Below are 134352 nucleotides of genomic sequence, written 5' to 3'. Positions count from 1 at the left end.
ATCTAAAATAATAATGAAAGAAAAATAGATAGATATTGAGACTTCACGAGTGGAAGATTGTGTAGACATTTTCCATTCACTTTGCGTTTCGGTTTTCCCACCTCTCTTGATTGCTTTTCCAGACTGTGTCGGTTCATTGAACTAACCCCTCGCCCCGATCACAGCCACAGCCACAGGCACAGGCACAACCACAAGGCACATACCACACTCTGTACAGTTAGCTAATTGTTTAAATATTTATGTGAACAGTTGAGTGAACCTTTGCCGGCAAGCGCAAACGCAGGCAGAATACAAATAGCGACAGAAATAACACAAAGCAAATTAATTCCTGCAAAAGATCAAAAAACAAAAACCAATAGGGGGATACGTCCAGCATAAGATCTTATTTATATTTCACAATTCCTTGCTATATTTCTCGCTATATGACATTTGTTCTCTCTCTCTCTCTCTCCGCCAGATATCGACAACGATCCCAATCGCGCTCCTCCCTGCGATCCCGCTGTCTGTGTCCTGCCCGATTGCTTCTGCTCGGAGGACGGCACCTCGATACCCGGCGATCTGCCCGCCAAGGATGTGCCCATGATGATCACCATCACCTTCGACGATGCCATCAACAACAACAACATTGAGCTGTACAAGGAGATGTTCAAGGGGCGCAAGAACCCCAACGGCTGCGACATCAAGGCCACCTACTTCGTCTCGCACAAGTACACCAACTACTCGGCCGTCCAGGAGACAGCCCGCAAGGGTCACGAGATTGCCGTGCACTCGATCACGCACAACGACGAGGAGCGCTTCTGGTCGAACGCCACCGTTGACGACTGGGCCAAGGAGATGGCCGGCATGAGGATCATCACCGAGAAGTACGCCAACATCACCGATAACTCGGTGGTGGGCGTGCGCGCACCGTACCTGAGGGTGGGCGGCAACAACCAGTTCACGATGATGGAGGAGCAGGCCTTCCTGTACGACTCCACCATCACGGCGCCCCTGTCCAACCCCCCACTGTGGCCGTACACCATGTACTTCCGCATGCCCCACCGCTGTCACGGCAACCTGCAGAGCTGCCCCACCAGGTCGCACGCCGTCTGGGAGATGGTCATGAACGAGCTGGATCGTCGCGAGGATCCGGCCAACGATGAGTACCTGCCCGGCTGTGCCATGGTTGACTCCTGCTCGAACATCCTGACCGGCGATCAGTTCTACAACTTCCTGAACCACAACTTTGATCGCCATTACGATCAGAACCGCGCCCCTCTGGGTCTGTACTTCCATGCCGCCTGGCTGAAGAACAATCCCGAGTTCCTGGACGCCTTCCTCTACTGGATCGATGAGATCCTGGCCAACCACAACGATGTATACTTCGTGACGATGACCCAGGTGATCCAGTGGATGCAGAATCCACGCACCATCAGCGAGGTCAAGAACTTCGAGCCCTGGAGGGAGAAGTGCGTGGTCGAGGGCAAGCCCGCCTGTTGGGTGCCCAACACCTGCAAGCTCACGTCCAAGGAGGTTCCCGGGGAGACCATCAATCTGCAGACCTGTGTGCGGTGCCCCAATAACTACCCATGGGTCAACGATCCCACTGGCGATGGTTTCTTCTAAGTCAGCGAGCGAGATGATCTTCCCCAGCCCCAGTCCCACGTCCCTGTTCCCCCTTTCTTTGGCGAGCCTCCCTCCTTTCACGCCTAATTTCTACTGCAATCCAACCACTCGATCAATCGATTTTTTGAATTTCCTGCAAGACTTTTTTTAATATTTTTATTGACTGACTTCGATGCGTGAGGAGAAAAGCGCTGAGGCGCTTTCCGAGCGCCTCCCCCTGGCAAGTCTTTGCTGTGTTACGGTTACGTTGAAACAAGATGGAGAAAAGACGGAAAGAAAAGAAAAACTCTAAAACAAAAAAAACCAACAACAACAAGAGAAAATCAACAACATCCACACTTGTGTCTAAACTCTTTTTTGTAGTTTTACGTTAATTTGTATGTGTATATTTAAATGATAAAAAAATAAAAAACGAAAAAACCACAAAAAATTATATAAAAAAAACATCAAGAAAACAATTTATGGATTTCTCAATTTTATTTCTCTCATTTGCTTATCAAACACCCCAAGAAAAATGCATAAATGCAGATGGGATTATCATCCGAATATTATGGAGTTTTTTTTGGGCTGGCAACTAGCAACAGAAATATGAGATGGAATGGAATGGAGCCCCCTGGCGATGCCCAGCAACAGAAATCGAAACCGAAACCGAAACCGATAACCCGAAACAACAATAATTCAACCCAATTTGTATGCTATCTACCCACTGACTTACTAACCAGTTTTTCGGAATTATCCGACAGGAAAAAATAAGCCGCAAATTTGAATAACAATAACGCGTTTTTTCCTCTTTTATTTTAATATTTTTTTTTTTTTGGTGTTCAGTTTCGATTTCAGTTGGAGTTTCCGCGTGCCCCCCATCCCCCCGTCCGCCCATCCACCGTCAACCTCCTTCATATGTATGTTAATTTTCAGGTTTTCATTTTAGGCACCTAACACCGAACGCTCCAAAGTGTCGATCCGGTCTAGAATTAGATATATTAGTCTATAATATACACACATAAAGTATAAAATGCCTCTCAAGATTTGCTAATTTGTATGCGCACAAATGAATGCAGAAGCAGTAGGAGATGGCGATGGCGATGGAGGCAAGGAGATTTGGCTATGGAGATGGCAAAACTGGTTCTTGGGCCTGGTTCGACGGCGATTCGGTTCGGGGTGCGACATGGGCTTGGGCTTGCTTTTTGGGGGCTCTTTGCGCAATCCCCAAACAAATCGAAAATGTTGCTAATTAATTTTAAGCATTGCAAATTTTTTGCTGGAAATACCACAAATATTCACAGACACATATGAACTGAATATGATATACGTATATTTATATGCTTTACACACTTATTTTGCTGCACAAATGAATATTATTTTTTTGTTTTTTTTTTTTGCTACGAATTCGACGCATAAATAAGTTTTATCACCAATCAAGGTAAGCGGCTCTCTGAGGCTCCAAAAAGTGGCCCAAAAAACAAGTTCCCTACGATCACCAGTCTGTCTGTGTGTGTGTGTGTGTGTGAGTGTCTTTTGGTGTTGGTGTGTTGTATCTGTGTGAGTGTAACTTGAGCAAACTTTTACTTTTTCCAAGCTGAGGTAAGTGAACTAGTTGTAAAGTGGGCGATTTGCATAAATTGCACACGGGACGACGACGACGACGACAAACGCGCAGCAGCAGGTAGGACAGCCTCCTCTGCTGCTGCTGCTGCTGCTGCACAGTGGATCACAGCCGATTAGGGATTAAGGATAAAGTACACCGCAAACTATGCACAGATTGGAGATGTTAACTATAGGAATGAGAAGAACTCTACTTGAAGTAGAATTAAATCTAAATTTTAAATCCTAATCTATCCACTGCTCTTCCAATTCTCTGCGCTGAAGGGGACTCTCCCTTCCCTTTCCAACTTCTATTAATTTCAGCAATTATCTCTCTCTGCTGCGATACTCCAATACTCCAATTGAATCCTCCACTTTCACTGCCTTTTCGCGCCTTCCCTACCACTGTGCAATGCGTTGCGGCGGGCTCCCCAACTACATAATTCTCGAATAAGCTTCCTGGTTCTCAGACTCTCACTCCATTTTGTGTGAATATGTAAGTTATTGCCAATTCGGGTGACGTCAATGCGACAAGGTGATCCAGACGAGACACAACCAGGTGTTGGAGCTGTGACGTTGCCCTGGGGGGACGGGGCAGAGCTGGTGGGACGATCGGCAGAAGAGAGGCCCCAGGCCAACACAGTCAAAACAGTTGGCGGATTTTGACGAGCTGCCCGCAAGAAATAATTGCATAATAATGAAGTCGGCAAACAGTTAAAAATGTTTAAAAAACACACACAAAAAAAAAAAGAAAAGAAACAAATCGCAGCTGATTGCAGATGAGTTTTCAAATGGAAATGAAAATTGAAAGTCAAAGACAAACACACACACACAAATCCATATTTATGGAGAGACACACAGACAGGGGAGACACGCACATTGTCTTAAATACTGAAGTTATACTAAAAAGAAAGTCCGTTATTTGCTGCAGGCCTTCGATGCTCTTGGCTTGCCATAAATTAAACGCCTCCTCCCCCCTATACGTCCCCCGGCGCGGATCGAAGCTGATGATGACGATGATAGGGAGAGCAAGAAGGAGAAGAGACAACAAAGAAGAAGAAGAAGAAGGGTGGTGAGGGGTCCGTTATGCAATTTCAGCTCGCGTTTTTTTTTTTGATTTTTTTTATGGTTATGCATTTCTTTTACAGTTTACAGGCTCATCTTCAACTTCGACTTCGACTTGGCTTGGTTTATTGTCTTGGCCATCACACCACACCAGCACCAGCACCAACAGCACACACCATACACCATTTCCTTCATTAACAATTCCGTTTTTGTACGGTTTTCTGAAGCAGCAATTTCTCTTTTTCTTAGCTTCCAGTTGAGACTGCAGCTTAATTGCTCTGCTGCTTAAGGACAGCTTTAGCTAGTGCTAGAAAAGTTTCAAGCATTGACACAGCCACATTTAAATCAGCCAAAATTGATTATCGTTTTGCATCTGCAGTTGGTATGCAAAATAGTTAATTTGCGTTAATTGATCGAAGGACCATGGCAAAAGCACACGGCTGGGCGTTGTTGGTTTGTCTTATTATTGTTGGATTTTTATTTGTACAGATCAAAAGTGTGTCACTCACTTTGTAAACTCGTATTGACGACCTTTCCAAAGCAAAGCCACACAGCAGCTGGCGAAAAAAAAAATGGTTAAAACGCTTACAAATTTAAATCAAATCGGAAACAATAATAACAACAACACACAGCCACAAAATCGAGGGCAGCTAAATTATGTAAATCCGTAAAACCCATGGAAAAAATAAAAAAGATGATAAAATAAAACGATTTTCACTCTTCATCTGGTCAACGCTTTGGGGTGCCCATTGCCCATTGCCCATTGCCCATCATATCATCAACATTTTCACTCTAATTGAAAAACCAGTTTTAACAGTTGATTAAACAGCGGAAAGAAGCAGCAAAGTAATAATAATAATCAGCTTTTTTTTTGTGTTTTTGTTGGCTTTCGGGCTTTCCGATGAGATTGAGGGATTATATCACACCAGAGCGCAGAAATTAATTGTAACTAAGTAAAAAAAAGAAAAAAAAAAAAAAAACCTGCAATCGGCAACCAATTTTGCAACCAGCATCAAGAAGAAGGTGAACCGCTTTTTGCAGCATCTTCGTGCCAAGTGGCACGACGACAACCTTCAACCGTGTTGTGCCGCCACTCCACTCCAATTGTTGACTCCAGCTGGCAATTGGTAAATCGCAATTAAAACGTAATTGTGATCTGTGGCAATTCCAAGAATTTTCCAGCACACCCGCTGCAAAATGCTCATACGCCACGTTGGCTTGGCCTTTCTGTACATATTCTGATTTGCCTCGGGCACTCTGCGCGACACCACAGAACGACAGACAGAACTCGTTTTCAAGTTCAGGAAATGGCTATGCAATATGTACAATGTACATAAACTCGAAATACTCGAATAAATTGCATTAACACGCCACCAGCCAACAGACAACAGACAACAGCCAACAGACACCAGCCGATTCCTTCTAGATCGGACACGAATCAAATTTAATTGACATGGCCCTGTCCATTGGTCCATTCGGTTGGTCAAGCATTTATCAGTGGCTAAGCGATGCAGTCAAGAAAAAACAAAACAAAAAGCAAAAGGGGGAAACCATTGGAGAAACACTTGACACGAATCGTGTTGATGATCAATTGCTCTATTCAAAGGTAAAATGGGAATATAAATCAAGTCTTAGAGGGTGTGCTGATAAAATGAATGGAAAACAGATAGCAAACAGTAGCTAAAGCACACGCTTTTCAGCTTTACTGCTTTGCAGTTCCTTTTTTACAGAAGAAACAGATTTTTCGTGGCATTCGTGGAGGGTCTTCAAGAGATATTCGACAATCATTAACACATCCCAAGGCACTCTTATTTCTCAAAACCCTTGAGACATGTACCGCCCCCCAAACTCCGACTGAAGAATGCTTAACTCCAAATCTTCTGATGGCTCATTCCCTAAGCAAATATTGACCGTTTCCTGTTGAACCTCTTGCATCCCGTTACAAAGTGGATGGGGATGGGAGTGTGCTCTGAGCACACAAGGTTGCTGCTGATTTCATATCCGCAAACATGCTCCGTTTGGTTGCTGTCGCTGCGGCGGTTGTTTCTGCATGTGAACACACACTCCACTCCACTCCGATCCGCTCTGGAATCGCTTATTGAATAACAGGGCCTGGCCCTTAAATTGTGTGCCTGCTGCTGCGCCCCTGCATCTCACTTCCATCTGCTTTACATAACAGCGAACGGAGAGTGCAAAAAGCAGGTAAACAGCAGGCGAAAACAGTTAACAACGGCATCATTAATTTGACATTAATTAAAAAGAAGAGTTTCGGAGGGAGTAAAGCCAAAGACAGAGCCAACGACAGATGCAGAGATGGAGTTAAATTTAACAGCCGGTGACTCAGTGACAATCGAAAACAAGACTCTCTTTTTGCTGGAATACCTGCGGCAGGCAGGCAGCAGAGGTTTAATAACCTTTTAGTGTCTTAGCCACGCTAACAAGAATTTTATGCGACCGATGTGTTTGGCATAACCAATCTCCGGCAGACACTGGGCAGGCTCATCGTAAGTTCCAGGCCCCAACCAACCTCAGAGGGTCTTTTCATATGCAACGCGTGTCCGAGTGGCAATTGGGATTCTCGTATCGTTTGGGTGAAAATAAAAAGTACTCGTAACTAGACACACACACACACACTAGAAACGTGTGAAAGAAATCAGAAGAGAAGTGTCACAAACAAAAAAAGAGTAGAAAAACAGTTACGAAATCGAGATTCTGCATAATAATAGTTGAAGGCAAGTAGAATCGAGAGATAATCAAGCCGAAGCCAAAGCCGTGTCGCAGATGTTCAAACAAAAGACTTGGCAATTCAGGGTCAGTGGCAGAATGAGATTGATGGGACTTTGGATTTGATTTATGTCTAAGATGACAGACGCAGACGATCAGAGACGATGACTAACTAATAGTATAGAGCCCAGCCCAGCCCAGCCCAGCCCTAAGCCGAACCCGAACTCCCAAAAAAAAACACCAGCAAGCCCCAGAGGTGCAGTCAGACAAGTCACCCACACAATTGAGCATAAAATACATACATATTCCCATATCTGTATAATCCCGCGCTCCCACCTGCGCCTATAAATGCTAATTAACCTTTCTTCACACTCGCACACACACACACACAGAAACACACACACAGAGACAGGAGAGCCGAGTCGAGCTGCTCGGCTCGCCCTCATGCCTTGGCATTTTCAAATACGTTCCACAAGAGTGGCCCCCAGCCCGAGCGTTACCCCGTCGAAAGCTCTGCGCCGGCGCGACGGTTTGCTGTCCGTGTGGCCGTGTGTTGAGTTTTCGAGCCCCAAAAGTCACCACACGGCAGTGGCCAAGACACACCACGGCTTAATAAATAGAACTCGTTGGCCCCGGCCAACACCTAGTGTAATCGTGGCTGTGTATTGGAAGAGTGCTCCGTTCACTCCACTTCCATCCGACCATCCGATCATTCGATCATCATCCCCCCACACAGAGTCCAAAGACAGGGTTTTGTTCATTCCGTTGCTGTGTGCGCAAATGTTAGTCAAGTTTCATAAAAAGTTTCTCTCTGTACTACATGCATACCTAACTCTACATGTATAATAATAATCTTTCGATTCAAAGTGATTTTGTGTGTTGGCTAATCCAATCTCTGTTTTTGCTGTCTATTTTTGCTGATTTAGAAGGCGCTAAAAAAAACAAAAGATGGCGCGTACCCATTGGGCACTTTTTGTGTCCATTATGTGCCTGTGTATGGCAGCTGGTGAGTACTCGAAATTAGTTGTACTTAGAGCTTAAGTGGCAGCCACAGACACATAGCCACGTCGGCTTCGCCCAATTGACCTTTATCGGTGGAAACTCCACGGCAACTTTTTGCAAGGTTGCAGAAAAAAAAATAAAACATAAAAAAACGCACAGAGGAAAAGACAAAGACAAAACAAACCACTCCGCTTCGGTCGTTGGCCAAGGTAAATAAACTTGAAAAAAGATGATCGAAAATATCGGAGTTGTTGCAAGTCATTAGCGGCATGCGATCGATCAAATTTATCCTTCGATCGGTGATGCAATAACCCAAAACCAGAAACCAGAAACCGCTGAACGAACATCAGATTGAGATTGAGATTGCGCTGGAGATGAAAAGACAATCGAAAAGGAAACCAAGAAAACTGTGGCATGAGGACGAAACCGGAGCTGGCCACAAGCCAATCAAAAAAAATTAGCATAGGCAAAACGAGCAAAACCTGCGGCTGGCTGGCTGACGGGCTGGCTGGCTGGCTGGCTGGCTGGATCGGTTCCGTTTGAATATATTTTTGGACTCGGCAACGTTGTTTATGCAATATCATTTTAATGTTGAACTGAAAACGGGTTTCCAATACGCCAACAACAGCAACAACAACAACAACAACAGCAGTTAGCCAATCTACGAACCCGTTTGAGCAGACACCTTACATGTGAAACTGCCAGTCAACATCATCGGGCAGGCACATTCCCCATTTCCATTTCGAGATGAATATGGGGATATGGCCATGTCTGCGCCTATAAATGGGAGGGAGCTGCTGCTGCAGGCTGGAGCGCCCCCGAGGCTTTCCGTTGCCCTTTCGCTTTCATTTGAACGCGGCAAGATGATGATAAAACGTTGGCTATGAACAAAAATGAGAGTTGTTTTGGGTCGTTCGGCTAGAAGTGGTACTCGTACTGGTACTGGTACTGGCACTCGTATTTCCCCACAAGCACAGACCAAACCGGTTGAAAGTCGTTCGGTTCGTTCGCGTTGGCAGTACGAAAACAGTTAAGCCATTAAAGCCATTATGAGGTGTGGCTAATTAGGAGTGCCTTTAAGCCCATAGAACAGGCTAAGATTTAACACACACAATAATTCGGAAGCCAGACAGAAAATGTATCAGAATTCAATAGAATAATTAAATGATATAAAATTGATACACTCTTGACACATAATAATATTAATAGCCATAAATAAATAAATAAATAAATGGAATATAATATCCAATGAATTCGATAATTATTCCCATGACTTACACACTTTCTTATAAGCAACCAGACTCATTTATTCCATTTCAAACAGGAAAATCCCAGCAGGAGAAGCTGGAGGGCGTCGATGTCGAGGAGGTATGTGCGGATCGTCCCGCCGACGAGTACTTCCGCCTGGAGGCCGATGGCGACTGCCGCGAGGTGTACAGGTAAGGGAGCAACACTCCAAGCAACTATCAGATTGTCCGTTTATTTCTGCAGTCTATATGGCTATGCTATTTGTTCTTACAACCAACCAACCAACTCTTTGCACCTCTTTGTATCGGTATCGAAAGGTGCGACAGCGCCGGTGAAGATGGCAGCAATCGCCTGGCACCGATTAAATGTGCCGGCGGCTTGGCGTTCGATGTTTTGCGACAGCTTTGCGATTGGAAATCGAACGTGAAGAATTGCGATGTCCAAGAAAGTAAGTGGGGCCCACTAGAGGCCACAACCACCCACTCCGGATAGTAACTTCTAAAGGCTTCCCAGCCCCAAAAAACAGCCTCCCATCTTCCACCCACCTAACTCTGTCTCTGCCTCTCTGTCCCTCTGTCTTTGTCTATCTGTCTCCTCTCACTGTGTCTATTCGTATGTCGTATGTGTGTGCGCATCGCATCTCATTGTGCGTTTTGTTGTGTCTGTGTTACTAAAACCAAATTCAAACTCAAACCAAAACCAAACAAAACAAAACCAAATTAAAAAAAACTTCCCCCCTTGAAATATCGTTCGTGTCATTGCATAATTACCACCCAGACTCCACCCCCACCACACCCTTAATTGAAGACTCCCACCCACTTAGTGCCAAAGTTCTTTTAGCTAGCCAAAGAGTGTAGAGATGCAACAGCAACAGCTGATAGCTGATAGCTGACAGCTGATAGCAACATGAAACATCCAACAACAACAACAAAATGAACTTTATTTTTTAGATGTACTAAATCGGGTTTGAAAGAAATTCAGTGTCCCTCCGGTTTGGCCTTTGATGTGATCAAACAGACCTGCGACTGGAAGGCCAAGGTGACCAATTGCAATGAGAAAGAGAGTAAGTGTGACGAAACAACAACAACAACTACAACAACCAACCAAGCTAGACAACCACCAAACAAAAACAAATCAAAACAAAAATAAATCAAAAATCAAATATAAAATCTCCTGGAACCAAAACAACACTTGTACATACAGTAGTCAGCAATGTTAGATTCGGAACTTTGGTAGAATCAAATCCGTTAACACACTCCAAAATCCAATTACCAAACAACACAATCCTAACCAATCCGCACCACAAAATGGTGTGTGATCCCCACTACCCACTGCCCACTAACCCCCCTACCAATCTCACCAATCAGCCGCACTAACCGCACTGCACCCATGCACTCATATGTATGTATACTTCCCATTTCAAAATTTAGACATTGGTTGTCACTAACCGAAACAACTTTTAGGCATAAGATCCACAGAAGATCCTTGATCTAACCCACCAAACCATCCACCTCTCTCATCCTCTCATTCGCACGTTTCCATAGAGCCCCGCAAGGCGCAGCCCATCCTGAAGACGGATGAGCCCATCTGTCCCGAGGGTAAGCTGTCCTGCGGTGACGGCGAGTGCCTGGACAAGGAGCTCTTCTGCAACGGCAAGCCCGACTGCAAGGACGAGTCCGATGAGAACGCCTGCTGTAAGTGTCACTGGCCACCATTGATCTCTGATCCCCTTCTAAGCCACAGACTAAACTCCCAACTCAACAGCTGTCGATGAGGATCCGAACCGTGCGCCCGAGTGCGATCCCACTCAGTGCGCCCTGCCCGATTGCTTCTGCTCGGCGGACGGAACCCGCATTCCCGGCGGAATTGAGCCCCAGCAGGTGCCCCAGATGATCACCATCACCTTCAATGGTGCCGTCAACGTGGACAACATCGATCTGTACGATGATCTGTTCAATGGGCAGCGCCAGAACCCCAACGGCTGCTCCATCAAGGGCACATTCTTCGTCTCGCACAAGTACACCAACTACTCGGCCGTGCAGGATCTGCACCGTCGCGGCCACGAGATCTCCGTGTTCTCGCTGACGCACAAGGACGAGCCCAACTACTGGTCCGGCGGCAGCTACGACGACTGGCTGGCCGAGATGGCCGGTTCCCGATTGATTGTTGAGCGTTTTGCCAACATCACCGACGGCTCGATCATCGGCATGCGTGCCCCCTACCTCCGTGTGGGCGGCAACAAGCAGTTCGAGATGATGGCGGATCAGTTCTTCGTGTACGACGCCTCAATCACCGCCTCCCTGGGCCGTGTGCCCATCTGGCCCTACACCCTCTACTTCCGCATGCCCCACAAGTGCAACGGCAATGCCCACAACTGCCCATCCCGTAGCCACCCCGTCTGGGAGATGGTCATGAACGAGCTGGATCGTCGCGATGACCCAACCTTCGATGAGTCTCTGCCCGGTTGCCACATGGTCGACTCCTGCTCGAACGTTGCCTCTGGCGAGCAGTTTGCGCGCCTTCTGCGCCACAATTTCAACCGCCACTACAACAGCAACCGCGCCCCTCTGGGTCTGCACTTCCATGCCTCGTGGCTGAAGTCCAAGAAGGAGTACCGCGACGAGCTGGTCAAGTTCATCGAGGAGATGCTCGGCCGCAACGATGTGTTCTTTGTGACCAATCTGCAGGTGATCCAGTGGATGCAGAACCCCACCGAGCTGAATTCGCTGCGCGACTTCCAGGAGTGGAAGGAGAAGTGCGATGTCAAGGGACAGCCCTACTGCTCCCTGCCCAATGCCTGCCCACTGACCACTCGGGAGCTGCCCGGCGAGACGCTGCGCCTGTTCACGTGCATGGAGTGCCCCAATAACTATCCCTGGATCCTCGATCCCACTGGCGACGGCTTCTCCGTCTAAGGAACGCTCTCCTGCTCTTTTATTCTTATTCTTTTCCAAAACCAACAAGAGAACAACTTATAGTAGTTCCACCGAGAGTCTGATAAACTAAAAAACACCTATAAATCCCTTACAAACAAGCAAACAAACAAAAACAAAAACAAAATCAATATGTTGAACCATCTACAAAAAAAAATACTCAATTTGTTGCATCTTGTGTGATCCTAAAGTTTCGTTTCTCTTCTCCCCCACTCCCTCTATCTATCTATTATTTATGCAAATCTTCTCTTTTCCGTCTCGTCTCTCACTTTCCACTTTCTATACTCGAAAATATCTGCTGTTTGTCTTTCGTCTGTCAACTCCTTCTAATGTCTATATCTTTTTCTTGATCTGCTCGAACTATTTCTGCTTCGTTTCTCATTTATGTTGATGATAAAAGTGATTTGTTTTTTAATTTACTTCGCTGCTTTCTTTGATCTGTTCAAAGATTATTTTTCACAAACAAAACAAAACAAAAACAAAAAACCAAGCGCCAAAAATCGCAGCAGCAAACAAATATCTTCGTAATTGTATAAGTATTTTTTATAAGAAAAATATAAAAAATATATAAAAAAAAATAATAATAATAATATTACTTACTGGTTTTAATGTGGGAATAACATCAGAGGAAAAGCAATCCACGAATGAATATTTCCTGGTGCAGCTACAAAGATTATAATTTAAAAAAATCAAAAACGAATAAATAATAAGCAAGAAATAAGAATAAGTTTTGGTTGTTGTTGTTAGTAGTGCTAGTCTATAGATTTTATTCTCGCACATGCATTGCTCTCTGGTCTGGTTAATTATTCTCGACAGCTACGTTTTATGTTAGTTAATGTTATTAGACGGCATTGAACCAAGATTGTATTTGGGTTAGGAGTTAGAAGTAGAGACAGAGAGAGAGAGAGAATTATAGCCACAGACGCACTTGTTGGTCCCAACTGGTCGAGGCTAGACACATGCCATTGGGGCACAGGCTGATGCAAGTAATCCGATTCTCGTGTCCAGACAGTGTGCCTATGGCAGAAACAGAGACAAGAAGAAACAAAAGAAGAAATCGATATTAGCATTTGCAGAGTTTCCCCCACCATACCATCCCCATTCCCATCCACCAATACCCACCCGTATGCCTCTGTTTCATCGTATCCCACGAGTGCACCATGCCCTCAATGCCGCCGCACATTAGGTAGCGCCCGCTGGTCGATAGAGCTAATGAGCACAACACAAAATCAGATTAAAAATTGTCAAAAGTCAAGGCGAAAGCCGCCCGAAAGACGCACCGCACGAAGTGAAGCCCGTGTTCTTCTGGGGTGGCTCGTACTTTCCGATTTGTTGATCCGACCGCAAGTCGTACAAGCGCGCCGTCTGATCCTCCGAGCAGGAGGCAAAGCCAAAGCCATTTGGATGGTACTGTCCCAAAAAAAAAAACATAATCAAATGGTGAACCTTGTCAGAGACGAAAACGGAAAGATGTACTCACGCAAACAGAGGAGACATCCATGTCGTGGCCAAAGAACATCTGCTTGTGGCCCTGTTCGCGTACATCCCACAATTTGGCAGTTTTGTCCACAGAGCCGGTTATATAGGTCTGCATATCGGGGGACAGCGAGAGACCAGCAATATCGCCAGCATGCCCATTGAAATCCATTGTCTTGACACCCTTCTCCAGATCCCAATGGCAGCTACAACGATATTTGAGTTAGTTAGTACAGACAAGTCCACAAATCTATTTGGGATGCCTTACATCTTCATGTCACCCGAACCGGTGATCAAATGGCCGTCATCGAGGAAACCGACAGGAGCTGAGGAAGCCCTCGTAGCCCACCAGTTCGCGCACCATTTTGGCCACGCCCGAGGCATCGCGATTGTTCACATCATAGACAGTGCAGGCGTTATCCATGCCGCCGCAGGCTACGAAATTGCCCGATGGCGAGAAGGCCACCGTCATCACCCAGGCCGATCGCAAGGGTATGATCTGCACTTTGTTCATTGTCCATGTGTCCCAGATGATCAGTTTGCCATCCAGCGAGCCAGTGACGCAGTGGCGCGAATCGCCAGCGAAATGCACCGAGTTGACCTTGTTGATGTGACCCTTGAGAATCTTCTTCGATGAGAAGCGGATCTTGGTCACATCGCTCATGTCGCCGCATTTGTCGGCCAATGTGCAATCCGCCTTGGCCTTTTGGTCATCCTGCAACGAGATGAAAATTGATTTTAGATCCCATTGGATTGGAGGAACTCTGCCGCTAAATGTGCAACCTGAAACTTCTTTATCATGCCATTGATCTCGTCATATAGGGCCTGTGTTTCTGGATCAATTTTCGGCATGATTGAGCATTAATCGAGGGACGAAATTTTAGCTGAATGTTGATTTATATCGCACCGCGTCGCAAAACAAACTAAATGTTGAAGAAAATGTTTCGCTTACATGTTATGATGTTTTCTTTTGCCCTCGCGGGTAATGCAATTAACTAATTGGATTAGTTTAATACACATGAAAACACTTTTTACGCGCTACGAATCGAAATAAACATGGAAATGGCGGCGCTGCCAACATGGCCACAAAACGTGCGATTCACAGCACTAAAGAGAGAGCTTATACAACACTGACAACGGTGCGGCTCTGGTCACTCTAATTACACAACTGATTGGGCCAGCTGTTCTCGGTCACCTCATTTTTGTTTTCCTTGCTTTTATTTATAATAATTAACCAAATACACAGACCGCCAGCTGGATGTATCAATAAAAGAATGTGTAATGGAGACGCTGCCATGTGCCAGCCAACAGCAACAGCAGCAACAGCTCGGAAATCTCAGCATGGACTCGAGTCTGGGCGATAATGTGGTCAGCATACCCAAAGAACTGATTCTACTATCGCTCGTCTCCCAACAGCAATGCCTGTACAATCCCAAGCACCCGCACTACCGCAGTACAAAGAGCAAGGATGAGAAATGGGCCGAGATTGGCGGTCAAGTGGGTTGGTCAGGTGAGTAATATGCAGCCTGAAGCCCCATTTCCCCCGCCATTTGCCAGTCAAACTCACCCGTCTTTTTCAGACACACAATGCAAGGGCAAATGGAAGGCCCTGAGGGATCAATACTGCCGAGAGCTGAAGCGCGCCAAATCCTGTGCCAAAGCCGTCAAGTGGAAATACTTCAAGGAACTTGACTTTCTGCGTCCATATGCGCTGGCGCGAAAGTAAGTAGGAACCCTGGTGATCAAGAACCAACCCACTGAGACTGCACTTCTGTTTCCACAGCTATCGGGGAAGATGTGGACAGAATGCCAATGGTATTGTGTCCACAGTGGCGCCCTTGACGCTGCCCATCAACAACTCGTTTAGCAGCAACAGCAGCAGCAGTCAGAACCTGCAGCTAACCGGCAGCATTAAGATCGAAGATGCCACGGCAGCCACTCTCCTGGACAACTGCAGTATTGTTCAGTTTCTGCAACAGCATGTGCCATCTACAACGTCGTCTGGGGCTGGGGTCGTCACGACGTCCACCGACAAGAAGTCCGGATCAGCTTTCATTGCCAATCACATAAACAATGTCCTGCAGCAGCAGCCAGGAAATAACTGGAGCTACCTGACCGATGCAGGAGGCGGATCGACTGCGCCCAGCATGGTGCAGTGCGGCGCGCAGAATTCCACCACGGTTGTGGAGATTGTCGACTGTGTAAATGCCACAACAAATCAGTCAAACTCTGCGGCTACAACAAAGGCAGCCACAGCAGCGGCGACAACGTCGACGACGAACGCCGAGGAGGAAGATGATGATCCCATACACACGTTCCTCAATATGGAAAGCTATTTCGAGAAAGAACTGATTACGCTGATACAGCAGGAGGATATGATCTACAACTATGGCAATGAGAACTATCGCAATGCCAAGCTAAAAATGGAAGTGTGGGAGGAGATAGCTCGCAAACTAAAGAAGTCGGGTGAGCTTTGCGGACACTGCTTGGCCTTGGCCCTTTTCTAACTATCTCAATCAATACATTTACAGTGAAACAGTGTCGGCTCAAGTGGAAAGCCTTGCGGGACCAATACGCACGCGAGCACAAACGTCTGAGGACCCTGATGCAAATAGAGGCCACATCGCGATGGAAGCACTACGATACACTCAGCTTCCTGCAGAAGTACATACAACAAAAGTCGCTGTAAGCTGCACAGATTTATTCTCATGGCTGTATGGCTAATATTTTAAATTGCTTTGGCATTTATTTCAGTGAGGGAGATCCTCCACTCAGTATGCTGCTGCCCAAGCATGATCTAGAGGAGCATCTGGGTGGTCATGACTCCCATTCTCCGCCGACACAGCAAAGCACCATGGAAACGTCTTCGGCTAGCTCACAGCTTAACATGCCCCTGCCAACCCTGACGGGTCCACACAAGTCCGAGCTGACCAATGCGTTGCGAGAGCAGCAGCAGCAGCAGCAGCAGGAGGAGCAGAACCAGCAGGCCAGGGAGCTTTGTGTGGCCAGCTACGATGACATGGACATTGAGAACTACATAAATGGCGATGCGCACCACAATGACGAGGACGACGACGATGAGGATGAGGAGATGGAGAGCACAACGGTGCCAGAGGCGACTACCCAGCAACAAGAACAACACGTGGTGGGCTATGACCATGAGGAAGGGTCCGTCTACATGGCCGTTCAGAGTGTTGGCAATGGCCTGACCAAACAGGAGCAGCTCAACGATGCCCCGAATAATCTGGAGCAGCTGCAATCCGCTGGTGGCTATCAGCAGAAGCTGGACGTTGAAACGCCCACAACTCCACGCTATCAGAACGCTGCAACCACACCGTGCTCCACGCCAACATCGCGCTATTACGCCAATCAAATCTCACCCCCCAAGAGCGGACATCTGGAGTTTGCAGCCAGCAGCAGCAACGGCGAGGAGGATGAAATCGGTGCCTTCTTCAAGGCAGTCGCAATGAAGATTCGCAGTGCTCACATGGATCCGCTGGCCTTTACAGATCTACAAATCGATATACTCCGTGTCATCAATGAGGCACTGCGAAACCACTAGGAAGAGACAGAGAGAGAGAGCGAGGCGGAGACCATTGCGGACCATTTACGGTTTCAGGACGTTTCAGTTTAATTGTAGCTCCTAAGTGTTATTTGAAAAGTGTTTTTTTCTAATTTATAGTAGAGTTGATAATTTCGTAAACTTCTTTAATATTATTTTGTGAACCGAAAACCTTTCAAGCAAAACGCCAAACGGCAGACGATCCAAGAGCTACGAATGTGTTTAATGTATTGTAAATAGTCAGAACAAAACCATAAATACGAGTACCAGTAATGTTTAATAGCTTGGGAGGATGCTTCCCTTCCGGTAGTTAGCCACGCAAAACCGGAACTAAAAAATATTCTGATTTACGAGTATATTTGTAACCAAATACATTGATTGTACGCCTAGCAATGGCCTACAATAGCAAACAAAAACATAAAATATATATTTTTCAAGCAAATAATTAGAGTTTAAATCTGTTTCTAAAGATTGATCAGTTCCTGTGGGATATAGCAGTTTGATTTGCATCATATTTGGCTGAGTTCGAGTCTGGGGTAGCCTCCCACCCACCACAGGGTATACGAAAAAAATCAATGTATCTGCCAGTTAAAACTGGTAGTTGATGTAGCTTCCCTTGAGTGCAGCCGTAGCCCCTTTACCATCTGCCTTCACCCTTCAGCTCGCCCTCACCCTACATACATCCAACCATCTACTCATTCGCGCACCCACGCGATTCCCGCAGCTCCAACACAAACATTTAGACAAACGACAAAGCGTAGGAGCAGCTGCCTTCAAGTGGAGCACACTTGGAGCACATCCCCAACCCAGCCGAGCCCAGCCCAACCCAACCCCTTGGCGCTGCTATACATAGGAGTACGTACTTCGCTTGTATACAGACAGATACATACATATCTAAGGTACGTACGTACGTAGGTGGATATGTTCGACACTGCTCTTGCCACTGGCAATGGCCTCCCTTTGGCATTGGGCAGAAACCGGTTCGGGTGACGCATCCAATGGGTAGACAGGGTCGCTGTCTGAGCGAGACAACCATAGTGTGTGCTGTGTGCTCCCGTACATAAGGCCATCCACGGGGGCGGTTCCCATTTCTGGGTGTGGCCATTCCATTTCCATCCATCCATATCCAGGCAGATGGCACCAGCTGGTAGTACCTGCTGCCGTTGCTGGTCTTTTTCCGGCTGCTGCTGCTGCTGCGGCCGCGGCCGCTGCTGTTGTGGAAATTTATGTAAAAGTGAAAATTTTTTAATAAACATTTTCAGACGGAAGTTCCGAGAGCCGACTGCACCGTTTGGGTGCTAATCAGACGGAGAGCGGAGTTCGGCAACTGTTTGCCATGGTCTCCGCCGATCCACGCTTGATTGATTCCCCTCCCAGTCCAGCGTGGCTGCAATTGCAATTGGTTCGATGGTTTTTGGTTCGATTCTGTTTGCTTTTGCAAATTAATTTCCATTCTCTTCGAAATGGTTGAGTGCGCGAATTTTAATTAAAATTATATGGGGCTGGGTGGCGTATGGGAGTTGAGGCGAGAGTATCTGTCATCGGATCAATTAATATAGTCGGAAGTGGTCTTTAATTTCATGAAGCGTAGCCCGATCTTAAATTCTTTGCTGCATACCCACCCAATCAGACCATTACGAGATAAACCTGTCAGAGTATTATCTGAAATATGTCTACGCTATTTCTATAGCTTATAGAATGCACTTTGATTTATAACTCTATGCATTAAAATGTATAATACATTTAATACGACCCAAATTTAATGTATGTATTAAGTTTGTAGGAAATATATCTAATCTACATATGAAAATATTTATTTATTTTAATAATGAAATATATTTAAATTATATATTTTCTTATTCATTTCAAAATTTTAGTGAAACTATTCTCCATCTCCATTATATTGGAAAAGCTTTTAAAATCTTAGTGTAAATATTAAAATTTCAAGGCGTTTTTCTCCGAGTGCCTCGATGCGAAAAAATAAAGTTTTTTTGTAAAATTATATACGTAGAGGAGTTAAACTTTTCAGTGCAGTTAATTACTCATCGAACTTGAATAATATTCCCCCACCTGAGCTTTCATTTCTAGTGTTACTGAATCTATTGCGTATTCATTTCCCTAACTATGGCACATCCAATCCCTTAGCCATATAGAAAACCGAGCTTCTTCCCTCTTGTTGGTTACACATAAAATGTATAAATTTGGTTTCACTACCTTAAATGTTCCTTTGATCCATTTTAAATCGATTTCCCTTAAAGAGTATACATATTTCCAAAGAAAAAAACAAAAAAATAAGAAACCAAATCCTTGGCAATATTTATCTACACTTCTCCTTACACCTTATCACATTATGGCACATTTTCGTTGCAATTTCCAGGACACGGAAACTATTTTCGCGGCTCATTTAACGGGTTCATGCTATCCCAGAGAAGAAATCATAAAAAATACATAAAAAATACACATTTTTTATTGCTTGAGGGCAAGTTCTACAGGGAGAGGCAGGCAGAAGGACAGACGGGGCAGACAGGACAGACATAGACACAGTTAAACCAATTTGCAACTCATTCCAGCCCCTGCGCCTTAAGTATATCAAATTTGCCAGGATTACAGGCACGCCTCAACGCCTTCACGCCCACGGGGCTGGACCGTAGAAAGAGTGGGGGAAACATGTACTGATATTTGAAACTCATTTCCTGCACCAAAAGGAGAAAATATTAGGTACAACATTTATAAAACTGGAGCCGCCTGCAGCTTTGGGTCAACGAGATACAAAGACAAAATGCTGACAAACTGTTGAGTGAATGTTTTTTTTTTGTTTTTGTTTTGTTTTGGGGTCCGGTCTCAGTCCCAGTTGCCGATCCCGAATCCGATTCCTTTCAGCGCATTTTGGAGGAACTGTTATCATAAATAAAGTCAAGCCAAATGTCAGGGACAGGCCTCATATCATAAAGCAAATGCAAGTGGCGCAGTGAATCGGAATCGGAATCGAGGCGAGCGAGCAGGCGAGCGAGCATTCAGCCAAACCATTCACGATTTATTGTTCGATATGCGATGCACTTTTTCTCTCTTTCTCTCTCTCCTCCGACCTACACCCCCCTCAATATCTCTTTCTCTCTGTTAAACTGAATTGTTTCCGGGAACTGCTGTGGCAACAATAACAGAAACAACAGCAACAACAATGGCAAACAACAAAGCGCTGAAAAGCTTGTAAAACATTTGTAGCAACTGCAACTCAAGTCAGAGTCAGAGTCAGAGTACGAGTCCGAGTCCGAAGTCGTTTCCAGTCTGGAGTTGGCCAGCAGAAGCTGGCAAAGCTGGGGACGGCTACTGCTACTGTTGACCACGTTCACCGCCCCAAAAAAATGTTTTATTCATAAAGTTTAGCGACAAGATCGTCGCCCGTATGCTGCTGCTTGCTGCTGCTGCTGGTTGCTGTTGCTGCGGCTGGAGTGTGGTGCAGCAGAGTGGGGCATGGTGGGGCCATCAGAGTGGAGTGTGGAGTGGAGAGTGTCCGCTGCTGGCCAAAGACCAAAGCCTATGCTAATTTCACATGCAACTTATCAGCCGACGCGCATCTTGTCAAGCTTTTGTGCGGCTGTTAGAAATGGGGTTCTGATCCGACTTCCAGCTCCCAGCTCCAGCTCTCATCTCTGACTGCTGGATCTGTCCTGTGCCATTCTGTCCCGTTCTGGGACCACATGCCGACCATTTCAGCCAACTCACAAAGGGGTGCTAATCGCCAAATTTACAACTTGATGCAAAACTTTGCTCCGCAAATGGGCCAGAAAACAAAACGACCGCAACTCGTCCAGAAAATGGCAAATGTGGGTGGGGCTGGCGGCTGGGGCATGCCTTGGAAAACTATAAAAATCAACACACCGCAGGGAGCAGGCGAGAGACGAGAAGATACAGAAAGATACAGAAAGAGACAGAGAGAGAGGTTAGCAACTTTCACTCGCCCCGCAAAGAGGGCTACAAAAAATGTAACATTTGAAAAATTTACTTTTTCCACACTCTCCGAAAAGCGCGCGACAACGTGAGAAGGAGAACAGAGGTACACTGGGGCAAGACTGATTTTCCACAAAAATTCTCATATTTTATTTATCGAATTTAATCAGACATTGCCCTCTTCCTCTTTTTGATTACAACGCAATCCACAAATACTCTCTCCAAGCCTTGCAAAGTCTTCTTTTCTTTCTATGACAATGACAAGAATAACGGCCAGCAAAGTAACGGATGCAAGGAACATCAGACGGGAGAACACACAGCCAGTAGAAGAATGCATAACACTGAGAAAAATCTCACACTCAGCTCAAGCACAACCAAATGACCCAAATACACTGAAAATATTCTTACGATCCCTAATATCTGACACAGCCACTTCGTATATAAGCGAGTGTTATTTCGGTTGGGCGTTGAAAGGATACTAATACTTTTTTTTGCTGTTTGCAACCACAGTGCCACAGTGCCGGCCGCATTCGTAGTGTTAGTTACAAGACACATAACACATAACACTTTGTTATGTGCGCTTGACAAAGTTGGGCAGCGAGACAACACAGCGGTAAAAGTGCTTAGTGCCTTAGTTTAAAGCAATTCGTATCCCTTTTTTTTTTTTTGCTCGTTCCTGGGTTAGGGATAACAGATAAAATGCACACGAGGCGCGCGGGGTAAGGGGCCAGGGACTGTGAGGAATGGGAGAGCAAGCGAATTGGGTGCTAATATGGTCAAAGCATTACGACGGCACATGGGTGGGAGGAACCGGGGAACACCAGCCCACACCACTTTCAACTCTGGTGGTTTGAGGGATTTTGTGATTTTTTTTTGTTGTTCCATGTGTGTGCGTTGTATTTTATTTTTAAATTTTAAGATTTGCACATCCTGATACGGCGGAAAGAATGGAGAAACAAATAAATCTCGTACAAAGGAAACGGATAACGGATATTTGCGGAATTTGTAGACACGTGTGTGTGTGTGGAGAGCGGAAGGCATTTTGGGTAAACGTTTAGTGGGGTGACTTTTCCCGCATACGGCAAACTACGTGTACGTCGACATACAGCGGAGCCCAAAAACCAGATCAGACTCGGGTAGGTAGGTAAGGGTAGGGGGAAAACAGGGGAGACCTGGGAATGGGAATGGGAATGGGTACGGAAGGGGCTGCGAAAGTGCCAAAATGCCAGGCGCGACAACCTCCAACACCTTGTGGCAGTAGTGTCAGTGCCAGCAGAGAGGTCCCCGTCCGGTCCGGTCCGGTCAGGCATCCATCCGACAATCATCGACACATCCTTGGGCCCATGATCATCATCCATGATCCACTCGTTGCAGACGCACAAAAAAAGCCACCAAAACATCAGCTTGGCGGCTGCCTGGCCTGCATCGCTGGCAAAATGTCAACTTTATTAAAAGAAATTATAAATTGGTATGCCAGTGCGGATCCCCAGCTTGAGTCCCGGACTCCCGAGTCCCAGTCCACCACTTCACAGACACCGCGCGCAAAATTCCAGGCTCACACATCATTAAACGAGCAAAAAACTGAAAGATCAGTCCACTCCACAGTCGGGTAGGGAATCGGGAATCGGGCGTTGGAGTGGAAGTTGAAGTCGGCTAGCAGTAGTCCCCAGTCTCAGTTCGCCAGTGAAACAGTCGGGAGTTGAAGTGCTGCGACTGCTCCCCTCTACAAGTATGTGCCGTGCCGCCTCTTGGCCACTGCCCTTGTCCAGGCCATTACAATTACTGACAAAAAGCATCAAGGTAACAATAAAAACAAACTTTGTGGCCAAGGGTAGCCAGAGAAGTCACTAAAAGAAGTTCAACCATATTTGTGTCAGGTTTAATACGAGTGGGGGTATTATTTTATATGTTTATAAGTTTTGTTTAATTTTTGAATTTTTTTTATCAGCTGTTTCATCATTTAAAATGCCATAATCGTAACTATTATTATCCTTCACCAAGAACCAAACTGCCTAAAACGATTCTTTCCATCTCAGAACTCTTTATGCCACCCTCGGTTCCAAAAACTGTCCAAGCATCTTTATCGAGAGGGCACATACGAAAAGCTCATGTCAAACCATTTAGAATTATGATAGAGTTTTGATGTTGTCATAAAAAAATTTAATTGAAATACCAAAAATGGCAATGAAAGACGTCCAAAGACGAGTGAAACAACAGCCGAAAGGTAGCCGGCAGCAGCCCAGGCATTCTCTCCAGGCAGATGAAGATGTCAATGCATTGGAAGTCCGACTTTTAATGTGTGTATTTTTGGTAGGCATTAAGTATTTATTGCAGACAAGGCCCGCATGTATCACTCGCTGTGGCTGTTCTGGGGCTGGCTGGGGCTGCGGCTGGATGGATCGATGGATCCTCTGAGCCCAGAGAGAGATGTCAAAATGAGGCCACTTAGGCGAGACATTTCTTTCTCTTGTTGCGGCACAGCGCAAAATCAACTCGCGAGGCGGCAAAAAAGGAGACACATACAGAAAACTGCTGAAAAGTGAAACGTCTGCGATGATGACGACGATGATGAAAATAAAAAACAAGTAGCGGACCGCTTGCTGCGTCGTTTCGAGTGGAGGCTCAACTCTTTAAGGTGTTGCCAAGACAAACAAGTCAAGGAGTAGGATAAGGAGAAGGCGAAAGCGTTGAAACTGAGCGCTTCCTGGCCTGTCTGTGAGCAGCCCCTGGCCACATTTCAATTACCTTTGTGGGCAGCCATTTAAATGAAAATGCCACACATTGCAGCCAGGCACAAGCCACAAGGAGCCGCAGGAGCATCAGCAGCAGCAACACAGCGGGGCACCCCAGCAGACCCAGTGCCAGTGGCAGTGCCAAAAGCCTGGGGCCCACACATCTCTTCACACACATGTGAGGGGCCCGCCGTGCCACAGGCCAGCCAGCAGCAAGTAATCATAATCTTAAGGCAATAACAGGCACATTACATGTCACATTAATAAACGCCACCGCATTGAAATTAATATCATAATTCATATTGTTATAATTTAGCATGCGCCGCCCAAAAACAGTTCCCCCACCACTTCCAGCCTCCTAGTATTCGCCCACATCCTGACATACTCCTTACGCCTTACACATCCTTGCTTATTAATTTTATGTGACTTTTTTTGGGTGCAGGGTGAGTTTTGGGTGTGCGAAAAAATGGCCAGTAATCAGAGCTCGCTTTGTGGGGGGGCCCACAAAACATTAACACTCTAGTCTTTTAAGCCTGATAAATGAGTGGGGGCCGAGGATGCAGCCTTAAACGTAAGTTAGTTGGCAAAGTAAAAGAAAACTATGTGTCTGCGTGGGTCAGGTGGCACTTTCTGAGTTTCTCAAAAAGAGTTACAAAATATTTAAAATATTTAATTTCACTATTTTTTGTATATAAAAACCGAATATTTAATTTAAATATGGCTATAATACTTATACTATACCATACTATATTTTTCTCTGAGTGGAAGAGTCACCAGCAGGGAGAGAGCAAGAGAGAGCGCGTGATACTTATTTTCTGAACCGCATTTCCTCTCATCTTTTTTGCTTCCCTTCAAACTAACCGGTTCGTACTAGACTTTCTATATTTCTATATTTCTTTATTAATTATTTACTAAGGTTGATTGCAATTCGAATCATCTAATGGGCAGCTGCAGCAACTGCTGCCTTGAACATTTGATTTCCAAATGAAATCAATGCTACGAGTATTCATAAGTGGTTTCCCGACCATAAATTTGTCTCGAAAACAGCATCATTATCATTAATCAACTGCAACTGAAACTGCAACAGTAGCTAGCAGCTAGTAGCAGCAGCAGCAGCCTCAACTCAGAAATGAGCAATTGGGGCTTTCAAGCTGTTTTGGTTTATGATCACAGCCGAGCCGATGTAAACGACATCTGGCGATGCCCGGGCACTCTCACAGCAATTGGATATGCCACCTCCAAAATGGCCAGAGACCAGATAATGGATATTGAAAGTGCCGCTAAAGTTGCCTCATGCTGTACTACCAGCAACTATAAACACAGAGAGAGAAGGACAGAGAGAGAGAGGTAGAGAGAGGGAGACAAGTCAGAAGTCGGTAGGCAAAGTATTGGCAAAGTATTGACTGGAGTATCAGACGTGGCATCGCATCGCAGATTCGGCTGTGTGTGCATTTCATTTCATTGACAGCCTCTGTACAAATGTCAGGAACAATTTAAAATGCCATTTTTACATGACGATTTATTTGTTGACATGTTCGCAGTCAAGTGGCAGTCGAGACTGGAGACTGGTTACTGGCTACTGGCTACTGGAGACCGGAGCTCCATTGGAAAGATTTTTACATGAGGCTACTACTCAACTGTCCGAGCGTCCGATCGGTCTCGCGCAGCTGCTGCTGCCCGACAGACAGCACAACAATCGAATCGCTTGGGGCGGCTCCAGATCCCCGACCTCAGATTCAGTCGAAGATGGGATGCGGACAGATTGTGTGTGTTTTGCATGGACAAAACCAAAACCTCCTGACACTTGTCGCCAAACTATAAATCCTCAGAGGATGCTCTCTCTCTAGCCTCAGCATCGATGGTCAGTACGGTTTCAGCCTGTGTTTACTCGTCCCATGGTTTGCTGGTCCGTGGTCCCTGCTTCCAGCTTCTTTTAAAACTCAATTTGCGCTAATAAATCGCCGAAAAAGCATTTTGACAGCTTATGATGCGCAATGGCGCGGGCATAAATCTTGAAGCGTTTTTGTCCAGCGCTTTACCCCGCTCCCTCATTGATTTCCAGCGAAAATCGCGCGCGGCTTTTGCACAAACGTTCAGCGAGGACCAGGACGAGGATGAGGACGCGAACGGGGGACTCAGGGACGGTGACTCCTGTCCAGACTTGGATGGGGACACAAAGCGTTCGACGGCATTCGTCATTATTTGTTCATTTTTAGCATTTAACATTCCGCCAAAGTGCTCGCTCAGTACGAGACCGAGTCCGAGTCCGATGCTCAGATACGGCAAAGTCGAAAGGCCAGGCCAAAAGCCAAGCCAGGCAGTCTCTGATGATAGTTGGACAGCCAGCCAGGTGCATCGCGGGGCAGGAGATGCTGGGCGAAAGGGTAAGGGAAAGCTGAATTGCACAATGGGCACAAAACGTAAAGAGAGATTTTCTTTTGTACTTTTCCGGGAATATTTCTTTGGATTTCCAATTCTTTGGAATTGGTTTATTTTGGGACTATATTTAAGGCAGTATTAGAAAATTAAAACTTGGATGTTTAAAAAAATTAAATCAAAATTAATTTCTAAAATAAATTTAATAAATATTAATCTTTAATTAAAAAATATGAAAAATAAATATTAAATTCAAATGTTTTCTAAACGGAGAGGTTTTATAAAAAAGTAATATAAATTTGCGAACTATACCTTAATACTTTTTGTTTGGTTCAAATTTTCCTTCGTTTTCCTTCGTAACATTGCGGTACAAAAACCCTGCCAATTCTGTACATTTAAGCCACTGTGCAAAGAAGAGTTTGCAACTTGTGTTGCTTGCTTGACTCGTCTGTTGTGCCGTTCGTCTCCCTCCTCCTACGAGTATTGTATTCAATTTTTGTCAACAACTTCGTTTGCCTCCATATTCTCCTCCATCATCATCATCATCATCATCTTTATCGTCATCATCGTATCTTCTGTCGTCAGAGTGTCTACCGCGAACAAACAGAGGGGAATGAATGGGCAGTCATAGGGGGGAGTAAGCTGGGGAACGGGACCCACCTTTTCTAAATGCGTTTTTTCGGGTGCAGCGAATGGCCTAGAAGTAATTAATTCCCCATGGGCAACACTTTTTCTTGCTGGACTCCCAACTTACGAGTGTGCATAGGCAGGAAGAAATCGATTTACATATGGTACTATGGTATGCCCCTAACTCTATTGTATGGAAAAACTCCGCCAGAGACAAATATTATTTCTGGCTTTTCTTGGGGAAAAAAAAACGAAAGGAATCTCTTACAACTACAATAAATGCAACAAACAGTGAAAACTTTATGGAGTGGATAGAGAGAGAGAGATAAGATACGACTCTGGAAAGAAATCAAGTAAAATCATTGTTAGAATTTACTGTGAGAAGGTTAAGGAGATCATCAAGGCACTAAATCCATAAAAATGTATAGCAAAATTATAAGAATCTGCGCGGAAAGGCAATTGATATTAGATATTAATTTTCAAAGAATTAATGAAAACTTTTAGAATATTGTATACATAAACCATGAATATATCCCCTGAATAAAGCTCATTCATCGTGCAGACCATTCACTGTACCGCACACAGATGCATCGACCAGACACACACAGGTGTTCGATAATAATTTTTCAAGTTGACAACAACTATGCCAACCCCAAGCCACACCCCCCCCCCCCTCCCCCGTTATCATCCACTCCTTTCAGCCGAACAGTAGCTTTGTGTGTCTGCTCCAGTTTTGGCTGCTGCGACTGCCCGGCTGCTGTGTCCAGTGTCCAGTTGCGAATCGGCGATCCGAGGAATTCCAACTGTGCGCTCAATTGTTGAGACTGCCCCCAGACCCTTACCCCGGACGGACCACAGCCCCAGCCCCCCAGTGCCAGTGCCAGTGCCAGCTCCGATCCGAATCCCGACCAAGCTCAAAGATTCTTTATAAGCGCAGGCACAAAGTCAAAGACAATCAAAATATTTGCATATTACCAATTTTATATGCAAATATCTCCATGTCAGTCGTGAGCCGACAACGACAACGACGTCGCTATGGCTAGGACTTGGCCAGCTCTCTGGGCCTGGGGTTTCCCCTTTGCTCCCCCTATTTTCCATCGCGTTTGGTTAGTCTTGTTTTGGGGCCGCTTTGGCGGCTTGCAAGTTTACATTTTTATATACCCGGTATTACTATGAGTACAGGGGTATATTGTAATGGGCAAAAAGAATATCGTTTTCACATCTAAAAACATTTAATATATGTATGATTTAGCCAAAAGTAGGAATTGGAGTATAGATCACGAATGTGATATATACATATTTTTAATATGCATTTTTAATATACGAATTAAAAAGAAGTCATTTGTTTACTGAATTTAATAATAGAACTCATAAATTATATTTATTTATTTTTCAATATTTTCTTTATAAGAATTATAAATTATCTGAGTTAATGGGCATCCCTTGGTCGCTATATTGGCTATAGACACTCTTACTTGTTACTTTACACAACACGGCAATAAGAACAGCAGCAACACGAGTGGCCGATGCCGCAACAAAGACGCTTCACACAAAGGCCCTGTGGCTGTGCCTCTGCCTGCCAGGGGGATGTACTTGCTCTGCCAGCAAGTGGTGTGACAATCGCACGTAAAAGTGCAACGGTCTTGGGCTAAGAGGCTCAGGAAAAGGCAGCCCAAAATCAGCCAAAGACAACGCACGACAATTGGGGGAGGGGTGAATGGAACGCGGCATGGAGTTCAAAAGTTCGCTGTCACTTTGGGGCGAACCAAGAAAGGGCTGGGGGAGGCAGACAGACAGCGAGAGGAGCACGCGGCACAAGCCACAAGAGGGGGAGATCCATATAGAAATAGCACAGACCATATGGGCAATTAAACAATCGTTACAGATGCTGGACGGATGGAAGGAAGGGATAGACAGAAGGATTGATGGCAGAACGAATGGATGGCATTCCACAGTGCGGTAACACATTCCAGAGGTATCAATATCACTTGGATCGCCAGTCAAGGCAGAATAGTGATCTTCCAAAAATAGCAGAGAAGAGACGACACCGCGAAAGATTTAAATAAATCAAAATTTTAACTATTTAAAGCTGCAAAATACGAAGTTAATGGCACCTTTTGGATAGTTTAACCAAGGAATAGTCGCATATATAAAATCGCATATATGTATATATGGCATTAATTAATCACTTAAATAGTCAAGCTCTCAATATTTGTTCAGTCTTCAGAAGAATTTTGCCGTATACAACTCCATTTTGGTTCGTAATAAAATGCAAACATAATAAATCAGATGATTTCTGCGACAGCTCCTGTTGCTTTTGCTGCTGCTACTGCTGCTGCTGTTGTTGTTCAGCCATTTATTAATTTATACATTCATTCGTTTAATAAACACCATTTTCGGTTGGGCAACCATTTTTTAAGCCATTTTTAAAATGCGTTCAAGCAAAAGTGCCAACACACACGCGAGAAGGAAAGGCGTGGCGAGTGAGGAGGGGCAATTAAGAATCCGAAACCGAATCGAAACAAATCGAACAGCTGTCCATGGTTGGGCGCGTTCCATACAGACAGACCGAACCCCCCCACAGCTTAATGCGATTTATACGAACTGAAAAGGCCTGTCCTCTTAATTGGTCGGCTGGCCGCAGTCAAGAAAATAAAGTACAAAAGTTGTACAACAAGAGGGCCACGGACTACGGGCTACGGACTACGGACTACGGGCTATGGGCTCCGGTCTCGCTGTATTGTCCCGTGTTGATTTTAATGCCAATTTCATAGACAAGTCAAATATAAGTATATATACGATACGTATATGTATATATGAGTGGCATTAAGCGGAGGGCTTGGACAAAAAATGGCAAATGATTAATTAAAAATCTTTCTTCGCGCTGCTGCTGCTGTTTGCGTAAATTTTTAACATAAATTGCACGTTTTTTACATTTCAAACGCATTATTTCGAGTTCGTTAGCTTCTCGCATACCAAATGGTATGATCTATGCCAGTTGCTCCCCCTGCTTCCCCGTCTGCTGCCTGCCTGTCTGTCTGTCTGTCTGTCCTGGCCGCAATGCAAATAGAATGGAGATTGGAGAAATAAAATAACTCCTGCCATATCGGTGGCACTTTCGACTCGACTCGTCTCGTCTCTCGTCCCTTTTGGCTAGAGATTTTTTTTTTTGTTTTGTTTTCTTTTCGGACATTTTATGCAGATAAGTCAGCGAGATGATGGCAAATCCGCAAAGTGTTCTGTTGACTTACTTAATTTGCAAGTGGCTGAAAAATGGGGGAGAGATATGCGAGCAGTAGGAGTTGGGGGCATACCCCTGGCAGCGCAATTTTTAATTTCCTTTCGAAAAATGAGAACGAAACAACACTTCAGTGGCTGTCGAATCTTCAAAGATGCTTCGGCCTTTCCGCTTTCCTTTTTCCACTTAATCAGCATAAAGAAGCCACCGAAGCGACCGTCTTGCCAGCAAATTTAATTAAATAATGTTGGGTGGCAAAAAATGTGAGAATTCTTGGACAATTAGCTGGGGCCACAGCTAAATGAGCAGCTAAGCGGCAAAGTGGCAACACCTGTGGCATTTTTTTTTTGCTTTCGTTGTATCCTAAACGCGCAGAGGCGTGCACTGCAAAAGGGATTGACTGTATAGGAAGACAAAAGTTTTACTGTCTACAGGGAGAACAGAATAAGAACTAGCCACGAATCGGATGAAAATGGCAACAAAAGAAACACCATTCCGTATCAAATAATAGCATACTTAGAAGGGCCTTAAAACGGTTGTCAAAATACCTTCTTAGTACAGGAAACAAATTGAATATTTCGGCCTTACTTTCTAATTTGTAGTTTCTAAAATATGTGCGAATATTTAGTGTGGTAAAATCTTAAATCAGTCCTTAATAAAAACATACCTTACTTTACAGCCCCACCTTTACCACTACCTACAGTCAGTGCATCCCCCTTGGGCTACGCTCCACACCGCTTCCACTCATTTAGAAAGTGTGAGACTCGCATCAAACTTCAAAAAGAAATCAAATTAAATGTGTAAAGCAGTAAAGATAAAAATGTTTGGTAAATCACCAACTGAAAAAAAAGCCGAGCAGCGAAAAGAAACTTGTAAATACCATGGAGAGAAAAAAAGGTCAAAGCGCGTTAAATTTAAGGGATTTTTCCACATTTTTTTTCAGTTTTTTTTTTTATCAGTATCAAGGGCGTGAATTGTAGTCAGTTATCGAGGGAGAAGTTGGGAGGAGGGTTGGTGTTGAAAATTGACACTTGAAAATGAGCCTGAGGTGTGTGGGGGGACCAGAGACCCCAGGAGTTGGGGGGCTATCAGAGCTGTTACACTTGCAATCAGACAAAGCTGTCGCTAAATGCAACTCTCAAAGGATCTGGGCGATGGGGGTGAGAGATGCTATAACACAACAGATCCCAGTCAAAGCTAATGACAATATAACAATAACCGTACCGAGAGAGGCCTCATTGCAACAGACTGACGACGACACGTCGGTCATTGCTGCGCCCCAGGTTCCTGCCACTCCGCTGTCGAGGTTGAGGTTGCCATGGTTGGATGCCTGTTGGCTCGTTTGGAGTACTGAGTCTGATTGCAGCTGCTGCGACTCTGAACTGCGCTTTTGAATGCCTTCATGCCTCATAAACAGACAACATTGGCGAGAATTCGACTGCCATCAGACGTTATTAACTAGGCAGGAGCACAAATAATATACATAAAGTGTTCCCATAATCGATATCAGCGAAAAAAGGGTGAAGTGAAGCTGTTAATTAACTTTGGGTTCAGTAGGTGGATAGATTGGATAGATTGGCAGATGGAAGGAATGTAAAAGTAATGAAGAACTTCTCAACAGTGGGCAATTTCATCATTTCGTTTCCTCTATTTCATATATTCTCCACCATCACTCATCATTCCCTCTCATCTCCCTTCACAATCTCGGAAATACTTAACATACACATAAACGATGACCTTATAACAAACAATTTGGAAGAGTAAACAGACAACCAGATGCGGCAATATTATCTAAACAAACCAAGAGTCATAATACTCGTAAAGTTGCACTTTCAATCTTGGAAATTGTGCCACCCACAAACACAAAAAAAAACAGCGCTAAAGCGTAAAAAGAATTCAGTCATCAGGCAAAACAAAATAGCAAATCATATTTTACTAATTTCAAAGTGGCTAAACAAAGAGCTATGGAAGAGGGGAGACCCCGTATCCATGGAAAGAACAACAAACAAAGGCGCGGACGTGTGGCCAACCACATTTTGCCGCTGATCGAATCAACAACAATGGCAAACCGACAATCAACAATAGGAACAAGAGCAACCACAGCAACAGCAACACTCCAAATCGGAAATCAATTTCGGAATGCAACCAGACAGTCAACAGTCCCAACTGTGGGATACCCCTTGATGGAGAACTGTAGGGGAAACTGTGTAGCGAAAATGGAAACAAAAGAGAAGACTGTCAAAATGACTGCCCAAAGACAGAGTCAGAGTTCTTTGGATCATATGCTCTGCTGGCAGATGATCTTAGCCCTGTCACGCATGAAATATACCCGCGAGCACTCCCTCTGTACTGGGTATACAAATATAACTCACAAATCAACAACCACACGAAGAAAAGAATCGGTGGAGTGCTGCCATATGGTGCCACCTTTCTGAGGCCATTCCCCGTTGCCAAGGGGCAACTCCCGGCTGCTGCAGAACGCGTGGGCGGCTGCTGCTCGCCGAAAAAAAAGGGGAGAAAGGGGCAAGACCGCCCCACAAAGCAGAGGGAGGGTGTGGGGATTAGTGAAGTTATATATGGGAATGTCTTAACCCCATCTAAACAAAACCAAATTGGCCAGACGACGAAAATATTTGAGATATTTAACAAGGCAAAACAATAAAACGACAATTTAATTTGTTCGTCTGGCGTCAGGCAGTGGCATGGGCCTATCCAGTGCTGTCCTATCCTCCAGTTTGCTTGCCCGATTAGCGTAAATTTAATTTTACAGTGACACACATTAAGCTGTTACAACTGTGCCCCTTCTGCCCCCCTCCAGATGCCGCCTAATTGCACTCATTATTATTGGCGTAATATTAATTTCAAGGGGGAGAAGGCGACGGTTGCAACCCTTTGGTGGAGTCGCAAGTCATCAGCCACATCACAGAACCAACAACAACGACGACGACGACTCCTTCGACGGCTGTTTGCATTTGGTTTTTATGTCTGAATGTCTGAATGTTGAATGTTGTTTGAATGCCTTAAATTTGCCGCACCACATAAAATCCATGGCAGGGATGGACTGTTTGTTGGGATTCTCCGATGCCCAACTGTTGTGTGTTCAACTTTAATGTTTGACGCCACATAAACTGGCAATTTGGCGTGAAAATATCTAGACAGGGGTTAACTATGCCATTCAAATGGGCAAAAAGGAGTTGTACCTAGAGGGTTTATCAGAGAGGTAGAAAAATAAAGGAATTTTCAAAGCAGTTATTAGAAGAAAAGACTCAAGAAAAATCATATAGGAATATTTGTTTTAGCTGCAGAAATATGATATAGTAGTTGTCCGCATATAATGAAATCTGGCTGCAATTTGAATATATATGTACATATATACATTAAATTACATTTCCTTGAGTTTTTGTTGCAAAGATTTCTCTAACGATTTATTATAACATGGAAATTTATGTAGAAAGTATGCAAAATGCACTTCTCTTCCATTTTTCGTTAATTCTCTAAGAGCTTATAATATTTTTTGGGAGAAAATTTCTAGCCCTCTAAGAGCTTCAAAAATCTTGCTCTCCTATCCCCATTTAACCCCTTACCCCATCTCCTCAAACACCCCTTAAACAGTCTGCTGTCTGCTGTTACTGCCACTGCCACTGCCGTTGCCGTTGAACTTTTGACCACCAATTAATCAAAGAAAATTTTAACAAATTCATTCGGGCAACATATGGAACGAAACACAGACTGCTTTTTGCTTTGCATTTGTGCGAGTGTGTAGCTGTGTGTGTGTGTGTGTTTGTACCATACATCACCCCACCCCACGCACCCAACGCCGCCCCCTCAGCCTAATTTCAACATGAATAATTCGCTTTTAATTAGGTTTTTACACAATTTCCAAATCTGTTTGTTTCGGTGCCAAACGCAAATACTGGGAAAGCATTTAGCGGGGGCGCAGGGCGGGAAGAGGAGGCCTAGCATTGTGGCCCAGCTATTATAAATAATTTTGTATAATTAGACACACTTGCCGTCCGGCCGGATTTGACATATGAGAGCCAGGGAAAAGCCAACGTCAACAGCTTTTTACCCACCGCCATATCGAATTGGAAAGAAGGCTTTAAGGACCCCCATCGATGGGGCTTATCTTGTTGGGTTTTCCCTCTTACTTTCCACCGGGAAATCCTTTTGGCTGAGTTTGCTGGGCTTAGGCCAAGGACAAACAAAGGCCTTTATCTGGTAAATTAGCCACAGAGTGTCATAAATATCCCAATGACAGCGAGGGCATTGTCAGCAGGCTCCCCATCTCTCTATCTCTCTCGCTGTCTCTTGGCCACAAAACTATTGCCAAGTTATTTTAATGCACTAAGCCAATTAGTGGCCAGGGCCTTGCCTTGCTTGGCTTGCTTGGCTCTTGGTTCATTTGCGGTCGCCTGGACAAAGAGTCCTTTAAAGGCGCGATTATTCTCCCCCGATTATTGTTCCTGCACACAGTTCAGGCGCGGTGGAGGGGTGACATGTCATCAAGGACACGTGCGCATAAATAAAAACTTTCCTGGGCACACACACAGCCAAAAAAAAAAAGTTCATCAAGCCTAACATCGGACTAACACTAAACGTGGCAGAAACTTTTATAATATAGTCGCTCATGCAATGCCTCAAATAGCATTTTTGGGTATCCATCCATAAATCCTTCATGGATTCTTTTGCGCCAAAAGACAAAGACAACGGCAACGGCCAAAGGGCTGTTGTCATAGGCAAAGTTTAAATTACTTCACAGGCTGTGACAACGGGGAGTCTCAGTGGCAGGAACATGTGTGGCAGATGAGTAATACTACTAGTTGCAAAGTAAAATTAAGATGATGCATGTGTGGGCAGGCACACTGGAGATGGACTCACGAGGTGGCACACTAAACCAAAGGATGCAGACGCATGGGGGAAGCTACTTTGTCAGAGATAAAATGTCACAAGGCAATCGAAGGAGAGAAACTTCCATGATCCGACTAGACTGAATTCTCTAATATGGAAAATATTTAGCGGACAGTTGAGTTGGCCTCAAAGCAGCCTTTACCTATACCTATACATATATTGTATATTCGCTTTCCCGCTCAATTTAATTGCTATTATATCCTTGTTCAATCACGCTGCCATCTCAAACAATCTCTAATACAACATTAATGGTCTTTTCCCATCCCATCAGCAGAAGCATCCCCCCTCCCATTCCATTCCACACACACACACTGAGCCACAGAGTAAAAGTCTGAGGTCCGGCTGGCTGGCTGGCCATTGTCGCTGGAGTGACCACAACAAATTGAGCTTATCATTGACGGATTAACACTAAACACACCCACATGCACAGGATACGAGAGATACGAGAGACACCATGCCTTGCTGTTGGCTTGTTGTCCACTTGTTTTTTGTGGCTCTGCTGCAGAGTGGCCATAGATGAGACATAAATCTGCCACACGTACTCGTGCTGCGCCCATGCACGGGAGGTTGACTAAAGCGCAAAAATTAGCAATGTTGGGAAAAGCATATTGATGAAGCGTTAAGACCACATCACAACCGATGACCCAAGCCCGACAAGGGTCCCGGTTACAGCTGCCGGAATGGGTTGGGTTCGGTTCGGTTCGGCTGGGGTCGCAGGTCGTTCTGGTTTGTCGTGGAAAGTGGAAAATCAATGCCAACGACAAAAACATGACAAGTTGATCCCTTTAAGCCGCAAGTTATGCCAGCCACGCACATCACACAGGGACAGGGAATGAGAATTGGACTGGGGTTCAGATGGGAGGGAGTTGACTTTGGCTGTTGCGTTTTTCTGTCACTTTGTGCAAATGTATCCTTGCAAATCCTGTTAAAATTGCATTTGGAACATGTCAACATTGCGACTGCAAAACCACACACAGAGAAAAAAAAATGATACCCCCCAGCTCACCATACCCGAATCCCGAACTCGTATACGAATCCGAACCCCCCCCCCAAAAGCCATATTTGCTAGCTCTTTTGCTCGTTTTTTACGATTTGGCTTTGTTTCATCCAATTTTTTTCGTACATTTATTTCGCTTGTAATTCATTTCCATTCATATTTACATGGGAAAATGTACCAAGTACGATTGGGGGGGGTGAGGGTGGAGTATTGCTGAATTTTTTTATTTTCTTTCGCTTGCACATTTGTCTGGGATTTGTGGGGGATTGCTGGTTCGACCTCCTAAAACCCTCCATCCCTCCTCCCTTTTCGCAATTCCTTTTTTTTATGGTAGTCGCATCTGTGGTGGTTTTTTTTTTGTTTTTGCTTTTTTGGGAGTTGGTTTTATTCTGCATTCGAGGGATTGGTTGTGGCAGATTTGACAGCCAAACGGTATGGGTTTTTTTTTTCTTGGGCTTGGCACTTGTAATGCGGTTTCAATTAATTCGGAGGCGTTGCCCGATCTGTCCAGGGGATATGTCTGTCTGTGGAGCAGGTGTGCGGATAGGGGGCGGAAGTGCTGCTGAAGATATTTCTGCCAGGGGCTTTGCAGAGGATTAGTGCAGGCAGTCGATAAATTATTTTCTCTATTGCTAACAGAAATGTGTACAAATTAGACAACGTTTAGAACAGTTTTTGGATAGAAATACCAAAAATGTAACACAAAATAAAATAAATTGCCACAACTTTATTCAAATATATTAAACCACAACTCTTTAAATATTTCCAACTTAAATATGATACGTAACCATATTAAGAAAGTGAAAATGATTCATCTATTGTTCGAATTTTCATCATTTACTAAGTCTATATCCCATTTAGTATTTTATTTCTATGGAAACCCAACTAAAATCATCTCTTAACTCGTTATTACTGCAAAATTCCTCTCCCCATATGAATATATGTATATGACAAGTAAACATATCAAAATCAACAACTAAGCCATAAAATGTCCACCAATTAATATCTAATTTGGTGTTCATCAACAAATTTATATGGTAGCACCCACAGCAAACACTTAGAAGACTGTACCACACGTCACTTGGCCATACTAAATTATAAGAAATTGTTTGCGAAAATGAAAATGAAAAAAAAAGCGAAAGATTATTAAAGAACTGTGAGAGGCTAAAGTTGTAGCAGCTGCTTTCTGGCCACTACATAAATTAGTTGTCAGCGCCAAGATGTATGTATGTACATATATCTGTACATACACATGTGGGGATGAGCAGAAGGCCAAGACAGACGACACTTGGCTATATAGAGAGAGAGCCACACCCACACGACCCATAGTACAACAGAACAGAGGAAAGAAAAAAAAAGTAAAGACAGACCAGCGACAAGTATTTAATTTTGTAGCTGAGAAGCTGACAAACTGACAAAGAGATGAGCAGGAAAGATGGAGGGGGGAGCATGAGCAGGGGCAGGAAAATGGTGCATGGGGCATGGGGCAGTGGCAGTGGCGGAGGCGGAGGCAGAATGGCAATCAGCACATAAATAAAATGAAAAATCTACTGCCAACCCGAAATGCAGTACAAGTCCTGTACATGGCAGTCGCTGCCAGTCGCCAGTTGGCAGTCGCCAGTCGCCAGTCGAAGGAAGACTTAGTTACCTCTGCCAGAGAGAGCCATGGAGGAGCTCCTCTACGTTCTATGTACTCGGATTCGCACTCGGACTGGGAGTCGGAGTCGGAGTCAGAGTCGGCATAGACACATAATGTAGGCTACCGCCAACGTCGGCGCATGCGCCCGACAAAAGTATCCAATATTTCCTATCCTATCACTCTCTGCCCCACTCTTTCGCTTTTGACTCCACTATGGACCTCTCCCTCTCTCGCTGATGGGTGGGTAATAAACCAGACCGAGGCAGGCTGCTGGAAATTATAAAGTGCAAACCTCTGCTTTGCTCTCTCTCCGTCTCTCTGTCTCTCTCTCTCTTCTGCTCCAGAGGAATGCTTAAAATGTAAATTTAATGAGCAAAAAATTAGAAGAAATCGTTCTCGAGGCGATCTCTGAGGCCCAAACATGGTAAAGAGAAAATTTACTAGCCACCAATTAAAGGCATGGGATCCTGTGCGCCGGTGGGGCGATGAAGTGGTGTCAACTGCCTGCCTCCTTTTGACGGACAGGTCCCCATAAACATGTCAGAAAAGGTTTGCACCGCTTTTTTTTTACACAAATTTCTTCCTGATTCTGCTCTGTTCTGTAGTGCCATCCTCTTCAGTAAATTGCAAGGAAAATACTTTATTTAGTTAGTCCGACACATTGGAAATCACAACGAGTCGCAAAGGGAGAAGAAACCCCGAGCCTGAGCCGCACAAAAACGATGAGCGCAGACGGGTTAAGGTTTTTATAGTGTCCACTGTACAGTGTGCACAACACACACAGTGGTTGTTGTCCATGTCGCATTCGCATTGTTGTAATTGCAGTTGTTGCTTTGGTAATATTGTGTGACACAACTATTTCAGTTTGTAGGCAGTTGCCACAAACAGTTTACAGTGGGAACAAACCATGAAAGGTGCGCAAAGCTTTTAAGCCAGCAAAGGATCATATATTTTCAAGGTAAAAAGAGCCGAACATAAAGAACCAGAACATTGAATATTTCTTTCAAATTATGGCAAAGAAAATAGAGTCCTTAAAAGAAAAGCTTACAGGGGAAACACACATTGGAATATCAGCAAACATATCAGGACTTCAAGAACCAATCCAGCACTTTGAATATGTTTTTTGAACAATTCCAATCTATTCAGAATCTCCCTCCATAAACCATAGAAATATAAGGAAATTTATTCGGAATTCTTTAAAACATTATTAAACATTATTTCATATGACAAATGGGTTTTATTCAGAGAGAAGCTTAGAATAAATCGAAAATTATTGATTGAGAATATATTTTTATTATGTTGAGCTAAATTCGCGAAACCGTAAAGTCCAGAATTTCCAATTTGTTTTCTCTTTTTATGTCCTAAATAATTTCGCACTTTGTGCCCAATAAATACCACGGTAATGTGCTATATTAAGTGTCCGGCAAACAAAAAACCAAACAGAAGCGGCAGCAAAAAAAAGAAAGACAGACTTCCAAGATACTTTGCCCAGTCCAGTCCAGTCCAGTCCAGTGCCATACCCATACCCATTCCCGTCCGGGACAGTGTCCGACCAACAAGGCAGGCAACAAAATACCAAAGCCAAAAGTAAAAATGTTTCTCATACGGTTTATTTACACAAAATGTCAGAAGTTGACCAGAGCGGAGGGAACCAGAAGATGGGGAGCCAAAAGGGAAGTCCAAGTACCCAGTAGCAGTAGAAGTAGCAGTCCCGGGGTCGGTCCCTGGTCCCAGATCCCCCATCCCGGGGCACCAGGTGCTGGCAGACAAACAGGCGTACAATGGCAGAGATAAAAACAGACAAACATGCAACCATTTTGGAATAATAATGCAGCAACAGCAGCAGCAGCAGCAGCGGCAGCGGCAGGAAAAACAAACTCGAGCCAGCAAAAGAGGTGAGAACATAATGTAAAAGTCATCGCGAGAGGTGTGGGTATGTGGTGTCTGTGTGTGCCAGAGCGGGATGTCTGTAGTGCACCCAAACCGGTTGTGGCTGCTGGCCAATCGGAGCGCGCTCCTCTAGCGCTGACGGCGCAGCCGCGAAGGAGAAGCCAGCGACGAGAAATCCAACTGGATTCGAAAGCAGCGCCTCAGTTGGATTTTTGCAACGGGAACGTGCGGGTGCATGCATGTGTCGAGAGCGAGAAAGAGAGCGTGTCAGCTGATCCATCCGTTACCGTTAATTTACCGACGCTGCGCCGACCCATGGGAACTACTAAATAAATACTCGTACTTGTTACTGTTCTCTGAAAACCCCCCCCCACCCACCTGCCCGAAATCAATTTCAAATGATATTCGATTATAATTTCTAAATTTTGCATGTGCCAATAAAAGTTTAAAAGGAGAGAAAGAGAAAGTGAAAGTGTGTGCGTTATGTGTGTGCCAAATTAGTTGAAATCAAAAGTTAACAGGAAAAACCAAAACCAAAATAAAAGAATACAACAAAAAAAAAACAACAGCAACAACAACAGCAAAAAACGAGTTGCAGATGGAAAGCAACGCATTTGGCAGCAGCCATTTGCCATCTCAAGCGCTTGTTGTTCTATCAGAGGCCGCTTCCGGTTTGCATGAGGCTCTACGTGGACAACGTCCGTTTCCATCGAGAGTAAGTAAAACCCAATCGAATCATCCCCCCATACCCATACCCATACAAATATGCAAGGGATCAGGGATCGGGATCAGGATCAGGTTTGCTGCTCATGCAAAGGAGGGAGGGGAGACAGACTGTGGTGGGGACATATTTATGACAAATCATAAACCTGGGGGCCAGTAGCCGAAATGCCGAAAGATGCTATAAATCAGCACACCGCTAAGGCCAAAGCAAAGGCTAAGGCAAAAGGCAAAAGCATCCAAAACAATGCGCATTGTAAAACAACAAAACGAACCAGAACTTCCAAGTGAACTTCCAGTTGAGCAAAGTATCGCCTAGCGATGGCAGCGTGAGAGATAGAGATCATAAATAAGAGCAGTTCGAAGAGAAAGTATGACTACGAAATGAGGTTCCTCGGGGAACCTGTCCGTAATTGCTCCCGTGTCACGCTGCCAGCTACCCAGAATACCCATCGTCAGTCAATATGCATTGTAAAATCACATAAACGAACAAGCTTTTCCAAGTGAACTTCCAGTTGAAGGAGAGTCCTAGCGATGACAGCGTGAGAGCGATCATAAATAAGGAGATTTCAAGGAGAAAAAAATACCCTGACAGCTTATCATATTTGCGTGTTTTTTTGGTAAAACTAAGAAATAATTGGGATGAGATGATCGTGTTTCAAAACCGTGTCACGACGGCATTCCCATTCCCCCGTGCCGACACAGTCAAGAAGTCAGTCAAGAGAGAGAGGCAGCAGATTCAGAGAGTTCGTCGTCGCATTCCGATCAACGAATGCGTTTGCAAACGCCCCATTGTGTGTCGATTTTTGCGACGAACAGATTTATGATAGCTTCAATACCGAACCTCGAGCCCGGGCCTGATGGCAGGCAGAGCAGCCCCCGGATCCCACAGAGCAGCAGCAGCTACTACCATTCCACATTCGATTTGGTTGTGGCTTCTTCGGTTGTTTCTGCTGCTGCTGTTGCTGTTGCTGCTGCTGCGGCTGCGGCTGCTGTTGCTCCTCTGCCTGTCATCATTGTAAACATGAGCAATGATCTTGACGCTGATGCTACAAATGATGAAGAACTCGAACGCTGATGATGTTCCGACTGCAGGCAGGCAGCGGGCAGCATTCAGCGGCAGCCAGTCCAACGTACTTGGAATAACTAACTTCTGGGCGAAACTGGTTATTGGGAATTGGAGAAGCCGTAGCTGGAATCGGAATTGAAATTATATCTCGGCCTGTGAATAGCATTGAGTAGCGTTAAGATATGTTAAACATGACAACAATATGTCCTCGTCCTCTAGACGCGAGTTGGGTTCGTTCTGGGATCTGGAAAGCTGGGCTCTGGGCAGGCTGTAGCTACAAGAAGGCCAATACAAGTGAAACAAAGTGAAAGCAGAGAGCCATTCTTTTCGGTTATATCCCTTTATAAATACTTCCAATTTCTTTGTAGATCCACCCATTCCCTTTGAGTCTGCTCACCTGTTCTTCATCCCTACATAAAATTTGTGTCTTTAGAAAAAACTTGCACAATAGCTGTACTCCCTCTTTCTCTTTCTCTCTCTCTCGCTTATCTACCATTATTTATGCAACCATTTATAACCAAGCATAGCCCAAACAATAAAAATTAATAAAAACAACCCAAGCAAGCATATTAAATGCAATGTCAAATGGTTTAATGTCTCCCTGCCACAGCCACTGCTACTGCCACTGCTACTGGTGCTGGTACTCTGTGGCACTTCTTCTCGCCTCCTGTTCCATAACAATTTTGTAACCACCAACAAAACCAACAAAAGGTAGACGACTGACCCCCGTACCGTCAGGGGGAAGAGTGAAAAAGAACCAGAGAAAAAAATGGTCAGGCACAGAACAGAGCACTCCCCTCTGGTCTCTCTCAGGGTGGGAGAGAAATTATGAGTCTGAGGCGCGGGACAACATATGAAAAATAATTCCTTTTTTCTGCACACTTATTACCACAAAGTATGTGGATGTGGAGGTGAGTTGTGAGTGTGTATGTGAGCGAGCTTAATTTAATTTATAGCAATTTATCAAGACGGCAACTACGCGCAGAGTCGGGGCCACAGGCGAAAAATGCAAAGGCATCGAGGCGTGTAACAAGAAGCACTCATGAAGAGTACTAGCAGTACCGCAGTATCATGTGCTGTGCACAAATGGTCAATGATAGTTGGCTTAAGGTATGCCCCCGAACTGAGAGATGGAGAAGGGTAGAACTAGAGAACAATAGCGAGCAAAACATATGGTGTGAAGGGACAAGGAGAGCTACTAAAGATGGCAGATACTAACAAGTGGCAGGCCACTTGGGAATAACTCAAGATGGAAGATACTGAATGGAAAGGAATTTTGGAATATTTTTTATCGCTGGTTGCGGGATAAGGAAAAATGTAAGATAACCAAGAAATAACGATAATTAACAATTACAAATTCAAATAAAATAAATAATCATACTGGCAAATATAATGAGTATAGAAATAACTAAAGATGGAAGATACTCACCAGCTAGCAAACCCTATGGCATTTTAATGATTGCTGTAAGAAATAAAAAATAAGAAATAAATAATAGTTAAAATGAATAGTCATTAGAGAAATATCCCCCCCAGCATTGACTTCAAAGACCCCTCAACTTATGCTACAAAAAATGCTGCACCGAACCGCAATGAGTGCAACAAACAGTCGAACAGGTTGAGGGGTGACTCTCTCTCGGACTCACTCGCCCCATAAACATTTAGTTTGAGAAAATTGCCAATTGCTAAACGTTTTTAGTGTTCCCTTCTGCTTCTCCTTCTGCTGCCCTCAGCGTTTACTCCTCGTGTTAGTGCCACAAATTGAGATTTATTTGTGGTGTGGTGTTTTGAGGAGGCCCCAAGTTGTTTCGATTGGTTCGGTTTCTGTTCAGTTCAGATTCTGTTCGATGCTATGCGATGCGATGCGATGCGGTCTGTGTTTGTGTGTTGACTTCTCCGCCGGGGCTGTCGTTTTGTTGTTGTTTATGGCCAAGTTAAGCGAAATTGGCAATTGTATGTAGACAATTGCTATTTGCCACTCGTTATCGTTTTGTTGTAATTAAGCTGTTATTGTTGTTGTTGCTGTCCCTGGAACAGTCTCTTGTTGCAGCTGACAGTTGCAACTTAACAGAATTAACCAAATACATTTACAGATCCAGATACAGATGGGAATCATCTGCCAAGGCAGAGTATAGGCCAAGAGGCAATAATTCAAGTGTTAAAAGAACAAACACAGAACACAGAATTTATGCAAATCTCAGACAAGAGGAGGAATGTTTTATTTTGGGATAACAAATCACCACCCCCCGACGGCCCTCTAATAGAAAAGCAAACAACAACGGGGGTAGATACGAGAGCACCCTGGCGGCTAAAGGCTAGAGGGTGGTCGGTCACAGCACCTGCTCTGGCTTGGCCTTGGCTTAACACTGATTAACAGGCATAAATCAATAAGCGCGCTGCAAACACTCTTCAACACGTAATGCATTAAAAAGTCGTGATGTTGCCCCCCGCCAGCAAGTGGTTGACCACTTCTGTTTCCCCAAAGTCCCCAAAGTCCCCAAAATCCCCAATCCCCATGCCCGTCTGCTGTGGCGGGGCCAGCTGTTGACCAAACTGCAGACTTAGACAAAGTGCAACTCATGCGGTTGTACTATGTATGTGCCACATACTCCCTTCCAGTCCGTCTGACTTGCAACATTTCCAGCATTATGCTGCGGCGGCGGCGGAGGCAGCTGATGATGATGATGAAGCTGATATGGCAACATATGCTGCAACAGCTAGCCCCCAAATTGAGGTGCTAATTTCCGTTGATAAGCCTTAATTTATTGGCTCTGCCTTGGGCAGCAGCATCAGCAAGGACAACGGACGAGAGGGCGGATTAAGCAACTGTCGAAGGAAGGATTTTCCAGTTTAATGAATGCGATTGATTAGCCCAGATTGACCAAAGTGTAGAGATAATTAAGCCAAAGAGAATCTTTATAGAACTAAACATAGATAACTGGTATTCCGAGTTCTTTTTCCTTTTCCTTTTTTATTTATATATTTCTTTACGTAATTTCATAGATTTTATCGAGGAATACTTATGTTCAACTCTAAACCCCATTTACTTTCAGTAGTAATCCCCAAATTAGATAATCCATAAATAAGCCAACAATTTCCAACTCCACTCAAACATTTTCGATACCATTTTCCCACACTTTATGCCAAAAAAAAAAAGAAGAAAAAACTTTCCTTAGCAGACAAATTTGTATGTAAATTTGCAGCCAGAAAACGTACCCAAGGAGCGGGGCTACGTTGCTGCAAATAGAAATAAGGGTGAGGGTGAGGGTGGGTGGGTTAATACTTGTCACACATGTCGTCGCTTATGTTAGACTCGTCGTATCTTGTCTGTCGCTCAGTCCCCCAGTACCCAGTCCCTAACCGCCGCTTAACACTCGTCAGCCTCAATTTGTTATGAGCGCTTTACGTTCTGTCGGTTATCTGGAGTTGGAAAATTCTCCCCCACACAGGCCACCTCCCACCCTCACCCTCACCCACTCCTGGTTTACCCATATCATTTGCAAAAGTCTTTATGTGTGTGTGTGTTTGTGTGAGTACGGGTGGAAGGGGGTGAACATTTTTCTCGTTATTTTACACCCCATTGGAACGCACACCACACCCCATCCCATCCCATCCCATCCCACCCTTTCCACACACACACACAGCCAACAGAGTGACACAGTTTATGCGACAAGTCTCGATATCGCAATTCGAAAATCTCTCAATTTAACATTTATTTGTCGTAAATTAAACATTTCCCCTGCATAATTTCTATCGATGCAAATACGAGTACCGAACATACATACCCTTAAGTAAAACAAACTTGACTTGATTCTGTGGAATTCGATTAGATTCTGCAATGATTTCTTGCACTTTTCCATATGTGCCATATGTTGCCTGGAAGGACGCAAGGAAGGAAGGAAGGAAGGAAGGTGTATCCATAATTGGCTAATTTTAACGCCAAGTCATGTAGCTGCCATAATTTGTTCTGCGGTTCCATGGCCTAGACCCAAGTAATGCGCATATTTAACGCTTAAATTTAACGCTCACTTAGCCTGTCAAAACTCGTGGGGCTACGTGGCGGAACATAGCAATTAGGGGAGCCACCGCGGCTATATAGATCTTCGTTTGGAGTCTAGATTGCTTATTTGTGGATACAAAAAGGCCTGTTGATAGAATGGATAGGCTGCAGCTGATTAAGTATACGTTCTGCTCATGGAAACTCCCATCAAATTTGTTTCGAAAAATATTCCTAAGGATTTTAAACTTAAGTAGTTCTTTATGGGAAATTTATTTCAACTAAATATTAAAATATTTAAATTAACTATAAAATTTAATTAATGAAAAAATATGCAATACATTGAAATGACATTTTTTCTTTTTACACTTTCTCTGGAGCTTTTCTCAGGGTTTTCTTTTTCTGGGTGTAGATCTAGCTTAGCTAAAACGTTAGATTATCGGGCATGGGTATTATTTTTGAGCTTAAAAATTCCCTTTTTCAGTTTCTCTAAAAGTGTTTCGAAGCAAAACCCCATCATACTGATGCTCTCTAGTTTTTCCCGTTTCAGTTACCTGACGCCAAAGATCTACACAACATGTCACTAGTCGGCAACTACTTCCATCCGCATCTGCTGCAGACCCTCAACCATGGAATGCTGGTGGCCAACGGCGCCGCTGCCGCGGCGGCAGCCGCCGGTGCGGGGCCCGCGAGTTACTTTGCCAGCGATAGATCGCCGCTGGGCAAACCGTCAGTGCTGTCGAACTTCTCGCTGCCGTCGGCATTCTCGCCTCCCAAATATATTGGCATATCGTTGGATCAGGTGAGTCCCTCCCCCGCTCCCAAGAGAAAGAACCCTCTTCAGTGGATGGAGGAGCATATCCGCGTTGAGCTGATAATCGTTGAAAGATTGACACTTGTCATAATGGGATTTCGATTTCTCTCTCTCTCTCTCCCTCTCTCTCTCTGGCAGAATCTGTTCAATGGCAGCGAATCATTTCGCACGGATTCGGCGAGTCCCACATGCACATCCCATGAATCCATGGAGGGATCACAGGATTACGATGCCGTTGAAAAGGGTGAAAGTCCGCGCAGTAATAATTCTCAGGATCCCAGGGATTTGAGACGTAAGTAGGGTTGCTCCTGCCACTGCCGCCTTCCTATCTCCACTTCCATTCCAATTCCCTTATTTATTTAGCAAATTTACATCTGACAAAAAAAAAATTTGCATGGCAAAAAAAAAACTGCTCAAAAATTGGAAGTAGAAAGTTTTGTTGCCTTTTTTTCCCCGAATTTTTCTGATAAAAATCTTCCGGGGCGCACTCGTATTTGTTTCAATTTTACTTTTCCTGAGCAATTTTAACGCTTCAGTGGGTTAACTTTGACTGGCAGGCGTAAGGCTGACAGCACAGAGCCCAGGCAGGACCCACTCCCATAACGCACTTCACTTCACTCTACTTTCTTTTTTATTAGTTTTTTTTCTCTTTTTTTTGCCTCTGCTGCCCAGACATTCCAAATCAATTTCGCATATTTACGATTTACCTGCGGGGGGTGGCTTTCGTGCTTTCGTACCTTAAAGCTGTGCTGCAGGACTGTGCCTGAATATGGGCTAAGCAAATGAGACTCAAATGCGTTGCTAATTGGTCCTGGGGCTCGGCAAAGCTGTTCGAGTTAAGCGCCTTACGATACAAATTAAGCGACAGCATATGAAAATGATAAATATGGAATGGAAATGAACCAAACAAATCTAAGGGATGGGGTGCTAGAAGAGAGCTTGACACCGGGGCGCAACAGGAAAAGGGGGTTGCGAATAAATTAGTTGGAGAATTTGACTAGAGATAAAAAAGTAAGGAGAATAATGGAATTAAGCGACAAAATATACTAGTTCTATATAAGTACCTATAAATATATTTACTGAGTAGGAAATTGATCTCAATGTCTAATATTGTGCGCTTCTTTGTTGCTGGTGTACGTGAGTGAGAGTTTGGCATTGGCATTGGCATTGGCTTGGCAAGGCTTAAAGTCAGTCCTGCAGGATCAATAGCAAGAGAGAGAGGCACAGCCCAAGCAAAACCTGTGCAGCAACAAAGTGATTCTAAATTAAAATTATACTGGATACCTCGCAAATATTAACCGACACCTGCCATACTGTATTTTGCATAATTCGAGCAGCCATTTCCACATATTCACAAACCCCTCTTTCGGGCAACACCCCTGGCAAACACACACACACACACACATATATACATGTGTAGACAACTGTTTATTTTGGCCATTATTTGCCTTTCAACTTAAGCCGGAAAACCAGTTTTTCCGGCCTCAACCCACACCACCACCAGCACCGGAAGCACCGGAAGCAGAACCGAAACAAAAAGCCGCTCTACATGCGAATTGTTGGGTGTTGTTTAACTTTTGGCTTAGACATGAGGCCCATAAATTAATTTGGATAAATAATACACTTTTAATTAGCTGAAACTGATATGAAGGCGAGCATCTATCAATGGGTTCAACTAACTAAAGGTAAACAGCCGGCAGTCCGTGCTCATTCGAAGAGTTCCTTTCCATGCAGTGCCTCCTTTAGTGGACGGGGGGGCATGCGACATGCGGCAAAAGTCAAAAGGGCATTCCACACAGAGAACAGAAAGCAGAAAAGAGAAAAGGGTTAGGAAGGGTGTGCCTGTGGTGTGCCTGTGCCTGTGCGTGTGTCCAAAGTGTTTTAAATGGCACAACGAGTACGAGACTTGACTGGAGTTGGCCTTATTGAAATGTAACATCAACCACCATCCCAGTACTCGTACACAAAAACCACTTGACTACAAAGTCAAACCGCATCCTTTTGGCAGGAGGAGGACGACCCAGGGCTCGTGTGCGCGGCACACGAAGACGACGACCGTTGCCTCCTCACCATTTCCAGGGCTAATTACTTATCCTCGACATTGTTGCAACTCTTCTAGAGGCAATTATAAGGCAGCCCACCACTAACACCACCATCCTTTCATTCGGCCATCCTTTTTCGATACCATAATGTTTGCTCATTTATTGCGGGACTCTCTACTCGTGGTACACTTTGTTTTTTTTTTTTGTCCTGGCTTTATTATTTGCTCCCTCAAAGGATGCGCAAGTGTTGCAAATCGCTTTGATTGCATTGTTTGGCATTGTTATGACGAGAATTATTATCGTTACAAGTATATTTCCCCCATCCCCCCCGCCCCTTGGACTCTGGTTGTGCTTGTTTTTATTGTTACTCCAATGATGTATTATATTGAATGCACACTTGGAATTTTCATATTAATTTCTGTAATATTAATGGGCAGCCCACATCCACCCGAAAAAACCCCAAAAACGCAGAGCAACGTAACTCATATTTCATATAACGATATATGGGAACGCCCCCTTTTTTACAGCGTTGGGGACAGATGGGGGGTTTATGTCCCAGAGCTCGTGACACTGCGTGGGGGTTGTAGGAGTGGGTGGGGGGCAGGTCATTGATAACTAATATTATAATAACTGCCAGGCGATGTCAGTTTGTCAGGCATTCAGAGTTGTAGCTTTGCATACCATATTAGGAAGAGGAGTCCAACATTTCGGCAGAAAATTCCATTTAGTTTGTGGGCTGTTCTGGAAACTAAATTCAATTGAAAAGCAGACAAAACTTTTGCAGTCGCAGCACACCTGATGCGACACTGCATCCGGGGTACTTAGCTACTCTAATTCCTTACTTAAAGCGTCCCCAAACATTTATTTATCCGCTGTTTATTCTTTAAAAATTGGTCTGGTTAAAAACCAAACGATTTCACAGCGAAACTGTTAACCGAAACACATTCCCTCCCAGCCACCAGCAGCAACATCTAAGCTAATTTGAAGCAGCGTCACGACTCGATTGGATCGCTCTCGTTCTCTATATCCGTGGACCATTTCCATCCGCCAGTGACCGCTGACTGTTTCTGTGTGTGTTGTTCTGTTTGGCCGCGGTTAACCGACATATTTTAGAGGAATATAAATATAAAATTCAGCAATTGTAGTGGGCCTGTAGTGGGCGCATCCTGGCAGCCCCTGGCAGCCTGCTGCTCTCCGCCATATTGCGATATATTTTATTGTAATATTATTTTAATTGCCAACCGAACGAACAGTCACGTGCAGAAGCAGAGCGAGATTTTGTTTGGTGTGGATTTTTGGCCAGCAAACAGTTTGTATTTATTGTGGTTGACGGTGTGGCTTCTCTTTTTTCCTGTGCCCGTGTCCGTGCTCCGTGTCCGCTGCTCCTGTGGCTCCCCAAATGGGGAGACGTGTGAACGTGTGTCTGACATGAGGAATCTGCGGCCGAGAGCTGTGTGTTCCTGTTTCTGGCGCTGATTCTGATTCTGATTCTCTCCACAGAATTACGAGCTCCAATTAATTTTTTTCCTCCACTGTTAAAAATGTGCAGAGAGCAGCGAAAACAGTGGGCGGATTGAGGGTGGAAGGCAATTAGAAAATGCCTGAGAAATTTATGGGACAGGGACAGAACACCCCCCACCCAGGCGGAAGAGCGGAATGGAAATCAATGTGTGGTGGGAAGGGGGGAGGTTGGAATTTGTTTCAATTTTTATTGCCTTCAGTTGATTGATGATTGCGGGCATGGCTAAAATTTAGTGTCCTTCTCATTCACAGATCTGCATAATGCGGGGAAGGGACACCCGGCAATGGCCACCTCCTCGGCCTCGGCATCGGCCTCCAGCTCGTCCTCATCCTCATCCTGCTCGACCAGCAATTCGGCACAAATCAGCACCCCAACCAGCAGTGTGGCCGTTTCGATGGCCACACATCTGGCCGCCTCGCCCCATCTGCATCACACGCACTCGCACTCGCATTCGCACTCCCATCCGCATCAGCATCAGCATCAACATCAGCAGCACTCGCATTCGCATCCCCATCATGGCCATCATGTGGGGGCGCCGCCAGGCTCGGTGGCAACGACACACCATCACATGGCCCATCCGCATCCGTTGTCCCATCACCATGCGGCCCATCATGCGGCGCTGGCCAGCCTGAGCATGGCCGGACTGCGTGCGGTGCCGGGCGGGCTGAGTCTGGTCAGTGGGCTGCAGGCAGCGGCTGCCGGCGGGGCCATACCCGATATGTGTCCGGTGTGTGGGCTCAAGCTGAGTCCGGAGGAGTGGCACACGCACTTCCTCACGGAGCTGGATCGACTCTACAAGCTGAGTGCGGGCTTCGAGCGGGCCAATCTGCAGGCGACATATATGTTTGCTCCACCCTGTCCGGCCCAAGAGAACGCCATACGCACCAGTCACAATCGCTGGGAGGTAGGTCCCTACACACTCCACACTCCTTCAGCACCAAGAGATCTCCTAATGCTAATCGTTTTGGGTGCAGACATTCCAGCGGATACGCAACAATCGGCAGAACCGCCTGAGACTCAAGGTGCGCAAGCGCAAATACGGCGAAATGTACATGATGGAGAGTCTCTACTGTAGCAGCTGTCCGATCTGCAAGCGAAAGTATGCCCTGGAAGCGGGCAAGCTACCCGAGGACGATGCCAAGTCGCAGGAGGAAATCGAAACGGTTGACGTGGAGAGCTGCACGGATGATGTGCCCGATTCGGGCTCGGAGCTGGCTGGCCCCGGATCGGTGGCCTCCGCTGGCGTCGTGACGATACCCACCAGCATGCACAACAGCAACGCGCAGCCGGGCAAGCTGGATGGCATACTGTACCGCACGGCCTGCGTCATGAACCAGAAGGATGTGCACGGCGATGAGCAGGATGTGAGCACCAATGTGACAACAGCCAGCAGCAGCAGCAGCAGTAGTTGGCCAACGGGCGAACCGCCTCAGGCACATATCAGTGGTGGGTCTCCTCTCCGCACCACTCCGCCCAGCTCCCCTTTTTGCCGCATGCTAATAATTACTCTGCCCTCCATTACGTCTCTGGTCTTTCAGTGAAAAACGTCAGCGAGCTGTCATCCACCACACATCACTACTACAATGCCGACTCCTGCGGCGTGGGCGTCAATGACAACAACAGCAGCAGCGGCAACGGCAACGGCAACAACCACAGCGGTGGCGGCAGCAGCAACAACAACAAGGAGCTAATGATGGACACGGCCTCGTGCCAGAACGATAGCGATGAGGATGTGATTGTGGATGATGATGACAACAACACCAGCAGCATGAAGATGACGAACAAAATGAATTACAACAAAATGCAGCAGCAACAGCAGCAGCAGCAGCAGCAGCGACGGCAGGAGGAGCAGAATGTGGGCAGCAGCAGGTGAGTGCTAATCGATAATTATCGATAGCAAAGAATGCAAAATTGTTCTCCTTTTTTTTGTCATGCAGATCTCTGGAGAACATTTCACCCGTCGAAGAGCGTCCCCGTTCGGAGCCGCAGGTTAGCAGCACCGATCCCGGACCCATGGATATCTCCCACAACAACAACAACAACAGCAGCAGTAGCAACAACAACAACAACAATACACCAACATCGAAATATGTGGAGAGCATGGAGAACAGCCTGTCGCAGCTGTCATCGATGGGAGTGCCGGGATTAACGCAATTGGACACAAAGGTGGGAATTAGTTCGGATTTAAAACCGGACGATGAAAACAAATGTTTCATTTGTAAGGTAATTTCTCAGTTTGCTTCAGTTTCACTTTTTAGTCCAAAGTCCAGCACGAACTATTTTGTATCTATCCTTTATCCATCTGTTGTTGCCTTTAACTGTCTCTCTACAAATGTACTCCACACCGCCCGCCACCCCCGACGTTGATGCACCCCATACCGCATACCGCATACCGCATGACGCATAACTAGCGACTATTTCTATATCTTCCACACCTTTTCTCTTCCCTATATCTTTCAAGACAGGCATAAAGGATCTCAATACGGATGCGTTCCTGCGCGGTCGTAACTTCTATTTTCATCAGAGCTGTGCCAATGTCATGAGCAGCTATCGCTTGAACAAGGAGCTGCTCAATCAGGCCCAGAACCAACAGCAACAGCATCAGCAACAGCAGCACCAGCAACAGCAACAGAGGACTGGCGGCGCAACTGGCTCCGGACCGGGAGGAGAGGCAGCATCAACGCCCCGCAGTTTGTCCCCAGCCCAGTCGCCGCAGCAGAGTGTGGGCCAGGCCATGGAGTAGAGGTGACAAAGGTCAAAGGTTGATAATTGCAATCAAAGCGTGAATTTATTAAAATTAATTAATAAAACAAATATATGTATTGTATTGTGCGAGTATTTGTGGTAGCTAATGGAGCAAATTGGTATGCAAATTTCTGTTTAATTGGGCATATCTACACTCCCCTCCCCATCCCTGTGTTCCCACCACCCTCCTTTTTGTGCTCTGTAAAAATTCGGCATGTAAATTAAATTTTGTTTTTAACCGTTTTGAAATGGAAATTCTACTAGTGCAATTTATGTGTTGCCTTTTCAAACTGTCTTATAAATATATACCCTACCATAATATATCCGATCCGTGTATATGTAATATGTATTCGTAATTTCCCTGAACGTGCTATAATTGTTAAATATTTGATTGATCGGAACAAACAAAACAAAACAAAACAAAAAAACAAATAACATAAATAAATACGAGAAATGAGAAATAGTTTCAACATTAAGCAAATAATTAGTTGTAAATTCTTAAGCCCATAAATTATTTATGACAAAAATCAAATAAATACATGAAAATATTAACAGTACCCACCCCAGTACTACGCCCCCTTTGAGTGTTATAAAATAATTGAATAAATTGGTGGGTAAGTATTGGAGGGTGTTTATTTTTAAAGAAAGTTCTAATACAGCATGAGCAGACAATGCGTACATTATGGGGAATATTTATTGAATATTTATATGGTCTGATTCTATTTGTTACAATACTTTAAACCAATGGAAGAATGGACCAAAGATATTATTTTAAATGTATTATCAAGTGCGGTAGCATTGGCTCTACTCTAGACTGACCTTTGCCTATTCCCTGTATTATTTTCATATCTCATTTCTGGCATTTTCACGCAAAATATGGAAAAGAAAATATTGTGATGAAAATCCTTGTACTACTATATTGCTTTTGGGGCCCGACTTGGTCGGGAACACCGATTGCCGTGGAAGAACTCTCGGAGCAATGGGAACAGCTGGCAGCAAAAGCATCAATTACAAAGGAACCTATAACCTTGCTATAATTTCGATCTTAGCTAATACATAGTAAAAAAAAATCAATGAATGATTCTTAAATGATTCTCGCAAGTTGAAAAATTTGTTATACTCCAGATCTTTTGGAATTTCTTACTTTAGTTCCGTGCTTTCTGGTACAGCCTCTCCCCAATAATTTTCCATTAGGTTCTCCCCTTTACTAATATTTAAGAGATTCAGAAATTTCGTTAAGACAAAGCAAATATCAAGCAGCATGGTTGACAAAAGCTTTGAATTGTAATTTGTTTCTACATATAACGAAAAGCTGCCTTCCCCCGGCATGCTTGAGCGCTTCAATCAATTGAGCAGTGGAAAAATTTTCTGCTGATTACAAATTTGCCGGTTCGAGGCAATAACAACAACAAGCAGACGTCCGAGTACATTTGTACGGATCACATTCCCCCAAGTATCAGATGATAATTTGAATACATTATATAAAGAGAATGTAAGCAAGATAGAGCTTGAGAGAGCGAAGCACAGAGAGCAGAATATTATTTCCAGATAGCGCGATCTTTGCGGGGGGTACGTAACGCTCTCTCCTCGCTTTGGCCTCTCCCTATGCGCAGTATAAAAAGCTGCCGCCTATAGCCAGCCCAGTTTCAGTTCGAATTTTGCGAGTGGAAGTATCAGACCCCCACGTTACCGATCCGTTCACAATGTTCTCCAAGCTTTCCACACGCGGCATTGCCACCCGCCTGAGCTGCCTGGCCCAGAAGACGGCACCCAAGGAGACCACCACATCCACCGGATCCCAGTCTGCATCCGAGGCAGTCTTTGCCCGGGAGCAGAAATACGGCGCCCACAATTACCATCCACTGCCAGTGGCCCTGACCAAGGGCGAGGGCATCTTTGTGTGGGATGTGGAGGGTAAACGCTACTTTGATTATCTGAGCGCCTACTCCGCCGTCAATCAGGGCCACAGCCATCCCAAAATTGTCAAGGCACTCACGGAACAGGCCTCCAAGCTGGCTCTGACCTCCAGGTAAGTGTATCATTGAGTTGAATAAACTATAAACATGAAAATAATATCATTTCATTCATTATCGTATCGACAAACAACAAAAAGACGTGCCCCCCTAGCGCTCGAAAAGCTTATCGGCTCCATGAAGCTTTATCTACACACGAGTATGTATATTTTTTGATAAAATATAAGTAAAGAGATACGCGAGAGCAATATCCGAGTGTGACCTTGGTTCAATTGGTGGGAGAGACATTTTGTTTCTCGAAGTTCTCTCTTTCTGTGTGTTCTTTAGAGTTCCATAGGTTTTAGATTACTTTCAAGTGATCCACAGACATGTCGAGTGGCCTTTTTCGTCTGACTGTTTCCAAGCAAACTTAGAAGGTTTAAAGAAACAGAAATATCCGATTAAGAATTTGCAGGATTTCTTCTTTGTTCTGCAGACAGTACTGGGTCAGAAACAGCAGCGATTATCATAGTAAGAATCGATCTGCATTCCTCTTAGATCAAGGAACACCATCCACAGACTGCAGTTGAAGTTGCCCTTAAAAATACCCTGTCTTTAGGGTTAATACTTGAGTTGTTTATGTGTCTAGATGAGATTAGATTACTTGTTTTTACTGCACTCCAAATAAACTCGCTTCCGAGCTATTAATAGATGAAAAGTCTCTCTATTGCTAACCTTTTTCCTCATCTAATGATTGCGAACCATTTAGTTTGTGTTTACTTCCTAATTTAAAACTATTTTTTAGTTTATTGAAACCCTATGAAACGCAGTTTAATAACTGATATCGCACATTGGAATCTAATCAGTTTCAAATGCTCATATAAATTCACACTCAACTGAATGTTTGATGGCTGATTTGTCAGAATTAAAATTTATTGAATTATTCTATTGCACTCGAGTTCCTAACTGATTTGACTTGGACGGCTCTTGCCGGTTTTGGTTGGTTTCACTTTGGGTTGCCAGGGGCAGATTGTTGGGTTGAATGAGGCCATAAAGTCGCCAGTAAAAACATTGATAAGAAAACCTGATCAATGACTTGTTTTAGCTTTTTAATTTTGTTGTTTTGTGATTTCTAAATTTAGAATTTAGAAAGGCAATTTTGGGGCGCTTATCTGGGGCACGCACACCCAAAGAAAAAAATAACTAACATATTTATAATTTTACATCGAAAAATGTTTAAGGCATTTAAAATTGTTTAATATATAAAATAAATATATTTTTAATATTGAAAATAAATATATTTAATATTGAAAATAAATATATTAAATATTTAAAATAAATATATTTAATATTTAAAATAAATACATTTAAGTTGTAAAATAAATATATTTAATATTTGGATTAAATATTTTCATAATTACACTCCATTTAATTTCATTATGTTTTAGTTTAAAATCCGAATATTTATTTTAAATATAGGGTGTTTCCATTTACTCTGCCATTTTTCTGTGAGTGCAGTGTTAATCTTGATACATTTTTCTGTCCACCCCCCAGAGCCTTCTATTCGGATGTCCTGGGCGAGTACGAGGAATTTGTGACCAAGTTCTTTGGCTACGACAAAGTTCTGCCCATGAACACCGGAGTGGAGGGCGGCGAGACGGCCTGCAAGCTGGCCCGCAAATGGGGCTACGAGCAGAAGAAGATACCCAAGAACCAGGCCAAGATCATCTTTGCCAGAAACAACTTCTGGGGCCGCACCCTGTCGGCGGTGTCCGCCTCGAATGACCCCATCAGCTACGAGGGATTCGGTCCCTTCATGCCGGGCTTCGAGCTGATCGACTACGATAATACCACGGCCCTCGAGGAGGCCCTCAAGGATCCGAATGTGTGCGCCTTCATGGTGGAGCCCATCCAGGGCGAGGCTGGCGTGGTGGTGCCCACCGATGGCTACCTGAAGAAGGTCCGTGAGCTGTGCAGCAAGCACAATGTCCTCTGGATCGCAGACGAGGTGCAGACCGGGCTAGCCCGCACCGGACGCATGCTGGCCGTCAACTACGAGGATGTGCAGCCGGATATCCTCATCCTGGGCAAGGCACTGTCCGGCGGCATGTATCCCGTCTCCGCGGTGCTCTGCAACGATCAGGTGATGCTCTGCATCAAGCCCGGCGAGCATGGCTCCACCTATGGTGGCAATCCCCTTGGCTGTCGTGTGGCCATGGCCGCCCTGGAGGTGCTGCGCGAGGAGAATCTGGCCGAGAATGCCTACAAAATGGGCGAACTTCTGCGCAGCGAACTGGGACAGCTGCCCAAGGATGTGGTCTCTGTGGTCCGTGGCAAGGGACTGCTCAATGCCATTGTCATCAATCAGAGTGAGTATTTTTTAGCCCCTTATTAATCGGCCGCTCCAGCTAATCTCTGGCTTTGCCGCTGAACAGAATACGATGCCTGGAACGTGTGCCTCAAGCTCAAGGAAAACGGTCTCCTGGCCAAGCCCACGCACGGGGACATCATTCGCTTTGCCCCACCTCTGGTCATCAATGAGGCACAGATGCTCGAGAGCATTGACATCATCAAGAAGACCATTCTATCCATGTAGATACATGGGCAAAGATCGCATAGATCGCCTAGTTTTAAGCTAGTTTTTGTTAAGGTTTTTCATGTGAAGTCTGAATTAAAATACACATCTGTTATAGCCATAGCTGATCCTTCTTCTTCTTTTTAGATTCCTCAGTCGGAAATCTTTCTCCTTCCCAATCCCCAATCGAATGGCAAAATCCGCTTATAAATGTCAAATGTAATCTAAACCATTTCAATTTGCCCAACTGTCTGTTGCCCGAGGGCGATGGGAAGTCAACTTCAAATGCCGCCCCCCATTTTCACACCTGTCAAGGATGTCACAGTCACACTCCCCTCTTCTCTCTGCTGAAGCTGCCTTCTTGGCCATGTTTACCTAGGAGCTGTCGCATCTGTTTGGCCTGGGCTTCTTCTCACTTGGCATATTGATTTTAAAGATTTAAATCAGAGCTCAGGGACAAGGATGGAATGCAGGGAACAGGCAACAGAATGGAACACCAACAACAGGTGTCAAGCATTGCCAAACGATGGCTATAATTAGGCCATAAGCATCCCCCCCTTCAAGGCAAAGGAATGGCTAAAGGAAACAACAATGCGATTTTTATTTGATTTTTATTTTGATTTTGATTTTCATTTGTGGGAAATTTGTAGAACACCAAATTGAAAAGCAATTGTAGGGAAATCCGGAGAAGGTGAAAATCTAGAGCAGGAGACAGGTCCGGTTCCTACTTCTCTCTTGGCCAGCTAATTAAAAGTTTTTACATTACGCCAAAAATGCCAATGGGAAAAATCTTATCTTTAAGCACATAAAAAAGGGACATAAGAAACTCACACAGCAAGGGGTCGGAGGTCACAGCTAGAAAAAAAAAACTAAATCTCCAGTGTCTGGCCTTTTGTCCATTTCCACTTCTGAATCTGAATCTGAATGGAACTGAAACTGTTGCCTGTGTTTTTTCTTTGCCTTTTTCTTGTTGCTATTTTTTCTCCTTTTTCTTTTTTTTTTTGGTGTGGGGGGGTGTGAAAAGCCAAAAGCCACACGACACTTGGCCCAGGACCAAGTCCAGGCCCAAGCACATGCTCCTTTGTAGTTCGTACGCTGTCCCTGTCCCCTTTTGTCCAGCCCATAATCTTTGGCTTTTTATCGCTGCCCATCTGTTGATGTCTTTATTAAAAAAAAAAGCAAGAAACGAGAGAGAGAGAGGGAGCGAAAGTATTTGGGGAAAAAATGCAATTTTTAGCCCATTTTTTTTTGGGCTTTATGGCGCAGAGGCAGAGGCAGAAGCAAGGGGCAGACGGGACACGGCACGGCACTCCTTAAGCATTTTATTAGCAAAACTTGAAGATGTCTCGTCTGCACATAATTAAATAAAGCGTTAAAATTAAAAAATCAAGAGATTTTTGTCCCCCACATTTTTGTTCAATGGCGAAAGGATATCCCAGGAGCAGGACCAGAACCTTTCTCTCTCAGATAAGCATTACAATGTCGTTAATTCGTTTGCCTTTATGTCGCGGCCCCGGAATTCTTGTGCTTAAAGCACCCAGAAACCCAGCGATAAGGATGGAAAATGTTGCGACATTTTCCGCCTTGTAATTGTCCTCGGCAGGATGCGCGGTGTCCAAGTTTATTGCCTAACGACCGCGGCACGTTCTCCGCCACCGTTTTTATATTTTAATTAAAAAAGAGCCACAAACGGGGCGGAATTTCAGGGGAGTTTCCCCCAACGCTGCTGCTAAAAGGAAGGTCACTGCAAGGAAAGTAGTTCACTGATTAGAGGCATTGACACATTTCCGAGCAAACTTTGACAGGAATCCATTGGCTGCATCAAGGCGGAGGACACTCAAGGCACAATCTCGGCATAAAGTATATTTTTTCTAGAATTTCTAACCGACTTTAAATTTGTCAATCAAGGGAACACATGGCAGGCGATATATTGTTCGATATATGCTTATGGAAAAATCAACATTTTAATAGGAAAATCGTGCGAAATTTGTCTCGTAAATTTATTAGAGCTTTAGGCGCGATAAACTCAACTCCTCTCTGCCATGCTGACATGTGTGAACAGACAATTTTCGTTGATTAAGGGGATTTACCGAGGCGCAGCAAAAAAAAAGAGCGATAATAAAATGTTTAAGGGAAGTACAGCACGGGGCAGGGGACAGACCAAGCCACAGCAAATGATAAAATAAAGAGCAATACGAGTAGAAAAGATGCAAAAGTAGCTTATTACAAAGAGGGTGCAAAGAAAATTCTATCCTATTTTTTGTTCGCCCTTTTTGGGGGTAAAAAGAAAAAAAAAAAAACAGAGCGTAAGAGGGTGGGCAGAATTGGGCAATATTTTTATGCTTATGACGACCATTGCCATTGCCAGCCCTCTTTTGTGTTAATAATCTTGAGGCGTCTACCGCTATAAACGGTTATATTTTCTGGCTTGATAATTACATTAAGATTTGAGGTTTTTCCTCCTTTTTTTATGGGTTTCTCTTTGTGGCCACAAAGCAATGAAGCGCCATGGAGCGCCATGAAGCACCATGGAGCGCCCTGAAGAGGCCATCACAGTATTTTCTTGTGCCTCTGATGTCCCTTTTGATGGTTTGCTGGGCATAAAAATTCAATTGTACCACTCATAGAACAATTACAAAACAACAAGTGCAGAAACGAGCACAAAAATAAAGGGTTGAGTGTACGAGAGTTGAAGGAGTTGTCATGCATACTAAATAGTGTGTGTTCTATACCCAGTATTGTGGTTCCTAATGGGTAGATTCAACGCGTGGTGATAATTGTGACAGACACTGTTACTGCTGGATTACAGGGACTATGAGCTTTATATAGCTATTGAATAATCATAATCATAATAGGGCTAGCCAGGATTTGGGATATATACATTTTTATACCCATATAACACTGGGGTTGCCTTAGTGGGTATCATTTAGTCGGAGTTGAGACTTAGTACTATTTTTTTTTTCATTTTAAAACACTCATACGACTACGACTACGAGTGCGAGTGCGAGTGTTATTCCCACAAGCAAATCACGTCGTAGCAGGGCTATAGCAGGGGGGGTCCCTGGGCAGGCAACACATTTTTAAAACGCCCCAACGCGCTGCAGGGACACGTGCATTAAACAGCCCGAAAGGACAGCAGAACGACAGTAATTTACAAAACTCGTCGGCAGTTGACTTCACAACGCGTTTGTCTGTCGCGCAATTAGGCAATTGCCCCTGCAGAGTCCTGCGTCCTGCCGTCTGAATGTCTGTCTACTGCCTGACGACTGTGTGCCTGTGTGTGTGTGTGTATGTGTGTAATTGACAAAAAATGACATGCACGGCGAAAAGAAAAATAAACCAAAAATTGATTTTTATGTAATGAGTCCTGGCCTGCGACTGCATCTGACCGTTATTGTGTTTCACTTTTTTTGGTGACTTTCTCGGCGTGCTGACTGCATATTAAAAAGTGCGTGATGCTCCGAGCGCTCCTCTGGGCAAGGGCGGTCAATTTTTATGAAGTTAAATGCCCCTTCGACAGGTGGGTGGTTGGGTGGGTGGATATGGGAAAGATGTCACTCGGGACACACACAGTGGAAAAATGTGTTGCATGAAATGAAGCACATAATTTTAATTGGTTTTTTGTTGAATTTAATAAAGCATTATCAATGTGGGAGCCACACGAGCAATGCAACCCAATGGAATACGTAAAGCCTAATTAAGTCGAGCATACATATATAAAAATGTTATTTAATTTAATTTTAATTCAAATATTGCCGCCAAAATTTTTGTGACGCACAGCATTTTGCAGCACTGCCAAAAGTATCGATAGACGGCAATGCTGCCACCTAGCTACGATATTAAATCGATTTTCCTCGGTATAATTACGGTATATTTTGAAATTGTAAGGTATATTTTGGTATATTTATGAGGGTCTGATGGTATATTTTATCGACAGGTGGCCATCACTAATAAACAACAAGGCAGCAAAAAATAACATTTTTTTGTTGTTGGGAAGAAAAGAAACGAAAACTGACGTCCGAGGCGTCGCCTTCGTTTTGCTGTATTGTTAACTAAATTGTAATTGGTCGCGAAATGTCGAATCAAAAGGCGGACACAAATAACTCCATCGTTATGGCTGACGACGACGACGAGGATATTCAATACATGGGGACCACTGTGCTGCCCATAGTTAGCATTGATCTCAGCGGCGACATGCCGTCCACCTCGGCTGCTGCAGCAGCCCGTGACGCCAATGGCATTGTTGGCGCTGCTCCTCAGACAGGAGCCTCTGCCAAGGCCACCACCAACGGGGAAGCAGGTGAGCCCTGGCCATCCCAGGCAGCCATCAATCGTGTCTTTACCCGCAGTATGTCTTTTTTTCTGTAGGTCCCCCCGCTTTGGATGGTGCATCCAGCACAGGGGCCGCGGCCTTGGAGTGCGCCATCTGCCTACAGACTTGCATCCATCCAGCCCGTCTCCCCTGCGGCCACATCTTTTGCTTCTTGTGTATTAAGGTGCGTAGTGTAGTCCCCCTCCCCGCGCACGAAATGCGGAAGCCTCTCCGCCAATTGCCTATGCGCAGCGCGTCGTCAAATTAAGTTTTAAATATTCGCTTTTGGCTGGCGAGTATTGTGGAGCACGTAGGCAGCAGGTTCAAGGCTGTTCTGAACCCTTTGGTGCCTGCTGCTGCTGAGACGGCAGGCGGCTGTTCGATTGATTAGCATTCGATGTGGCCAGCACAGCACAGATACATACATGTTCCGATTGGATTGGCTTCCGGCTGAAAACTTGTCCAATTTCAAATTTCAAAAATTTTGTCGGTCCCCCCGACCAATTCGCAACCAGTTTGGGCCTTGGACAAGTATTTCAATTAGCACTTGAATGCATTTTCCAGTTCACAAGCTGGGGACTGGTAACTGCATCCGCTGGCAGTGTCTTAGGTGGAGGGGTTAGGACCAGCATTTATCTAACAAAAAACTACTCCTTGTCTCGTTGTTTTTGCAGGGCGTTGCGTATAAGAATCGTCGTTGCGCCATGTGCCGTCGCGAAATCCCCTCCGAATTTCTGGATCATCCCACGCTGGTGAATGGCATCGAGGACATTTGCGTTACCCGCGCCACCGAGGATGGCTATCAATGGTACTACGAGGGTCGCAACGGTAAGTGTAGCAGTTCTAACTTCTGTCGGTGTCGGGCACCCCCGCATTTCCCATAACCCAGACCAAAAAACAAAAAAACACTCACCAATCACCACCAATTTAGAAGGCTGGTGGGCCTACGATAAGCGAACCAACGGAGAGATCGAAGAGGGCTTTAAGAAATACGAGGCCCACAAGAAGGATAATCCCGATGACCAGATACCACCGCTGCCACCATTAATAAACAGCCGTGGGGTATTGCCGTTTCCAGAACTACCGCCAATGGAAGGAGACGATGGGGTTGCTCCACAAGCGCATTATTCCCCTGCTGTGCGGAATATCCATAATATTATATTCTGGTACGATTACTATCTGAGACACGAGGTGGGGCGCGTTGGCGAGCTGGCGATGGACACAGATGGGAGCAGCAGTGAGAGTGAGGACAGTGTCGCAGTTGATCCGCATCCCAGCCGGATGATCCAATTGATTTGCGGAAACAACTATCTCATCGACTTTAGCGGAATGCGTCAGTATCGTCTGACCAGACCCGACAAACATAGAGCCATTCAACGACGCAATTCCGTGGAGCCACCACCTTGCGACTATAAAGGCGTGGCCGGGCTTACCAAGCCTGCCGCTTCAAACTAACACCGCCCCACACACACACCACCCCGGATAATTAATGCCACATACCATTCCTCATCCCTTCACCCACATCCAATCCCAAAGAAACACGAAACCAAACTGTGATTTAAAGACCAAATGTAACTTCAGGTTGGTGGCAATACGATGACCGCACCAGCCAGGACATTGAGGAGGCCTTCAAGAAGGGCGAAAAATCCTGCTCCATACTCGTGGCCGGCTATGTCTACGTGGTCGATCTGGAGCAGCTTGTGCAGCAGCGTCAGAACGAGCCGACCCGTTGCCGTCGCGTGAAAAGGGATCTGGCCACCATACCCAAGAAGGGAGTGGCCGGTCTCCGAATCGAAGGCAATCAGGTGACCAGCGATACTGTGTTCAGCCGACCAGCACCTAACCCACCGACGACCAACAACACAGCAGCAGCAGCTGCCTCCAGTTTTATATCCACAATTGCCGCCACAGACGCTGCCATTCGGATTGCCAGCGACATCATTGGCTCAACGCTGGCCCATGCAGATGAGCTGACACGTGGACTGGCGGCTAGCAACATCAGCGAGGATCCCAGCAGCAGCAGCGGTGAGCAAATCATGTCAAACAATCCACAGGACTCAGACACAGCAGCAACAGCAGCACCAGGAGCAGGTGCAGGTGCAGGTACATCGCGCTCGCTTGCCTCCTCACACTCCAGCTCCATTCAAGATCTCCTGTTCAGCGCCACCGAGGACCTGTTGAACACCCAGCAGGTGATAGCCAGCAACCAGCACACCATTGAACTCTTCGAGCAGGCCTTGAACGATTTCCAGGCCCTCACCATGCACACCTTTGTGGACTCCAGTGACGAGGATGATGCTGATGATGATGATGAGAACGAGCAGGAACAGAATGATACTCTGGTGGAGTTGGAACCAAGGCATTCGGAGGCGAGCGAGACGCAGCCAAACAGCAAACACGAGGGACTCTAAACAATCACACACAAAAGTACACATTATATTCCCCCTTGCCCCACTCACACTTAAAGAAAAGAAATGTTCCTTGTAGCAGATTTCACTAAAAAAAAAACTGAAGGGAATGTTAACTAGAGAAATGCAGCGCGTACCTGAGTATATATAAATATATATATATATATATATATGGAGAGCAGAACAGAACAGAATATGTCTACAGGGTAAACTACACATCACACAAAACAAATGCATATACATTTATTCCTTTCAATCAGATGTTATATCAAAATATGAATAGTTTAATGCGTGGATTGGGAAGGAAGTATCTGATCCGAAATTGATTCCGTATGCCAAAACCAAACTAATTTACACATACTTAAAAAACATTTAATGCCAAACACACCCACACACACACAGTATGTACTTCCCAATCACGCATAATCCGCGATAAAACCATAGCATTCCGCTGTAAATACAACTAAATATTATCCCGTAAAGAGTTCAATATAAATTACTTGTACTTTGTCGAGCGGATAGAATGAAATAACCACCAAGAATGTTAGCAGTGAGAACGACAATATATACATATGTACGTGAGAGTATCGATTTGGGGACAATGTGTGAGATTCTTGGAAAGAGTTTCCCCAAGCTATAATAAGTCGACTTTAAGTGCGTTAAACAAACAACAATTTCTGTGAGACTTAGTTCTAATGATTATGCATTAAGTTATCATTAAAACCATGAAAAATTCAATCTGACAAGAGGTTACAGATGTAATATTCCTGAACCTACAAGAACCTACATAGTATAGTAATGCAATGTCTATTACTATTCCCGCGGTATTAATAATCTCAATTTTGTGACTACTGTTTTATAGATTCGTTTACGATTTGTACCCCGCCATTACTTCTAACAGCGAAATGTGTATTCGTTGCTTCCCTAATATCTACGATATACCTAAAGCTCTACTGAAATCGTATCTTGATCCCGACATCGAACCACCCCCCCACCAATTCCCGGTAATATCAAGAAAACAATTATTATTATCTGTTAATGATCATCCAGGAAATGGCAACACCATCGAATTTCGAATGCTATTTCATTACCAAACAAATCTCTTACTTTCGCATCCTTCTATAAGGATATACTGATAACGCTTTCGCCACCACCAATCTTCAATCCTCACCTTTAAACTGATATCATTTGCATGACATTTATAGAATTTAGTCTCTAAATGATATTATTTCCCAAACAACTGGTGACAGCTCTAAAAGAAAAAAAAACAACAACAAAACTACAATACGTACTTAATAAACAATTAGCTTTTCAACAATAACAAAATGGTATGACAAGAAGAAAAACAACAAACACACCGGAAATGCCTGGCAGACAGACGCATTCTGAACAGCACGTAGCATTTTGTTCGCATCATATTTTGAATTTATATATTCTAATCTAACTAATGCATTCAGTATTTAAAAGATTGTGACTCCCCCCCACACAGCGAGGGACGTTGAAGAGAAAGAAATGGCTTAATGAAAGATAAATCCTGTGAAACAGTTACATTTACATCAAATATAAATGTTAAAGAAAAGCAAAGATGATATTGTTTAGATCCTAAGACATTTTGAATGTGGTTTATGTTTGGAACGAGAGAAACGAATAAAGAAAGATGGAACTACAAGTAGTATTCAGTCAAGTGTACTTACCTAACATATACGATTATTGTTTACATATTATCGGGGCATAAAATACATAGAACAAACACAAAGGCAGCATCATATTCTTCTATCTATAGAACGTATATCAATTAAGTGGAAAAGAACGATCGTTTTTAGATAGCATCTTTAAATCATGATCCCCCACTCCAACCGACACTCGATAAAGGCAACGAAATTCCCTTCCCTTTCCTTTTTGTGGCACTGATTGACGGGAATGGGACCTGGAACCATGGTACCCCTGCAAACCCTGGACTGGACCCCGTCCGTCTACAAATACCTTAGCCCAATGACTCATGCGCAATGGACCAAATGAAAATGCCTGAAAGGCACGCAGGCGGCATAACAAATTACTGGACCTGTTGTTTGTGGTGCTCTTTTTTGAACCAACAAGATGGTTATATGTACCTCTACAGAGGGGGGGTCTAGGCGTTGTTGCTCTAACAAGGGAACGGGTGGGGGAACAGGCCATGGGATCGTTTCTGTTCCACAAATATGGTCCGCAGTGCGGACAGACTGTCTTCCCTTGGACTCTCCGCATGAGTCATCTTTGTTTACATAGAAATTATGCTACCTGCTGCTGCATTATGTTCTCATGTTCTTTCTACCTGTTGTGCACTATAAGGGAGGGGATCGCCCAGATTTCCGTTCGCTTCAACACTTTGATGACAGCATGACGCTTATCAGCCAGCAGAAACATATGTATAATGAAATGGTATGGTATGATATTCCTAAAAACGTTTAAATGAAACTGTCGCTGGAAAAATGTCATAAATATGTAAACTGAATGAATTGCTTTCGTATTCGGACCACTATTGTGTAAAGCTCCAATTCAATCCTGATGATTTTTTGTTGATAAGTAGACAATGGGATATTAAGGCTAGATCCCAAATTTGATGTCTGCTGCTCTTATAGTCGCAGAGATTGCGGTGTTAAAAGCGATGGATATAGTAGATCGGATCGCCAGGGGTATGGAATACATCACCCCTGCACATCGAGCCTTAAAGGGTGGCGCATATGTACTTGTTATGATGCCGTTCTATGGCGTCTTACTTTTTATTTGTGAGCTATCATCTACTATCTCGAATTCGAATCACTATCATCGGTCTCTGTCGCGTTTTGTTTATCATTTCTCGTACTGAGGCCAAAAGCTTCCCGCAGCTGCATAAGCTTTTAGGCCTGTAAACATGATCGGACATGTTTGGATCCCGGAGCTTTTTGGAGCCAGCTCCAGTTTCCCAATACCAATACCAACAACAGACAGCCGGGAGTGGTGGAGTACCTTGCAACTGCTGCTTCGGTGGTTGGCCATGGCTCTCTTCTTCATGGCATCTCTCTCTCTCTCTCGCGCTCTGTCTCTCCGGGCACACACATGCGCAGTGCAACCTGCGCTCCAAACTGGTTTCGAGGGAGGAAATCGGCTTAGCACACGGCGGTACATACCAATTTTTGTGGTGCTGTGCGCTCGCTTTGCTCTCTCTCCGTGGCGGTCTCGGTTTCGGCCTAAAGCCAGCTTCGGCCAGTTTTTTTGTAGTTGATTTGTATCTACCTTTGGTGCGGACGGTTGGGTCGGAATAACGCGTTCTCCGTTTCGTTATCTAAAGCGCAACTGGGGAGACCAGAAACCAGTCTTTAATTGTTTTATTTCAAGCAAAAATCAATTAAAATTGCCCACAAATACCCAATAAATGTAAGCAAATGCATCAAGAATACAATTTTCATGCGGAAAATCGCCTGAAGACTTGTGCAAAACTGTGAAAATGTGCAAATAAAAAAAAAAAATTGTATATTGATTTTCTCTGAAAGAGGGGAACAAAACGAAGAAGAGGAAGCAGCAACAGCACAAAGCTGCGCTGCACTGGCCCAGCCCTTTTGCCGTTGCGGAGGCACGGGCCCGCAAGGACGCGAGAAAACCTAAGTGGGTACCGGTTGAGTTAGAGAGGGGACGAGGGGGGGGCCGGGGCGTAAGGTTTCCAACGTGTGTCCGTGTGTGGGTGTGCGCCATGTGTGTGTGTGTGTGCGAGAGAGTCGGAGAGGAGTACAGAAATAGAGAAAAAAGTGTACTGGTGTTATGTTCTAGCTTTAGCCAAGTTAAAAAAAAACACACGACAAACCAAGAACCAGCACCAAAAGCACTGCAAAGGCAAAAAGCAGAAGAAGTGGATTTACACATGTACACATGCATACGTATGCACATACAAATACGCGATGGAGTTTGTATGTGCAAGTGTGTTCTTTTGTGCAATTTGCCTTTTAAAGACATCATAAAAATAGCTCAGACTGCACTTTGAAAGTGAAAGAAACACCCGTATATATATGTACATATGTATGTATGTACAAATGTACGTTATTCGGAATGTTAAGTGTACAATTGACAAATGTAATTATTGAACTGAAAGGTGGCCGACTCTTCCCTCTTCTTAATCGAACTCTCACACTTTCTTTGCTGCTTTGACTTTATGGCTTGCACGGTGCTCGGAGGGTGCAAAGGGTATATGGTGTTAATGTAAACGTATGTAACAGGCGAAACGAGGACAATAGACAATCTTGTTCAGGATTGTCTTGGATAGACGTTTACAGAGACTAAAAGAAAAAGAAACATTTCTTACTCGTAATTTCCAACTTGTGGGGTATATGAATTACCGAAAATAATTCTTATCGGATGAATACTAATACAAATTACCTTTGCGGTTGGCAATGCGAACGAAATTATCTTTGGGATTACATCTTTCTTACCAAATCATTTCTAACCAACCTAAGTAGAGGGTATCTTTTGGTAGACTACAACTCGCTTGCTTGAATTTGCGTGGGCTCTGTGACGACAGAGAACAAACGACTTTGACCGCCAGCCTTCTCTCTCGCTCTCATACGCACAGCACATCCTGCGCATTTTGCCGTTTGACGTCGTTTCTTATTGATTTTGTGTGCTTTGGTGTTCATTGATAAAAGATTACAGGTTAATGCGCGAGCGCGTGAATGTGTGTGGAGTTCACTGAGGTTCTGAAACCTTTGATACCAAATCGCTTGACCTTCCGCAGATAAAGCCCACCCCCCCACCAACTACCACCCCAGCATGTCGTAAGGAGTCCGCAGAACACTATAAAACGGACAATGCAACCATTTAGCGACAGTCTGAGCAAAAGTCGCGATGATTTGGTCAGTGTCGCCGCAGCTACTGCCTCCCGGCAGCAGTTATACGGCCGGAGGCGACACCACGGCAGCAGTCCCAACCTGTCGCTGGATCAGACGGATAACCTGCGGAGAAGGTAAGTTTCGCACGATTTACAAAAAAAAAAAAAAAACGCTGAAAATATGTATGTATATTTTGATTCATTTTATAAGAAAATTCCGTCAGATCGTGCTCAAGTTCGAGGTAATCGACCTTCAGCGTACACTGAGAAAAACCCCTAGCGCGCTTTAGATAGATTCTGACCGCCCGCTCGGATATATTCCAAAAGGTTGATCGATCAGCGGTCCATAAACATTTTAATTGATTTAATTCAATATCAAATAAGCACATTAACAATGGAGTACTAAGTGGGGGGCCGAAGCTTTAGATACCCTTGCCAATCGATTGTTTACATATGTATGTATGTATGTATAACCTAAACTATTTTATGTAGAAATTTGCAGGATTGTCAGATCTTTGGTTTTTTTTTAATCTTTGTCTAGTTTTCCAAACAGACAGATGGGCACTGAAATATTGACCCGAACAATCATTATGGGTATTACCCACCTGTAAGAGTATAACAAACGTAATTAGATATTAATCAGCACTGTAGATACCAAATTTGGCAGACAGTTTCCTTGTTTTCCGTAGAATAGGCTAGGTTCAATGATTTTAGATAGAAATGTTCAAAAAAAATAACCCCCAAACATAGGTATAGTAATGGCTTCCAACAAACACGTGCTAATAATAAATTGTGGTGAAATGATAAAAAGAAAAGAAAACCGATCTTTAGCAGAGGAGCCGACGCGCGACTAAAACTTCCTTGTCATACAGAGCCCCACATAGATACATACACATGTATATGCATACATGCAAACACCTGTCTGTGTGGATCATGTGGCCCCGCTAAAAAAAAACTGGTTTCGAGTGTGCCCAGAGAGCATATCGGCATAGAAAGGTGCCAGACAGACTGCAGTCGACTGCAGGCATTAGCGAATTTGGTCACTTTGACAACAACAAATGCCCGTGATAACAAAAGATGAGAGACGGACCGACAGAGAGGGAGAACGAGAGTTGTTGGAGCCAGAGAGCACAACATCCGAAAGCTACGCTGATAATGGGGAGCTTTGGGGCCATGCTCCAACGCTACCGCTCACCATTTAGTTGGCAAAAATCAATCGCTTCTGACGGTTCGGTCGCAAATATTTTGTGAGCCTGCCTTAATGTGTGCCCGTGCGTATGCTTGTGTGTGTGTGTGCTGCTTATCGCCAAATCAGTTCACAAGTCTTTTGTGGCCGTCTCCTCTCCTTTTTGTTGTGGTTGTTGTGACGCAGTTTTTGCAAAAAACGTGAAATTATTACAGTTTCTTAAACAATCCGCCAGCACTACAGCACATAGCCAACGAAAGTGTTACGCGCTCTGCGCTTGGTCTTGTAATTAACACAGACGCCCAACAACAAACTCTTACCAACTTACCTTGACGTCATTTAATTTTTTTGGCGACAAAAAATAGCAGCAACTCGGCCAGTCTCTGTGTGTCTGTGTGTGAGTGTGCGCGCGGTGGCTGTTTGTGCTTGGCACGAACCGAGTGAACGTTTTTAATCAAAAGTTACTGTAACGCCACTCCATCCGCTGCCACTTCTGTGCGTAAAACAAAAAACTGCTGCCAGCGAAAAGCAAGCGTAAAAATTTGCATTAATGCAGCGCCGTCGACGTCGCCGTTGAGTACGAATGAATGAAATTCTTAGTGCGCGACAACTAATTACAAAAACAAACACAATTGGCCGTGGAAATTGGAATTAAGTGCGGGCGAGAGGGAAAGGAAAGCAAAGCACATTCGCCATGGTCTATTATATATCATTCTTTGGCCATAACGAGCCGCCGGACAAGATTATAACCAACGAAAAGAGGTAAATCGCATTAAACTGAGTCACACCAAACACTGCAGCCAGCCACAACATTTACCGTTATGTGCGTTGCACTCGCGCTGACCTGTGCAAAAAAGAGCACAAAACACGAAACGAATGACGCGAGAATGAGGAACGCAGCACGCCGCCAAATTTCCGCGTTCTATGAACTACGACGCGTCACAGGCAAAGGTCAAAACGTGCTGGCGGCTTATATAGTACTTTCGAGACTTAATTAATACTTTTCACAAATTCATAAATAAACACAATGCTCGCAGAAAAGGTTTTTGACACTTGTTAGGCGCGCGGGTGCGCTTGCGAGAGTGAGACGACTACATGGTCAGTCACCAAATAAATCTGCAAAGAACGGTATAATCTCTGTTTGAGTGTGTTTGTGTGTAACAGGTGATTTGCCTGTCGGTCGGTCCCGTGGGACTTTCTACGCGTCGCTCAGTTGGCACCTGAAGTAGTTGTTGTTGCGATAAATGTTTTTTTTTTTCACCTGCGGCTGCTGCTGTCGCTACTCTCTGTCTCTCCATCCGTCCTACTCCCTCAGCGTCTGCTCCACTCCTCTGTTTGCTTATCTTATCGCACCACAAAGCAAACACGAATTCCAAGCACAGCAACAGGAAGGCTTTTGGGTGTATGTGTGTGTGTGTGTTTCCAGTTTCCAGAACTCAAATAATGCCGAGGGGTGAGGCGATCGCTTCACTAATATTTATTTGCACGGCTTTTTATCAATTATTCGCTCTTTTTTCTGCACGTTCACTGTGTCAGCACACGAAAACAAGAGAGTGAACAATAGCCTTTCGAGTGCCGAAACTTTTGATACCCTTGGCTGTTGTCAGATTTTAAAATTCTGATATAATTGTGATACACTTTTGTATGATCTATAAATAAGCTATGGCGTTCCTATGGAAGATATATGTATGTATCCCAAAGTGATCAAATGGTGGTTATCAACTCTATAAAGTCAAATATCCAGCGTTTTCGGTCTGGCCAACCGCTTGTCAAAATAAAAATAGCTTCTTCAAGGGTATACAAAATCATTTGCGACGCGTTTAAACATAAAAACTAAACCCGAAACAACAGTTTGATTATCACGCAATAGATATAGAGATATACATATATAATAGAATATTAGCTTTTTTCCCTTAGCAACATTCTCTTTTTATGGAAATGAAATGGACCTCCATTGTAATTCTTTAGTATGAGGTACATAAATGGTAAATACATACATAGTTAATGGAAAGTTGAGTGGGGGAATCACTTTTATTTATAGAATTCGGTAGATAGTCATTTTTCTTATCGCATTTGAAAACATAACTGTTGAATATCGATAGGTAAATAGCGGGAATTGAAGACAGTAGGGAAATATTGATAGTATACTTACCCGTTTTAATGATGTTTTCGTTTGTTTCAACAGCATGGCCTGCCTGCAGGATGAGTTCGGACACCTAGGACTGGCGGCCACTGACCTACCCTTCAAGTCACCCGATCTCGACTCTCCGCCGCATCTACAGCATCACACCAACTACGGGGAGATCACGGACAGCAGTGCAGAGAACACGTGTCAACAGCGCTGGCCCCACAATGTCAGCGGAGCGGCGGCGGCATTCGGGCATCCGGACAAGCCCATAGGATGGATGTACGGGCTGCTGGGCTGCATGAAGCCTGTGCTCTCGTTCATCGGCAAGAGCGGCGTGATCGAGGTGAAGAGTCAGCGGAGCGAAGACTGGGAAATACCCTTCGAGTTCATCACGGACCTCGAGTGGCTGGGCAGTGGAGCCCAAGGCGCCGTTTTCAGTGGCAAGCTGAAGAACGAGATTGTGGCCGTGAAGAAGGTGAAGGAGCTGAAGGAGACGGACATCAAGCATCTGCGGAAGCTGGACCATGAGAACATCATCAAGTTCAAGTGAGTTTTGCTGCCGGCAGTCTGTAAAGTGTAATTGCATCTAAACAACCGATTGATCCATCTTGCAGAGGAGTATGCACTCAGTCGCCGGTATTCTGCATCATCATGGAGTTCTGTCCGTACGGTCCGCTGCAGAATATACTCAAGGAGGAGCAGGTCATGTTGCCGTCCCGCTTGGTCTCCTGGGCCAAGCAAATTGCCCAGGGAATGCAGTATCTGCATTCCCACAAGATCATACACCGAGATTTAAAGAGTCCCAAGTGAGTGCCCAAGCCAGCAACAGATAGATTCTGATTTAATATATCCTGTGGGGGGATTCTTTCAGCATACTGATTAGTACAAATGAGGTGGTCAAGATAAGCGACTTTGGGACGAGTCGCGAGTGGAACGAGATCAGCACCAAGATGAGCTTCGCGGGCACTGTGGCCTGGATGGCGCCCGAGGTGATACGGAATGAGCCCTGCTCGGAGAAGGTGGACATTTGGTCGTATGGCGTTGTGCTATGGGAAATGCTCACCTGCGAGATACCCTACAAGGATGTCGACTCCTCGGCCATCATCTGGGGTGTGGGCAACAATTCGCTCAAGCTTCTCGTTCCCAGCACCTGTCCAGAGGGCTTTAAGCTGCTGGTGAAGCTCTGTTGGAAGAGCAAGCCCAGGAATCGTCCCTCATTCCGGCAGATACTCTCGCACCTGGACATTGCCGGACCGGAGCTGCTGCGCAAGTCGGAGAAGCAGTACTTTGAGACGCAAAAGTCGTGGAAGGAGGAGGTGCGCTCGCACCTGAAGGAGATCACCCAGAACGGCACCAGCATACACAAGTACGAGCAGGATCTGATCAAGCGGCGCACGGCCGAGTGGCGACACGCCCAGGACATACGCATGGTGTACGAGGATAAGCTGCAGAAGACGAACCAGCTGTTCTTTGAGCTCAGCGAATGCATGTCCCAGCTGCAGGAGAAGGAGAAGGAAATTGCCGAGTAAGTGCTCTCTTCTGCTCTCCATAGAAAGATCTCCTTTGTTGACTCTTGAATGACATTTTTAGACGTGAACGGAAGCTGCCTGGAAGTGGCTATAAGCCGACGCGACGCCTTGGCAATACACTCAGGAAGATGCAACACTATCGCCGACGACTAAACGGACCGCCAGCCGCCATCCAGCAGCAAACGTCCACCACACCAGATCCAGAGACCACGCCGGAGGTGAGCAAATCGGTTTTTATTTCCGTTGTAATGATAATAATGTAATGTTTGTGCTCGTAGTCCCCTGTCAAGTGCGTGCTGTATGCCCAGTTGGACGGTAATTGTCAGCCAAAGTCGTATTTGGGCAACATCATTGCTGGCGGTGGCGGATGCGGCAGCAACAGCATGGCCAACAAGAACAAGAAGCGCGGCCATCGACGCAATGGCTCTGGATCTCTGGGTGCACCACCCAAGTACAGTCCGACGCGCGATCGTCGCTACCAGAGCGAGCCGGAGAACCGAAAGGTACAGCTGGTGGAGCAACAGACGCAGACGGATGCCATGGATGTCAGTGAGACGGACATAAGTCCCAGCGCCGACCTGCCACGTACTCAGCCGATTGATGTGCCACCCCCGAATCATCGCCAGCTGCCATTGCAGTTGCAGCGAGTCCAGAAAATGGCCAAGGCTCAGGCGCAGGCCCAGGCCAGGGTGGGGTCCGTGAATCCCACTAGTCCGTCGAATGGCAACTCGCTGAGTACCAGCGAGCTGACGTACCAGGATGCCTGCTCTAGTCCGGACCAGCTGATGAACGACGATGTGATGAACAGCAATGAGCGTCTGGACATCACCGACTGTTGCAGCGACAATGAGAATCTCGATCGATTGGGTCGCAAAGTCATCGAGTTCATTAACGAGAACCGCCTCTCCATTCAGTCCAACACGAATTCAAACTCAAACACTGAGAATGGCAACGGAGTAGGAGGAGGATCTCCGCTGCAGGAGTGCAGGGAAGCTGGCAACAGTCCGTGCCTGAGTCGGTGCAGCAGCACGCAGAGCAAGCGAAGAAAGCAGCCGCAGGGTGACAATCCAAGTGGACAAGCCAATGGACCCTCGATGGGCAATGCCAATGGCGGGGAGGCGAATGCTCAGGATAGCTGGTCGGATGAGGAGGGCGAGACGACGGACTGCAAGTACGCCTTGCGGAGACGCAGGTGAGTGAGAAATAAACCCAAACCCAATCGCAGATCCATTTTTATCTGTGACATTACTTATTTTAGCATTGGTCGCCTGCCGATTGCCCGTGGCATGCGTCCGCGTCGCAGCTACAAGGCTCCAATGTCCCAGAAGATTGCCATACACCACAAACGCAATGTGGTCATTGTCTCCGACGAGGAGGAGAACACCTCCGAGTACAGTCACTCGCCGTCCAGCCAGCACTCGACGCTGGAGAGCAATACGGATATAGCGTCGGCCATGAAGCAAACCCAAAACACATCCACCTCAACAAACAGCTGCAGCGAGCCCGAGGAGGCGGACGATTCGAGTAGCTCCAGCGACGACGACGATGATGAGGTTGATCTCAATTTGGATCAGGCCAAAGCCAAGGGCTCCGCACTACCCATGGGGGCGGTGCGCAGCAGCGACATTATATCCATACCCACATTCGAGGCTGATGGCGCCGTAAACATGGTCTAACCTGGTACGATATGTCTGTCTAGCCTAAGCGAGAGGAGAGGAACTCCTCCTAAGCATAACCAATTGTACATGCATGGTCTGTGCAACAACTATCTCTACTATATACATATATACTCAACCGGGAAATTGCCCCCCACTTTTAATGGTATTATCTATGTTCACGTCCAGATCTATCTATCTATAACTCTCTCTATAGTTTATTTGTATGTGTTTGTTATGTCCGATTGTGTGTGTGTGCGCGCATGTGGAGTCGCCTCCTGCAGGCGTTGATCGCTTCGGGATGCACGCTCCCACACACTCACACACACACCTAAAATCGAAACAGAACCTTCCTTCGGGGTTAGGGGCAATCTTTTCTTCGTATCGCATGCATTTCCTATGTTGCTGAATATATTTAGATATATATAATTTCGCATTAGTCGCTAGTTGGTATTTGTCCATTGAGAGAGCTGCCTTTGTAATATATTTAAAAAATTACCTAATTGTATATGTATTTTAGATCCTAGGGCCTAGGCATAGCATAGTGTTTATTATTTGTTTTTTTTTTTGTTTCGATCCCAAGAGCTTGAACCCACAAAACGAAACCCAACAACAAAACCTACAAAGCAACAAAATAATAGAATCAGCCTCAGGCAACAACAAAAAAAAAAATAAACTTATATAGGAAACAGATGGATAGCAAGTACATATAGGAAAGGAATGAGGGAATTAGGGAAGACAAAATAGTCAGGGATATTTTTTATATAAACGAAATTTGCTACAGATTTGCGCTCGAAAGATGCATAATTTTTAAGACGCGATTTGTTTAATTTTGTAGTGGCGCATTTGGATGGATGGTTGGGTGGGTAGGAGAGAAGGTACCCAAGAAAACAAAACAAGAGAAACCTTACTTTCGGTATGCACAAAATTCAAAGCTTCAGTGCCTTAAAATGCAAACAACAACAAAAATAAGATAAAAAGAAAATACAATTTAAGAATATTAAAAGAAAAATCCTAGTAAACATATGACCGCGGCTATGACGCGGCCAATGAATGCTTTCCAGTTAAAATTGCATTGGTCTCGTTTGTCTGGAAAGCGTTCATCAAGCTGCAACACGAATTACAAATTTAAAATTAATTCTATATACACTCAATAAATATATTATATATATTCTACATATATATATTTACACACTAGTTGGATGTTTAGCTAACGTAAGTTGCGTCATCATGTCGTCGTGGTCGACACTTCTCTACATTATGTAAATGTACTCAATATTAAGTTTAAATTTAACGACTCATACGAATTAGCAATAATAATAAATGGAAAACAAATAAGAAGCGCTACAACAACGGAGTTTTCTGTAAAAGTTAATAATTTTTCTTGCATTCTCGGACATTCTCTTTTTAATTTGTTCGCTTGTGCATCTAGCTAAATTTCGGACTAAAAAACACTTGAAATTTATATTACACTGTACAAAAATGTATAGTCTGAATTATTAGCTGGCAAAGTACTGTGGCTTGTGAGCCAATTGATTTTCTAATCTCCTGCAAGGTGCCTCCAGGCGAGAGCGCAGAGCATGCAAAGCCTTGAGCTCCCGCGAATCGATTATGTGGGCAACGACTTGCGACAGGTGGTCAAATGGCAACAGTCCCTCCGTACCACGCGATAGATCCAAGTGGCGGAAGCGATCGATGTTGCAGGTGCAGCCGTCGAAGACCAAAAAGCCTGATCCCGACTCAGAGTTCTGGTCCGCCCTGAAGACCACATAGTTGCCCCACGGCGTCATAGCAAGCACTCGGTTGGCGGCTTGGAAGGAGGAGACGAACAGCCGCTTGAGGCTCTCCACGGTACCGCTCTCCGACCCTGCCACGGCCAGCATTTGGGGCACGCGACAGAAGCCTGGAAACTTATGTTCTTGAATCGCCGCCTGCTTGCTGCTCGCTTCAATCGATTCCCGACCGCTGCACCAGCAGGATTGCTGGCACCCCTTTTGCTTGAACGTCTTCGCCTGGAACTGGGCCACCTTGATGGGCTTATTGGGACACGACAACCGGGCATCTGACTCGCAACTCGTACAAATTTGCGGTGTAAATTGACGGGATGCCCTGATTTCCTCCATTGATTTTGCCAAATCTTTAAATTGCTTCCCAGAGGGTTTGGAACACATAGAAAAGCTGTGAGGTCGGTCTGCAGATGTGACGGACCGCTGTTGGGATTGCGACTTTCCTGACGTTGCAGTCTGACCGCTTGGCTTTTCCTTGGGTGCCAAGCCTTTGTGGGGCCCTCCTGAAGTTAGCCTCTGATCCTTCACTTTGCTTGATGGCTTCGGCTTGCTCATCGGTGGCGAGGAGTTCCGACTTCTTCCAGAAGCTAACCGCGAAACGTTCTTTGGGCTTGGTGGGTCATTTTTGCCCTTCGTGTTCTCTTTGCTGCTATCCTGCGTATCCTCTTCCTCTTCGCCCGCTTCATCGAAGTTGTGCTCTTTTTCATCATCGTCATCCTTGATGTCATCCAGCAGCTCAAATTTCTCGATGTCGAAGGTGTCCTCGGTTTGGCTAACGAGATCCTCCTCGTGGTCGCTCAACGAGGCCAGCATGTGACCGGAGCTGGTGGCTTGCCGGTTAAACCGGATCGTATCGTTGATGGACTGTACCTCTGGGTCAACGCCCTCGGGCAGGGGTGCCAGGGCATAGCCCTTGGGGCACTCGGCCATGTTCTTGATGCGCACCGCATGCAGGTGGTAGGGCGACTGGCGATTGGACTCCTTCAGCAGCTGGTGGAACACACTGATCATGGTGAGGGGATCGCGGAACATGCGCACCGTCGACCACTTGGCGCCCTTTGCCTTGTCCTGCTGCACGTGCGTGCCGACAATCGTGTGGCGGTACGCATCGAGCAGGTAGTAGAAGTCGTCCTTGTTCCAGATGGCGTACATCTGGCTGTTGATCTGAAAGATGACATTGCCGTACTCTTTCAGGGTCTCGCGGACTTGATGTTCAAAGTCTGTGCCCGCGACTCGCACCACGCACCGCCAGTTGCCCGCCCGCACGTTGGGCCGCAGCTCCAGTTCGACCACAAACTGGCCCAGACGCAGCTGGGTGGGAAACTCATCCAAGTTGATGGGCTGCTTCATCCGATCGCCCCAGCAACTGCGACAGAGCTCGACGCCATAGCAGATGAGGCGATCGAACATGTTGGTGTTCCAGGTGGCCGGATGGTCGATTTTCGAGGCCATAATGGCGCCCACCGCCACCATGATGCTGCTGCGACTGCGCAGCGGATCGGCCGTGTTGAGGGACAAGTGCAGATTCCCCTTCAGATAGGCGTAGTTGTTGTTGATCACCTCAAAGTCCACTTCCCGCTGGACGGTGTCCCTCAGGAAGATGCGGCCGGCGGGCGTCACCAGACGCACAACCACGAGCTCCCGCAGGCTGAATTCATCCGTGGGCGAGATGCCGCTGAGCTGGCTAACCATATAGAAAACATTGTCGATGGTCTGCAGGCAGACGAGCATGGCCACGCCAATCGCCTTGTCGCTAACCAGATCGTCCTTGCGCCTACCCTGCACATCCAGCACAAAGAACAGCTTGCGCCGCTTCCAGATGAGCAGGTGCCCCTGCTTGGTCAGCAGCAGGCAGTAGTGGCCGGTGCGGAAAAAGGTCTGCAGCACGACGCGCAGGTTCTTGATGATGTGACGCGGCTGCGTTTCCAGGGGCTGCTGCGGACTGCCCAGATAGCGCGACTCCAGGGCCAGGGTGAAGGTGTGACCCTCCAGCGTGAAATTCCGCTTGATTCGATTTTCGGCATCCGTGTAGATCTGCGGCCGGAGTAGTGGCGGTTTCTTGGAGGCCTTCTTCTTTGAACCATCCTCCTCGGAGCTGGCCTTGAACAGTTCAGTGCCCTCCTGCAGCAGCATATCGATCTTATCCGCTGTCCAGTCCACCTCCGGCAGGACGTACACCAGGGCGAAGGCCTTCAGGTACGTGGCAAAGTTGCGCGAATCGACATCAGCGGCCTGTCTGCCCTCCACGGTCCTGGGGCAAGCAATCTTGGACTCTGAACAGACCATGCCCACAGTATTGCCAAGGGAATCTGCCTCCACATCCACGCGGTTCTTAATGCGCAACGCGGAGGACATGCGCTGCTGGCAGGACTTCCACAAATACTCGTGATAATATGGCTTGTCCAGGGGATTGGCGACATAGTGATTGGGGCACAACGGATGTGTAAAGGTGCCGAAATAGCTGAAAGGAAATTGTAGCTTGAAGCACCTCCATTGACAGTGTGTTGTGCGCGCTCAGCTCACCTCTGGCTCGTCGTCTCCTTCTTGCTCAAGGTCAAGGTGGAACGCGGGCGACAGACGGCGGGGTGGCTGAAGGAGAGCCCCTTCGGATTCACTTTGGATTTGGACATTCTGCTTTCGTTTACTTATGCGAAATAATCAAAATTTGTGTCGAACGACGCACGTTGACAGTGAAACAAAATGGATGGGATGCTAAGTCTTTACAGAGCAAAGCCCAATTTAGATATAGTTAATTTAATGTGTACATATATATTTAATCGCTTGCTTTTAAATTACATTACTTAATTAAGGGGTCGAGAGGTCGGGCTGGCGGGGGGAGTTGTTGCTTTCAAGTCTGCGCCCACTCTAAAGTGTTTTTGTGTGTGTTGCAGTTGGACTGCCAGAAGATCTCTCTCAACATTCCATTGCCAGGGAATTTGAGTTCTCGTTGAGGGCCTTGATGCCATTCTCGATGGGCATGGCCAGGCTATTGTCATCATCCTGCTGCTGCTGCTGTTGCTGCTGGGCACCAGCCTCGGCCGCATGCGATGTGGATGGGCCGTCAGTCATCATTTCATCGCTGTGGCCGTTGTTCTCTGGCACGCCATTGCCATTGGTGTGGCCGTAGTCCCAGTTGATCTTGAAGCGGGTGACGCGCGGCTTGCTGGCGAGTATGTTGCGCGTTAGCTTGTCGAACAGGGGCTTGGTTGGCGGATTCTCGCGCATCTCCTGTTCCCCATAGTCGTTGTTCACGTAGTAGCCGACGCGCACAAACTCCTGTCCGCGATACGAGCAGGTCAGCAGCACAATGGTGACGCCGACGGCATCTTGTTCCGGAATCTTGCTAACATCTGGCGGATCGGCCTGGAAGACGAATATGTGACGACCCTCGGGCACGGGACCCACGTAGATGGTGTCCAATACCTGGTCATGCTCCTCGGACTCGGCCGAGCCCACGTAGATCATTTTCCATTCGAGATCCTCCTTAAGTTCCTCGATGCACTCGAATGTCAGCTCGAACTGGAAGGGATTGAAGAAGCTGCTGGGGTTGTCCAGCACCACAACGTTGGTGATGTGCACCTTGGCCATGACTGTACTTTTGGGACTGTTCTTTGGGAGACTGCGAGACTTTCAGACTTTTTCTTCTCAGACGCTGCAAGCGGCGGGCTTTTTTTGTGCTGCTCCTTTTGGATTGCGTGCGATGATGAAATATCTAACACCTCACGACGTAAATGTCAAACGTTGTTAGCTGACTGCGTTTAGAAGATAAGTTTGAAGAGTTTTTCGTTGTTAAATTGATTAACTTTGCGTTTTGTGTACAATTCGGTTTTGCGGAATTTTATGACAGCTGACAGGCTTTCCCGCGCTTCAGTGTGGCCGTGCTGGGCGAATATATATCGATACTACGCATCGGTATTTGCGTGCGATTGGAGGATTTGACCATCTCTATTGAGACCAACAGAACAGCTGTTAATTTGTAGCAAATGTGTAGTTAGCGTGTAGTTACCATGTAAAACATTGAATTTTCCACCAGATTGATTTTAAAATTAGCAAATCTTTTAGAAAATTGATTAATTAATCGTAGAAAAACATATGCTCAGCGCTGAGAGTCTTAGCTTGCTAGTAATACTAAGCCGAATGCGAAAATCGAGGAATATCAATGCATCACAGCTGGTCGTGTCGTGTCAGTCGGGGTATATTTGATCGATAAGTCCGCGGTCACACTGTGCTCGAGAGTGGAGCCAATAAATTAAATTGACAATAACATAAATAATGCTGCATTTGACGGGCCAGAATTACAATGCACGCGAGATAATCAAGAACATCTTCTCACCGCTCATCGGCGTGCTGAGCAGCAGTCTGGCAGATGACATCTGCCACCGCAACAATCTCTCCTTTGTGGAGCTCCTGCAGCCCTTCGCCAAACTGCCCAACGATGGTGAGTGGATTTTGTTGTGTGGAGGGGGCGGGACGGTGGTAAACAATATGATATTATGGTTAAATAACTTTAATCTCCTTACTACCAAGCAGCACACTTTCGCGATGTCTCCGGTACGAGTGTCTCTGTGCGTGGACTGCGACTAAACTTTTGCGATGTGGACTGGCGGCCGCCGCAACCAGTCTTGGCCCGACGAATGCTCAACGATTCGGTGACCAATGCCCACAATGACAAGACCAAGGTTGCTACAATAGGTGAGGACGCAATGAGGACACACCCAAATGGGTTCGACAATAACTTACCCCCCACTTTCTCCATACCCCCAGCGGACATTGACCTCGAGTTGCCGACGTCGGAACCTTGGTTTGAACAATGGCGTGAGACGTTTTTGACTGTGCAATTCCCAGCGGATCATGAGTTCACCCGCCATCTGCTCAGCTGTCTGCTGGTGCTGTCCAGTGCCGATCCCCAGATTGTGGAAACGGCGCACAAGCTGACCCAGCGGGTGCAGCAAATGCAGAGCATCACGCCCCAGAAGCTGCCCAAGTGGTTCCAGCCTAACGAAGTGCTCAACAGCTATGTGGTGCTGCACGAGGCCAGCCAGGCAGATCTGTCCAAGGCCCAGCAGGGCTTTGAGCTGCTCAAGTCCACCTTTGGCGACAGCAAATGCTTCCTGGTGTGCATTAACTCGCTGGATGGCCAGGCTGCCGCGGAGGTGCAGGACTATTGGGCGTGCTACATCAAGAGGCAGCCAAAGAGCGATGCCACGCTCACCTCCACGGACCTGAGTGCCCCGAAATCTCCTCAGGAGGCGGTGTCGGTCATCAGCATGCCCTCCATGCAGATGTCCCAGCTGCTGGATGGAGTCAATGCCCAGGAGAGTGACCTGACGATGTTGCATCCACTGAGTCCCATGCAGGAGAGCGCCACCGAGGCCATCGATTCCAAGTTTAGCATTAGCAGCGAGAGCCTTGCCTCCCAGACCATCAATCCGAATGTGTGGGCCAACGATCTGGAGGCGGATGCACCGCACGGCGGTTGTCTAACCACGCGGGACATTGACAACGTGCGGCACTTTGTGCAGGACTATGCGGTGCGTGCCCTGATACCCTACATCGAGCACCTGGTGGCCACTCTCAGCGAGGGTGTGACCAACAAGAAGGGAGTGAGCAAATCCCTGCTGAGTGCCACGAAGCGTTGGTTCGTCACCAGCAAGCCGGGCGCGGGAGCAAACAATCAAAATGCAGTCATCTACACAAACGAATCAGCAGAGCTGCAAACCAGAAAGCTGGGCGATCTCTACTTCATGTTTGGACACTACAATCTGGCCTTTCAGGCCTACCACCAGGCGAAGCGGGACTTCAATGCGGACTCGGCCTGGCAATATTATGCGGGAGCTCTCGAAATGGCCGCCCTCTCCGCCTTTATGCTGGGCACAGCGCACCGCAAGACCTACGATTACATGGAGGACGCCATTGTGTGCTATCTGACTGTGTGCAAGTGGGTTTCCCAGTACAATTATTTGCAAATTAATCCAATATTGATACTGATACTATTTTCGTTTGCAGAATGCAGCAATTTGCCACACGGGCAACGCTGCTGAGCATGGAGTGCCTGAAGACTGCGCGTCTGTACAGCGATGTGGCCAAGCAATTGATACGCATGACCAGCGAGGAGTCGGACCTTCGTTCCGCGCTGCTGCTGGAGCAGGCGGCCTACTGCTTTCTGGTGACCCAACCGGCCATGCACAGGAAGTATGCCTTTCACATTGTTCTGGCTGGGAATCGCTACTCCCGTGCCGGACAGCGAAAGCATGCGTATCGCTGCTATCGCCAGGCCTATCAGGTGTTCCAGAAGCGAGAGTGGAGCCTGGCCGAGGATCACATACAGTATACGGTGGCCAAACAGGCTTACATGCTGAAGCAGCTGGACGAGGCCAGTCGCTCCTTTGCCCATCTCCTGCGCCCTGGCAGCCTGCAGAGTGCTGCGCAGCAGAGCAGTTTCCTGAAGGAGTACATCCAGACCCAGAATGTGAGTGGAAATCCCATCTGATCGATTATCCCGATCAATTAAGTGATCATTTGTGTACATATTTCAGGAGCTGCTTAAACGTAGTCCAGAGGTGGGACTACTGCCTCATGCCTTGCCCCAGTTGGTGCAATCTTCGGTGCGCGTCTTGACCCTGGTGCAATCGCCCTCAGCTCAGGCACCGCTGCTGCCAGCCACCAACATCGACATCAACTCGAATCTGACGGCAGATGAGTCCATTTGGAACAAGATTGAGGAGATGCTGGTGATCACGGCTGCCTCCAATAAGCCATTCGTGTTCAAGCCCTCGAGATATTTGTATACCAAGCAGCAGCCGGCCCTGGAGACGCCCGTGGCTGTGCAGGGCGAGCCCATTGAGCTGGCCGTGGCCCTTTCGAACAGTGTTCGCTGCAGCATAGCGCTCTCCGAGATCGATTTGCTGTGGAAGCTCACGCTGGACAACGAGGAGGTGCTGTCGAATGCCTGCATCTTCGAGGAGGCTGCAGACAGTGCCAGCAAAGCAGCCGTGCAAGCAGCCATCAAGACCAGTTGCGTGGCCTCGTTTGAGCTGGCCGAACAGGCCGAGAAAACTGTTTACTTCAAACTAACGCCGAAGCTCACCGGACGTCTCCTCATTCTGGGCGTGGTGTGTCGTGTGGCAGCCACAGCGGATCCCTCGGCCAGTCTGCTCGGCTCCTTGCAGTTTGAGACGCAAATGATCCGACCTGCCACGGCGAAGCAATCCTCGCAGACCGTTCTGGACAACCGGTTGAGCCTCAAATTGGTGCCCCAATTGCCTGCCATGAGTGTTAGCTTTAGTCCGGTGCCCACCCAGCTCTTGGCCGGTGAGATTCTGCCCGTTTCCATTACCCTCCGAAATCTGGGCATAGCTCCGATTGAGGAGATTTATCTGGGCTGCGATACGCCACGCTGCCTGTCGCTGCAGTCGGAGCACCTCAATCAATTGCCGCTGGCCATGAAGAGCTGTAAGTGAATGGAATTTCGTGTATATAAATTTTTTCTGACTATTTCCTGTGCAGCTTTACGTGATCTGTCCAATGATAAGCACGTCAAGGATAAGGAAATCCGTGGTCAGCGTGTATTCCGGCTGCTACAACGTCCTGGCCAGGCGGCCCTGGAGGCACAGCAGGGCCATACCATTTCCATGTGGCTGCAGGCACCCCACCAGGATGGACCCTTCACGCTGCGCTTGCTCTTCTACTATTCGTTGCCAGTGGGAGCCAACTCGCCCATCAAGTATCGGCTGGTTCGTCACATTTGGCACCTGCAGGTGGAGAGCTGCCTGCAAGCGGAGTCCACGTGCTTCGTGAGCAACGCAGTGACCAGCGAACTGGGTCTGGAGCTGAACCTGCGGAATCAGCATGCAGCCCAGGCGACCGAAGTGTACATCAACACGTTGTCCTTGTACTCCAAGGAATACGATTTGAATCCTGAAAAGTTATACAGTAAGTGGGGGGAATGGGGATTAATTAATGATTGACACCTTTCTGATGATTGATTGCGTTGTATTGCAGTTATGGACAGCATGGGCGTCAGTGCGGGGCAGGCGGGTGAACAGTGCCTCAAGTCTTCCAAATTCTGTAGCCTGCAATTCCGCCTGCTGGAGAAGAACCGGAAGGAACACTTCGATGACATTCCAACGATCAAAACCCTGCTGCAAACCCGACTATCCCACTTGAAGATTATGCCTGCGCAGCACGCCCAGCAGGTGGAGCAGCACACGCCATCGCTGCACGATCCGCACAGCTTCCTCACCAACGAGGAGACCGTGTTCTTCAATACCAACATCAGCACCGAGGAGTTCAATGCCAGCATTGCCGGATATGTGCCCCATGTCACGCTGGCACTTAGCTGGAGTGCCATAGTGGCCAGGGAGGGCGGACCACGGCTTGCCAATGGCTTGCATTTCATCAAGCTGTACAAACTCTACGAGACGGCCCACTGTCCAGCCACGCTGGCCGAGACAATGCTTCGCAGACGACTGTCCTCCTCGGACAATACGCCCAACAAGCACCGCGAGTTCCAGCTGCCTGAGGTGGCGCCCAGCAATGAGAAGGCCAGCGAGCCTCTCGCCGATGATGAAGACGAGGACTATTGGGAGCCCAATGAGAATTATGTGGGCCAACGTTGCCTGCTGGAGGACGAGAGCTTTGTGCTGGCTGCCAAGGGTTGAGTTTTTTCCTCAAGTTGTGTCTAGCGTAGCTTACGATAAATGTTAAATATGTTTTGTGTCCGGAGGATCCGTTTATGATCCTCCAACGAGAAACAGCTTTGTGTCTTCAATTTATTGTTTATTTTTTTGGGAAAGGAGTAGAACCAGTGGGAAGATCGAAAACCAAGGCTGTCCTTTTTTATGTAGCGAATGTTTCAGTTGTTTAGATGAATGGACAGTCCTCCAGTGTGTCTTTATCGCTTGTGATTAAATTAATGTCTTTTGTTAGTTTATTAGTTGATTGATTTAAAAAAGAATTCATTCATATTATTACACTCTAATAAAATGCTTAAACATGTAACATTAAAGTATGTTAATTGCTTTTTGGTAGTTCTTAAGCTGCTGACTAGAGAGAGATGATGACGTGGATCTGAACCAGATCGGAGTGTGGTGTGTGTGTGCGTGTGTGGATGTGGGGTTGGCGGCAGCGCAACGTAATAATCTGGTGGCAGGATTAATAGCATTTATTGTTATTATTTTTAAGCACGTTTCTTGGTCATATACACACGGGCCGTGGCATAGAGGACATGCGTACAGGCGTATATATTGCCCATGGCGCTGCCCAGCAGAGCTCCGATGATGTTTGGTATGGGATATACCTGCCAGTCCCGTCCCCAGTCCAGGGGGGCCACCACACTGCCAGCCCAGGCCCCCAGGATGCCGCCCAGCGCATTGTACTTGAACAGATTCAGTGCCGTGTCCTCGCATTTGGTCACAAAGTCCGGTTTCTCGCAGAAGCACACTTGCAGGGCACCGCCGCCTCCCAAGAGGAACACCGTGGGCGACACCGTCAGCAGCGTCATCAGCAGCGAAAGGACAAAGGTCTCCTCGTAGTTGCCCAGCACCGGTGCTCCCAAAATGATGCAGATGAACGCATACAGCAGCGTGCACAGAAACTGCAGCGTGAATCCACCCGCGAGCTCCCGTGCCGTGAAATATGCCGCCTTCTTCTGCCGCTGCTTGACCGTCAGAACCCCGTCCTCAATGCGGCCATAGAAACGGGCCAGCACGACTTTCAGCAGCTCGCCGATGAAGACAATTGGCACCACCAGTGAGTCCCAGAAGTTGCCCAGATAGGCCCAGTTCCGGCGGTACTGCATATATGTCATGCATATCAATATCGTCGCCAGGCTGAGGGACACATGGAAGAGCTGGTGCTTGGTCTTTTGCTGATCGAAACGCGAAACCATCGTTAAATGCAATCAAACACAATTTTTACAACGAAACGAATATTTTTGCTGCCCGTTTTCCTGTTCCTCCTAGGGCTGCACACCCCATCGATGACACTATCGATAGTCGACAGTCGGCGCTTTTGAAGTCTAGAAAATAAATTATGCGCGCTTAAAAATAATGTGGAAGACCAATACAGAAATCGCAAAAGCATTGAATTTATTTATTTTTTACCAATTTGTATATATATATATATTTATTTTTATTTCAAAAGTTTTCGTTTATAATTCCGATATATCGTGGTTTTAAACCATCGCATGGTCTTGCAGCTCTTCTCCCGTCCATTTCATCAGCCCGGCCGTCACATAATCATTTTACGCGAAATTGTTTTGTACGTTTGAAGGCGTTTTTCACTGGATTTGTTCTAGGAGTTGATTTAAAATGATAGCTAACGCTGTACGGGGGCGGCATATAATGCGCGCTTTTAGTACGACAGTTGTGTGGACCCGCAATCGTCCTGGACAAAGTGCCTTGATTAGACATTTTACCGAGAAGGCGACGCGCCTCGAGAGATGCAGTGGTGCGACAATGATGGCTCAGCGCTTCTACAGTCGCAGGCGCGATGATCCCGACGACAAGAAAGCGCCAGCGGCACCAGAATTGCTGTCCGACCGAGATTCGAACCTGCCTGCCACAGTGGCCGTGCCCGACGTATGGCCACATGTTCCGCTGCTGGCCATGCGTAGGAATCCCTTGTTTCCGCGCTTCATGAAGATTTTGGAGGTGAGTGCCTCTACTGGGACAACAAATACGAGTGGCCTTCACCACGACTTTCATCACTCATCCTTCAGGTGTCCAATCCAATTATTATGGATCTGCTGCGTCGCAAACTGAAGCTCAATCAGCCCTACATTGGGGTTTTCCTCAAGAAAGTCGATGGCGAAGAGGAGGTTGTCCAGAGTCTGGACGATGTCTACCACATAGGCACTTTTGCACAGATCCAAGAGGTTCAGGATTTGGGCGACAAGCTGCGCATGGTGGTGGTGGCCCATCGTCGAATACGCATCACAGGACAGGTGATCGAGGATCTGCCGCCACCGAAAAAACCAGGTGAGCAAATACAGACACACCCACTAAGCCCATACAAATTGTGACAAATGTTCTTGATCTTAGTGAAAATGACAACTTTGCATTATCCACTATTTAATATTAAATTACACATCCCAGCTGAAGATCAAACAACAAGCGACGATTCATCGACAACGACAATGCCACAAAGTGAACGCCGCAAAGCCCGTCGCGCGCAGAGGCAGAAAATTCTAGAGGCTGCGGCTACCGCTGATCTGGAACACAAAATCGCAATGAATGTGGAACCGCGTGCGCATATGTCAGAGAAATTTGAAGCTCTCAAGGCGGCAAACAAAGCCACACTTGAAGCCGAAGCGAGCAAATCAGAGTCCGCAGACTCCGGTGCAGAGCCCGATGCAGCGCCCGCTTCAACGCCTGTGCTCATTGTGGAGGTGGAGAATGTGAAGCAATCGGCCTTTACACACACCAATGAAGTCAAGGCTCTGACCCAAGAGATAATAAAGACTCTACGCGACATCATCACCATGAATCCCCTCTATAGGTAAGCTAGAAAACGCCACAAGAAGCTTCCCGCTTATCTCATCTCTCTGTTTTACTTTAGGGAGAGTCTCCATCAAATGTTACATCAGAACCAACGGGTTGTGGAGAATCCCGTCTACCTATGCGACTTGGGTGCCTCCCTGTCAGCCGGTGATCCAGAGGAGCTGCAGAATATCCTAGAGGAATCAGATGTAAATATTTGGCATGGCATTCATTGAGGGTACAGATTTTTCTTTATTACTCCTTTAAAGATCCCAAAACGACTGCAGCTGTCACTGACCTTGCTCAAAAAGGAGCTGGAGCTATCGACACTGCAGGCGAAAATTGGACGCGAAGTGGAGGAAAAAGTCAAGCTGCAGCACCGCAAATACATACTCCACGAACAGCTGAAGGTGATCAAGAAGGAGCTGGGCATTGAGAAGGACGACAAGGATGCCATCGGCGAAAAGTATAAAGAAAAGCTGAAAGACAAAATCGTTCCAGCAAGTATTCAGCTGGTCATCGATGAGGAACTAACAAAACTGAACTTCCTGGAGAGCCATAGCTCTGAATTTAAGTAAGCAATCGACAGAGACAGAGAGAGAAAGCTCCTTGACAACATCCTTTAATGTGTGTTTCTCTTGCTGATTATAGTGTAACACGCAACTACCTCGACTGGCTCACCTCGCTACCCTGGGGAGTCATTAGCACTGAGAATCTCTGCCTGGAAAAGGCCGACGAGATCCTAAACAATGATCATTACGGCATGGATGATATCAAGAAGCGCATCCTAGAGTTTATTGCCGTCAGTTCGCTGAAGGGCACCACGCAGGGAAAGATTTTGTGCTTCCATGGACCGCCTGGTGTGGGCAAGACGAGCATTGCCAGGTCCATTGCTCGGGCCCTGAATCGCGAGTACTTCCGCTTCAGTGTGGGCGGCATGACGGATGTCGCTGAGATCAAGGGACATCGTCGCACCTACGTGGGCGCAATGCCTGGCAAGCTGATTCAGTGCCTGAAAAAGACCAAGGCGGAGAATCCACTAGTGCTCATTGATGAGGTGGATAAGATTGGCAAGTGAGTGGCCCGCATACTCCTCGTACTTTATTCAATTTCGAACATAAACATTATCCCTACCTATCCACAGAGGCTACCAGGGGGATCCCAGCTCGGCGCTGTTAGAGCTGCTCGATCCCGAGCAGAATGCCAATTTCCTGGACCACTATCTGGACGTGCCCATCGACCTGTCGCGTGTGCTCTTCATTTGCACGGCCAACGTGATTGATACCATACCGGAGCCACTGCGCGATCGCATGGAGTTGATTGAGATGTCCGGCTATGTGGCAGAGGAGAAGGTGGCCATTGCTCGTCAGTATCTGATACCTCAGGCAATGAACGACTGTGGCCTAACCGACGAGACCACCAGCATCAGCGATAATGCACTGAGCATGCTGATACGCAGCTATTGCCGCGAGTCCGGGGTGCGCAATTTGCAGAAGCAAATCGAGAAGGTTATACGCAAGGTGGCCTTCCTTTTGGTCAAGAAGAAGGGCACCAATTTCCCAGTGGATGCCGAGAACCTGACCACATTCCTGGGCAAGCAGATATTTACCTCCGATCGCATGTACGAGACGACGCCACCGGGCGTGGTCATGGGCCTGGCCTGGACGGCCATGGGCGGCTCATCTCTGTACATTGAGACATCGCCGAGGAACAAATTCAAAAGCCAGGGCTCCAAAGCAGAAGCCGTCGGTGGAGGCGGCGGTGGAGGCAATTTGTATATCACCGGAAACCTTGGAGATGTGATGAAGGAGTCGGCCCAAATAGCCCTCACGGTGGCGCGTAACTTTATTTACGTGCGCGATCCTAACAATCAGTACCTAGAGACGGAGTAAGAGAAGCTCCCACCGTGGCCACGCGTTGATCTTTCTCATCTGTGTCGCGTTTTTTTCCCCATTATAGAAACATCCACTTGCATGTGCCTGAGGGGGCTGTACCAAAGGATGGACCCAGCGCTGGCGTCACCATAATCACGGCCTTGATTTCGTTGGCCACCAAAAAGTCTGTGCGCAATGATGTGGCCATGACGGGCGAGATCTCGTTGAAGGGCAAAGTTCTGCCCGTAGGCGGCATCAAGGAGAAGGCCATAGCTGTAAGTAGATGCGTGTGCATTCATTGTGCATTAGAATGCGGAGCTTGATTCCCACTCTACATACAGGCACGTCGCAGTGGCGTCAACTGCCTCATCCTGCCCGCGGACAACAAGAAGGACTTCGAGGAGTTGCCCAAATTCATAACCGATGGCCTGGAGGTTCATTTTGCGGCCAACTACGAGGATGTCTACAACATCGCCTTTTCCGAACCCACCAAAAACGAGGGCAAGGCCAAAGAAGTGCAGGTGCCGGAGCTGGAGCAGGAGCCCCTCGAGAAGGTGGCCAGCGCGGCCAGCGCCATGCCAACGAGGCCTTAATCGTAGTTAAAGTAGCATAGGGGTTGGGTTGGGGGTTGCATCGATGTATTGACGTCGATATCAGGTTAATTAGTGTATGTAGATGTAGACAATACAAAAGCATTTGCTACACCTAAGCCATGTACATCAATCGCATCTATACATCCGCATTGGACAGGATCCAGTCGAGGTAGCGATCGACGCGCGTGTAGATGCCAGGACGACGAGGCTCGCCACAGCCGTTGCCCCACGACACAATGCCGATGCTGACCCAGCGCTGGTTGGGCAGCTGCACCAGCAGCGGGCCGCCGCTGTCGCCCTGACACGAGTCCTGACCACCCTCCGGCAGACCGGCACAAAGTACTGTATCCGAAATGCGTTGGGTCATGGCAGCCCTGCAATCCGACTGCTTCCACACGGGCAGATTGACCTCCATGAGGATGTTGGAGTGCGGCCCACCCAGCTTCTGGGTGCCCCAGCCCGTGACAATGGCACTGCGCTCAGCCCAGTTCTCGCTGACCGGGGGCATGCATATGGGCCAGATGTACGTGTTGAATAGCGTGGCCCTGTCGATCCTGATGAGCGCAATGTCATTCTCGTAGGTCAGCGGATCGTAATCGATGTGGATGACCATATTGGCAATGCGGAAGTCCCTGGCACGCGTCTCATTCAACTGGTGAGTGTTGTACTCGCCCAGTCGCACGAATATCTCCTCCTTTTTCTTCCTGTGAAGGCAATGGGCGGCGGTGAGTACGTGGCGATCTGTTATGAGCACACCGCCGCACCACACAAAGGAATGGCCCTCGATGAGCAGGGCCGCCATCCAGGGCCACTCGTCCGGCTCGGCTGGACGTCCACCCGTAAGTCTGGGAAACTGCCGTGTGGTGATGCCACAGCCCCGCTGCTCCGGTCGATTCACAATGCGGGCCTCCTCCTGGTCGGGATTGGTCACAATCTGCGGGCTTTGGTGGGAGCTGCTCGCCTGCTCAGTGCAACAAATGCCAATGGAACTGCCACGGATTGGATTGGGGATTAGAGCACAGCAGGCTGGGAACAGATCAGGGACGCGTCTCACCTTTTTTCAATGATGCACAACTGGGAGACCAAACGCCACACATCGTTCTTGAGCTCTGGCATGCGACAGTAGATGATGTGGCGGCAGCGTCCCGAATCGCCCAGCGGTGTACTGCAGGGACCATAATCCTTGTTCTCCTGCAAGAGATTGGCGGTTGCAAAAGGGTCACCACGTCAGATGATTACTCACCAGCAACTGGGAGCCAGCAGCACCGTCATCAGCCGTTGCCTGTCGCTTCTGCAGGCGGTGTCGTGACAGAAAATTCAACGCGCTGTGATTGCCATTCAGCTGATTCTCGGATGCGCCCCACTGGAACTCGTCGTTGTCGTTCAAGTCGAGTAGATCTGTTGGGATGATCATTAAGACTGGTTAGGATTACGACTGCTTATCTGGCCATAAATCCTTGTGTTCTTGCCAAGGTAGTCGCTGGAGTAGCTCTTTGCCAGGATGTGCTGGCCCAAGCCCAAGCCCAGTAAAGCCAAGAGAATCCACGGCAGCGGCATCATTGTGAGCAATTTCTCGCGATTTTTTCTTCAACGTTTAATCGCGCGGCACTTCCGTTGATAGTCAGATCCGTTCTGCCTTTTGTGTAGTTCTCTGGACGAGCGTCGGTGTCGATATGGGGAGCGCGCGAGAGGCGAGCTCAGATCAACTCTCGCTTTGCGTTCACCTTGTGCACTGGACGGACGAACCGAACGATTTTTGCACTTGTTCGCTTGTTCGTGGCGTTGACACTTTTGGTTTTTCCTAGTTTACAATAATGATGAGTCGCTCAGGCAAGTCGCGTACTCTAAAGCTGAGCTCGAAACATGTTTACCGCCACCAGAGTCCGCCAAGATACCAGCACTGACATTTATATAGCTACCCACCACTACATATATTCGCATTCTCTGCTTAAATAATACTACATATGTAATTTCTGCTGCTGGCTTATCTCTGGAAGGGAGAGAGAGAGTGCCCATTCCATGCCGGTCCCCCCTTTAATGCTTATGAGCATAGACCCAGTTTCGAGTGTTATCTGAATGCAGCCAGCACTTGGAAACACTTTGAATGACGATGACGCAGTCCCTGGGTAGAGAGATACGTGATGTGCATGGCTAATGATGCGGTTCGGTGAGTTCTGATTCCATAAAAGTAATATTTGTCTATATAAATAGATTTTCATCTTAGAATTAATATTTAATTGCAGTTTGACGGCTGTACATCAACACAATGGATATATCAATTAAAGTCCAGAACCGGAATCCCAACGGGGTGGTGAACAGCATTGCATTTCTGATATAAAAATAAAGCGGAGAAGAAACCAAAGCTTACACAGTATATACTCCGCAATTATATGGGCTTTACGGGGCCCATAAGTTGGGATGTTCTTTTCATTCAGAGATTATCTAAGCTTCGCCCAAAAGTTTCATTTCGAATTCGTTTTCAAACATAGTTACACTTTATTGCTGATATTTTTTGTATAAACTAAATACAACATTTCGCTTTGCCTTATGCGCACACTTTTGTTTTGTATTGCTGTTGTTTATAATTCATATAATTTTAGCAACAAATTCAAACTGAGGAAGTTAGTTCTTTGCATTTTGGGAGTTTACAAAATAAATGCAAAATCTCATACAAAACTATTGCCTGCTGCAAAAATGTTTACAAAGTTCTCTCGTTAGGTTAGCTATTGGTTAAGTGGGAATTTTTATAGTTGGTATATAGGTAGTAGGTGTAGATCAATCTCGTTCCAAAAAGGGGGCCTCACAAAATATATATATGGTGTATGGTGTATAGAGCGGTGAGTGTGTGTGTGTGTGTGGTTTTTGGTGAAGGAAACCTATGATTTTTTGCGGTTTAAATGTAGCTAAATTTATAGTAGGTAGGTATACATTATACAGTTACTATATTTATATAAATATATATAAAATCAGTACACATTTATGTTTGTATATTTATTAATGAACCTTTTGTTTGGTTTTAGTAACTGCTACTACACACAAACACGTACACACAGACATATCTAAATAGGTATACAGTGTAGGTATATTGGTATATAATTTGATATACTTATCCTACAGTACAGTTATAATTAGGTGGAGTGTTCTGACAGACCTGTTGTTAAACCTGGCATTGTAGTGTTTTTTTTTTTTCTGATATTTATTACTTTTATTATGCAATGCCTACATTTTGATTGTGTTGTGCGTGGGATAATGTTATTGTTTCAAGAGAGTTTCCACAGAGAGTGCAGAATATGTAATGTTATCGACAGACCCTAAACTCTGGCCCTAACTAACCCCTAAAGTGGTTTGTGCTTGTTTCTTTTGGGATCACATTTGGGTTCACAAAAATGATTAAGTAAAAAGAGAGCAGCTAAAGCTTTCCTTCCCTTTTTCCCATACGATTCTACGATTATTGGTCTTCAAGGGGGGGAAGACATCAATCAAAGTTTGTTGCTTGTGCGTTTGTCGATTTTGAGCAATGAAAATCATTTTGGGAATAACCCATAAGTATTAGTAGTAGGTATATAAACGATATTTGGTGTATAGTTGGGGGATTAGACTGTCATCAGGCTGTGATACAATAATTGATAACCCTTATGAAGGGTTCTTCTTCGCTCGTCTTTTGGGTCCACGCCTTTTTGATTATATTTATTCCAAGATTGGATTATTGCTTGGCTTAGTCCATTAGTCGTACGCCCGCCTGCACATCGTCGGCCATGCTGACGCCCTTCTTCTTTTTGCCCTCGGCCGTTGGCTTCTTCTTGGTCAGGGCCAGGGTCTCTGGCTCGTCCTGGGATTGCTGACGCTTACCATTACCAGATGATCCACCGCCTGCTGCTGCCGCTCCTGAACCACCGCTGTTGCTTCTCAGCTTGAAGCGCGTCGTGGCTGCAGCCGCATTGGTGTTGGCGCAATTGCAGATGGCATCGAACATGCGCACCACAAATCCTCGTGCACGGTTCACCACCTTGCCGTTCTTAAAATCTGGTATGGCGAAACCTGGACAGATTAGTGCAAGAAGCATTCGAAAAGCAAAGAACCAAAGATCAGCGTGGGAGGCCAAAAGTAATTTGCGGATTACAGTGCACAAATCGCATGCGATCGAACAGAAATAACAACAGAACAGGAGAATGCAATTGGGAGTAGTAGTGGTACGTGCGGAAGTGTGTTTTTAATTAGAGGCTTTCGCCTAATTACCACCTGCTGGTCCACCCAGTCACCTGTCAGCAGGGTCCGGGTCCCCATCCCACATATAAAGGCCCCAGCCAGCTGGAAATTCGAGGCATTTTTTTGTTGGGTAAACATGAAGAAGCAGTGGAAACACAGCTCGTCTCTGGTGTTGGCCATTGTCCTGCAGCTGGAGCTGCTGCTGGGGCTGCTGCCCCACCAAGGAGTGGCCATAACCATGGAACAGATGATGCAGTCAATGGACATGCTACGCGGCGCTTGTCAGCCCAAGTTTAAGGTGACCACCGAAATATTGGATCGCATGCGTGCAGCGGACTTTACTATGGAGCACACGAAGGATTTGATGGTGAGTCAAAGATAGGCCAACGCCATCCCATAGCTATACCATGCTGTGATTGTGATGTGTGGGCCGTGTCCTCTTGCAGTGCTATACCAGATGCATTGCCCAGATGGCGGGCACGGTGACCAAGAAGGGAGAGTTCAGCGCCGCCAAGGCCTATGCTCAGCTGCCAATCATCTTGCCAGCGGAAATGCTGGAGGCTGGCAAGGCGTCCGTGGATGCATGCAGGGATGCACGTAAGTGCCTTTCGAATTGTCAACCACTTCAAGGCTTGAGCTGAAGGCCTTTTTCTTTGTCTTTTCACAGAGAAACCGTACAAGGATTCGTGCGAAAAGATCTTCTATACAACCAAATGCATGTCAGAGGTGGATCCCAGCAAGTTTACATTCCCATAGCAAAGCAAAATGATTTGTGTACTCACTCGGACGCTTCTCCTGCTTGCCCTGCAAGTGATAGCAAGGATATCCATTAGTTTTCACACACACACACAAAACAAGCACCAATAAAGGATAGAAGTTGATTGATTGCGCTTACCTGTTGCGATTTCTGGCCATCGAATGCCCGCTTATTGGCCTCCGTTTCAGCGCGCAGCACCACCTCATCGAGCATCTCGTGCAGTGCGGCCATGTTCTTGGGATTCTGTTTGAACACCTCGATGCGATACTCCAAAGTCTCCGTTTCAATGCGGTCATCGCTGTCCGGGGACGCGGGCTCAGGATCAGCAAATCTGGCATGCATTCTGTTCTGTGTTTCGTTCTTAGTCTCCAAAATTCCTATACAAAAATTCCAAGATATCTGCTGCTGCTGCTGCTGGTGGTGGTGGTGCCTGGTTTGAGCTTTGCCTTTGTCCTGCGATGGGTATCTACAAATGGGTTTCGCTGTGTATATGCTCTCTTTCCCGCAGAGCGCTCTTTGTGCGGAGTGGTGGAAAAATCAATAGCCAGCGCCACTTGACAGACATTCCGCACATGCGTGCTGCATGCGTGGGCAAGCTTTTAGCGCTTTTGTTTGTTTGTTTGTTTTTTTTGGGGTAGGTTGTAATACAAATCTTCACTTTATTGCTTAAGATATTATGCCTGGGGTTACGCTTAAAAGTATGAATGGAACTTATAATTCTGTAATTGTGTGTCACTCGAGATGGGTCAGATCGTCCAGTTCGGGCGGAGCGCGCACAATTTCCGTCTCGATGATCAGCGAGTTGGCATCTAGGGTGCTCTAAAAAGAATCAACTGTTATACCCGACAACTCTTGGCCTTCGCCATCGCCACTAACACACACATTGTCGTTGCTCCGAGAGGAGAGCAGGCTGCCGCCACTGTTCAGGTTGCTGACGTTGCCGCTGCCCGACGAGGAGTTCGAATTGGAGGTGTTCGCCGCAATGGAGGCGGCCGACAGGACAACACTGTGGGGCGAGCTGCCCCGCCGCACCACCTTTGCCTGCTGCGATTGCTGCTGCTGCTGTGCATTCTGTGTGACTATCACGAACTTTTGCGGCTGCTGATTGGACTGAAGGGCGCGTATCTGAGGCAGGGTCGACACCACAGGGCTTCTGTCGGGAAGAGGATCGGGGCATAAGATGGGGCGAAATATTGGGAGCTTCTATTGATTGATCTATTTACCCTTGACGCTGCGAGCTGGGCATGTTGACGCGTCCAATGGCAGTGGCCGTCTGAGCGGCACTCGTAATGGGCGCCGTGTTGATGGCGTTCGAGGAGATCGTCACAATGCTGGCCGGAGCGTTGCGGGCCTTCACCACGGCCTGACACAGCGACGGACCCAGAAAGCCAAAGTCCGACTTGTACTCGTCGGCTATGTCCGGGTGGGCACGCATTTGCTTCAGTATGGGCGGACAGCATTTCTGTAGCATGGCGCGTATGTGGCCGGCGGCAGTCTTGTCCGTATTGCTGATGGAGGTGCCCAACAGGTGGGGCTCGATGCGTTCCGAGATGAATGCGAGCCGCGGTATGATAAACACCTTGATCACCTCGCCTCCCAACTCCGACAGACCCGCAATGGAGCCGTACAGCGAGGACAGATGCGTCTTATCGTTCTGCAGGGCCTTGCTGAAGATACTGTTGAACCGGGATTAATGTGTGCCCTGATCGAGGGAATCCAGTGTACTTACCGCGTCACGCGAGTCTGCAGATTGTTGGTCAATGTGTTGAAGGTCTTGCAGATCTGAGCCATCAGGCGGGAAGCGAAATCACGCAGTGCCCAGTGGTTGTCCAGCTCGGGGCGCATGCAAAGCTGCTTGGACACAATGCACGTCATCACTGAGGGTATCAGTTCATGAAGCTATCAACGATAAAGGCCAGAGATTAGCTATGGAAAAGAGCTGCTTGGTGTGCCTTACGTATTTCTCCAGGAAGAGTGATGGATTGTCCAGGAGGGCACGCACCATGCGCATCAGATAGATGAGCAGAGCCAGATTGTTCTGCACCACATTAACCTTGACGCCCTCGGCTATGAACGTGCACATGCGAGGCAACATCTCGTGCAGGCCCGGATCAGAGCCCAACGACTGCAGGGCCTCGCCGCGACGTGGCTCATCGGAGCCAACACACGCCTCGGTGATCTCCTTGTAGTACAGCTGCTGCTCCACGGACAACTCGTGCGTGGCCAACTGCTTGACGTGGATGGTCTCCACGTTCTTGAGCTTGTGAATCTTTCCGGTGGTTGGCTTTCCGGCAGCATCCTTGTTCAGGCCCTGGTCCAGTTTGATCACCGGATTGACCGAGTCCACGAACTGCGAGTCCTTCGAGAGCGGTGGCGGATTCTCCGGCACTGTGGGCTGTATGCCCTCCACCACAAACCAGTGGGAGCGTAGCGTCGAGTCCAGTGGTATCTTCACCATGTTGTTGGCTGTGATTTCACTCAAATCGATCTCCTTGTCCTCGGTGAAGTGCAGCTCGCGACCGCCGCCCGAAGCGAATCGGAAGGGAATGTGATCCTTGGACACGAATCCATACTGTGGCTCCACGTTGCGCACCTTCAGCGACATGTCAATGTCGCTGATCAGCAGCTTCTGCCGCTTGGCATGGTTCCTGAACTTGGCCGCATCCTGGACAATGCGCTTCAGTTTAATCGATATGTCTTCGCCCAGCTCCTTGGCCGCATCGTCCGACAAGGTGCCCACGCCGATGCTTTCGGCAATTACTTTTATTGATTCCGCAGAGTAGACGGAGCCATAGAGCATACTGCTGGAGGCGGTGCTCGACTTTACAAGCTTTCCGCTCATGCTTTCCAATATGTGAGTGCAAAAAACTACGTGTATCAGGTTGAATTTCAATGATAATTTTACTTAAATTTATAAACAAAGTGTACACCAGCGTGACCGCGCAGATAACGACAAGAAATACCATCCGGCCAAAATATAAAAATACCATTAAATACTATTCAGTTTAGAGAAATACCATTTAAATACCATACATTTAAAATATTAATTTCAAGTGTTTTGTCTATTTCATACTTTTGATATTTGATCCATTTCCTCAATAAAATATGCCAACCAGGAAGTTGTTCAAAAATACCAGTATATACCGTGATACCAACATTTTATATTAACTTTTTGCCGCCCTGGCTAATCGATCCAGTTCGATATGTTGTTTCCATGTAGCAAATGTGTAGTTACCATGTAAAAACGTTAATTTTGTGTACACTTTGGTTGAACTGTTTTGTTTAGCGCAGATTTTATAAACAGTTCAATAAATGGAAGTGCTTAAAACTAAGCAGTCTTATTTAAAATTGATTATTTAATTGGATAAAATTATATGTTTAATGCTGAGGATCCTGGCTAAACTGTAATGCTAAACCGAATATCAAAGTCGAGAAATATCATTTGCGATCATGAGTGAAAATTAACGATTCGGGTGAACTAAATAGTTCGTTCACTCCAGTCAATAGGTTCTTTTTTCGTCCGTTCTTTCATGAACCACCAAACACTATTTCTTTATTTATTTATGTTCGTAAATTTTTTGGTTGCCTGGATTTTTGTTGTTGCGCCAAATTAAGAATAACAATTGTCGCGCGCCCCCACCCGTTGCCCGCGTGCAATCCAAGTGAACAATATAGCAATCGAAATAGAGTGTGCGGCATGCGAAAATAAAAGAAAAAGCATTGCAACGTTGCGTCGTTGTCGTCCGTCGGGCGTCGAACAAAGCAGAGAAGCAGCAGCAGCGACTGCAGCAAAAGTGAAAACGGCGCCATTTTAAGAAGCAAAACAAGCCACAAGCCAGAGGCAAACAAAAAACTGCAAATGCAATGAATAAAGCACTAATTCGGTTATTCATTAACTCTTTACACTTGAACTAAAGCCGCAGGTGAAGTGCTAGCGAGAAAATCACAAAGCGTAAGTGTGTGAAAAAGAGTTGGTTGGGTTGGCGCGGGGGGGCCCTCTCTCAGACAACGGCCTACCGCCCGCGCGTCCCGCTGTCCCACACAGCGCCTACGGTTTGACCTACTTTAAATGCGATTAAATTTAAGACATTGTCGAAAAACATCTCTCTTGTAATCGCCGCCCTTACCCATCTTGCAGCTTCTACGCGACACCAAAATATGAGCAGTGGCCAAAATGAGACATCAGCAGCAGCAAAGGTTTTGGATACGCAACGTACACAAGAATCCGGCAGTGAAAATGAGGCAAGTAGTCCCAGTCCGTAGCCATGAATACATTTTAGTCCAGGCAATGCTTAAGTAACTTTTGAATTTGTAGGAAACTGATTCCATTACGGATCAATCGAGCCAATCGAAGTCTGCGAAATCAGCCACACAGTTCAGTGTCGTGCAACGTTCGGACACTGATGGACTGCGCATGAGAATCTCAGCCATTCGCCCTCTGCTACCCGCATCATCAAAAAAAGCATCAGCACCAGTTCCAACCCCAACCCCAGCCCCAGCCCCCAGTCAGAGAGATCATCAGCAGAGCGTCATTTGCAAGAATCCCTTAAAGTCTAGAAAGATGTCCACCCAGGACACGGAATCCGGCTGCTCAGAGGCTAAAAATAAAGCAGCTAGCAAAAAAATCAAAGTGAAGCGCAAGAAAATTGCCAGTGGCAGCAGCAGCTCGCACAACAACAAAACCGAAAGTCACGCAGCTAAGTCAAAGAAACGGATGCTGTCTGCCTTCTCCTCGGACTCTGAGGACGATCTGCCGCTGAAGGTCCACCAGCAGCGAGCGCCCCGTCTTCTGCTGACGGCCATTAGCCAGGCAGCACAGTCCGCGAGCAAACCCCTCGACATTGGCATCTCTTCGAGCGACAATGATCTGCCCAATCTGGTGCAGGCGGCCATCAAGCGAGTGGAGAGCGACACCGAGGACACCACCGTCGAGGGCAGCTTTCGCAAGGCTGCCAAATCAAAGAATCTTCCCCAATACCAGTCCACATTGCTGCAGGACTTCATGGAGAAGACCCAGATGCTGGGCCAGACCGGAAACTCCAAGCTGGCGGAGAAGCAGCTACCAAAGGCGAAGGAGGAAACCCAACTGCTGGCGAACGTGCCTCGCAAGCGTCGCGGCCGGCCCAAGAAAACGCCAGTAGTGGTGCCGCCATCACGAAACTCGGGTCCCGCCATCAATGAATCGGCCGACTCGGGTGTCATAAGCACCACCAGCACCATACAGAGCACCACGCCCTCGCCCAAAATGCAAACCGAGAATATTGTGCCCTCCGGCACAGCCGGAGCTCCAGCCCCTGCGACCAGCAACAAGCCCAAGATCGATATGGCCTACTTGGACAAGCGTATGTATGCGACAGAGAGAGTCCTGTATCCCTCGCCCAGGAACAAGCGGCGGCAGAACAACAAGAAGGCCAGCTCCAGCACGAACAAGGAAGAGCTGCAGCTGGACCCACTGTGGCGGGAGATCGATGTGAACAAAAAGTTCAGGCTGCGCAGCGTGAGTGTGGGTGCGGGTGCAACGAGTGGTGCGGGCGGTGCCAGCACCACAATATGCAGCAAGATACTGGCGGCCAAAAGCGGCTATGTCTCGGACTACGGCAGTGTGCGGCACCAGAGGAGCTCGCACAACCATAACTCCGGCTACAAGTCCGATGCCAGCTGCAAGAGTCGCTACAGCACCAAGAGCTGCATGAGTCGCCGGAGTCGGGCCAAGAGCTGTGGCTATCGCAGCGACTGCAAGGAGTCGGGCAAGTCTGGCATGCGGATGAGACGCAAGCGTAGGGCCTCGATGCTGCTGAAGAGTGGAGCAGCCCAAGATGACCCCACCGACGACCAGGACATACTGCTGCTGGCCGGCCTCTCCCTGGGCCAGAGCAGCGAGGAGAGCAACGAGTACATCAGCAAGCCCAGTCTCCAGAGTCTGCCCACGACGAGTGCCAGCAAGAAGTATGGTGAAATTAATCGATATGTGACCACTGGACAGTATTTCGGTCGTGGCGGCGGCACCGGCAGCACCAGCGGCAGCCTAGCGCCGACCAATCCGGAGAACTTTATCAGCAAAATGATGAATCAACGGAAGGAAACCCCTGCACCCAGCAAGTCGTCCTGCAAGATCAAGTCCAGACGCTCCTCGGCGGCGTCAATGTGCAGCAGCTATGTCTCTGGAGTGTCGCGCGTGCGACGCCGGCATCGACGCAAGAGTTTCAGCCACAGCAAGTCGCTGAACATTGACTCCAAGCTGCTCACTGAGATTGAGATCATCACCAGCACCTTCCACGCCCGCTGTCGCATTCAGGATGATCGCCTCACTGGCAGCAGCGGCAAGGAGAAGCTGCTGGCCGAGGCCACCAAGCTGCAGGCGACCCTCGCGGCACCCAATACCGCGGCACAGCAATTGGTTCTCAATGGAGGAGGTGGCTCTGCATCGTCGGCTGCCGCAGCGCTGTCCAAGCCCCTCAAGCGGGCCCAAAAGAAGCGCAAACTGAGCGAGCCGTTGGTGGACTTTGCCATGCTCTCGGCCAGCGCCAGTGCGAGCGCCGGCGGAACCCCCAATGGCAGTGGCAGCAGCAATGGCACAGCCAAGCGGCGCCACAAGAAGTCGCAGAGCAACTCCAGCTCCAGTCCCGACGATCACAAGTTGCCGCTGAAGAAACGCCACTATCTGCTCACGCCCGGCGAGCGTCCCCTGGCCGAGACGGCCTTTGCCAATGGTAAGCTCAATGCCGAGGCCTGGGCGGCAGCAGCTGCGACGGCCAAAAGCACGGCCTCCACCAAGTCGCAGGCGCAGTTCAATGCGAAGAGTGGCAAGTCGGCTCTGACGCCAAAGAAGCGACACCTGCTGGAGCAACCAGCGGCGGCAGGTGTTGCCGCTGCTGCCTCCTCGGCCAGCAACTCTCCGCTGCGGATTGTGGTGGACAACAATTCGATCAGTGGGGGCAAGCTGCTGGACATCAGTCCCAGTTCTCTGTGCTCCCTCAAGCAGCAGCGGCGCGGAGGTGCAGCCAAGCAGCAGAAGGCGCCCCACTCCGCGAGAGACCTGATCCAGCTGCAATCGCCATCCGGCAGCTATCCCCCGCCAGGCATATTCGAGCCATCGGTGGAGCTGGAAATACAGATTCCCATTGGCAAGCTAAACGAATCTGTCATAACCAAGACCGAGGTGGAGTCGCCGCTGCTCTCGGCCCTGGACATCAAAGAGGATACCAAAAAGGAAATCGGTCAGCGGGTGGTGGAGACGCTGCTCCACAAGTCCGGCGGCAATCTCCTGCTCAAGCGGAAACGGAAGAAGATCAATCGCACAGGATTTCCCACAGTGAAAAAGAAGAAACGGAAGGTGAGCGTGGAACAGCAGCAGCAGCCAGCAGTCGTGATGGAGGATCATCCCATGGGAATGCATGGGATGCAGCAAGCAGACGAGGAGCCATTGCAGCCCATTCGGGAGACGAGGAGCTCCAGCAGTGCCCAAATCCCGGCCAATCCCCTGCTGGACTGTGAGCGGGTGCCCCTAACAGGCGAGGCCAGGGAGACCTTCGTTGCCAGGAGCAATCAGAGGGCACCGCGCCTCTCCGTGGTGGCTCTAGAACGTCTCCAGCGCCCGCAGACCCCAGCGCCCAGGGGCAGACCTCGAGGACGAAAACCCAAAGACAAGGAGGGGCTCCCTGTGGTGGTGCCACCTCCCCCCCTACCCGTACTGGAGGAGAAGCCGCCGGCCAAGAAGCGTGGACGCCAGCCCAAGCCAAAAGTGGAAGTGGACAAGCCCGCTGCAGCGCCGCAACAGGTGAAGCAGCCACAGACGCTGAACAACATAAAGCTACCGGCAGGCGTGGGCCTGAAGAGCTGTCAGATTCGCTTGAAGCGAAGAAAGAATCTGCAGGCCAGCATCGTGGAAACGCCACAGCCAGTTCTGGCTGTACCCGTGCCCGTTCCGGTGCCCGTGGAGGCGGTTTCCCCCTTGGAAATGCATGCCACCCAGGAGGAAATCGATGCTGCGGCAGAGGCCAAGCGCCTGGAGGGAATCCCCATCGAACATGACCCTCTGCCCATCAGTGAATCGCTTCATCCCCTGCCGCCCGACAATGCCAGCTTGAGTGATGCCAGCGAGGACAAGGCCTCGACTGCATCAACGGCCTCTGTGGCTGCCTCCCAGCGCAAGTACACGAAGGTGAAGAAGAACTACCTGGTGGCCGGACTCTTTTCAAATTATTACAAGCAGTCGCCGATGCCGCCGCCAGGGCACAAGTTGAACAAGAAGCCAGCAGCAGGAGCAGGGGGACTGGAGGAGCAGCATGTCGCGCAGGGTGGCAGCCTGCTGCCGCCACCGCCCTACTGCGAGAAGTATCACCGGCAAACGGAAATGGACTTTGAGCTGCCCTACGACATTTGGTGGGCGTACACCAACGACAAGTTGCCCACGCGTCACATTGTGCCCTCGTGGAACTATCGCAAGATCCGCACGAATGTCTATGCGGAGTCAGTGCGTCCGAATCAGGCCGGTTTCGATCATCCCACCTGCAACTGCAAGAACCAGGGCGAGAAGGCCTGCCTGGACAACTGTCTGAATCGCATGGTCTACACTGAGTGCTCGCCCAGCAATTGCCCGGCGGCGGAGAAGTGCCGGAACCAGAAGATTCAACGCCACGAGGTGGCACCCGGCGTGGAGCGATTCATGACGCTGGACAAGGGCTGGGGTGTGCGGACCAAGCTGCCCATCGCCAAGGGCACCTACATCCTCGAGTATGTGGGCGAGGTGGTCACCGAGCGGGAGTTCAAGCAGCGGATGGCCAGCATCTATCTGAATGATACGCATCACTACTGCCTCCATCTGGATGGTGGGCTCGTCATCGACGGCCAGCGCATGGGCAGCGATTGTCGCTTTGTGAACCACTCCTGCGAGCCCAACTGCGAGATGCAGAAGTGGAGCGTTAACGGGCTGTCCCGCATGGTACTGTTTGCCAAGCGGCCCATCGAGCAGGGCGAGGAGCTCACCTACGACTACAACTTCTCGCTGTTCAATCCCTCCGAGGGCCAGCCCTGTCGCTGCAACATGCCGCAGTGCAGGGGCGTCATTGGTGGCAAGTCGCAGAGAGTGAAGCCTCTGCCTGCCGTCGAGGCGAAGCCCGTGGAGAGTTGTCCGGTCCGCAACGGCCGCCAGCGGAAGCACAAGGCCAAGAAGCATGCCCAGAGGCTGACGGGCAAGGAGAGCCCAGCGGCCGTGGCGGTGGCCAAGGCCAAGATGCAGCCACTCTCCGAGAAGGAGAAGAAATTGGTCAAACAGTTCAATGCGTTCCTAATCCGGAACTTCGAAAAGGTATGTCTCGATCTAGTAAACCCCAAAAGGATTTCCTCTAATCTCTCTCTCACTCTCTCAAATAGATTCGCAAATTGAAGGCCAAGAGAGCAGCAGCATCTGCTTCGCCCACACATGCCGCCACCAATGGCGACGGATTGCCAGGAAGTCGACCCTCCACGCCATCTTCTACCTGTCTGCTGGCTACCCAGATCTCGGCTCTCTGCACACAAAGGAACATGAAGACCCGTGGCCTCACCCAAGCCGTCCAGGATCCAGAGCTGGACAAGATGGCCAAAATGGCCGTGATTCTGAGAGACATTTGCAACGCTGTGGAGGCCCTGAAGATGTCCGAACTCCTGATGACTGTGTCCAGCAATAAGAAAAAGAAGGCCATGAAAAACTCGAACGGAAAGACTCATGGCTCAGGCACTGGTTCGGCCGCCCGCGTGGAGTTCAAGTCAATACAAGCGCACGTCGAGCAGGGACACTATAAGACGCCCCTGGAATATGACTTGCAGATGCTGCAACTCTTTGCGGAGGCCAAGCAGCAGCATAGCGATGATGAGGGCAAGTCCAAGGCGGTGCAAAAGCTGCTGGACTGCTACGAGCAACAGAAGACGGCCTGCTACACACATCTGCTGGAGATTTTGGGCGATTCCGAGTCATTGCAGAGCTTCAGGCCAAAGGAGGAGGCTGCACCTGTCGAGGAGCAACCTCCAGAGGCAGCGAAAGTGGCTCCATTAGCTCTGGCCACTGTGCCACTGCCTCCCATCGAGGCCTCGGCCGATGAGGATGTGATTCGTTGCATTTGCGGCCTCTACAAAGACGAGGGTCTGATGATTCAGTGCGCCAAGTGCATGGTGTGGCAGCATACGGAGTGCACCAAGGCGGACATCGATGCGGACAACTACCAGTGCGAGCGGTGTGAGCCGCGGGAAGTGGATCGTGAGATACCCCTGGACGAATACACCGAAGAGGGCCATCGCTACTACCTCACACTGATGCGCGGCAATCTGCAGGTGCGACAGGGCGACGCTGTGTATGTGCTACGCGACATACCCATCAAAGATGCGGCCGGCAACATACTGCCCAGCCAGAAGCACACCTACGAGACAATTGGGGCCATTGACTACCAGGAATGCGACATCTTTCGCGTGGAGCACTTGTGGAAGAATGATGACGGCAAACGCTTCATTTTCGGGCATCATTTTCTGCGACCCCACGAGACCTTCCACGAGCCCTCGCGCCGTTTCTATCCCAATGAGGTTGTGCGCGTCTCCCTCTACGAAGTGGTGCCCATTGAGCTAGTCATTGGCCGCTGCTGGGTCTTGGATCGCACCACATTCTGCAAGGGCCGTCCAATGGAGTGCCCCGACGAGGATCATTGTTTCATCTGCGAGCTGCGTGTGGACAAGACGGCGAGATTCTTTTCCAAAGCCAAGGCCAATCATCCGGCCTGCACTAAGAGCTATGCCTTCCGCAAGTTCCCCGAAAAGCTGAAGATCTGCAAAAGCTATGCGGTATGTATAATTCATGTGTGCTGCTCCAGTTATATGTTATAATTCCACGTTTCTACAGCCCCATGATGTGGATCCCTCGTTGCTGAAAACGAAGAAGCAAAAGACTGATTTAGAAGTAGGAGGAGCTGTGCCCGCAACGATGCACAAGACCTCAGGAAGACAGGAGCAACAGCAGCAGCAGCAGAAAGCAGGAGGCAGAAAGCCACGTGGGAATAGTGCGGCAGCCGCAGAAGCAACGGGAGGAGCCACAACAATGCATGTTATAGCCCCAGTGGCGCCCAATGGACAGGTGAGTGTACACTGCGATTACCTTTGCCAACTGAAAGTTCACCAATTGCCTATGGAATCATGTTGCAGGTCCTCGAGAAGAAGCGTTCGCGCTTGGAGAACGTTTTGAAGACCGTCAAGCTGAAATGTATGGATGCACAGACGGCCCAGGAGCAGCCCATTGATTTGTCGTACCTGTGGTCCGGCCGTGGGGCCAGGCAGCGCAAAACCAACAACAACCAGCAACAATCCAGCAGTAATTCGAACTCGAACTCGGCTACGCCTAGCGCCTAGTTTGCGCTGTGGTTCAGCCATGTACATATACATATGTACATGCTTACATTTAGAGGCATTGCTTAATATTTATGGAACATAACTTAACAGAATTAGAAGGTAGCCATGTACATACACATACACATAAATCGCAGCGGTGATAGTAGTAATTCTAGTTTTTAAACTGTTATGAACAAAATTCGTGAAGAATAGGCCTTGGAGAATGGCTAAAATGGAACTTATTATGATTAATATTTTAAGAATTTATTTATATCCTTGAATTTACACAACCGCATGAAGCCCAATTTAGATGAATTTCTTATGTTTTAATTGTTTACATCGCATTTTCGTATTAATCTTGTTTTACGAAGCTCTACCCCGAAACCCCAGTCCCCTCCTCATACCCCTCTCCGTACTCCTTCCAATTAAAGGCGTTTGACTTTTGAATTGTTATTTTAAATTATTATTGTATTTTGTTATCAGAATGAATGGGGAATGCTTAACACTAAACTACGCAAACACATAAGCGGAAGAACCGATTCCGCGATTAGTTTTTAATTAATTTGAAATTGTTATTAACTGCTAACCACAAATATTAAAACTGAAATAAAAATATATTTTCATTACAACTGAAATTTTAGAATACGCCAATTTCAAATTTCCGCCTTGCTCATAGGAACGGCCTATTTAGACGGGGCAAGCAGCAGCCATGCAGCATTCGTACAGACAGCAGAATTGGTCAACAAGAATATCCAATGGCTAACTACCCTTATCTACAAATACACAAATATTGAAATTGAAATTAAAATATATTTTCATATCAACAGTAATTACGGAGAGAAGCGAAAGTTATTTAGAAATTCAGTGCTGACAGAATACAAGCTAGATTCGATTTTTATGTTTTATTGTTTTATCATATTTGTACGTCAACAACAGCTTAATGTTGTGGTGTCTCTATGTTCCCAAAATAATGAATATAAATTTGTATTTCCATATCGATGAGCTAAACATTTTTCATTCGAACAGTAGAGATGCCATAAACATTAAAAGCTAAGACAAGCTGAATGTATTTAAAAAAAGCTAAATTGCATAACAGAACTAAAATCGCTAGATATAGCCCGAAACCTGCTAGACTGGCAGCACTGACAACAAGTGAAATACACAATCATGTTTTATAATATCTTAAAACGCTCTTTTCAATCAAATTTACGGCATGTGAACAACTTGAATGTGCTGCGATCGAGCAGCTCAGGTGCTCCCAGAGACGACATCACAGACGCACTGGATATAGAGGCCAATCTTTTCGAGAATTCCTCCATAAAGCATGAGCCGGTTAGCACGCGGGAAGCTTTACGCAAGAATCGGTCAAAAGGAACAGCAGCTAAACCCCCAAGAAACGTGAAAGATCAGAGTTTCTCAGTGACACCACCACCGAAGTTCAGCATTCCACCTGCGCCACGACCGTCACCAGTCCCAGTTGCAGTCATCAAGGACAGCGAACTGAATCTGGAGTTTGTGCGCCTCACACTGCAGGATCCGTTGACCAGCACGCTGTTGACCACAGTGCGTTCTCGCAAGCGTCGCGACAAGAACCGGCAGATCATCATCGAGGGCAGGCGCCTCATAAAGGAGGCACTGCAATGTGGCCTCAAAATGAGTAGCCTCATCTTCAGTCAGAAGGATCAGCTGGCCCTGTTAAAAGAGGAAGTGGCCCAGGCCCAGCAGGAGAGCCGCACAAAGATCTACAAAGTGCCACATCATGACCTAAAGACTTGGTCCTCGCTGGTGACGCCCCCTGGCTTGTTGGCCGTCTTCGATCGGCCCACGGAGAAGGGATTGGAGAAGAACCTGGCAGAGCAACAGCGGCTGGGCACCCAGCCCCTGCCCATTACAGTCGTGTGTGACAACATAAGGGAGCCCAACAACCTGGGAAGCATTATTAGGACATGCGCCGCCCTGCCCTGCAGCCAGGTGGTGGTCACTCGCGGCTGTTGCGATCCCTGGGAGTCCAAGGCGCTGCGCGGCGGCTGTGGCGGTCAGTTCCGCGTGCCCATACGCGACGATGTTTCATGGGAAGAGCTCTCCATGAGCATCCCAGCCGAGGCAGCTGACGATTGTCACGTTTTCATAGCGGAGAGCAATAAGGGGAAGCTGGCCAACCGCCAGGCCATCGATTATGCAGACATTGCACAGATTGGATCCCACAATTTGCTCATAATTGGCGGAGAAAGCCATGGCGTAAGCGAAGAGGCCTACAGGTAAAAGATTCTTTATCCCCGATGGTCATGTGAAAACTAATGTATGATGAATGTATCTTCTTGCAGCTTCATGAACCTGGTGGGAGGCAAGGGAAAGTGCGTGTACATACCCTTGGCAGCTGGCATTGATAGCCTGAATGTGGCATCTGCCCTGACGCTGTTGCTATTTGAGCTACGCCGGAAACTAAATCAGACTGGATCACAATCAAACGATGTCTAGGAAAACCACAGTGAAGATTTATCTTTGGAAACATTGTTAAACCATTTCCGAAGTGTTTTCTTTGTCACGGACATGTTTTGTTATAAATTTAGTGCTAGACTGTTTCACAAATTCATTGGGTATTAAAATTAAAATACAATTCAACTATTCGCTTCGATTTCCTTGTAGACCTCACGCTTGTATTCATCCAGGCCACCTTCGATGGCGCGTACCGTGCGATTGCCGCACACCCAGAGCTCCTTGCAAACGACTTTGATGAGACGCTCGTCGTGGGAGACCAAGATGACGCCGCCCTAAAATGATAACAATTAATGGGCTTCATACATTTAAATATTGTTTGATGAAATCTACCTTGAAGGCATTGATGGCCTTGCCCAAAGCATCAATTGTCTCAATGTCCAAGTGATTTGTAGGCTCATCGAGCACCAAAAAGTTGGGTTCCGCTGTTGAATCAATCCATTTGATTAGGATTATTATTTGATTGGAAAATTTAGATGGATTCAATAAAATTCCACTTACCCATGCACATTTTGGCTAAGGCCACACGTGATTTTTGTCCACCAGACAAGCTGGCAATGCTCTGCAGTGCCAGGGGTCCGGATAAACCAAAGCTTCCCAACTGCCGACGGTACTCCTCATCGGGGCGACCCGGAAATAGTTCGGCCAGGACGCCCACACACGTCACATTCATATTCAGATGATCCACATGGTGCTGGGCAAAGTAGCCAATGCGCAGGCCCCGATGCAGGACAATGTTGCCGTAAATGGTGCTCAGTTGGCCGACAATGATCTTGAGCAGCGTGGATTTACCCGCTCCGTTCTCGCCCACAATGCAGATGCGCGAGTCCGAGGTGGCAGACAGATTGACACCCTTGAAAATGGGCAAGGGATCTTCGGGATTGTAGCGGAAGGAGACTTCAGAGATGGCCAGAACGGGGGGATTAAGTGGCTCCACCTCGGGGAACTTGAGCGTGACGATCGTTTCCTTCTCCACGGGCTTGAGTTCGGGTCTGTGTGGAAGGGGAAATACAGGTATATCTCAGACTGTCAGGACTAATGGTGGATGATATTTGAGGCTTACAGCTTCTCCAGCATCTTGATTTTGGATTGTACAGATGAGGCACGATTGGCATTGTAACGAAAACGATCAATAAACTCCTGGACATGATTTCTATGAGCCATTTGAGCCTCGTATTCGCGTCTCTGAGCCTTAAGCTTCTCCGTTTTTGTCTTTTCGAACTGCTCATAGTTACCCCTGCGGAATAAGTATGTGAAGTTTTGTTAGCCAGTTGATTTCCAGTTAATCCCGGATTAATATATCTCACTTGTATGCCTCCAGTTCCTGGGAATGTAGATGTACAATGTCCGTGGGTACTACGTCCAGAAAGTTGCGGTCGTGAGATACAACCAAGATCGTAGTCGGCCACGATTGCAAATAATTCTCCAGCCAGATGATGGCCTTGATGTCCAACATGTTTGTCGGCTCATCGAGCAGTAGCAGATCCGGCTTGGAGAAGAGAGCACGGGCCAGGGCCAAGCGCATGCGCCAGCCACCGGAGAACGATTTGGTTGGCCGCAGTTGCATGTCAGCGTCGAAGCCAAGACCCTTAAGTATCACAGATGCACGGGCCACCGCCTTGTCTGCTTCGATATTCTGCAGGGCAGCATACGTCTCGCTCAGCTCATTAGACAGGGTCGAATCCTGAACGCCATTGTTTAGTTCGGCCAAAATTTCCTTTTCCCTTGTCAGCAGCCTTGTTCTTTCAGTATCACACTCCAGGACACTCTCAACGGCGGTCGTATCGTCGCCCACCACCTCCTGTTCCACATGCAGCACTGAGATGTGTGAGGGGATCAGCAGCTGTCGCTCTGCAATCATCCTCAGCATGGTGGTCTTGCCCAGACCATTGCGTCCAACCAGACCATAGCGGCGCCCAAAAGACAGCAGCAGATTCGCATTTTGCAGAAGTACTCTGGAGGAAAGACATTATGGGTTATGATTTATGGAACTTGGGGGGAACAAGGGGACTGTTTTTGGACTCACTTTTCACCAAAGGCCAGATCAAAGTTCTCAATTTTGATATCCATGGAACGATTGAGACCCTTCTGATCCAATTTCGTGTTCTTCTTGTTGGTCACCTGCGAGGCGGTGGCCGTTTGCAGTTTCACTGCCACGGGAATCATGCCATGCTTGTTCACCTCCTGACGCTTCTCCTGCTTCTGTTGCAGCTTCGCCTCCGCCTTCCCCAGCTTCTTTGCGTCCACTTTCTTTAAGGAGATTCAGATTGGCAAATGACAATTAGTTTTCCACTCTCGTGAGCTTTTCACACTCACATTGGCCCCATCCTTGTTGACCACCCATATGCTCTGCAGATCCATGTCCATACGCTCCATGTTCTTGGCCATCTCCTCAATGTTTACGGGGGCATTCAGCACCTTGCGCTCCACATTTGTGGTATTGTTCTTCATTATGTTGAAGAACTCCTCGCATATGTCCCGTATACTCTCCTCCGGCCGATCGCCGGCCACACTTTGCAGGATGTCGCCCACGGCTTCGAAGATGTCATCGCACGTTTCAAAATCTTCCACGCTGCCGGCCAGTACCCCAATAACATAGCTCACCAATTCCGAGTCTATCGCTGGGAACTCACGCTGCAGAATTCTCGTGTATTCGCTCATTTCGCTCGTGTTGTTGTCGTGGACAATTGGATACTACAGTTGGACCTTGATTACGGCAATCACTATATCCAATATCCAATGTAAGCGGCACGCAGAAATAATTGATTTATTTGGCTTTTCCAATAAATGTAAGCAGTAGAGGTGTCAAACCAAAGAGGGCACTATCGATAGTATCGATATTTTGCTGCTAGCCTCTACTATCGATGGTTTTGAGACTATCATGATAGTATCGAGCTACAGTTGTTGCGCTTTTGATATGTTTGGATTGCCTGCTATAAAATACGAAGACAAATTTGTAAGCAAATCGACAGGTGGCATCTAATTTTTACAATGGACAAGTTCCTAAAAGGTTTCAATGGTTTTTTAATAATTATTTAAGCCCGATACTATCACGATAGTATCGATTGTTTTCCAAAACATTCAAAACTATCGATGACATAACTATCAATTGTTTGACATAGTCGCCATAGAACATCGATGTTGCCAAAAAGTTTAAAAACATCGATGCATCGATGTTTCCATCGATGTTTCTCCACCTCTAGTTAAGATTGTCAATTGCATAAAGATTTTACCAAACATGTTTAATAAATCTGCGTTAATTGGCAGCCTGGTGCGCCGCTCCTTTGGCACCTGCAACCAACTGAGACAGGCGATTAAGAACCACCAGCCGAACAATATGGAGAAACGTTTTTTGGTTTGGAGCGGTAAATACAAATCGCAGGCCGAAGTCCCAGCTTTCGTCAGGTATGTGTGCCTGTGTCCACTAACAGTTGGTTTAATATTAGTTACTATTACTACTGATTGCAGCCAGGATGAGATGGAACGCGTTCGCAATAAAATGCGCATCCGCCTGGCCAACATCATGATTGCATTGACAGTTGTCGGCTGCGGCATCATGGTCTACAGCGGCAAGCAGGCGGCCAAAAGGGGAGAGTCCGTGTCAAAGATGAATTTGGAATGGCACAAGCAGTTTAATGAGCTCAAGCCTGAGGGAGCAGCAGCCCCAGCCACCACCAAATAGGAAACCGAAATAGAAGAGAAATCACACCACCCCCCACAAGCAATTGTTAATTATTTGTGATGTTTCTTTGAAAAGTTTTGTTTAGATTGAAACGGAATTGTGAGATATTTATAGACCTGCATGATAAATCAGATTTAGTTAGACTATTTTCTTGGTATAACCACACCCAAATCCTTGTTAGATATTCAGTGATATTCGTAAACTCAAGCTAGTTTTGTATTAAGTGAATGGAATAAATATCTTATGAGTACATGAGCAGCATTCCGCCTCTCGGATGCATTTGAAAACATTGCAAGGGAGCACGAGCAACCGAGCAACATCTGTTTCGTATCGGTGGCCACCTCTTGCTCTGGCGAGAGCGCCGACTCCGTGAGAGCTGACTCCGCCGTACGTTTTGTGGCCCGGATTCGGATGCTCATCTCATCGCCGTCGGAGGCGCCGTCGCTTTTCACTTTCAGTTTGTCGTGAGCATTTGAACTCGGAGCAGCGCCCCCAGAGCCCACAGCGGGACGCAGTTGTGCCACAAAGTTTTGTGGCAATCGTGCGTGCAGGCAATAGAAAAGCCAGAAAAGAAAAAATAGCCACAGAAAGGAAAGAAAAGGAGAGCTGGCAAAAAAGTTCCAAAGAAGCTACAAGCTGAAGCAAGCAGAGAGCAAAAATGTACAAGAAATGTTTATTAAAATAGTGTGGAGGCGAGTTTGGTGCGGCTAACGGAACGACGAAGCAAGTGTAAGAGGCGACAAGTGTAAAATGTAATAAGCCCCAGAAGCGTGTGCCTGTATGTGTGTGTGTATGCCCCCCCCACCGTTCATGTAAGCGTGTGCCTCATACACCTCCTACTTTAAAGAGAGAGAGAGGGGGATCAAGAAACGAGTGACTGCTGGAAAAATAAGTATTAAATAAAAAATAAAAGATAATAAACCAATTGTTTTATCCACAAAAAAAAAACAGCAGGCAAAGTAGATTGCCTGGCCCGAAAATCCATAAAAAAAAAATTCGCAAGAGATTTTCCTGCCCTTCTCCACCGTCTCTCTTTCGTGTGTGTGTGTTTGCGGGTGGGAGTGTGTGAGTGAGTGGGAGTATGTGTGTCTGTGTGGCAATATTCGTTTGCTTTTTTGATTTGTGAAAATGTGTGTATCCGCGAATGTTGCTGGCTGCTGGCGAACGAACCCACGACAATCTCATAAAAATACAAAAACAACCAAAAAATGTGTATATAAAAAATACAAACAAAAAATTACACATACGTACATGTGTACATACATATATGTACGAGTACAACTGATTTGAAATGCCGCCCATGATGTCCTTACTGAGTCACAAAAAAAACCTTTTAAAAAAGCATATTTTAATTGTTCTGCTTGGCATGCAGTCAGGAAAAACAACAAGTTGTTGTTGTTGCAATGGTTTTAGCTGCATATCTGGCCTATTTAAGGCGACCAATGCAACACCAGCGTCCACCCACTCCGCCCACGGCTATGATATTAATATATTCATCCATTTCATTCCATTCGCCAGCCAGCCAGTCACAATGAAATGAAAGCTTGGCAGGGCAGGGGTACGGACCAAAGCATTCAGATACTGATCCACTGAAAATAATTAAGTTGTAATCATATTATTCAAAGGATCCTATTGGTTCAATCCGGCTATCATAAATACCTGCATTCATTCAAGACAAACGGACGGATGAACATAGGTTGCTGTTGATCAAGGATATCCCTCCTACTTAGAGCTGCAAAAAATCTGTCTAAAATCTTAATACTCTTTGCAAAGATAGAAAATCAGTAACGGTCCGTCGCCTATTCCCTCGCTCTTGATATGCTTAAGTGAAGGTCGTCTGTAGGAGAGAAAGAGAGAAAGCAGCAGCAGCGCTGTCCGTTCGTCTGTCTGTCGGTCCATTTTGCTGGCATAAACGTGCGAAAAATCCTTGGCTTGGTTTTTGGCGCAACAACAAAGCCGCACTGTAATTCAGATATACCTACACACAAACACAGCTTTGTTTCTGTCCGTGAGTGTGGGTGTGATGGTGTCATTGTGTGTGTGTTTGTGTGATGACGCGCTTAATGCACAGCAGCAGCAGCAAGACGAGGGCAGCGCAGCCTGCAGCACTGCTTGCATTTGTTGTTTCTGTTATCAGCAGGGAATGACCATGTGCTCTCGTTCTCTGAATGGGCAGGAGGCGGCTTCTGTGCGAAGGGGGGTGGGTGGTTGGATTATTTATATAGATTTCGGTGGGGTTCTGAGTGGTTTTGCGGCTGCAGATTTAGATTTGATTGGAGAGCTGCCCTTAGGTTTATGTATTTTGAGATGTGGTTTTCGGTTTTAGAAGTGCTTGAGGTATCGAAAATTGGTTGCGTTTCTCGTTTAATTGGGCAGCAATGCTGTCACTACTGTTATCATGGGCTCTGTGGGTATTATATGATTCATTTCTTCTTATTTCGGTTAGGTTTTAAATGGACTTTGAGTGGTTCTTTGGTTATTTCTCATTCCTACCTTATTTAGGTGTATTTATTATTAAATTACCTAAGTATCCCCATCTTCATTTCCTCCCGCCTACCCTCCCTCGAACGGTAACTCTAGAAGCTATGTTTTAAAATAGATTTAACCTTTTGGTTGCTTTCTGATCGAATGCTTTTGCCATACCATTATGATTTTCAAAACAGCTTACGCATCTCTGGCTATCACACATACTGTTACTGTCTCATTCTTTTCTTCTTCTCCCACAAACCCACACACATACACACGCATGGTCACACTTGTCGTATATGTATTTATACGCAGATATAATCACATTTCACGCTTGGAAGGGCTTACCGGGCCTACATAAATTACCCCATTGGCCTTAGCACCCCTCCGCATATCCTGTACGCCCATTCGCCTGCTCTTTGAGTCCCCTTGCACGTTCTCAGACCGCCTCTTCAGTCGTCCCAGTACCTTCCCCTTTCCAGTCAGGGCCGACATTAGAAAACTTTTTGGGTGGTTTTTCTCTGGGATGCACTGGGGCTCTGGCTCCAGCTGGCGATGTTGGCAGTCTGATAGCCAAAACTCTCTGAAGTTTTATATGAGTTTCGCAATTAATTTGAATAGCAAAATGAAAGTCTCGACCAGTGTTCTCCATCACCCCATTGTCCATCGCCCATTCATTGCCCATTCATTATGTAAGCCAATACGTTGCACGTGCCTTGGCTTTCGATCTCTTGTAGTGGCCAATACAGGCTGCGGTACACGCAATTTTAATAATAAATCAACTTGTGCGAGTAATCGAATTCTCCCAATTTCCTGCATTGTCCTCTGGCACCACATGACGTATGGGAAATGTTTTAAATTAATAATAAGCATACGCAGTGTGTTGCCGCCGCATATGTAATATACATAAATACTATATAAAAAATGAAATGAAATAAAATGTAAAACGGAAGTGGAATACTCGTAAAATATGAAGCTAGCTTTTAAAACCATTTCAGTTAAATGCATATCGGAAAATTAGTCATATTGCTTTCCAAAATGCTCTGACATAAATCTATGCTCATTAATTTGCTGATAATGGCAGAATTCGGGCTTTAATTAATAAATATATTTACCATTTAATACTTGGAATACAAAATTGTGTACTAATTATAGTGCTATACAAAAAACAGCTGCAAACGTGCTTCCAAGTTTGTATATTTTATTGCTTTAAATATGGTTTATATGAACATATAATATATTTTTTTATATTTATATTTCATATATGAATTAAATTGTTTTGTGTTCAATGAAGCACGCATAAAAATGCATCTATGCAAACAATAGTCAAACACATTGGTATACATTTGATATAGATATCTATTGACCCAAATGCCTCCCAAAGAATACCAAATAAAACCATTCGTTACATGAGTTACATTAGGCAAAAGACTAAATCAGACTTATTTATAGATGTTATACGTTGTATACATACGTGACCTTTACACGTACATATGATTGAATCAGCAATAAAATTTCCCATAGATTGCAATTACAAATGAAGACTAATTAATTTCCATCAAGCAAGCAAAAACCGGCCGTAAGTCACATGAATTCCTTTGAAATGCTTGCCAAATAGACACCTTATTCGTGCCGGAGACACCTTCAATTGAGTGCTTAGCGGGAGGACACATAAGCCTCTACTTAGGACCTGTACGACAGCGACAGGGACAGACATAAGAAGCATGCTAGATGGTTGAAAAAAAAAGGCAAGCAAAATTATAAACTGCTCAAAATGTTTGATGTTAAGCCGAGACAACGTAGCACTCGCAGAGACTCGACCCGAACCAATCCCAATCTGAATCCAAAGGTCCCACCAAAATCTAAAACCCAAGCGTGTGCCCAGGGTCCCATGAGCAGGCGCAGAGACACACAAGTTTCTCTCTCTCTCTCTCTCTCTTTCTCTCTTTCGCTCTCACCCACACTTAGTCTCGCTGTTTCGCCGTTTCACTGTTTCTCTCTCCCGCCATCGCTCTTTAACGTTGCTCATATTTGAACACATATACCCGTATATTTCTCATTTTTCTTTAACCCAAAGAATACAACAAAAATAATATGGCTTGTAAACAAAAGAAAAGGCATGAAAATTGTATGGAAAACGTGGGAATGATGATGTGGGTTTTGGGGAGTGCAGCGGAAATTCTGTTTCGATTGTTTAAAAATAGAAAACGAACAACTAAAAGTAAACATTGTTAACTTATTGGCAATAAAAATACAACATGGAAATGCCCCCCAACCCACGCCGCCACACAACACACCAACAGACTATAAAAATTGCGTTTATGATCTGGAAATGCTTTGCAATCTTGTATTTGGCCTCAACGTTGCAATTGGCTGCTCACTTCCAACTGGCTTCTCCATATACCTAGTAGTGCCTCGAAATAGCTTCCGTTCTGTTAGAAAAAGAAAGCAACATAAACTTAGAAGGAGAGAGCGAGCGAGTACCATAGAGAGGGTGAGAGAAAAGTCAAGTCATCATAATAACTGAAACCCACGCAAAAGCAGGAGAAAATTTCACAGGATTTCCGTAGATTTTTCGTGTAGTTCGTACATTAATGCCTAACTAGCATTTTGGGGCCACCCGAATTGAATTGAATGGAATGGTCCCGAGGGGAGGTTGAGGGCTGACTGGGTACATACATATATAATAAACAACAACAAGAGCATAAAAAAATAAAAAATAAACAGAGGGGAAAGTGAAGGAAACCATGAAGAGAAGAAGTGGAGGAAAATATTCTAATGAGAAGGCAAAGAAGTTGATATGCCCTGAAAGGCACAGACAGATGATAATTATGGGAATGAATTTGGTGGAATATTTTATTAATTTATGGTGTTTATTCAGTTCGGATAAGTATGCTATGGAAATGTGTGTGAAAATTTAATGAGGGTTATGACATCAATTAGAATTTCCCTTGAGGAAATACATATATAAAAAATATCTGATTTACAATTCGCTCAACGTTTGTATGTTATAAATACAAAAAAGTATTGTAAACTTTTGCCGATATTAAAGCAAAAAATAATTCTAGGAAATATACGAGTGACCTTCTGAGCTGTTGAACTTCTTTCATCAACAAAATACTACAATATATCACGAAATGAAATTTTATTAAGTTCAAATCTGGATATTCAATTGTTGTTCTGTATATTCCCCAACACATTGATGAACCACAAAAAAGTTCATTCAATTCACCTTCAATATTAATTTTGATGCGAAGCAAATTCAGTTGATTGAAATGTTTATTATGCCTGTCGCAAGAACCAAGACCACCAAGTCCAAATCCGCCCACTCAGAATGATCTACAATGTTGGTTGATGGGCGCACAGTGTGGATGGATGGACAGATGGATGCGAATTATTGTGATGAGAGAGGAACGATGCAGGGCCATTGTTCTGCCGCCCACTCTCGTGGAAAGGTACAACAAAATGTAACCTTGAGACAGAGACGTAGGTGGACTGTTCCCTAAAGGCAGCAGCCAACCAACTGGCGAATAATTAGGCACCCCTACCCTAGGCTTTGCTCAGCCCTGCCCTGCTCTGCCCTGCAGCTCGTACACTAAAATAAACTATGCAAATAATTAATGAAAGCCTACAGAAAGACGAAAAAAGAAATATAATAAGGACATGTGGCGCCTTTGTTTTGAGTCCAGCGGAAGTCAACGTCAGCCCCTGACCCCCGACCCCCGAGACCCGCTCAATCTACTGCCTACTGCCAGCTGCCCCAAGGTGTTGCCTCTCTCTCTCTCTGCTTCTGCGGCTGCTGGAGGGCTCCTACTCCTGCCACTGCACCCATTTGATGTTTGACAATTTATTTTGATGGCACACAACACGCACAGAATACGTGAATGGATCCTGGTCCTTGTATAACCTAACGACATCCAGACATCAACATCAACGTCAGCATGGGACAGGGCACAGGGGACAGGGCGCGGGGCACGGGGCACGGGGCAGAGCAAACGGCATTGATTAATTTCCATTTCGTCCACGGCGAAAAACCAAAGCAAGGTCAACGACTACGACGAACGTCAATCCATAGTGGAAAATTGTTGATAGGATAATGTGGCATTAAAACATTAAGGCCTGACACGACGGACCTCTGGGGCGGCTCCATGGCCCATTGTCAGCCATTCTCTGGCATCCGATAGTGTATACTGTATACTGTGGGTGGGGTTGAAGTGCTTTCAGTGGGGTTTCTGGGTTGGTATCAGCACGTTTTCTGTGTGGGGTGAGTCCAAAGAATGTGGAAACTGTCAGTTTGTTTGACTCTTCATCGCTTAATGTACGCAAAAATGTATGGGGATGGTTATACTCAATTTCACAGAATTATTTTCAAGGTAAAATAGCCATGAAGGCAATGCAAGTGCCAAGTTCTTGAATAGTTAATGATACGACATATCTGAAATGTTGAAAAATCAATTGAAATGAAATGAGAACCAAATCGAACTGAATTAACTGGCATGGAATGGGCTCATTAGGGGCGTAGAAGTCTGCTGGAAGTAAATTACAAAATAAATGATCACTTTACCAAAGACAAACAAGTATTGACAGCCATCAATCGAATTACAATCGTTAATATGCATTTCGCATGTAAAGTAGGCCAACAAAAACAAAACTCATGTCCATTCCCATATCCATTATTTCACCTGGGGTAAGGCATAACCTTGTCCAACCTTATCCATTCTTTTTGTGGGGCCATGGCGTGTCTCAGCGGCTTGCCATCAAATAACTAATAACTCCTAATGGCTATTGTTCTTCTACTCAATGCACCCGCTGAACCCCTTTAAGGGATGTGGCCCAAGACAACGTCAGGGATGTGACAGGCGGCCATGAATATGGAAACACTTTTGCACACCATTCGGAGATATACATAGATAGGTCGTGCTACTGTCCCAAGTGGATGAACTACACGGAGCAGTTCGATGTGCACTCGGCCAGTGGGAACCATCTTGCCAGTGCCAGTGTGAGAGCCAGAGCCATAAATATTATATAAATCAAAGACACACATTATATAGACTTCAAGAGCCATGCCATGCCCTGACATTTATGGAAACAAATGACTTTTTGTCACAGTTCCTACACCCGCTGGGTGTTGTGGGAGGCCGATGAGATGGGGGCAAACACAGAAGAAGGCAAAAGTTTTTGCGTTTTAATTGTCGTTGGCAAAATGACTTGTGGCCTAAAGGAAATTTGCAGGGTGTTTACTGTCTACAGAAATGCACATAAATTTGTGCTTTGCGCCTGGCAGAGCAAGCCAACAAAGGCACCCACGCATCCCATCCACTCATTGGCGGGCCATTCCCATGCCCATCTTCATCCCCAACCAAAACCCAAACCCAAACCACACCACACCAGAGACACCCAGACCTAGGCAGATGGGAGACAGTCGAATGGTCATTCCGTCGGTACGTTCCACCCATTAAAATGGTCTCAGCTGCTGGACTCGTAAAGCAGAACCAGAAACAGAACCCTTCGCTACGATTCCATTCCGCCAGTTCGATTGTGTTTGCCTCGTTTAAATATTTAAACAGAACGAAGCCCGAAAACGCATTGAATGGCGTTGTCTGTCGATTTCTGTTGCTGTGAATCATTATACTGTACATGGAATGGGGTTCTATGAGGGGTACGATAAATTGATAATATAAACAAGTGAAGCGAGAAATAGACGAGTGGGTCGTCGTGGGTCGATGTGTGTTTGGCTGTGTTTGGGTGGGTGTGTTTGTCTGTTGTACTATTGTTATTCCCACAGATTTCTGATAATATTTATGCTTTGAGAAAGTCCGAAATTCCATTGCCTGGGATTTCCCATAAACTTAAAAATCCGATTGAAGTGAAATACAAACAATTTTCTTGAAATTAATTTTAATGTGAGTGAGTGTATTTTATTATCAACGAGGTTAATAGCTTCCACAAATCTGATTTTAAGAATTTTAAGAATAAAGTCTATTGTTTAGATCGAAATTAAGAAAACACTTTATTTAAAAATCTGAAAAACAAACAAACAAAATTTAAATAAGTGCTGGTATCTTGTTTGGGATCTCATGTAGATCAGAAAAAAAATGTGCTTCTAATTTATCATTTTAACTCTCAAATAAATACTAAAAATAGTTACAATTTGCATTCTATAAATACAACAAATTTGAAACATATTTTTATGCTTTAACTTTCTTAATTAATACTAAAAATACAAATTTTAGGTCACACTTTGAAATGGGAGATAAACTTTTAGATGTAATTACATTTATATGTTTGTGTGTGAGTGTCCGTGGGCGGGTATGGTATGTGTAACTAGAAACTTTTCGTTGAACTATAACAACCCCTGCCCCAAAACCTGCTCTCCCTGGTGACAACTTGTTTTAAAACTCCCGCAAAACTTTTCAACTCAACTCAACTCTCTCTCTCTTTTTGTCTCTCTTTCGCAGTGCTGCTGCACAACGAAACTTAGATAGAGTACACACATAGGAAACATTTCATATCCCCGCGGCGAACAATAAAACAAGAAGAGCCAGAACCAGCAGCAGCAGCAGCACCAGCAGAGACAGAGGCAGTGGGAAGCAGAAGCAGAAGCAACAACAACTACAATAAGAGCAAAAATGACAGCAATAAGTTTAAGCAATAAAACCCTGCTTGGCAAGCAGTTCAAAAATGCACGCATCACATTATAAGCAGACCTCAAGGATAAGCAAGAAGAAGAGCAAAAGCAAAAGCAGAACCAAGAGCAAAGTGGAGGCCGAATCCGAGACCGACGAAGAGCTGGACAACAGAAAAAAAGCTTTAATTTAGGAGTTAATCATATATAAAAAAGAGAGAGAACGAGAGAGAGCGAGTACGAGAGCGAGTGACGTGCTCCCGCTCTTCAAGCCCCCTCCCCCGCCATCATCCGAACAAACTCAACTGCCAAAACAACATAGGAGATAACCCTGAAAACGGATAACAGTACAGGACGATAAAGAGCAGAGGGCAAAGGAAAAAAAAAAGGAAGAGAGAGAGACAGCCCGCGAGAGCCACCCACTTTTGAACGACAACCGGGACACTGAAACATTCCACCCAATAGCATGGCCTCGGTCGCCGCTTGGCTTCCCTTTGCACGGGCGGCGGCCATCGGTTGGGTGCCGATAGCCTCCCTTCCACTGCCACCGCCCCCCGTGCCCAAGGACCGACGCAAGACGGACGACGAGAAGCTGCTGATCAATGTATCCGGCCGCCGTTTCGAGACCTGGAGGAACACCCTCGAGAAGTACCCGGACACGCTGCTCGGCTCCAATGAGCGGGAGTTCTTCTACGATGAGGACTGCAAAGAGTACTTCTTCGACCGGGATCCGGACATATTCCGCCACATACTCAACTACTATCGGACGGGCAAGCTGCATTATCCCAAACACGAATGCCTCACCAGCTATGACGAGGAGTTGGCCTTCTTCGGCATCATGCCGGACGTGATTGGTGACTGCTGCTACGAGGATTATCGGGACCGGAAGCGAGAGAATGCCGAACGCCTCATGGACGACAAATTGTCGGAGAATGGGGATCAGAACCTGCAGCAGCTGACCAACATACGGCAGAAGATGTGGCGTGCCTTCGAGAATCCGCATACGTCGACCAGTGCCCTGGTCTTCTACTACGTCACCGGCTTCTTCATCGCCGTCTCTGTGATGGCCAATGTGGTGGAGACGGTGCCGTGCGGACACAGGCCGGGTCGAGCCGGCACATTGCCGTGCGGCGAGCGCTACAAGATCGTCTTCTTCTGCCTGGACACCGCCTGTGTGATGATCTTCAGCGCCGAGTATCTGTTGCGGCTCTTCGCCGCCCCCGATCGCTGCAAGTTTGTGCGCTCCGTGATGAGCATCATCGATGTGGTGGCCATCCTGCCCTACTATATTGGTCTGGGCATCACCGACAACGATGACGTTAGCGGTGCCTTTGTGACGCTGCGTGTCTTCCGCGTCTTCCGCATCTTCAAGTTCTCCCGCCACTCGCAGGGTCTCCGCATCCTTGGCTACACGCTCAAGTCGTGCGCCAGCGAGCTGGGCTTCCTCGTATTCTCACTGGCCATGGCTATCATCATATTTGCCACCGTCATGTTCTATGCCGAGAAGAATGTGAATGGCACAAACTTCACATCGATTCCGGCTGCCTTCTGGTACACCATAGTCACCATGACGACGCTGGGGTAAGTTCAAGTCTCTCCCTGCACCTTCGGATATGGTACTCATTCAGATACCCTCTTCTATTGCAGCTATGGCGACATGGTGCCGGAGACAATAGCTGGAAAAATAGTGGGCGGCGTGTGCTCGCTTAGCGGTGTGCTTGTCATCGCCTTACCTGTACCTGTTATCGTATCGAACTTTAGTAGAATCTATCACCAGAATCAGCGCTCGGACAAGCGCAAGGCGCAGCGGGTAAGACTAATCTCCTCTGCTCCTCTTTTACACAATCTCATGAATAATATGTTCTTGCAGAAAGCTCGCTTGGCGCGCATTCGCATTGCCAAGGCCTCGTCCGGAGCTGCCTTTGTTAACAAGAAGAAGGCCGCCGAGGCCAGATGGGCGGCCCAGGAGTCGGGCATTGAGCTGGATGACAACTATAGGGATGAGGATATCTTTGAGCTGCAGCACCACCATTTGTTGCGATGTCTGGAGAAGACAACGGTGCGTATAGTCGATGTGGCAGCCCAAGGCTTTCTCTCTGGCTCTCTCTCTACATCTCTTTTTCTACATATATGTATATCTCTCTCTATATAAATATATTTATTGTTCTATCGCGCATTTATTAATTGCTATTATCATTTGATTTTGATTTACTTATCACAATACTTTCTCTGTACATTTTTCCGTTTGTTTCTTTGGACTTTTCCCGCGACAGATGTAGCAACATATGAACATCCTTGTAATAGTCCAAAATTATACATTTTGCCTCAAGCAATGACAAGCCACACACACACAACCAGAACAAGCAAAAACCTCAACACCCAGCAAGAACAACCAGAGCCCCCAGTGCAGTCCTGTCATGTGGCCATAAACAAAATGGATTGGGATTGGGACTAAGAAATATCGCGGGAATTCCCATTTATGAAACTCGTGAAACAGAAATCCCTAGAGAGAACTGAACTGAACTGAAATGCCAATCTTTAGTATGAGATCCGCGTACTTTATTGTTTACGAATTGTTATTATTATTATTATATTTTCTGTACAATTCTTAATAAGTTCTAAGTTTTCCATTTGTGTCATGTTTTTCGCACAAGCGTTTCAAGAGCAGAATCAACAAAATATAATGCATAGCAATAATAAAAAAGCAATTAAAATCAATGTCTATACCTTTGATAAACGAATATAAATTCTGAAAAGTAAGTGCTTTCGGTTTGTACCTAAGTTCCGTTGTTTCTTCCTTCATCTTTCTCGCTCTCTCTATCTCTATCTTTAACTCTATCCTTTTCTCTGTATCTGTATCTATTGCTCTCGCTCTCTCTATCTATATTTCTCGTTTATGCGTTGCAATTAATTTTTATGATTTTCGATTCGTATTTTCTTATTGTTTTTTTTTTTTTTTGATTGTACGTAAGGTACATATGTTGTTTTTCGATTCCTTCTGTTGAAAGCAAACGATTTGTGTGTTGAATGCTATGCGCTCTGTTCTGTTTTAAGTTCTTCGAATAGGTCATTACCGAACAGCATTGAACCGAACGATATGGGAATGCTCTAACCCGCCCCACACTCCCCAAGCTATCATGAAAATTCGGAAACGACCATTTGGCCATATGCAATCGATTGCTGTCAACATAAAGCCCAAAACGAAAACGAGAAAATAAAAACTAAAAACTTAGCCCCCATCCTAAAATATAAACAAATCGGATGGCTGAGGGAGCTGGCTCATCAAGTGGGGAAAAATGGAAGTCCACTTAAGTGGGCATAGTCGTAAAAAGTTCATTTAACTATTCAATTTGTTTTTATACATTTGATTAGAGCGCAATTCGTAGTCGAATCTTTTTTTAAATGTGTTCTAATTGTGTTTTTGCATACATTTTGTGTTTAAATAACTTTGAAGGTTAATTTTTTTGAAATTGGTTCATTGCCGGTAGATTGCCGATTCAAAAGTATAGAAAAATCTTCAAAACTAACCCAGGAAGTAGATGCACAATTTGTGGGAAGGAAAGCTACACAGTTATGTGTTTTATTTTTCGGTTCATTACGGCTCATTTCATAGCCGTTTCATATGCTCCACAGCAGTATCCTAGCGTAGCCGTAAACCACTTGATGAGTACTCAAAATCCCCACCTAAAACCACAAATAAATAAAACAGTATCCGTCATAAATCTAAATCGTTTTTGGGCTGCCATAAACGAGAACGCGTTTTTAACAGCTTGCAAATGAAATCTGGAAAAATGTACGAAAAATCGCACTTAACTTGAAAGCGTTTTTAAATAGCTGGCGCTTGCTTCTACCTCGTCCTGCTCGGCACTGCCCCTGCCCCACCCCCGCATTTATTGCTCCGCCCACCCCGCTGCCCGCGCTGTCAAGCCCACGCCCTGCCCAGCGACCCATACTTTTGGCTGTCTTAAAGTGTTTATTGTGTTATTGTAAAATTGTCATTGCTTAGGAGCCGCAACAACAAAGAAAAAAAGTCATAATATCTATTCCCATTATAGAATTTTAAGCGTTTAAATGTTTAACACCCTTTATCCCCCTCAGCCCGCCCCCTCTTACCCATAAACCCCGCTTAATGTTCTAATTGTTGTTTCTGACTTGAAAGAGACTTGAAAACTCTCGCTCTAAGTATTTATATATTTCTTTGTATGTATTTAACCCTGTCCTGTGTTCTATGTGCGTGTGTGTAAGCCCCATCCCTCCAACCTACCCCAAATACCCCTCTGTAACCCTTTATTGTAAAATTGTTGAACAAAAAAAAAAACTAAAAAAAAAAACAGTAACAAAAAAATCAAAAAAGATATTGTACTCTATGTATTCTTCGTTTCTCTTTGTAAAATTCTTCTCTGGCTGTACACACCTCTCAATGCTCAAATAACTCTGACCAAAAAACCACTAAAGGATCGAGAATTTGTCGAGTTAGATACACCCTATAATGGACAGCCGAAGCGACCGGGCTCGCCCTCGCCCATGGCCAGTCCCGCCCACTCGACGCACAGTGCTGCCGGCCTGCTGCAGTCCTGCTGCGGTCGCTGCTGTTCCCAGCGCTATCAGGTAAGCCCTACTGTACATATATGTGTATCCTTCCACCCCACCCACCAATCCTGTCCATACCTCATCAATTGAGGTTTAAGTGCATTTGCAGGTGGGTCTCACAACCGCTTTCTGTAACTCCCTCTCTGTATACAAATACTACTATTATACCTACTATTATATACCTAATGTTTGTGTGTTGAATTTGTTTATATTGTGTATGAATTTGTGTGTATTTCCCCCCCAAACACTAAACACTAAACACACCAACGCAAACACCTTTTCGGGTGCAGCCTAAAAGACACAGACTCGCAAGAAACAACTGGTGGAAAGTGAAGTCTACTTTTGGGCGTGCGCTTCATCACTTGGCCATTTTCATACTCTCGATTATTTATTTACGAGCATACATATGTATGCTCTACAGCCATTATTAATCAATATTGTGCCTCGAAAATACTAAAGCCCTAATGCATTACCGCTTTGTTCTCGTTTCGTGTTTAGGCCTGCGGCAAGTATATGCCAGCTGCCAGCAATGCTCAAAACAGCCAAAACAATCAGCCCATGGATGGCACCTACCTGGTGGAGGCCTCATTCTGAGCCAGCAGACGGCCAACCCTCAGCATCAGTATCAGCATCAGCATAAGCATAAGCATCAGCATCTGCCACATTCGCATCTGCATCCGCAACCGCAACCGCATTCACATCAAAATCCAAATCAAGATCAAGTTGATTTATGTTTAGTCTAACTTGAAAAGTTTTTAAACTAAATTGAAATTGAATTCGTTCGTAGACATTGTCCTGTACGTACGTGTGTGTGTATGTAGTCGCCAAAAAGATAAAAAAGAAACCCCAAACTAATACTAAAATCGAAACACAAGTGTAATCTCTAAAATCTGATTTTCGAGTTTAACGTACAAGATATTTAATTAACGATAAACATTGGCGGATTCAAGTGCAAACATCTCTAAATGTGTAAAATGTAAAAAAGCACATTAAAAACCAAATAACAAATAGCAAATAACAAATAAAATAAAAGTGCCGACCGAACCCGAGTTTCTGAAGGCGGCCCAGTCGGATTTGATTAGCGAGGACCCGTTAATAAATTAGATAAACCGAATAATAATAATTATAATAATAATAATAATATATGCAACACTATTTACTTTATATAGGTGACAAGAAAACAGCAAAAAGAAACAACAGAAACCGAAGCATTTTAGAGGAATTTACCGTGTATGTTTTAATAAAGTGAACATAAATAATAGCATAGAATTGCAAACAAATACCCAAGGGATTGCATACCAAATAGGAGATCAAATGCCAGTGAAAGTATAGGGGGAGGGTGGAGGAAACTCAAGCAAAGTAGCATGGGGTCCAAAAACAAAAAAGACAAAAAAAGAACACAATAAACAGATTTTAACAGCCAATGATTTGTGTAGCAAAGGAAACGAATAAAATATAGAAGACAGAATAGAACGAAAGAACAAAGGAAAGTAGGAAAAGGAGGAAATTATATAAATATATTATTACAAATTTGTGTATTTTTTAAATGGTCCGTAGTTTAGTAGGTATGATCTTCGTCTTCATCGGCTATACCCTATATGGTTTCTCATCAGCAAACTTTAAACTCAAACTGAAATACTCTTCCGTTTCGTGTAATTTGTTCCCCATTTATACTATATAGCAAAAAGGTTTCAGTTTTTCATCTATCCCTCTTCATGATAATGTCATAAATGAACTAATCAAAATTTATTGAAATTAAACAATGAATGATGAACTTTCTTCCAAGAACTAAATTAGCAAAGGAAACCCCTATTTAAATGTATATGTACATGTGTGTGTGTGTGTGTGTGTAGGACAGGCTTTAAAGAATTGGAGCATTAACTAACTAAAAGAACTCTTAGCAAATTCTAACAGAAACTCAAAGTATATTAATTAATTCTAAATTACAAATCAAACATTTAAAATTAGTTCAAGTAAACAAATTACAAAAAAGAAAAAAACAACATAAATATGGAGCTTGTATGTATGTATTATAAATTTATTATGATTACTCTAATTATGAAGTTTATGATGATGGTTAATAATTTTTTCAAAACTCTCTAAGTTGCCTGCTAATTTCTTAACCAAACAAAAACAATGCAAAGGAAACTTTTAAAAAACTCCAAAGTAAAATGAATTTTTGTTTAGCAAATAACGAAATTTGTGCAGAAACAACACACACAAAGGAAAAACGATTACACGATAAGTCGAAAACTAACAAAAACAAGAAGAGGAAGAACAAACAAACACACACATTTGGTTACTAAAACCAACTCTCGTAGCGATATTCTAAAAGAAAAACCAATCTATTAAGTAAAGGAAAACGGAGAGGAAATCAATAGGAAGAAATTATTTCTTTTCTGTTTTGATTTTTAGTGATATGTAATTCGAAAAAAAAAACAAAACAAAAACAAATATTCTGCCACGGGTCTCCGAGAATGGAAAAGCTAAAAATTAATAATAAAATAAATAAAGAAATCTGTTTACTTCCACCAAACAAAGCGAACCCTCTCGACTATATACTATACCCCTTTGACTCTCCCATACACAGACATACACACACACACCTCACAATGCTATATAAATATCATATTTTGTTCGCTCTCGGAGACAACGCCTAGATTCGACTCCAGGGGGAGAGACAACAATCCGACGACAGCAGCCAATCGAATGGCAAAAGTAACGGAAATTCCCACCATACATCATCGGCTATATAAAAACAAAAACAAAACAAAAACTAACCCAGCGCCCAGAGAGATCATCGTCAGTGTATACTAACTAAAGAGTGTACGACTACTCGTACTGCCAAGAACGTGTGAGTATAGGTCTACGTGGAGGTTTCACTGCTGTCTATGCCGGGGCCAGGTCGTTTCGTTATACGATATACGGATCGTGTGAGTCGGCTGGGGCAATTTGCGTTCTGGCGCAGGCGCTGGCGCTGGCCCCCAAAGCCGAGCCGAACAGATGTTGTGCGGCGAGTGGCGGCTGCGATAACCGGGCATATGGCCCAAACTAATTTGCATAGCCGTTGTTAGTCATACGAGTACGGGTACGAGTCCATGTGCCTATGAGCCATGTGTCGAACGCTTTGAACTTCAACTTGGCATCGAAAGTGAGTGAAGATCTTCTCAGGGGGGAAACCTTCAACTTTTCTAAAAGCTCATCTGCTTGGGTGTCTGCAGTGATCTGTTAAGTATGGGCAAATATTATAATTCGATTAAATATGCTTTTATTTTACATTTAGTACAGATTTCCATACATAGTTTTAAGATATTTTACATTTTACGCATTATATTCCTCATACGTTGATTAATTAATTGATTTTGCGGCTGTAAGTATCGTTTAATCTGTTAAATCAACGTGTTATATAAGTACCTCTCATTTATTTGCCTTTGCAAGCATTTGCGGCATTTTAGTTTCACACAAGATCAATTATCCATATGCTCACGGCATGCTCGACTAATCGAATTGTGAATTTCCTACACTTAATTGACGCACTCATTAAGTTGTGGCTTGTTGCCACATTGCCATTACACATTTCCCCGCAGCGTGATCCATCCGTCATATCGATTTCAATGAGTCGCCTCCTCTTCCATCAGCTGCTCATTAGCAACGTCATTGTGCTGTCACCTCCTACTCCTCTGCTGCTGCCGCTGCTGTCGCTCCATCCATCCATCCATCCATCCATCCATTCTGTTTGAATGTGGCTAAAAACAGCTTCAAGTCAAGCTCACAAAAGTAAAGGTCGTGTGGTGGCCATAAATCAAGGCAAAATGCTGAGAAGAACTGAGAAATAACACAAAACAAAAAACTTAAATACTAAAACTTACGGTCAAAAGCACTTGGTCATAAAGCAAAACTGCAAAATAATAAACATATGTACGTAAAGATGTTGTATGGCTGGGTATTGTACGAACAACACTCGTAGTAGGTCTCATAGTTGTTGGTCTTTAACACGACAGTCGCAATGGAATGTCTGCATTGTGTGGAAATTTTACGTGAATTTCTTCAGTTTCGCTGGACAGACGCTAATATTAACTTCGGTAAGCTAGCTTTATGACGTTATTTATCACTCATACAGCTAGATAACCAAAGACAACATAGCACCCTGAGTGAAGAACTTAACACTAGTTTATCAATGGGAAAGATCTGAAATTATCTTCCTCTATTACACATATCTTAATTTAATGTATTACACATTTCTTTTGATTTGATTCGAAATTTCTTCCATATTTCGTTTTATTTTTGGGACTTTCAATTAGTTGGGTTTTTTTTTGCTCACTATTTTCATTTGAAATATTCGTAATACCCCATGGACATTCACTCGATTACTCGTTTCTTGCGCCCACACAGACCGACATTCACAGACAGACGTCTGACTGTCGGCATTGTCGGCTTTGGTCGTATTTCTTTTTGCGCAGGCGTAGTGACTGCATTGTGAAATGCTACGTGGAATTTTTATGCATTTTGCATAGACAAAACGGACCGAACCGTAGTCCAGGGCGGAGCGCGGGGAATAGGCATTGGATTGGCGTTGGAAAAAGGTCAAAGTTGGACGAGCGCGCGTTCGTCCAGAACTTTTAAGACGTCGTGGGATTCATGGGAGAGCGATATCGAAGAAGGGGCGCGCACTGCAATGATTTTCCCTATGCTTGGGAGAAATATTCCCATAAATATGCACGCTACGACGATCAACAATTATGCCCACCAAAACGAAACTGGCGAAGAGTGGCAGTGGCCGCGGCGGCGGCGGCGGCGGCGTCTTATTCTTATTCGTATTCGTATTCTTAATGTTTCGGTTGGTCAAGTGACTGTAACTGGAACGACAAACGACGACAGAACAGAACTGAAATGAAATGAGCTGAACTGGGTGGTTGGTTGGTTGGTTGGTCGGCGGACTCTCTTGACTGCATTGGCATTATAGCGCCGGGGCTTGGGTTTGGCCAGGCCCGGCTGGGCTGGGCTGGGCTGTGCCAAGTGAATGGCTGGGCTGTTGTCTTGGCCTTAGCTATGCCATGTCTCTGTCTTTGGCCATGTCTGCTGCCTGCTAGACGATCGTTCCGTAACGTAAGTTCCCACAATTATGCGCCTCGCTCGACTCCACAACTCTACAACTCCACACACACTCAAGCAAGCACTCAAACACTCATTGTAATAATCGTTGAAACATAAAGCGGCGGAAAATGTTGAAAAGCAGCAAACGGCAGCAGCAGCAGCAGTGCCAGCGCCAGCAGCAGCAATGTTGAGGCGAATTTTCTGAATGTCTTACTTCACTTTACTATTTTGTACGCCGTCTTTCGCGGCGCTTGCTCAAATTGTGCAATGGATATAGCTATATACAATATACTCTCGTACACACATATAAGAGTATGTGCAAGTATGTCCGTATGACGACAGTAGCCGAGCCGACCACTTACGTCCCAGTCTGGGTCTGAGTCTGGGCCCAAGTCTGACTCTGAGTCTGAGTCCATAGGCACATTTCATTTGGTATTATTCAAGACAAGTTGGCTGTAAGTGCAGAAAACATTCGAGGCTTGACTATGGGCCGCAGGTTGAGGTGCAGCCTGGATCCAGTTGAGAGCTCTCTGGGCTTAATGAAGGGTTCTCGAAAAACGGCCTTACACAATGCCTCAACCGAGATTGGTAATAGTTGACTTAGATTTGAGCTAAAACATTCATCACTCGTCTAGTACTAGTACATTTTTCATGGAAACATTTCACAAAGCAAAAAACTGGAGCGGTTTTCTATGATTTGACCAATTCTTTGCACTTATCAGAAATTATAGGAGCTTTTAGCATAAACCGAGCACAAGACCTTTGGAATTCCCTTTCTAAAATGATTTTAATTCTAGCTGTTTATGCAAAAAAAGATTTAAAGCTAAACTAACAGAAAACCTTTAGCTTTTTAGTTGAAAGCATGTGGAGATTTATCACTTGGTTTTCCCTAATTGTTTAATACCCCCCTTTAGATGCCTCTCTACTACAATTTTTCTCACACTCACTGGATACACAATTATAACCCAATCTCCTTGCCTTGCCCTAACCAATTCTCTCTCAGCTAAGCCGATGACGCAAATTATAGAATCAACATAATTTCCATACCATATATAGAGATTCTCAGCTTGAGTTGACGCCTGGCCGGTGACCGCAAGTTAAAGGCAGTTAGTTCCAAGAACAAATCACACCTCGCAATGGGGGAAAGAAAAAGAGAGATGGAGCCAGTGATAAATCAGCATATTCAAATGCGTTGAAGGAGATGCCGCCGCGCCGCCACTGATTAAGCCCATAAAAATAAAAAAAGAGACGAAATCGTAGGCCTAGATCAATCTGCAAATACATATATAAACACTCGCAGATATATAGGAAACTGATTACCAAATCGATTTATATATGCCCCAAAACACGTTTCCAGAGACCGAACCGAGTCGAAACGAAGACGCAGGCAGAGGCAGAGGCAGACGCAGACAAAAATCAAGAGTTGTCTGTGCATATAAGATGAGGAGGGGTCTGGTCTGGTCTGGTCGGCTGGCGATGACGATAACGATATTGAAAATTCTGGAAGCGTGTGTCTCTCTTATAGAGCCGGATGTATAAAGAATTTGCTCACGATTTAGTGTAAATATACATACCTTCTATGTAGATTTCTGGGCGCTTAACTGTGTGCCAGTACAGCTGCGAATGTAAATGACATACCTCGAGAGTTTGGTTTGGTTTGGTTTGGTTGGTTGGAGGGGGGAAACAAGAGAGCAGCTGCCGCAGAAATTTAGTTTTAGAATTAATTTAATATATGATATATACGAACGATATAAGCCATATATGATTGCACACGTGATTCCGATCCGATTCGATCCGAACTGAATTGAATTGAACACTTGAACTGCGAAACACTTGCTCGATATTTCCTTGGTTAGAAAATGCGTTTAAGTTTTGACACAGACAGACCCTAAGTTCGAGTTATAAGGTGACGACTCTCTCTCTATCTATCTGCATATATATATATATATCTATATCTCTCTCTCTGTGTCGCCGGAGATGTCCAAAGTACTTTTTGAATTTGGCTTTGGCTTCGGCACCGGATTGCTATTGCTTGCACACACCTTCAACGCCGCCAAACGCTTCTAAACTAAATTCAGTTTTGGTAAAAATGCGACAAACGAGCTCCAGATCAGCTTCTTGAGACGTACGACGCAGGCAGCAGGCAGCGGGCAGCCGGCAGCGACGCAGCCGCAGACCGATGCCTGCATGTATATAAGACCTGTCTCCGGGCCCGGCATACATACATACATATGTGTGTCCGGTGTGTTTGTGTGTGTGAGCCGCTTTTGCGTTGGTGTGGCCCACGACGATGATCCGATCGCTTACCTGTGCGCCC

General features: G+C 46.0%; 22 protein-coding genes and 1 long non-coding RNA gene across 43 annotated transcripts in view; 14 read left to right on the top strand and 9 right to left on the bottom strand.

Moving 5' to 3' along the window:
- LOC111080496 (chitin deacetylase 1) overlaps window positions 1-2037 on the top strand; it is a 7374-nt gene extending 5337 nt beyond the window's left edge. The window contains exon 4 of the mRNA XM_022376134.2: window positions 458-2037. Within this exon, the coding sequence (XP_022231826.2) occupies window positions 458-1605 (1148 nt within the window). The 3' untranslated portion in view covers window positions 1606-2037. The remainder of the gene's footprint in view (window positions 1-457) is intronic.
- Window positions 2038-7615: 5578 nt separating this feature from the next.
- Window positions 7616-12675, top strand: LOC111080495 (chitin deacetylase 1). Of its 3 annotated transcripts, none has more exons than XM_022376130.2 (6): window positions 7616-7757; window positions 7902-7981; window positions 9278-9416; window positions 9543-9673; window positions 10770-10919; window positions 10990-12675. In XM_022376130.2, the coding sequence occupies exons 2-6, from the start codon at window positions 7924-7926 to the stop codon at window positions 12138-12140; spliced, it is 1629 nt and encodes a 542-aa protein (XP_022231822.1). In that variant the 5' UTR covers window positions 7616-7757; window positions 7902-7923; the 3' UTR covers window positions 12141-12675. The 3 variants fall into 3 exon arrangements, with proteins under 3 accessions (XP_022231822.1, XP_022231825.1, XP_022231824.1); XM_022376133.2 differs by having other exon boundaries at window positions 7617-7757; window positions 9302-9416; XM_022376132.2 differs by lacking the exon at window positions 9543-9673 and adding an exon at window positions 10176-10288 and having other exon boundaries at window positions 7617-7757.
- Window positions 12676-12899: 224 nt separating this feature from the next.
- Window positions 12900-14564, bottom strand: LOC111080497 (guanine nucleotide-binding protein subunit beta-2). The gene is given in 7 exon segments (XM_022376135.2): window positions 12900-13175; window positions 13281-13367; window positions 13439-13568; window positions 13639-13840; window positions 13903-13949; window positions 13951-14349; window positions 14418-14564. Coding segments are annotated over 7 exon segments (1041 nt in total). The 5' UTR covers window positions 14487-14564; the 3' UTR covers window positions 12900-13068.
- Window positions 14565-14788: 224 nt separating this feature from the next.
- Window positions 14789-17628, top strand: LOC111080494. Its single transcript, XM_022376129.2, has 5 exons — window positions 14789-15144; window positions 15215-15356; window positions 15418-16100; window positions 16166-16319; window positions 16389-17628. The coding sequence occupies exons 1-5, from the start codon at window positions 14916-14918 to the stop codon at window positions 17194-17196; spliced, it is 2016 nt and encodes a 671-aa protein (XP_022231821.2). The 5' UTR covers window positions 14789-14915; the 3' UTR covers window positions 17197-17628.
- A 22147-nt stretch (window positions 17629-39775) lies between these two features.
- LOC111080067 (protein Teyrha-meyrha) lies at window positions 39776-53003 on the top strand. Of its 7 annotated transcripts, none has more exons than XM_022375454.2 (8): window positions 39776-40266; window positions 45885-46136; window positions 46287-46440; window positions 49964-50616; window positions 50687-51158; window positions 51251-51581; window positions 51650-51878; window positions 52174-53003. In XM_022375454.2, the coding sequence occupies exons 1-8, from the start codon at window positions 40150-40152 to the stop codon at window positions 52453-52455; spliced, it is 2490 nt and encodes an 829-aa protein (XP_022231146.2). In that variant the 5' UTR covers window positions 39776-40149; the 3' UTR covers window positions 52456-53003. The 7 variants fall into 7 exon arrangements, with proteins under 7 accessions (XP_022231146.2, XP_022231144.2, XP_022231145.2 ...); XM_022375452.2 differs by having other exon boundaries at window positions 51650-51935; XM_022375453.2 differs by having other exon boundaries at window positions 45870-46136.
- Window positions 53004-54093: 1090 nt separating this feature from the next.
- Window positions 54094-57107, top strand: LOC111080066 (ornithine aminotransferase, mitochondrial). The gene is made up of 3 exons (XM_022375450.2): window positions 54094-54486; window positions 55964-56778; window positions 56845-57107. The coding sequence occupies exons 1-3, from the start codon at window positions 54161-54163 to the stop codon at window positions 57003-57005; spliced, it is 1302 nt and encodes a 433-aa protein (XP_022231142.2). The 5' UTR covers window positions 54094-54160; the 3' UTR covers window positions 57006-57107.
- Window positions 57108-60929: 3822 nt separating this feature from the next.
- Window positions 60930-64503, top strand: LOC111080072 (E3 ubiquitin-protein ligase RNF146-B). Of its 2 annotated transcripts, none has more exons than XM_022375464.2 (4): window positions 60930-61284; window positions 61353-61480; window positions 61971-62124; window positions 62878-64503. In XM_022375464.2, exons 1-4 carry the CDS (start codon window positions 61059-61061, stop codon window positions 63705-63707), a joined length of 1338 nt encoding a protein of 445 aa, XP_022231156.2. In that variant the 5' UTR covers window positions 60930-61058; the 3' UTR covers window positions 63708-64503. The 2 variants fall into 2 exon arrangements, with proteins under 2 accessions (XP_022231156.2, XP_022231157.2); XM_022375465.2 differs by having other exon boundaries at window positions 62228-62960.
- Window positions 64504-66472: 1969 nt separating this feature from the next.
- On the bottom strand, window positions 66473-71071 carry LOC121404487. 2 transcript variants are annotated; one of them, XR_005968027.1, is made up of 3 exons: window positions 70986-71071; window positions 70053-70840; window positions 66473-67016 (listed from the first exon to the last, which is right to left on the bottom strand). It is a non-coding gene; the product is annotated as an uncharacterized LOC121404487 (long non-coding RNA). The 2 variants fall into 2 exon arrangements; XR_005968028.1 differs by lacking the exon at window positions 66473-67016 and adding an exon at window positions 68853-69143.
- Window positions 66945-75721, top strand: LOC111080076 (mitogen-activated protein kinase kinase kinase 13-A). 3 transcript variants are annotated; one of them, XM_022375472.2, is made up of 8 exons: window positions 66945-67097; window positions 68446-68673; window positions 71910-72398; window positions 72467-72658; window positions 72724-73377; window positions 73443-73599; window positions 73660-74573; window positions 74640-75721. In XM_022375472.2, exons 2-8 carry the CDS (start codon window positions 68519-68521, stop codon window positions 75055-75057), a joined length of 2979 nt encoding a protein of 992 aa, XP_022231164.2. In that variant the 5' UTR covers window positions 66945-67097; window positions 68446-68518; the 3' UTR covers window positions 75058-75721. The 3 variants fall into 3 exon arrangements, with proteins under 3 accessions (XP_022231164.2, XP_041449980.1, XP_022231167.2); XM_041594046.1 differs by having other exon boundaries at window positions 68357-68673; XM_022375475.2 differs by lacking the exons at window positions 66945-67097; window positions 68446-68673 and adding an exon at window positions 69741-70486.
- Window positions 75722-76425: 704 nt separating this feature from the next.
- On the bottom strand, window positions 76426-79533 carry LOC111080077. Its single transcript, XM_022375476.2, has 2 exons — window positions 79347-79533; window positions 76426-79284 (listed from the first exon to the last, which is right to left on the bottom strand). Exons 1-2 carry the CDS (start codon window positions 79451-79453, stop codon window positions 76536-76538), a joined length of 2856 nt encoding a protein of 951 aa, XP_022231168.2. The 5' UTR covers window positions 79454-79533; the 3' UTR covers window positions 76426-76535.
- Window positions 79534-79582: 49 nt separating this feature from the next.
- LOC111080083 (histone chaperone asf1) lies at window positions 79583-80733 on the bottom strand. Its single transcript, XM_022375484.2, has one exon. The coding sequence runs from the start codon at window positions 80409-80411 to the stop codon at window positions 79737-79739; it is 675 nt and encodes a 224-aa protein (XP_022231176.2). The 5' UTR covers window positions 80412-80733; the 3' UTR covers window positions 79583-79736.
- Window positions 80734-81006: 273 nt separating this feature from the next.
- LOC111080074 (trafficking protein particle complex subunit 8) lies at window positions 81007-85823 on the top strand. The gene is made up of 7 exons (XM_022375469.2): window positions 81007-81261; window positions 81354-81515; window positions 81588-82761; window positions 82830-83292; window positions 83360-84275; window positions 84330-84755; window positions 84825-85823. The coding sequence occupies exons 1-7, from the start codon at window positions 81096-81098 to the stop codon at window positions 85481-85483; spliced, it is 3966 nt and encodes a 1321-aa protein (XP_022231161.2). The 5' UTR covers window positions 81007-81095; the 3' UTR covers window positions 85484-85823.
- On the bottom strand, window positions 85764-86825 carry LOC111080082 (glycosylphosphatidylinositol anchor biosynthesis protein 11). The gene has a single exon (XM_022375483.2). It carries the CDS (start codon window positions 86710-86712, stop codon window positions 86002-86004), a length of 711 nt encoding a protein of 236 aa, XP_022231175.2. The 5' UTR covers window positions 86713-86825; the 3' UTR covers window positions 85764-86001.
- Window positions 86826-86952: 127 nt separating this feature from the next.
- On the top strand, window positions 86953-90883 carry LOC111080075 (lon protease homolog, mitochondrial). 2 transcript variants are annotated; one of them, XM_022375470.2, is made up of 9 exons: window positions 86953-87475; window positions 87544-87802; window positions 87866-88322; window positions 88383-88512; window positions 88573-88877; window positions 88955-89377; window positions 89448-90191; window positions 90263-90452; window positions 90519-90883. In XM_022375470.2, exons 1-9 carry the CDS (start codon window positions 87134-87136, stop codon window positions 90768-90770), a joined length of 3102 nt encoding a protein of 1033 aa, XP_022231162.2. In that variant the 5' UTR covers window positions 86953-87133; the 3' UTR covers window positions 90771-90883. The 2 variants fall into 2 exon arrangements, with proteins under 2 accessions (XP_022231162.2, XP_022231163.2); XM_022375471.2 differs by having other exon boundaries at window positions 86954-87475; window positions 87920-88322.
- On the bottom strand, window positions 90799-92639 carry LOC111080070 (venom protease). The gene is made up of 4 exons (XM_041594047.1): window positions 92240-92639; window positions 92014-92168; window positions 91825-91961; window positions 90799-91759 (listed from the first exon to the last, which is right to left on the bottom strand). The coding sequence occupies exons 1-4, from the start codon at window positions 92328-92330 to the stop codon at window positions 90907-90909; spliced, it is 1236 nt and encodes a 411-aa protein (XP_041449981.1). The 5' UTR covers window positions 92331-92639; the 3' UTR covers window positions 90799-90906.
- Window positions 92640-93947: 1308 nt separating this feature from the next.
- LOC111080084 lies at window positions 93948-96253 on the bottom strand. 2 transcript variants are annotated; one of them, XM_022375486.2, is made up of 3 exons: window positions 95872-96253; window positions 95759-95780; window positions 93948-94793 (listed from the first exon to the last, which is right to left on the bottom strand). In XM_022375486.2, the coding sequence occupies exons 1-3, from the start codon at window positions 96073-96075 to the stop codon at window positions 94486-94488; spliced, it is 534 nt and encodes a 177-aa protein (XP_022231178.2). In that variant the 5' UTR covers window positions 96076-96253; the 3' UTR covers window positions 93948-94485. The 2 variants fall into 2 exon arrangements, with proteins under 2 accessions (XP_022231178.2, XP_022231177.2); XM_022375485.2 differs by having other exon boundaries at window positions 93948-94808; window positions 95872-96252.
- Window positions 94596-95857, top strand: LOC111080085 (general odorant-binding protein lush). Of its 2 annotated transcripts, XM_041594048.1 has the most exons (4): window positions 94596-94960; window positions 95026-95343; window positions 95423-95573; window positions 95644-95857. In XM_041594048.1, the coding sequence occupies exons 1-4, from the start codon at window positions 94940-94942 to the stop codon at window positions 95730-95732; spliced, it is 579 nt and encodes a 192-aa protein (XP_041449982.1). In that variant the 5' UTR covers window positions 94596-94939; the 3' UTR covers window positions 95733-95857. The 2 variants fall into 2 exon arrangements, with proteins under 2 accessions (XP_041449982.1, XP_022231179.2); XM_022375487.2 differs by lacking the exon at window positions 94596-94960 and having other exon boundaries at window positions 94990-95343.
- A 115-nt stretch (window positions 96254-96368) lies between the features above and the next one.
- Window positions 96369-98674, bottom strand: LOC111080080 (transcription initiation factor TFIID subunit 6). Of its 3 annotated transcripts, none has more exons than XM_022375478.2 (5): window positions 97691-98674; window positions 97463-97632; window positions 96957-97409; window positions 96610-96886; window positions 96369-96552 (listed from the first exon to the last, which is right to left on the bottom strand). In XM_022375478.2, the coding sequence occupies exons 1-5, from the start codon at window positions 98573-98575 to the stop codon at window positions 96466-96468; spliced, it is 1872 nt and encodes a 623-aa protein (XP_022231170.2). In that variant the 5' UTR covers window positions 98576-98674; the 3' UTR covers window positions 96369-96465. The 3 variants fall into 3 exon arrangements, with proteins under 3 accessions (XP_022231170.2, XP_022231172.2, XP_022231171.2); XM_022375480.2 differs by having other exon boundaries at window positions 96616-96886; XM_022375479.2 differs by having other exon boundaries at window positions 96610-96883.
- A 563-nt stretch (window positions 98675-99237) lies between these two features.
- On the top strand, window positions 99238-107535 carry LOC111080073 (histone-lysine N-methyltransferase ash1). The gene is made up of 6 exons (XM_022375466.2): window positions 99238-99685; window positions 99872-99975; window positions 100049-105040; window positions 105106-106542; window positions 106601-106831; window positions 106900-107535. The coding sequence occupies exons 2-6, from the start codon at window positions 99892-99894 to the stop codon at window positions 107101-107103; spliced, it is 6948 nt and encodes a 2315-aa protein (XP_022231158.2). The 5' UTR covers window positions 99238-99685; window positions 99872-99891; the 3' UTR covers window positions 107104-107535.
- Window positions 107536-108014: 479 nt separating this feature from the next.
- On the top strand, window positions 108015-109731 carry LOC111080081 (rRNA methyltransferase 3, mitochondrial). The gene is made up of 2 exons (XM_022375482.2): window positions 108015-109340; window positions 109407-109731. The coding sequence occupies exons 1-2, from the start codon at window positions 108250-108252 to the stop codon at window positions 109558-109560; spliced, it is 1245 nt and encodes a 414-aa protein (XP_022231174.2). The 5' UTR covers window positions 108015-108249; the 3' UTR covers window positions 109561-109731.
- LOC111080078 (ATP-binding cassette sub-family F member 3) lies at window positions 109589-112401 on the bottom strand. The gene is made up of 7 exons (XM_022375477.2): window positions 111895-112401; window positions 111605-111828; window positions 110886-111533; window positions 110642-110815; window positions 110080-110570; window positions 109912-110003; window positions 109589-109853 (listed from the first exon to the last, which is right to left on the bottom strand). Exons 1-7 carry the CDS (start codon window positions 112237-112239, stop codon window positions 109701-109703), a joined length of 2127 nt encoding a protein of 708 aa, XP_022231169.1. The 5' UTR covers window positions 112240-112401; the 3' UTR covers window positions 109589-109700.
- Window positions 112402-112750: 349 nt separating this feature from the next.
- Window positions 112751-113519, top strand: LOC111080069 (UPF0389 protein GA21628). Its single transcript, XM_022375462.2, has 2 exons — window positions 112751-112983; window positions 113047-113519. Exons 1-2 carry the CDS (start codon window positions 112817-112819, stop codon window positions 113258-113260), a joined length of 381 nt encoding a protein of 126 aa, XP_022231154.2. The 5' UTR covers window positions 112751-112816; the 3' UTR covers window positions 113261-113519.
- Window positions 113520-113594: 75 nt separating this feature from the next.
- Window positions 113595-130227, top strand: LOC111080068 (potassium voltage-gated channel protein Shal). 4 transcript variants are annotated; one of them, XM_022375459.2, is made up of 6 exons: window positions 113595-113989; window positions 122185-123932; window positions 123999-124161; window positions 124222-124410; window positions 126807-126959; window positions 127440-130220. In XM_022375459.2, exons 2-6 carry the CDS (start codon window positions 122818-122820, stop codon window positions 127533-127535), a joined length of 1716 nt encoding a protein of 571 aa, XP_022231151.1. In that variant the 5' UTR covers window positions 113595-113989; window positions 122185-122817; the 3' UTR covers window positions 127536-130220. The 4 variants fall into 4 exon arrangements, with proteins under 4 accessions (XP_022231151.1, XP_022231152.1, XP_022231153.1 ...); XM_022375460.2 differs by having other exon boundaries at window positions 113595-114012; XM_022375461.2 differs by lacking the exon at window positions 126807-126959 and having other exon boundaries at window positions 127440-130227.
- Window positions 130228-134352: the final 4125 nt, after the last annotated feature.

This window comes from Drosophila obscura, unplaced genomic scaffold (assembly GCF_018151105.1).
Source record: "Drosophila obscura isolate BZ-5 IFL unplaced genomic scaffold, ASM1815110v1 contig_208, whole genome shotgun sequence".
NCBI classification, from domain to species: domain Eukaryota; kingdom Metazoa; phylum Arthropoda; class Insecta; order Diptera; family Drosophilidae; genus Drosophila; species Drosophila obscura.
This window is presented reverse-complemented; position numbering and strand designations above follow the sequence as displayed.

Excerpts from the sequence above, each read along its gene's own strand:
- LOC111080068 (XM_022375459.2), top strand. The coding sequence starts at position 122,818 with ATGGCCTCGGTCGCCGCTTGGCTTCCCTTTGCACGGGCGGCGGCCATC. Across the intron at positions 124,411-126,806 it reads GATGTCTGGAGAAGACAACG|GATCGAGAATTTGTCGAGTT; the intron begins GTGCGTATAGTC and ends AAACCACTAAAG. Across the intron at positions 126,960-127,439 it reads GCTGTTCCCAGCGCTATCAG|GCCTGCGGCAAGTATATGCC; the intron begins GTAAGCCCTACT and ends TTTCGTGTTTAG.
- LOC111080084 (XM_022375485.2), bottom strand. The coding sequence starts at position 96,075 with ATGCATGCCAGATTTGCTGATCCTGAGCCCGCGTCCCCGGACAGCGAT. Across the intron at positions 95,781-95,871 it reads ATGGCCAGAAATCGCAACAG|GGCAAGCAGGAGAAGCGTCC; the intron begins GTAAGCGCAATC and ends TATCACTTGCAG. Across the intron at positions 94,809-95,758 it reads CAAGCAGGAGAAGCGTCCGA|GTTTCGCCATACCAGATTTT; the intron begins GTGAGTACACAA and ends TAATCTGTCCAG.
- LOC111080067 (XM_022375451.2), top strand. The coding sequence starts at position 40,150 with ATGGAAAGCAACGCATTTGGCAGCAGCCATTTGCCATCTCAAGCGCTT. Across the intron at positions 46,441-49,963 it reads GGATCCCAGGGATTTGAGAC|ATCTGCATAATGCGGGGAAG; the intron begins GTAAGTAGGGTT and ends TCTCATTCACAG. Across the intron at positions 51,159-51,250 it reads GCCTCAGGCACATATCAGTG|TGAAAAACGTCAGCGAGCTG; the intron begins GTGGGTCTCCTC and ends CTGGTCTTTCAG.
- LOC111080494 (XM_022376129.2), top strand. The coding sequence starts at position 14,916 with ATGGAGACGCTGCCATGTGCCAGCCAACAGCAACAGCAGCAACAGCTC. Across the intron at positions 15,145-15,214 it reads CGGTCAAGTGGGTTGGTCAG|ACACACAATGCAAGGGCAAA; the intron begins GTGAGTAATATG and ends CGTCTTTTTCAG. Across the intron at positions 16,101-16,165 it reads TCGCAAACTAAAGAAGTCGG|TGAAACAGTGTCGGCTCAAG; the intron begins GTGAGCTTTGCG and ends ATACATTTACAG.
- LOC111080075 (XM_022375470.2), top strand. The coding sequence starts at position 87,134 with ATGATAGCTAACGCTGTACGGGGGCGGCATATAATGCGCGCTTTTAGT. Across the intron at positions 87,476-87,543 it reads GCTTCATGAAGATTTTGGAG|GTGTCCAATCCAATTATTAT; the intron begins GTGAGTGCCTCT and ends CTCATCCTTCAG. Across the intron at positions 90,192-90,262 it reads AATCAGTACCTAGAGACGGA|AAACATCCACTTGCATGTGC; the intron begins GTAAGAGAAGCT and ends TCCCCATTATAG.
- LOC111080066 (XM_022375450.2), top strand. The coding sequence starts at position 54,161 with ATGTTCTCCAAGCTTTCCACACGCGGCATTGCCACCCGCCTGAGCTGC. Across the intron at positions 54,487-55,963 it reads AAGCTGGCTCTGACCTCCAG|AGCCTTCTATTCGGATGTCC; the intron begins GTAAGTGTATCA and ends TCCACCCCCCAG. Across the intron at positions 56,779-56,844 it reads TGCCATTGTCATCAATCAGA|AATACGATGCCTGGAACGTG; the intron begins GTGAGTATTTTT and ends GCCGCTGAACAG.
- LOC111080070 (XM_041594047.1), bottom strand. The coding sequence starts at position 92,330 with ATGATGCCGCTGCCGTGGATTCTCTTGGCTTTACTGGGCTTGGGCTTG. Across the intron at positions 92,169-92,239 it reads CTACTCCAGCGACTACCTTG|ATCTACTCGACTTGAACGAC; the intron begins GCAAGAACACAA and ends TCATCCCAACAG. Across the intron at positions 91,962-92,013 it reads CTGCTGGCTCCCAGTTGCTG|GAGAACAAGGATTATGGTCC; the intron begins GTGAGTAATCAT and ends AATCTCTTGCAG.
- LOC111080080 (XM_022375478.2), bottom strand. The coding sequence starts at position 98,575 with ATGAGCGGAAAGCTTGTAAAGTCGAGCACCGCCTCCAGCAGTATGCTC. Across the intron at positions 97,410-97,462 it reads CTGCAGACTCGCGTGACGCG|TATCTTCAGCAAGGCCCTGC; the intron begins GTAAGTACACTG and ends CCGGTTCAACAG. Across the intron at positions 96,887-96,956 it reads CCCAGCTCGCAGCGTCAAGG|AAGCCCTGTGGTGTCGACCC; the intron begins GTAAATAGATCA and ends TCTTCCCGACAG.
- LOC111080083 (XM_022375484.2), bottom strand. The coding sequence starts at position 80,411 with ATGGCCAAGGTGCACATCACCAACGTTGTGGTGCTGGACAACCCCAGC.
- LOC111080078 (XM_022375477.2), bottom strand. The coding sequence starts at position 112,239 with ATGAGCGAATACACGAGAATTCTGCAGCGTGAGTTCCCAGCGATAGAC. Across the intron at positions 111,829-111,894 it reads TCAACAAGGATGGGGCCAAT|AAAGTGGACGCAAAGAAGCT; the intron begins GTGAGTGTGAAA and ends ATCTCCTTAAAG. Across the intron at positions 110,816-110,885 it reads CAGGAACTGGAGGCATACAA|GGGTAACTATGAGCAGTTCG; the intron begins GTGAGATATATT and ends CTTATTCCGCAG.
- LOC111080085 (XM_041594048.1), top strand. The coding sequence starts at position 94,940 with ATGCAATTGGGAGTAGTAGTG. Across the intron at positions 94,961-95,025 it reads TGCAATTGGGAGTAGTAGTG|TCACCTGTCAGCAGGGTCCG; the intron begins GTACGTGCGGAA and ends TGGTCCACCCAG. Across the intron at positions 95,344-95,422 it reads AGCACACGAAGGATTTGATG|TGCTATACCAGATGCATTGC; the intron begins GTGAGTCAAAGA and ends GTCCTCTTGCAG.
- LOC111080069 (XM_022375462.2), top strand. The coding sequence starts at position 112,817 with ATGTTTAATAAATCTGCGTTAATTGGCAGCCTGGTGCGCCGCTCCTTT. Across the intron at positions 112,984-113,046 it reads GAAGTCCCAGCTTTCGTCAG|CCAGGATGAGATGGAACGCG; the intron begins GTATGTGTGCCT and ends TACTGATTGCAG.
- LOC111080495 (XM_022376130.2), top strand. The coding sequence starts at position 7,924 with ATGGCGCGTACCCATTGGGCACTTTTTGTGTCCATTATGTGCCTGTGT. Across the intron at positions 9,417-9,542 it reads GACTGCCGCGAGGTGTACAG|GTGCGACAGCGCCGGTGAAG; the intron begins GTAAGGGAGCAA and ends CGGTATCGAAAG. Across the intron at positions 9,674-10,769 it reads GAATTGCGATGTCCAAGAAA|AGCCCCGCAAGGCGCAGCCC; the intron begins GTAAGTGGGGCC and ends ACGTTTCCATAG.
- LOC111080082 (XM_022375483.2), bottom strand. The coding sequence starts at position 86,712 with ATGGTTTCGCGTTTCGATCAGCAAAAGACCAAGCACCAGCTCTTCCAT.
- LOC111080081 (XM_022375482.2), top strand. The coding sequence starts at position 108,250 with ATGTTTTATAATATCTTAAAACGCTCTTTTCAATCAAATTTACGGCAT. Across the intron at positions 109,341-109,406 it reads GTAAGCGAAGAGGCCTACAG|CTTCATGAACCTGGTGGGAG; the intron begins GTAAAAGATTCT and ends ATCTTCTTGCAG.
- LOC111080077 (XM_022375476.2), bottom strand. The coding sequence starts at position 79,453 with ATGTCCAAATCCAAAGTGAATCCGAAGGGGCTCTCCTTCAGCCACCCC. Across the intron at positions 79,285-79,346 it reads AAGGAGACGACGAGCCAGAG|CTATTTCGGCACCTTTACAC; the intron begins GTGAGCTGAGCG and ends ATTTCCTTTCAG.
- LOC111080076 (XM_022375472.2), top strand. The coding sequence starts at position 68,519 with ATGCAACCATTTAGCGACAGTCTGAGCAAAAGTCGCGATGATTTGGTC. Across the intron at positions 68,674-71,909 it reads ACGGATAACCTGCGGAGAAG|CATGGCCTGCCTGCAGGATG; the intron begins GTAAGTTTCGCA and ends TTGTTTCAACAG. Across the intron at positions 74,574-74,639 it reads TACGCCTTGCGGAGACGCAG|CATTGGTCGCCTGCCGATTG; the intron begins GTGAGTGAGAAA and ends TACTTATTTTAG.
- LOC111080072 (XM_022375464.2), top strand. The coding sequence starts at position 61,059 with ATGTCGAATCAAAAGGCGGACACAAATAACTCCATCGTTATGGCTGAC. Across the intron at positions 61,285-61,352 it reads CACCACCAACGGGGAAGCAG|GTCCCCCCGCTTTGGATGGT; the intron begins GTGAGCCCTGGC and ends TTTTTTCTGTAG. Across the intron at positions 61,481-61,970 it reads TTTGCTTCTTGTGTATTAAG|GGCGTTGCGTATAAGAATCG; the intron begins GTGCGTAGTGTA and ends TTGTTTTTGCAG.
- LOC111080073 (XM_022375466.2), top strand. The coding sequence starts at position 99,892 with ATGAGCAGTGGCCAAAATGAGACATCAGCAGCAGCAAAGGTTTTGGAT. Across the intron at positions 99,976-100,048 it reads AATCCGGCAGTGAAAATGAG|GAAACTGATTCCATTACGGA; the intron begins GCAAGTAGTCCC and ends TTGAATTTGTAG. Across the intron at positions 106,832-106,899 it reads CAGTGGCGCCCAATGGACAG|GTCCTCGAGAAGAAGCGTTC; the intron begins GTGAGTGTACAC and ends ATCATGTTGCAG.
- LOC111080074 (XM_022375469.2), top strand. The coding sequence starts at position 81,096 with ATGCTGCATTTGACGGGCCAGAATTACAATGCACGCGAGATAATCAAG. Across the intron at positions 82,762-82,829 it reads TGCTATCTGACTGTGTGCAA|AATGCAGCAATTTGCCACAC; the intron begins GTGGGTTTCCCA and ends TTTCGTTTGCAG. Across the intron at positions 84,276-84,329 it reads GCCGCTGGCCATGAAGAGCT|CTTTACGTGATCTGTCCAAT; the intron begins GTAAGTGAATGG and ends TTTCCTGTGCAG.